At 42.8% G+C, this 121,896-nt stretch overlaps 1 protein-coding gene and 1 non-coding gene across 4 annotated transcripts; one reads left to right on the plus strand and one right to left on the minus strand.

The window, feature by feature from the left end:
- Window positions 1–28,144: 28,144 nt before the first annotated feature.
- Uxs1 (UDP-glucuronate decarboxylase 1) lies at window positions 28,145–121,610 on the plus strand. 3 transcript variants are annotated; one of them, XM_004651794.2, is made up of 15 exons: window positions 28,145–28,303; window positions 49,366–49,393; window positions 51,101–51,164; window positions 52,314–52,357; window positions 59,987–60,047; window positions 73,731–73,911; window positions 84,275–84,379; window positions 89,072–89,131; window positions 91,856–91,977; window positions 100,969–101,088; window positions 107,052–107,095; window positions 110,953–111,013; window positions 113,232–113,289; window positions 115,437–115,540; window positions 118,359–121,610. In XM_004651794.2, exons 1-15 carry the CDS (start codon window positions 28,210–28,212, stop codon window positions 118,488–118,490), a joined length of 1,278 nt encoding a protein of 425 aa, XP_004651851.1. In that variant the 5' UTR covers window positions 28,145–28,209; the 3' UTR covers window positions 118,491–121,610. The 3 variants fall into 3 exon arrangements, with proteins under 3 accessions (XP_004651851.1, XP_004651852.1, XP_045003222.1); XM_004651795.2 differs by having other exon boundaries at window positions 51,116–51,164; XM_045147287.1 differs by lacking the exons at window positions 28,145–28,303; window positions 49,366–49,393; window positions 51,101–51,164; window positions 52,314–52,357 and adding an exon at window positions 55,447–55,466.
- Window positions 59,753–59,950, minus strand: LOC123460490. The gene has a single exon (XR_006637041.1). It is a non-coding gene; the product is annotated as a small nucleolar RNA SNORA73 family (small nucleolar RNA).
- Window positions 121,611–121,896: the final 286 nt, after the last annotated feature.

Genomic DNA, 121,896 nt, shown 5'->3' on the forward strand with positions numbered 1-121,896 from the left:
TTTGCTCTGTCCTCACTAACACAGGCAAAGACATACAGACCTCCTCCAGGATGGGCAAGATCTGCCAGTGGCAGGCAGCCCCCACATAGAACGAGGTCTAAGGAAAAAGCAGTGCTTCTTGCTTGGCTACTTTGGCTGCTTGCTGGCAAATATGTCGATCCCATTGTTACTGCTGCTCTGCTGGCACCATCCTTTGCTGTAGTGCCATCCTTCTTGGACATCGGAACACAGCTTCTTTAACCTTCCCACATGGGCTGAAGACCAGAGGCTTTCCACAGGTCCTCCAGACTTTCAGTGACACATTGTGTCTGCTGAGGTATATAGCCTTGTGAGTGAGGAGCTACTTAATTTTCAGCCCTTTCAACACACAGGCAGACATCGTTGGTGTGCGCAGCCTCTATCATGTAAGTCAATCTAATGAATCCTCTTTTGGAATATATATTCATTCTGCTTGTCCTGTTCCTCTAGAGAACACTGACTAGCAAAACATCCCTAGTATTGTGTCCAGTATTATCTGTCTGAGCTTAATGTCTGCTGTCATTTTCTGGCTTGTCCAGGCCTCACCTATGCTGTAGGCTCTAGCCCTACTCAGTTCTTTTATCATTTAGTGCCTCTGGTCTTGAATGAAACACACTGCATTATAACCAATGTCTTGCCCATACCTGCTCCACACTCCCACAGTAATGGACTTATGAAAGCCAGTTGAAAGTAGAGGTATGGACTGAGATCTTTAGTATCTTTTGTTTTGTTTGTTTCATGGACAATTTTAGTATAGAAAGTTTCAGGGGTAGCCTCTTTGATCAATGCTCCTCTCACTCTTGGTTAAAGAACCTAGTTGCTTTTTGTTTGTGTGTTTGTTTGTTTGTTTGTTTGTTTGTTTGTTTGTTTGTTTGTTTTGAGGTATAGTCTTGCTCTATCCCAGGAAGACCTGAAATTCAGTATGTAATCTCAGTATGGCCTTCAGCTCACTGCAATCCTCCTACTTCTGCCTCCCAAAGTAAATAAAGTCATTGACAAATCCCAGTATGGTTCTAAAATCTAACAGCTGCTTAGATCATTCTAAATAAAATCTTAATAAACCATAGTCTCCATCGCCGTTACTATCCACAGTCCTCCTATGAAGTAAATCTTAAAAAATCAAGTAATAGAGAAGCCATCTGCAATGGTTAAGTTTTGTGTCAACTTGATATCTTTAGGAATCCACAAACATTCCTCATAAGTGGGTCTCTGAGGTTGCTTCCAGGGAGAATTAAATAAGGAGGAATCCTTCCCTCAGGGTGAGCCCTTCTTCCAAAGTGGGCGGCCCCGGCGGGTGGGGTATCTAAGGAAGCTCTGGGAAGGAAAGTATCCCCTCCTCCCACAAGACTGCTGCTGGCTGTTCCTTGCTTTCCAGTGTGGGCTGAAGACCAGCATGGACTGAAGAACAGGGGCTCTGCAGGAAGCCTCCAGGCCTTCAGTGCTGGATTAGGACTGCTGAGGAATCCAGCCTTGTAGACTGAGCAGTTACTGGGTTTCTTGACTCTCAGGCCTGCAAACTGCTATTGTTGGACTGCTTTAAACTAATCCAAAAAATCCCCTTTAATACAATTCATTCTATTGGTTCTGCTCCTCCAGAGAACCCTGACATGCAGATTGTGATACCAGTAGTGGTTCTAGAGAAGCAGAATTGTAAGGATGGACTTTACTAGTGGGCTTGGTGCTCTCTGGGGTTGGCTCTCTAACTTCAGTGCCACTAAAGATTCTACTGTTACTAAAGAGAACACTAATAATCCATGGTGTGAACTATTTAAAGAACTCCATGTGATAGATGTATTTGGTCATCCTGAGTCATATCTTTTGAAGAGCGAGGAATTTAGTGACTGATTATCTAAACCTTTTGAATATCTGTGGGAAAGTAAGATGAATGATGATGCTGGTTGGTCACGTCTAGCATCTCTGGATAAACTATTAAGGGAAAAGCAGAAGCTCAGAAAGGACATTTCCAAGCTTAAGACCCACACATATGATCTGAAGTTTTCTAAGGGAGCCCTGGAGGCAAGTCTCCTCTATAACCTGAACAAAGCTCAAATTGCAAAAAACCAAACCTAAGCTCTCATTGTTAAGATTGTATAACTTTCAACATAAGCTCAATTCCCAGCCTCACAGGCTATCAGAAGTTAAAGTGAGGACAGTGTTGGAAAACAGTGGGATCCTATGGTTTGGGATGGGGATGTGTGGGAAGACCGTGAAGAATCTGGGGACAATGAACTCTCAGATTCAGAAGAAATTCCTTTGCCTGAGAATGCGACCTCCCCTCCCTTAGCAGGAGTTGCATCCCCATCCCCGCACTCTGAAGTATTGCCCTCTCCACCCTTGCCTGAGAATACTCCTTCTTTGTCTGACGAACCAGCAATGACCCTCCCTGCAGGAGGTGCAGATGAACCAGCAATGACCCTCCCTGCAGGAGGTGCAGATACTCCGTAGTGCCTACCCATCTTGGCCTCTAGGCCTAGAACCAGATGCAAGACTAGGCAGGCTCCTAAAGGTGAGATAGAAGGCATGACACAAGAAGAGGTATACCCCTAAAGAACTTCAGGAACTTTCTAACTTGTACAGGCAGAAGCTTGGGGAATATGTGTGGATAATAACCTCCTGTCTGCTCTCTAGTTGATAAAGCTTTTCTGTAGGCTGTCTTTTCACTCTGGTGACTGTTTCATTTGCTGTGCAGAAGCCTTTTAATTTTATGGATCACTTTTTGTCAATTCTTGGTATAAATTTCTATGCTATTAGTGCCTGTTTCAGAAAGTCCTTTAATATGCCTATTGCGTGATGGGCTTCTCCTGTGTTTTCCTCTAATAGGTTCAAAGTTTCAGTTAGAACTTTTAAGTCTAAGATTCATTTTGAATTGATTTTGGTACAGTGAGATAGGAATATAGTTTCATACTTTCATGGATAATTACACAGTATTTGCACCATTTGTTGAAAAAGCTCTCTTTTCTCCAATATGCTTTTGACACCTTTGTCAAAAATTAGGTGACTATGGTTGCTTGTGGTTTGGGAAGGGCTGTGTCGGGGGGTTCTCTTCTCCATGGTCTACATGCCTATTTTTTGTGCCTGTGCCATGCTGTTTTTATTACCATGTTTCTGTAGTGTAGTTTAAAATTAGGTATTATTATAGTTCTAGCATTGATTTTTCTGCTTCAGATTGGCTCTTTTATGTTCCCATGTGAATTTCAGGCTTTTTTGTTCTGTTTTGGTAAAGAATGTAATTGTAATATTTTTCTTAGGATTCAAACTTGACTTTTAACCCACTTTGCACCTGCCTTACTGGCACAGTGCTAATTCCCGATAGCAGATACAGTTCATTAATTATATATGCTACCTTTACATATCTTCTGCTATTCCATTCTTTATAAAAGCTAACACATCATCCACACACATTCTCCCTCCCTCTCTCTCTCTCTCTCTCTCTCTCTCTCTCTCTCTCTCTCTCTCTCGTGCATGCAGCCTAGCAGGATTCTTTCCTAATTCCTGCCTGACTTCTCTCTAGATAGAATAAGTCTATACTCTATACATAAACTGCTTTGATAATTAGCCTTTATAAACAATCCCCATGTTTGCTCTTTTTAAGTTCCTTAGTTACCTACTACTTGAACTTGAATTAATAGATTTATGATACCTAATAAAAGATGAGTTCCCCTTCCAGCTATGTGCATCTCCAGTCACCATTCACCCTGTGAGGTCACTTAGTACAAACTTTGTCTAAAATCATGGTTTAGTGTCACCATCCCATAAATCACTCCTGGAGAAACTTTGTGAGCCCCTCTCTTCTACAGTTATTACATGTATGTGTGTGTGTGTTATACATATGTGCATATAAATATTCATTTGTGTGGGCACATGTGTGTGCATGTGAATATGTGAATATGTGCATGTGGAGGTCAGAGGTCAATGTGAGGTATCTTTCTCAATCATTCTTCATTTTAAATTTTTTGAGACTGGGTCTCAAAAATTTATTTGAAATTGAAATTTGAGAGAGAGAGAGAGAGAGAAAATGGATGTGCTAGGGCCTTCAGCCACTGCAAATAAGCTTCAGATGCATGCACCTCCTTGTGCATCTGGTTTATGTGGGTCCTGGGGAATCGAACCTGGATCCTTTGGCTTCACAGGGAAATGCTGAACAGTTAAGCCATCTCTACAGCCCCCTTCTAACCTCTAACACTGTATTTTTGCTTATTTTTATTTTTTATTTTTATTTATTTATTTGACAGTGACAGAGAGAGAAAGAGACAGAGAGAGAAAGAGAGAAAGAAAAAAAGAGAATGGGCACGCCAGGGCCTCCAGCCACTATAAACAAATTCCAGATGCAAGTTCCCCCTTGTGCATCTGGCTAACATGGGTGCTGGGGAATTGAGCCTAAAACCAGGGTCCTTAGGTTTCACAGGCAAGCGCTTAACTGCTAAGCCATCTCCCCAGCCCTTGCTTTTTATTTTTGATATCTTTAATATTTCATGCAAAGTTTCTTCTCCCATTATGTCTCTTTTGGGGTTCTAAATGCCTCCTGTGGTTGTCTAACAATCACCTTCTCTATATCTTGGATTTTTTGTTAATTTCACTGAATAGATTTTCTATGTCTTTAGCTTTTAATTATAGCTTTATCTTAATCATGAACTTGGTTTAGATTCTTAAGCATACCCCAGAGTTCTTGAACATTGTTCATGCTTGTTTATTTTCCTTACTGATGCTTAAGTATAGTACTTTTTCAACCTTGTCTTTCATTTCTGATATTCTTTCTTCTGCTTGGTCAAGTCTATGGGTGCTTTTAATTTGGTTCCTTGAATTTTTAATTTTCAACATTGACATTATCTTTTAGATGTCAGTTTATTCCCTGGAGTTTTCTCCCACATTGATGACTTTTTAATCCATATTACTGACTTTATGTACTGTGAAAGATTTCAAAAAAACATATTTGAAATATGAAAATTTTCACTGGCCTTGAGGACTAATAAACACTGTCAAAATTAGGAGTTGGGCTCAGAAAAAATATCTGGTGTCAACATTGGTGAGGATAATGTAATATTTTATCATTTTATCCATATTAGAATAAATAGTATATAGTTTACCATAAATTAATTGGTTGTAATTGAATGGCTTTACAACAGCTTGTTTTGCATGTAAGTTTTGTTGTGCCTTAAAATTTATGCATTAGTTCAGTATCAAGTCTGTGGTAGAATGTAATTTCTAAAGCTACTCAGTGTTGTTGCCTGAGTTAGTGCAGTTCTTTTTGCTTAGGAATTCAGTACCCTTGAGCTCAAAAAATTGCAATGAACATTTGCCATTAGTGAGCGATTGAGCTTACCACCGTACAGTCAGGCAAATCAGGCGATGGTAAGGTTGAGTGGGAATTCTTCTTCTGCCCTCTGAAGGGACTAAGCTGACAAAGATAAATTAAATGGGGGAAATGGTAAACAAATTAACATGGATAGCCTGTTTTCTATAGAGGGTGGAAAGTATAGGAAATGCCAGAGAATCAGTAAAGAAATTTTTAGGTAAATTCGTAAGGCTTGCATTTACACAGTTTGGGACAAGTGTATCTGGCTTGCAGACAATGATTTTTAAATACTTCTCTATGTGATCAAAATAGAGGACAAATGTGTGACTGTGTTTGTATGTGTGTGAAATGTTTGAGAGCATCATACTTGAGGACTTGATCATACTAATCTGATGGCAAACTGATAAATCTGAGGACTGTTAGTGTGATGCATCTTACACCTGTAAGTATCTTCTTGCATCTGCTGCAAAATTGCAGCCTATATTTTTGCAACATATGCTGTTTGTGACAGTCCTTATCAAGTGATGTGACACATTTTAAAATATGTATGTTCTTCTTCCCTAACAAAAACAGTTGTCAGTATTAAAAATGTTGGACTTTTTTAAAAAATGCTTTTTTAGTTTGTTTCTGAAAGCAGAAAAAGAAAAAAATAAAGCAGGGAGAAAATTATTAGCAAAGTCCAGAGATAACAAACTCATTACAGGAAGGATGTCACAGAGGGTTTTAGATACTTTCTCATTGCTGAGACAAAATACCTGACCAAAAATAATCAGTCTAATGGAGGAAGTGTGTATAACACTATACAGTTCAGATTATAGTTCTTCATGGTGGGGACAGGGTAAGGCAGTAGCTTACATTACCTAGTCAAATTCAGTCCATGGTGAGGAAGCTGAGAGTGATGAATACTGCTTCTCAGCCAGATATCTGTTTTCCAAGTCCAGGATCCAGTTTATGGAATGGTGCCAAGCACAATAAAAGTGGGCCTTCCCACCTCAATTAAACTAATCCAGATAATCCTCCACATACATGCCAGAGACCAACCAAATCTAAATCACCCCTCACAGGTGATTCTATGTCCTGTCAAATTGGCAATCAATATAAACCTCCACACCAAGGTCAACTAAAAATGCTAATTTCTAGAGATTATTCTTAATGAAGCATTAGCCCAAATATATGGAAAACACCCCTTTTATATAGTTATTGTTCCATTTATTTCTTGTGTATTATTGCTTTAAGTGACAGCTAAAGCAGTAAAAGCCCTAATAATCATTAATGAAAATGGTAGTTACTAATGTTTATTGAGTGTCCATTCAGTGACAGGGCCTATATTGTTCTATGTTTTCTTCCCAATCCCATGGCAATATTGAAAGTCATAGTATTCAATCTATTTTACAGAAAAAGTTTCCAGTAGGCTAAGTCACATGTCTAGAGCTATATCAACTTGGGGCTCAGAGTTGGAATTTGGTTCAATTAATGTCAAATATGAAAACAGTACCACTTATCACCTTATCTTGCTATGTGACTGTGGTCCATCCTTTGTTAGGGTAATATATCAATCTTCACTACATGAAAGATTGTTCTAAATTACTAAAGGAACCCAAAACATATTTTCTGATGCTAGCATGAATATAAACATCTCTCCATGACAGAAGAAGACAAAAGAATTTGGTGATCAGAAAAATCCTTGAAAGTTGTAGGCTGTCAACAATACAGTCAGGTTTCACACCTGTGCAGCAAGAACACTTAAGAAGAATAAAGGAAGAGGATGACTGGGCTGGAGAGATGGCTTAGTGATTAAGCACTTCCCTGTAAAGCCCAAGGACACTGGTTCGAGGCTCGATTTCCCAGGACCCATGTTATCCAGATGCACAAAGGGGTGCATGCATCTGGAGTATGTTTGCAGTGGCTGGAGGCCCTGGAGCATCCATTCTCTCTCTCTCTCTCTCTCTCTCTCTCTCTCTCTCTCTCTCTCTCTCTCTCTCTCTTTCTCTCTCTCTGTCTCTTGCTCTCAAATAAATAAATAAAAATAAATAAAAAAAATTAAAAGGAAAAGTATGACATTGGACTTTAAATAGTGCATATAGCTACTCAATTCTATAGCTATTCATTTAATATTTTATGATAAAAATATTGTATTTATAGGCCATTATGTCCCTTAAGATGAATCTATAAGTAACAGTTCACAAAATTGGAGTAGAAAGCTACATAATGTATCACATAGACCCTTACATCTCTAGTTCTGCCCTCACTCTTATCATCTCAAATCCCAAAGTCAAGGATTACCACTCTTACAAAAAAAACCCTTTCAGAGGAACTTTTTTGAGATTTCAACAGACTCCTTAGGAAAGACCTTGTTAAATATTTTGATGTTACTTTTTAAAAATATCTGTTTAGGGGACTTCCAGCCAAGATGGTGACTACCTAGATGTGCTGCAGATCCGGGGAAAGAAAGGCAAGACATTGAGGCGTCACAGGTTCTTTTAGGGGACAGCAATCTCCAATAGATTGAAAGTGGGAGGTCACAGAGGAGGGAAAAACAGGAAATTGCTGATTCCCTCATGGGGGGATAACCCACTCCTTTCCCCAAGTAGCTGCCATATCCAAGGCGGCAGCCCGTGTGCCCATCCATCCCTGTGTATGGAAGCTTAGACTGCTCCACCCACTTGCTCACTTACTGCTCCTGGCACCACACATTCTGTGAGCCTAGGCCCACAGCAACTGCCATGCAAGCTCAGACTGTGTCTGTTGCTTGTGCCAGCTCAGGTGCCATCCCCTACCAGTCTGATGAGCCAGCCTTCTGCCATTGTCCTGTGGCAGGGGAGCGAAGACTGTGTCAGGGTGATCCCATGCCAGAGTTTGGGCTGCTTTAGTGCTTGGTGCATCAGTGTCCCTCCTAAATTGAACACAGGCAGCTTTGGCACATTACAACTTGAGAGGTTGGGCAACTTTGGCACCCCGGCCAGGCAGTAGATCAGGCGGCTTTGGCAAGTGAGAGCCAAAGCCCAGGCTGCTTGGCAACTGCCTCAGGCTGCCTCAGATTCCCATTGTGCTTGAGCCGAGGCTGACCCACCCACCTAAGTGCCCATACACTGTGATGGGCAGACCACAGCACAAAAGAAATAACATGAAAAATCAAATGCAAGAAAATCCAGTTAGATCACCCAGTCATACAATGAACATCTCAAATCAAAACATAGAACAGTCATTAGGATCAGAACACTAAAATGAAGCTATGAGCAATGCAACCTTGACAAAGCCACTGGTAGAATTTGCAGAAAAGCAACAAAGGATAGGTAATCATGTGGATGCTGCCATCACTAAACTAGAACTAATAGATAAGAAAATGGAAGGTGTTCAAAGACAGTTAAGAGATATGAGTGAGAGTGAAGAAAAAGAGGACCTCAAAAATCAGCTGGCCAAGCTAAATGAAGAAATAAAGAAATGCGAAGATGAATTCCAGGAATCATCAAAAAAATCAGAAAATGATGTGACAAGGGAGCTTGACAGAGGGATGGAAATTATACATAGAAACGTAATAGAAAATGTAAACCTAATTGAACAAGTCCAAAACTCTCTAGAAGCTCTCAAGAATAGAGTCAGCCATGTGGAGGATAGAAACTCAGATCTGGAAGACAAGATGGAAGAAACAGTTCGAAGGTTCAAAAATTTCAGTAAGTTCAAAAATTTCTATGAATATAACATGAGGGAATTGTGGGATACACTTAAACATCCTAATATCAGGATCATTGTAATACCAGAAGGAGAAGAAATTCAGACCAAAGGCATAGAGAACTTATTTAACAAAATAATTGAAGAAAATTTCCCCAGTCTCTTAAAAGAAAGGCCCATCAAGATACAAGAAGCCAACAGAATGCCAAACAGACTGGCCCAAAGGAGAAACTCTCCAAAACATATTGTCATTAAGACTCTAAACATTGACACCAAAGAGAAAATACTAAAAGCAGCTAGGGAAAAATAATACACCACTTTCAAAGGTAACGTCATCAGAATTACTTCAGACTTCTCAATGGAAACCCTGAAAGCTAGAAGGGCCTGGAATGAAACACTGCAAAGTCTAAGAACCTATGGCTTCCAACCCAGACTTCTCTACCCAGCAAAAGTATCCCTCATAATAGATAGTGAAAGAAAAACTTTCCATGAAGAAACTCAGCTTTACTATTAAATGAACACAAAACCAAACCTACAGAGTATTTCAGGAAATTCTCCACAAGGAAGAAACAATCACTCTCAAATGCCTACAAGAAGCGTATCATAATAACCCAACTCAGAGTAGACACAGAAAACAGAAAAGTCCATGAAAACACCAACCCACATATATCATCACAATATGGCAGGGATCAAATCAAATCTCAGTCATTACCCTAAGTATTAATGGCCGTAATTCACCCATCAAGAAACACAAGCTGGGCTGGAGAGATGGCTTAGCGGTTAAGCACTTCCCTGTGAAGCCTAAGGACCCCGGTTCGAGGCTCGGTTCCCCAGGTCCCACGTTAGCCAGATGCACAGGGGGCGCACGCGTCTGGAGTTCGTTTGCAGAGGCTGGAAGCCCTGGCGTGCCCATTCTCTCTCTCCCCCTCTATTTGTCTTTCTCTCTGTGTCTGTCGATCTCAAATAAATAAATAAAAAATTTAAGAAAAAAAAAAAGAGACATAAGCTAACAGGATGGATCAAAAAATTAGACCTCTCAATCTGTTGCCTTCAAGAAACCCACCTCACCACTAAAGACAGACACCTCCTCAGGGTGAAAGGGTGGGAAACATTATTCCAAGAAAATGGGAATAAGAAACAAGCAGGCTATATTAATATTGGATAAAACAAACTTCAAAAATAATCAAAAAAGACAAAGAAGGCCACTTCCTACTTATCAAAGGAATGATCCATCAAGAGGATATTACAATCATAAATCTGCATGCACCAAACACGGGGCACTACAGTTCATAAAACAAAGCCTACTTGACAAAAAACAGAAATAACCACCAACACCATAATAGCTGGGGACTTCAATAAACCATTATCAGTAATAGACAGATCATCCAAACATAAACTCAACAGGGAAGTAAGATACCTCAACAAAACCATAGATCACTTAGACCTAATGGACATCTACAGAACTTTCCATCCCAAATCCACATACTACACATTTTTCTTGGCAGCCCATGTAACATCCTCTAAAAAAGACCATATACTGGGTCACAAAGACTGCCTCCACATATTTAGGAAGATTGACATAATTCCCTACATGATAGCAGATTATAATGCTATATTGCTAGAAATCAACAACTAAAGACCCACCAAGAATCCCAACAGCACATGGAAACTGAACAGCACACTTTTAAACAATAAATGGATACTGGATGAAATAAAAAATGAAATTGAAAAATTTCTAAAATTGAATGACGATGAGAACACATCATACCAAAACTTATGGGACACAATGAAGGTGGTCCTCAGGGGAAAATTCATAGCACTAAATGCCTTCATAAAAAAGACAGAGAGATCCCAAATCAATAACATAACCATCCACCTAAAGGCACTGGAAAAGCAAGAAATATCCAACCTATAGAGCTCCAGAAGGAAAGAAATGATTAAAATCAGAGCAGAAATTAGTGAATTGGAAACCCAGGAAACAATTAAGGCAATGGACAAAACATATAGCTGGTTCTTTGAAAAAAAAAAACAAGATTGACAAACCCCTGGCCAATTTGATCAAGCAAAAAAAAAGAGAAGTTTCAAATTAACAAAATTCAAAATGAAAAAGGAGAGATCTCAACAGCCATAAGTGAAATTGGGAGACTCATCAGGACTTATTTCATAAACCTCTACTCCACAAAACTGGATAATGTGGAGGAGATGGATAAATTCCTGGATGCATACCATCTATCAAAACTAAACTCAAAGCAGATTAATCTCCTCAATAAACCCATCACACTCATGGAGATTGAAAAATTAATAAAAACCTCCCCAAAAAGAAGAGTCCAGAACCAGATGGCTTGTCAGCTGCAGTCTGTCAAACCTTCATGGAAGGACTCAAACCAATCTTCCTCAAACTGTGCCACACAATTGGAGAACAGGGAAAGCTACCCAACTCCTTTTATGAAGCTAGTATCACCCTAATTCCAAAACCACGCAGAGATGCCACAAGAAAAGAAAACTACCTGTCTATTTCCCTGATGAACATAGATGCAAAGATCCTAAACAAAATCCTCACAAAATGAATCCAACAACACTTCAAAAGCATTATCCACCTTGAACAAGTGGGATTCATCCCAGGAACACAGAGGTCATTCAACATATGGAAATCTGTCAATGTAATATGCCATATAAACCAGGTTAAACATAAAAACCACATGATCATTTTGATAGATGCAGAAAAGGCTTTTGACAAGATACAAAATCACTTCATGATAAAAACATTGCATAGAATTGGCATGGTTGGTTCATATCTTAACATAATAAAGGCAGTATACAAAGCTCCTAAGGCCCGAATAGTACCTAATGGAGAGAGACTGGAAGAATTCCCATTAAGATCAGGAACAAGACAGGGTTGTCCACTCTCACCTCTGCTTTTCAATATAGTACTGAAAGTCCTAACTCAAGCAATAAGGCAGGAGAAAGAAATAAAAGGGATACAATTTGGAAAGGAAGAAGTTAAGTTAGCTCTATTCGCCGATGACATGATTGTATATATGAGGGACCTGAGAGACTCCATCCCAAAACTCCTGAAGGTGATTAAATCCTATAGCAAAGTAGCAGTATACAAAATCAATGCCCCCAAATCAGTAGCATTTCTATATGCAAATTACAAAGATATAGAGAAAGAAATAAGGGACATAGTCCCATTTTCAATAGCAACAAAAAAAATACCTTGGAATAACATTAACCAATGAAGTGAAAGATCTATACAACAAAATCATAAAAACACTCAAAAAAGAAATTGAGGAGGACTTGAGAAAATGGAAAGACCTCTCATGCTCCTGGATAGGCAGAATAAACATTGTGAAGATGGCAATCCTACCAAAGGCAATATATAGATTTAATGCATTTCCAATTAGAATCCCTACAGTGTTCTTCACAGAGATAGAAAAAATGATCTCAAATGTCATATGGAAAGGCAGAAGGCCTCACATAACCAAACATATCCTCAGCAAAAGAAATACCTCTGGAGGCATCACCATACCTGATCTAAAGCTATATTACAAAGCCATAGTAATAAAAACAGCATGGTACTGGCATAAAAACAGGAGTATAGACCAATGGACTTTGGGTCAAGCAACTATAGCTGCTTGATATTCGATAAAGGCCCAAACAATATAGGCTGGAAAAAAGCATCTTCAACAAATGGTGCTGGACAAACTGGATAACTATATGCAGGAAACTGAAACCTGATCCACAAATTTTCCATGCACTACACTCAAGTCCAAATGGATCAAAGACTTCAATATAATACCAGAAACTCGACTAGTACTGGAAGAAAATTTAGGAAGTACCTTCCATGATTTAGGAATGGAAAAAGACTTCCTGAACAAAACCCCAGTAGTGCCACTCTTAAATAGTCACTCAACCTATGGGATCACACAAAGCTGAAGAGTTTCTTTACAGACAAGCATACAATAAGCAAAGCCAATAGATTACCCACAGAATGGGAAAAAGTATTTGCGGGTTATCCAACTGATAGAGGCCTAATCTCTAGAATCTACAAAGAACTCAAAAATCTAAACAATAAGAAGTCAAACACCCCACTCACAAAATGGGCCAAAGAGCTGAACAGGCAGTTCACAGAGGAAGAAACACAAATGGGAAACATACACTTAAGAAAATGTTCATCATCCCTAATCATCAGGGAAATGAAAATTAAAACAACCATGAGATTTCACCTTACCCCAGTAATGATAGCAAACATCAAAAAAATCAAATGAAATTAAATGCTGGCAAGGATGTGGAGAAGTAGGAATACTCATCCACTCTTGGTGGGAATGTAAGATGATACAACCACTTTGGAAAGCAATATGGAGACTCCTGAAAAACTGACTATAGACATACCAATAGACCCAGTTATTCCCTTACTGGGCATCTACCCTAAAACCTTCAAACCACAGGCCAGAGAGATTTGCTCAACCATGTTTGTAGTGGCTCAATTCATAATAGCTAAAAGCTGGAATCAACCCAGATGTCCATCACTAGAAGAATGGATAACTAAGATGTGCTGTATCTACACAATGGAATTCTATACAGCAGTAAGAAAAATGACACAATGAAACTTGAGGAAAAATGGTTGAACCTGGAACAGATCATTCTCAGTTAACTTACCCAATCACAGAAAATAAAACTGCCACATAGTCTCACTCATCTACAGCGCCCAGCCTGAATCTACCCAAGATGCCTTACATACCCAGCAAGCATCTTGTGGAGTAGACAATAGGATGGGTGGGGAGGGAGGAGTGGGCAATGGAGGGGTGGGAAACACAAATCTAGACCCAATCGGCAATGGTACCATAAAATTCTACTCCCTAAAAGGCAGACCAAATGGCTGAACCTTCACCAGGCCCTTAGAGGGAACACCTGAGCACCTGAGCCACAAGACACTGGAAAGTGTATGATGTAGACCAACCTTAATCTTCTATAGCTTTTCTCCCTCCCTCTCCCCCCTCTCTTTCTCTCTCTCTCTCTTCTCTCTAATTCTTGTATATTAGTTATCTTTTTCTTCCTTTTCTTAGTGGGTACTGACCTGTAACTCCCAGTACCAGCATGTGGCTATTATCCACAATGAGCTTTTGATCAGAGAGACCTACAAGGTTTCCTAAAAGAAAGACAGATTTCTGTCCTGTCTGAGTATTTGATGATCCACCAAAGGTTAGTGGTAAGACCCTACAGCTGAAGGCACTGTATGTGGTCGACTCGTAAAATGGAATGGCATGGCTGGAAGCTGGAAGAGGATCAGTCCCCAGACAGTCAGCATGTCTAGTACCAGTGTGCTACATGGGCGACTGGGGGAAAATGACCAATATCTGTTCAAGCATCTAACCTACTTAGCAGCAAATAACCTGTTGTGATTCCCACACAAGTGCAATAGTGGCACACAACCATGGTGGGGAACCAACTGCTCTTGATTTGGCTAACTGATCCCCTCAGTGGTACGAGACCCATAGCTGGAGCTGGGAAACAAGTCAGACCATATCCAAACATAAGCCCACTGTCCATTATCAAGTTACCATCAATCATGGGCTACAAGAGGGCCTACACCTATTAAATTCTCTATTAAAAAAGTAAGGGTTATCTCCTTTGCCCTGGTGCTAACTTACTCTCCACTGGGAGAATCTGCTTCTCTTTTTCAGATAGATGCAGATTCTAAGGAGAGAGCCACTCCATCATACCTCAAAAGGGCCCAGGCTGAAACTAAGAAAAATTGGCAAAACAAGCAAGGGTGCTGTTTTCCTGGTGATCCAGATACCAGCACAAGGGGGAAGGAGATCAACACAGAGAAAAATTAACTCCTATCAAATCAGAGCCAGAGCCTCAGAGGCTCCCAATACCTCACAACTGAAGCAGACCAAAAATGAACCCAACATAGCTCAGGGAAATTTTGCGGAAGAGCGGGTGGAAAGAATGTCAGAGCCACATGTTGGGTCATGATATGCAGAGACATTTATCCTACCCATAACTGAGGGCTAACTCCACAATGCATGACCCATATACCTCAACAAGAAGGGGCCAAGGGGAGGGGGTAGGTCATGGATGAGCCTAATACTGGTACCAAACTGACTGTATTTGCTGAATAACAAACTAATTATTAAAAAAATATATGTTTAATACAGTAGGAAAGTACTAAGCAAAGCAAATTAACATTGCTGTTACCTAATTATAATAGTCAGATAGACAGAGGACCCTTTTTCCAAAACTTTGGTAATATATAAGTAACATGAAGTTAGCATTTTTAATCATTTCTTCTTTTTTCTTCTCTCTCTTTTTTTTTTTTTTTTTTTTTTTACAATTTTTAGCAGCAAATAACCTGTTGTGATTCCCACACAAGTGCAATAGTGGCACACAACCATGGTGGGGAACCAACTGCTCTTGATTCGGCTAACTGATCCCCTCAGTGGTACGAGACCCATAGCTGGAGCTGGGGAACAAGTCAACCATACCCAAACATAAGCCCACTGTCCATTATCAAAACCTTTACATACATATGATGCATTTTGGTCATAATCCCTTCTCATTACTTCCTATTGTCCCACCCCACTTCCTTCTAGTGAATCCCCTCTTCTTCCTAAGTAGTCCCTATTCTATTTTGATATGTGTATATGAGTGTGTCCTACTGAGTTTAATTAGAGTTTTCTACATGAGCATGGATGAAGGATCATTTACCAGAGTATGTGCAAGTTACCATTGGCAACACCACTGCAAAAAAAATAAAATAAATAAAAAATGCCTTCTACTCCCCCAGCAGCCATATACATCCTCAGGGAGGGATGAAGGGTTTATATATTCTTCCCTTTTTTGTCGAGGTAGGATCTCAGGCCAACCTGGAATTCACTATGTAGTCTCACGGTGGTCTCAAATTCATGCGATCCTCCTACCTCTGCTCCTGAGTGCTAGGATTAAAGGTGTGTGCTACCACACTGGGCTTCCTCCATTTTTTTTTTTTTTTTTTTTTTTGGTTGTTTGGTTTTTTGGTTTTTTGGTTTTCTCAAGGTAGGGTCTCACTCTAGACCAGCCTGACCTGGAATTCACTATGTAGTCTCCAAGTGGCCTCAAACTCATGGTGATCCTCCTACCTCTGCTAGGATTAAAGGCGTGTGCCACCACGCCCGGCTCTTCCATCATTTTTAAACCTCATTTTAAGTGGACAGTTCAGTGGCATTAAATACATTCACAGTACTGTGTGGCCAGATTTCTTTCACCATTCCATTGGCAAGTAATGCTGTACCCATTAAACATGACCTCTCCATGTATTCCTACACAAACCACTGACAATCACCATTCTGCTTTCTGTCTCTAGGCTCCTCATACAAATAGAACCACACAGTACTTGTTCCTCAGTAGCTGGTGTTATTGCAGTTTGGATCATGTCTTTGAGGCATCTTTGTTCTAGCATCTCCCAGAATTTTGAGGCTGGGCAATATTCCTTTGTATATTTTTTCCACATTTTGTTCATCTATCCAACTAACTCTTCTTGAGTATTTGGGTGATATTACTTTATTTTAGTGTTATGTATAAATTGAACTGGAGATATTTCTTTTGAAGCTCAAATTTGCTCCAAGCCAACTGAGCATTCATATGTAGCTTCTTCGAGTATGTGAAGGATCAAGGCCTATGCTTTCCTGAGCTCTTATTTCACGAGTGCATTCTGCTTCCCCCAAGCCTGCGTATTAAACTCAGCACATTGTGCTTTAGAATGAACAAACTAACGCTGACTCTCACTGTTTGAGCTTTGCTTCTCCTTCTCCACTCTGTCTTTCATTCTGTTAAAATGGTTAGTTCTGTTCCACTTCCTCCATGTCCACGTTGAGGTCTGCACACTACCTATGATGGAGATTTGCTACTGTCACAGGATCTCAGCTTTTGCATTATGTAGGTAATTAAAAACAAAAAGTCAGGGGCTGGAGGGATGGCTTAGCACTTCGGCATTTGCCTGCAAAGCCAAAGGACCTCGGTTTGATTATCTAGGACCCATATTAGCCAGATGCACAAGGTGGCACATGCATCTGGAGTTCTTTACAGTGGATGGAAGCTCTGGCATGCCCATTCTCCCTCCCTCCCTCCCTCTCTCTCTCTCTCTCTCTCTCTCTCTCTCTCTCTCTCTCTCTCTCTCCCCCCCCCCTCCTTCTCTCTTTCTCTGTCATATAAATAAAAATAAAACATTTATTTGTTTTTTTGGGCTGCATGTGATGTGTGATATTAAAGTAAGTGTGGGAGATAAACTGTACTGCATAGGACTAATCAGGGTTTTCAGCACTGGGGTGGGAGATGGGAGAGAAAATCTGGGAAAAGAGAGACAGGAGGAGGGGATGAACGAATGGTGAGCTGACAAGACTCTCAAGCCCCACTGATACAACAGTGTCCTGAAACCGAACAGCTTGGCAAACAGGTGATAAATGGTATGTGTTGGGTGGAGGGGCATTTCTCTGTTAGCTAATGGCTGAGAGGCTATAGCACACTCACAGTGCCAGCAACTTCACCCTATGGGACTCTTACAAGATCTCAATGTGATAACAGGTGAAGAGACCTGGCCTCCCAGCACTTGGCAGGTAGTTGAAGTTTAACAAATGTGTGTGCATGTGCACGTGTGTATGGAGACCAGAAGTTGACATTGAGTATCTTCTTCAGTCACGCTCTACCTTAGTTATCGTGGCAAGGTCTTTGTACTTAAATGTGGAGTTCACCGATTCAGCTAGTCTAGTCTACCTAGCCATCTTGCAAAGGAATTCCATTTGCACCCCCCATATACTGGGATTACAGGCTGACCACTTCACCCACCCACCAGTTATGTGGGTGCTGGGAATCCAAACTCTGATCCTCATTTTTTTGTTTTAATTATTTTATTTTATTTTTTTAAAGATTTTATTTTAATTTATTTGCTTATTTGAGATACAGAGAGAGGGAGACAGAGACAAAGAGAGAGAGAGGGAGAATGGGTATGCCAGGGTCTCTATCCACTGCAAAAGAACTCCAGATGCATGTGCCACCATGTGCATCTGGCTCTACGTGGGACCTGGAGAATTGAACCTGGATCCTTAGGCTTCACAGGCATGTGCCTTAACTGCTAAGCCATCTCTCCAGCCCATTTTATTTTATTTGTGTGTATGTGTATGGAGGGGGGGGTGGATAAAAAGAGAGAAAGAGAGAATGGATGTGCTAGGGTCTTTTAAGGCATGAGCCACCACTCTCAGCTTGATTTATTTTTTAATTAGCTGAAGTATCAAAAGTATTGCCTTATAACTAGCCATTTCCTAAAGATCTGTGGTAGTTTGAATCAGGTGTCCCCCATAAAGTCATGTGTTCTGGATGATAGGTCCCCAGCTGGTGGCAATTTGAGAATTGGAGCCTTGCTGGAGGCATTGTATTATTGGGGATGGGCTTATAGGTGTTATAGCTAGCTTTCTCTCCTCAGTGTTTGCACGCTGTTCTGTTGTCCACCCAGTGTTGGCCAGGAGCCTGTGCTCATGCTCTGTTTCTCCCTGCTATCATGAAGTTTCCCCTCAAGTCTGTATGCTAAAATATATCCTCTCCTCCCACAAGCTCTTTTGGTCAGATGCTTTGTGCCAGTAATGAGAAGGTGGCTGCAATAGATGTTAACAGATCCACTGAAGAATGAAGGACCATCTGGGTGTGGTGCATGATTCTAACCCCAGCACTTGGGAGACAGAAGTAGAAGGATCATGATGAGTTCAAGGATACCCTGAGACTGTATAGTGAATTCCAGGTCATCCTGGCCAAGAGTGAAACCCTACTCAAAAAAAAAAAAAAAAAAAAATCCAAAGGAGCTGATAACAAGACAAGACAAGGTGCCCAGAACTGCTGTGGAGGCAGGACGGAATGGGGAAGATAGAGAACCAAGGAACAAAGAGGAGCTGCCTGGGTCAAGGCTCTGTAAAAGACATGGAGAGCCTCTTTGTACCTCCCTTCTCTCAGACATTGTTTTTTTTTTAATCTAATTTTTTTTTAACATTTTCCATGATTATAAAAAAATCCCATGGTAATACTCTCCCTCCCCCCCAACACTTTCCCCTTTGACATTCCATTCTCCATCATATTACCTCCCCATCTCAATCATTGTACTTACATATATACAATACCAACATATTAAGTACCCTCCTCCCTTCCTTTCTCTTCCCTTTATATCTCCTTTTTAACTTACTGGCCTCTGCTACTAAGTATTTTCATTCTCACGTGGAAGCCCAGTCATCTGTAGCTAGGATCCACATATGAGAGAGAACATGTGGTGCTGGGCTTTCTGGGCCTGCATTACCTCACTTAGTATAATCCTTTCCAGGTCCATCCATTTAACTGCAAATTTCATAACTTCATTTTTCTTTACCGGTGAGTAGAACTCGATTGTATAAATGTGCCACATCTTCATTATCTACTCATCAGTTGAGAGACATCTAGGCTGGTTCCATTTCCCAGCTATTATAAATTGAGGAACAATAAACATGGTTGAGCATGTACTTCTAAGGAATGAGATGAGTCCTTAGGATACATGCCTAGGAGTGCTATAGCTGGGTCATATGGTAGATCAATCTTTAGCTGTTTTAGGAACCTCCACACTGATTTCCACAATGGTTGGACCAGATTGCATTCACACCAGCAGTGTAGAAGAGTTCCGCTTGTTCCACATCCCTGCCAACATTTATGATCATTTGTTTTCATGATGGTGGCCAATCTGACAGGAGTGAGATGGAATCTCAATGTAGTTTTAATCTGCATTTCCCTGATGACTAGTGACGTAGAACATTTTTTTAGATGCTTATATGCCATTCATATTTCTTCCTTTGAGAATGCTCTATTTAGCTCCAAAGCCCATTTTTTGATGGCTTGTTTTAGTCCTTATTATTTAACTTTTTGGGTTCTTTGTACATCCTAGATATTAATCCTCAATCAGATATATAGCTGGCAAAGATTTTTTCCCATTCTGTAGGTTGCCTCTTTGCTTTTTTCACTGTGTCCTTTGCAGTGCAAAATCTTTGTAATTTCATGAGGCCCCAATGATTAATCTGTGCTTTTAGTGCCTGAGCAATTGGGGTTGTATTCAGAAAGTCTTTGCCAAGACCAATATGTTGAAGGGTTTCCCCTACTTTTTCCTCTAGCAGTTTCAAAGTTTCCGGTCTGATGTTAAGGTCTTTAATCCATTTGGACTTAATTCTTGTGCATGGCGAGAGAGATGAATCTATTTTCATCCTTCTGCAGATATATATCCAGTTTTCCCAACACCATTTGCTGAAGAGGCTGTCTTTTCTCCAATGAGTATTTTTGGCCTTTTTATCGAATGTCAGGTGGCTATAGCTACTTGGGCTTACATCTGGGTCCTCTATTCTGTTCCACTAATCTTCATGTCTGTTTTTGTGCCAGTATCATGCTGTTTTTGTTACTATGGCTCTGAAGTATAGGTTAAAATCAGGTATGGTGATACCACCAGCTTTATTTTTGTTGCTCAGTACTATTTTAGATATTCGAGGGTTTTTGTGATTCCAAGTGAATTTGTGGGTTATTTTTTCTATTTCCATGAAGAATGCCTTTGGAATTTTGATAGGGATTGCATTAAATGTGTAGATTGCTTTTGGTAAGATTGCAATTTTCACAATAGTGATTCTTCCAATCCAGGAACAAGGGATGTTTCTCTAATTTCTAGTGTCTTCTGCAATTTCTCGCTTGAGAGTTTTAAGTTCTCATTGTAGAGATCCTTTATTTCCTTGGTTAGGCTTATTCCAAGGTACTTTCTTTCTTTTTTTTTTTTTTTTTTTTTGATGCAATTGTGAATGGGAGTGCTTCTCTGATTTCATCCCCTGTGTGTTTGTTGTTAGCATGTATGAAGGCTACTGATTTCTGTGTATTTATTTTGTATCCTGCTACATGGCTGTAGGTTTTTATCAGCTCTAACAGTTTGTTAGTAGTGTCTTGAGGGTCCTTTATGTATAGAATCATGTGATCTGCAAATAATGATAACTTGATCTCTTCCTTTCCAATTTGTATCCCTTTTATGTGTGTCTCTTGCCTTATTGCTATGGCTAAGACTTCCAAAACTATATTAAGTAGAAGTGGGGACAGTGGACACCCCTGTCTTGTTCCTGATTTTAGTGGAAAACCTTCCAGTTTTGCCCCATTTAGTAATATGTTGGCTGTTGGCTTGTCATAAACACCTTTTATTATATTGAGATATGTTCCTTCTATTCCCAATCTCTGTAGGACTTTTACCATGAAGGGACATTGGCTTTTGTCAAATTCTTTCTCTGCATCTAATGAGATGATCATGTGAATTTGTCCTTCAACCCATTTAAATAATGTATTACATTTATAGATGTTCATATATTGAACCATCCCTGCATCTCTGGGATAAAGCCTACTTTGTCAGGGTGAATGATCTTTCTGATATACTGTTGTATTCTGTTTGCCAATATTTTGTTGAGAATTTTTGCATCTATGTTCATGAGGCAGATAGGTCTGTAATTTTCTTTTTTTCTATCTTTGCCTGGTTTTGGTATGAGTGATGCTGGCTTCATAGAAGGAGTTTGGAAGAGTTCCTTCATTTTCTATTTCCTGGAAAAGCTTAAGAAACAATGGTGTTAGTTCTTCCTTAAAGGTCTGGTAAAATTCAGCAGTGAATCCATCTGGGCCTGGGCATTTTTTTTAGTTGGGAGATTATTGATAACTGTTCGGATCTCCATGTTTGTTATAGGTCTATTTAAGTGATTAATCTCATTTTGATTTAATTTAGGTAAGTCATATAAATCAAGAAATCATCCATTTCTTTCAGATTTTCATACTTTGTGGAGTATATGCTTTTATAGTATGTCCCTGTGATTTTTTGAATTTCTCTGGCATCTGTTGTGATGTTACTTTTTTCATATCTGATTTTATTAATTTGTGTCTCTTCTCTCTTTCTTTGGGTCAGATTTGCTAAGGATTTATCAATAAAGAACCAACTCTTTGTTTCATTAATTCTTTGGATTGTTTTCTTGTTTGTTTGTTTGTTTCTATTTCATTTATTTCTGCCCTAATCTTTGTTATTTCTACCCATCTACTGATTTTCGGTTTGCCTTGTTCTTCTTTTTCCAAGGTGAAGCATTAGGTTGTTTACTTGCGACCTTTCTAATTTCTTAACATAGGCACTTAAGGCTATAAATTTACCTCTTAGAACTGCCTTCCTTGTGTCCCAGAGATTTTGGTATGTTGTGTTCTAATTATAGTTTGACTCTATAAACTTTTTGATTTCCTTCTTGATTTCTTCATTGACCCATTCATCACTTAGTAGTGTATTGTTTAGTTTCCATGATTTTGTTTATGCTCTATAGCCTTCCTTGCTACTGATTTGTAATTTAATTCCGTTGTGGTGAGAGAGAATGGAAGGAATTATTTCAATTTTCCTGAATTTATTAAGATTTGCTTTGTGTCCTAATATATGGTCTATTTTAGAGAATGTTCCATGTGCTGCTGAAAAGAGTGTGTTTTCTGCAGTATTTGGATGAAATCTCCTGTATATATCTGTTAGGCCCATTCTTTCTATGACCTCATTTAGTCCAGATGCCTCTCTGTTTATTTTTTCCTGGGATGACCTGTCAATTGATGAGAGTGGGGTGTTAAAGTCACCCACCACCACTGTGTTTGGTGTTATCTGTGACCTTAGTTCTAATAGTGTTTGTTTGATGAATTTGGGAGCCCCCATGTTAGGTGCATATATGTTTAGAATTGTAATGTCCTCCTGTTGGAGTGTGCCCTTTATCAATATAAAGTGACCTTCCTTATCTTTCTTGACCAACATAGGACTGAAGTCTACCTTGTCAGATATTAGGATAGCAACCCCTGCTTGTTTTCTAGGCCCATTTGCTTGAAACACTGTTTTCCAATCTTTCACTCTAAGATAATGTCTATCCTTTGTAGAAAGGTGAGTTTTTGGAGACAACAAATTATAGGATCCTGCTTTTTAATCCAGTCTGCAATCCTATGTTGTTTGGTTGGGGCATTGAGGCCATTGATATTAACAGATTATTGAAAGGTGTTTATTTATGTTTGCCATTTTTTGTGTGTGTGGTTCTGGCTCTACCTTTGCTTTCTTGTGTTAACTAGTATTTGAGTATTGCTTGTTTTTTCCAGGTTCCTTATATGTGTGCTTTTCCTTTTCTTCAGCATGGAGAATACTATCAAGTATTTTCTGTAGAGCTGGTTTTGTCTTCAAATACTCCTTTAACCTGCTTTTGTCATGGAATGTTCATATTTCTCCATCTATTTGAATGGATAGCTTTGCAGGATAAAGTAACCTTGTTTGACAGTTGTTATCTTTCAGAACTTGGAATACATCACTCCAAGCCCTTCTGGCTTTTAAAGTTTGTGTTGAATAATCTGCTGTAATCCTGATGGGGTTGCCTTTGTAGGTAACTTGATTTTTCTCTCTAACTGCTTTCAACACTTTTTCCTTGATTTGTGTGTTTCGTAGTTTGATTATAATATGACGAGGAGAGGTTCTTTCCTGGTTTTGTCTGGCTGGGGTTCTAAAGGCTTCCTGTATCTGCATTGCCACCTCTTTCCCAATTTGGGGGAAGTTTTCTTCAATGATTTTGTTGAAGATGCCTACTATGCCTTTGGAGTGGAATTCTCCTTCTAGTATGCCCTGAATTCTCTTATTTGATCTTTTCATAGTGTCCTGAATATCTTGAAATTCCCACTCATACTTTTCTATAAGTTTGTCTTTCTCTTTGTTGAACTGTATTAGATCTGCTACCTGGTCTTCTAGCTTAAATATTCTGTCCTCACCTTTGTCCATTCTGAGATTTTCTACAGAGTTTTTCTTTCATTATCTGTGTTCTTCATTGCTAGTAATTCTGACTGGTTTTTCTTTATTATTTCTATTTCCTTATTTATGTCTTGTATTGCCTTCTTTATTTCATGAAATTGGTGTCCTGTGTCTTCTCTGATTCCTTTGATTTCCTCTTTGAGTTCCTCTTTCACTCCTTTGATTTGTTCTCTGACTTCTTTGCACATATTTACAATCATTCTTTTGAAATCTTTCTCAGGCATTTCCTCTAGCTCGTTCTCACTGGACGTCATTTCTGATGCATTAATACTGTTAGGTGGATTTATATTGTCTTACTTTTTATGTTTCTTGTGTTATAATGTATATATTTTTGCATCTTGGATTAAGTTAATGCTTGGATTTTCTAGCTAGCTATGTATTCTTAGCTGTATCAATTGATTTGATGTTATATATCTTCAGGATAGGAGCTTAATGTGTTAGGTGTGGCTCTTAAGGCTCTCAGAGTATCTACAAAGGTGTTCCTAGGGTTTCAGTTTCCCTGCTATGGGAGTATTCAAGTAGGCTGAGTGGAATAAAATACAGGTAGATTCTAAAATTGAACTAAACACTGTACACATTCAATCAAAAACTGCACCAAATATTTATGCAAGAGTATTATTAGAACTAGGTCCTCTAGCAACAGAGAGGTTAAGATTCCTGGTCTGTTGAGGGACCCAAGTCAGCTTGTCACCAAGTGAGACCCTTCCCTGGTGCAATCAATCCCAGTTACCTTTGTGGATGATTTTGGTCTCAATGAAGTTGCTGGCTGGGTCGTTGGGCTGCTGTTCTGATTTCTGGAGCTGGGCACTGGCTTTTCCTGTGGGGCAAACCGAGCCTGGCAACTGTGGCCCTGCAGATTGGCACCCCCGCTGCTGGAACCGCCACTGCTTGTAAAGCTGCCGCTGCTGGGTCTTTCACCTCTGCTGGGTCCACCGCAGCTGCTGCGGCTGCTTTAGCTGTCTCTGCTGGATCCTCCGCCACTGCAGTTGAATCTGCCACTGCTGGTGCCACTGCTGCTGGGGTGGGAGCCTCATGTTGCTGTGGGACCCTGCTCCTGCTTGGGTCCCGCTATTCGCTCAAGTTGGCGTGGCTGGCCCAGGGACCACTGCTCTGTTCCCTGGAGCTGGGCATAAGCGGTGGGGGACGGGAGGGAGCTGCAGCTGCTCTGGTTCTCTAGCTGTTCCACGTGGTGTTCTACCTCGTGGTCTGCTCCTCCGGTGTTCACTGCCGCTCTCCCTTCACGTTTCTTGCGTGTGGAGAGCTCTGGTGTAAGGGGAAGCTCCCCTCACCTGGCTTTTCCTGTGGCTGGTGCTGAGCCTGGCGGCTTTCTGGTGCACCGCCGCTGCCGCCACCGCAGTCTTTTGCCAGCCTGTGCAGGTTCTGGGTCTCTTCTACTTCTCCACTGCCATTTTGATTTCCTATACACCTCACTTTTTAGGAAAAGTATGTATTTTGCTGAGGTTTTTTGGACTTTTTCCCTGCTAGGCTGCTTTGGCATGGTACTAAGCCGCTATCTTAACCAGAAGTCCCAGACATTTTTTTTTTATGCTTCTTGTTTTTTGGCATGTATATGTGGTTTTGCATTTATGGGCACATGTGTGGGGTATGTATGTATGTACATGTGTGCATACATATGTGGAGGCCAGAGGTAGATGTCAATTGCTATCCATCTTACTAAGGCACGGTTTCTTCCTTGAACCCAGAGCTGGCTGAGTCAGCTAGTCTAGCAACCAACTTTCACTAGCCTCTGTCTCTGCCTCTTAAGCACTAGGATTTAGGATTACAGACAAACACACCTCCTGTTCATATGGGCACTGGGGATCTGATCTCTGGTTCAGCTAATGCTTTGCCCCAGATCCTAGCATGCCTTCTGCCCTCCACTGGACAGGTACGGTTGCTGAATCTTCAACTCTGGCTGCAGGTGAGGAGGAAACCAGGATTTTGGGATACTAACAGACTTCTGGGTGGCAATAATGACAGCAGCAGCCACTCTAGCAGCAACTGCTAATGGTATTTCCATACAAGAGTGTCTGGCAGCAGGAAAATCACTCAGTAAAGAAAATTGGGTTTAAGGAGGTTTGTACAGAAAATTTTGGCATATTCAAATTGATAAGTACTATTCAACTAAACCTTGCCTACAACACTTAATACACCTGAATTCTCATAGAGGGTAGTTGTTCCTGGTAAGGTATCTGTCAACAAAATCTTCTCTCCAATTTCTCCTTCTCACCTCTAGTCTAAAAGGCACAGAACCACAAAGTGGGAGGACTCTGAATCCCATCAGTAAAAGTTACTACTATTTTCAAAATCCTTAGGTTTGAGCTGGAGGGATGGCTCAGTGGGTAAGAGCACTTGCTTCACAAGCATGAAGGCCTTAGAGGTCTTCCCTGGTTCTGAGTTGGATTCCCCACCAGCTGGAACCCACATCAACAGTTGACAATAGCCATGAACACTTGTACCTCCAGTCCTGTAAGAAGCAGAGACTGGAGGATTGCTGTAGCTCGCTGGTCAGCCAGCCTGACTGAAAATTGGCAGCTCTGGATTCAGTAAGACTACCTCTCAATGAAACAAAGCAGAACAGTGATGGAGGAGGCCAAGAGGACCCTGGATATTGTCCTTTGGCTCCTGCACATACATGCATGGGCTGCATGCATCTGCACACACACATGCATATAACACACACACCACCTCACAATACTACACACATAGACACATACAAGATTTTTTTCTTAGATTTAACCCACACTCTAAATGACAATGGTGAGGAAATGAAGATAACTGATTTGTCCAGGTAGGTCTGTAGAAGTTCAGCTCCCATGTTAGGTGTTTTGTCACTGGAGTCTTGGCTACTTCAGAGGCAGGTTGCTGGCCTTGCAAGGACTATCTCATGACTGTCCTTAGGAGAACCACTCTGCTAGTCTCTTCAATGATTCTCTATGTGTAATGAAGTGCATCGGGGTAGATAATATCAGAATCTCAGCTTTTGTGTGTTGGCATATTCACTATTTTCTTGAAGTGTTTTTATGAAGCCAAAGGAGAGTGTTTAGCAGTTAAGTTTAGCAAGTAGCCTTGGGCTGCAAGGAGTCAGATATTACCACCTCCTCATTGAGACTTCTCCCAGAGGCTGAAGATCAATAGCTCACCCTCACTTTGGAAGGTTGGCTTAATATAGATCTGTGGGGACCAGCCTTGTCTTTTCTTCTGTACAGCCAAGCTCTCTGTGGACCCAATTGTGAGCCTGAAGCCTGTGAACTTTTTGACAAATAATGCTTATGACAGGCATTCGATAAATGCTCAAATTAATTGAGGCTGGGTGGTTGTGCAAATCTATAATCCTAGCCTGGGGAAACTGAGTCAGGAGGATTCCGAATTGGAGGTCAGCATGAAGCACATAATGAAACCCCTATCCCCACAACAACAAAACAAAGAAATGAATGCAGGAATCTCACATGCCATCAGTACAGTATCTCAATACATCCAACAAAAAGATCACAAACACGATGAAATGTTCAGGGTTTTTCTCTGAGCCAACAGGTCCATTTCATCTCCCCTTTTCCTTGTTTACCTTAAAATTTTATTAGCATGTAATTGTACAAAGGGTTTCATTATGATGTTTATCATGCACATATACTTTGATCACCCCCATTGCCTTCTCTTCTCTCTCCTCTTTCTACACCCCTCATACTCCCGCTTTTTATTTTCTTCCATCCATCCTCAATTCTATGAGAAAGCATGTAGCATTTGTCTTTGGGGCTTGTCTTAAATTTGTATGATTAGGACCACGTTCATAATAATAAAACCTTTATCTTTAAAAGAAAACCCTGGCCGTGTTCGGGAAGTTTGTCGTTTTCGCTGGCTTTTTCTATCTTAATAAGCCAAAAGAACAGCTCAGAAAGCCAGGCAGCTTTCTGAGGAGTCATTCACAGAGCGCCAAAGGAACGCCAAATTTGGCATAAATAAGTGCTTCGTTTCATGGCAACCGTGGAGTGCCGGACGCGTGCCACCCGCTGAGCTGAGTTCGAGCACTCGTGGCCAGGATTTACCCCTGCACGCTGCGAGCCCACCTTGGCCACACTATGCCAACCCGCTGTACGCAGCGTGGGCACATTGTCATGCGCATGCGCGCCCTCGTCCGGCCACCCTCTTAGCCACATTCTGGGAAAACCTCTGAGCAGAGCGGGCGACGTCACTGCGCCGGGAGGAGGGCAGGAGGAGGGGGCGGAGCCGCGCGTGCGCAGTAGCCCTACGGCAGGAAGCCCGGCGCGGGGGCGGGGCGCGCGGGCGGCCGGGGCGGGGCTCTCGGGCCACCGCCGCGGCTCATTGTGCAGCAGGCGGGCCGGCGCGGCAGTATCCTGGGCCAGGGTGCTTCCCGGGCATGGTGAGCAAGGCGCTCGTGCGCCTGGTGTCTGCTGTCCACCGCAGGAGGATGAAGCTATTGCTGGGCATTGCTCTGCTCGCCTACGCTGCCTGTGAGTGTGCGCCGAGGCGGGCGGCGGGAGCCCGTTCATTGCGCGCTGCGGCGGGGACTGGGGCTGCGGGCCGGCTGGGCGCCGGGCAGTGCGGGGCGTCGGAGGGGCCTGGAGCCCGAGTCCTCCCCCGACCCGGCCTGCCCGGCGGTCCCTGCACTTCCTGCTTCCACCCCGTTCACTTTCGCGGCGAAGCCACCGGCCAACTTGGTTGCAGACCCGCCGCCTCGTGGGCCTGGCTCCGGGACCCGGCGGCGGGCGGAGGGGCCTTCGCTCGTGGCGCGGTGGCCGAGGTCCGCGAGCAGAGCTGTGAGGACACCGCGGTCCCGCGCCGGGTCGAGCAGGACTCGGCCTCTTCCTTGTTATCCATGTCGCCCCGGGAGAGAGCCCGAGTGCGGCCGGGGCTTCCGTGCAGTGCGGCACGCGGACAGCCGCGGCCTCGCCGTCCGGTTGGTTAAGTGGGATAAATATACCGGGGCCATTGGCAGAGTCCCTGCTCCAACTACTGATCCGTAGGAAAATTCAACTCTGGGGAAGACAAATGTTGTCACCCCCCCCCCCCGGGCCCCGTAACTCCGTGCTGCTGTAAAGGCGCACGGGTACTCCCGTGCGCGGTGTCCCTGCAGTCTCCGCGGTCCGTGTCCGAGCCCCAGGAAAGACGACCCGGGACCCGGCGGGGCGTGCCCACGGCTTTGGTGTGTGCGCTTGTTTGGTCCTGACAGCCTGCTACCTGAAAAGGGGGGCAGAGAGCCACTGCAGAGGCAGGTGGGAGTCCCGTCTGCTTCTTAGGGAGGAAATAGATGCCCCTTTTGCTTTTGTTGATGTGCTGTGGGAATATACTTTCAGCTATTAATATTTTACCAAGTACCAGAATTTGACTATAAATAGCCCTCAGCTTGAGCTCCTTTTGAATCTTGGCCATCAAGACATACTCTTGTTGAGATGAAACCGGCCAAGTGTTTGAGTTTCCTAGGTCTAATTCCTAGGTGAGTAGGTACTCAGGAGAAGTGACCTCAGGTGATAGAGGACTAGACGAGACCCGGATGAGTAGGATTCAGCTTGTCTGCTGCTGTCCAGCTGTTCCAGGAGGCGGAGCTGGCAAGCTGTAGAAGAGCTTTGGTTGCTAGGAGAAGTTTCAGGTCAGGATTGCTTAGTAGAAGTGAGTAGTTTTGCAAGGAAGGACGGGCTGTCTTGAAGTACACGTGATCAGTTTTGAAGAGAGCCAAGATCCAAGTAAATGTTGTTGTGTGTGATAGTAATAAAAATGCCTGTTTGCTGAGCGCTTAACTGTGCATGTTCAGGTGTGATTCTTAAATGCCCTTGCTTTATTTCAGTAACCTTAGGAAGGGAGTACTATGTATGATCCTTCCGATTTTAAGTGTGAAAAATTCCGTTCAATAAAGATTAGAAACTACACGAATTTAATGCAGATGGCAGAATATGGGGAGCTAGTATTCAAGCCCTGAAAAGTGAAGGACTAGAGAGCAGGTCACTGGACGGAAGTTGCAGCGCTAGTTTGGGCCAAGGACTTCTAAGGTGAGAGGTAGGGGTTTAGAATTTATAAGGTACAGAATTTATGGGGCCATAGCATGTTTTCACCAGTCATTCATTTGACTAGGACATCTCCCCTAGTCGTCTTCCCCATTGTCTGTTGCAGAGAGTGCAAAAACACGACAGTGGCGCCAGCGCAGTGGTCCTCAAACTTGAGTGTGCATCAGATTCAAATAGGTGACATTTCTGATTCTGTAGGTCTGAGATGTGACCTGAAAAATTTGCATTTCTAATAGGTTCTCCTGTGATGCTATGGTGGTCTGAGGACTTTGTTTTCCCCTCCAGTTTTCACCAAGGCTGGCCTCAAACTCTCCTCAGTCCTTTTGAGGGAATACCTCCCTCCCCCCACACACACCTTTGAGAATCACTGGCCTAGAAAGAGATGAGCATGAATTGGATGACCATACAAATAAGGTTAAATTACAAACTGCTGTGAAGGAAGGGAATGCTCAAAACAGGACAGGGGTCTGAAGAGTGGCTTAGCAGTTAATGTGCTTGCCTGCAAAGCTTAAGGATCCAGGTTTGAGTCCCCAGTACCCACGAAAAGCCAGATGCACAAAGTGGCACATGCATCTGGAGTTTGTTTGCTATGGCTTGGAGACCCATTCTATCTCCCTCCCCACCCCCTGCTCGTTTTCTCTCTTAAAAAAAAAAGTCAGAGACTCTCAGATGAGAGCAATCAGGGATGTTAATTACTCCAGCAACCCAGATGTGAACTGAGAATGAAGAATGTGTAGGAGTTAAGATGTAGATGTTAAGATGTTAAGTTAAGATGTAGGTAGAAGGGTGCACAAAGGCCCTGTGATAGTGAAAATCAAGAACTGTTCTCTGAATGCAGAGAAGAGGTCTAAGTGGAGCATGAAATCACAGAAGAGTGGTGAGGCTGCCCAAGGAGGTCTTGGTCCAGCTTAGGAAATAGGTTATTATTGTAGCCATGCAGATTTTAAGGCTAGGTTAAGGCAGTATTGATAGAGAGTGATGATTGTCTGAGCTGTTTTGCAGGAAAAATGGTACGGGACTTCTGAATGGCTGTTAGTAGTGATGCCTGTGATACTTAGTTTCTGCGTCTCCCTATTAATATTCCTGGCCTCCTGTCAGTAATCAAATACCATCCCTGTTTAACAAAACTGTTCATATTCCCAATTATATTGCCTTCACCATTTAGTCTGCCTTGCAGAAATCCCCTCCTGTTCTGCCAGCTGAGCCCAAGTCCTGCTGAGCCCTTCTCTTTGTCTCTGCTGTCTACCTTGCTGTCATGTGACTTTTGGGTGTACATATAAACCACAAGCTCACTCAACGTTCTTTCTTTCCCATATACATGTTTTTCTCTCTCTGCAGTGTCCAACTCTTGAGTATTCAGTGTTTTGGCCCACATAGTCCTTAAGTCATTGCTATTAGCACATTGGAAGAGTTCAGTAACTACTGAAAGGAATGAATTGAAATTCATGCCAACCTACCATGTAGCTAGTAGGCAGAGGACCAGCATGCCTAACCCTAGTTTTTTTTTTTTTTTCTTTTGAAAGAGGAAGGGAGAGAGAGAATTGGCAAGCCAGGGCCTCAGCCATTGCAATCAAACCCCAGACACTTGCACCACCTAGTGGGCATGTACAGCCTTGTGCTTGCCTCACCTTTGTGTGTCTGGCTTATGTGGGATCTGGAGATTCAAGCGAGTCCTTAGGCTTCACAAGCAAGTGCCTTAACTGCTAAGCCATCTCTGTAGCCCCATAGCGTTTTTTTTTTTTTTTTAAAATATGTGTGTATGTGGTATGCAGTGTGAGTTTGTATGTATGTGTTCACATGTGTCTGGATACATGGGCATGTAGAGGTCGAAAGTTATCATCTGGGGTCTGCCTCTCTTGCCCTCCACCTTAATCATTGGAAACAGGGTCTGTCTCTGAACCCAGAGTTCACTAGTTCAGGTAGTTTAGCCAACCAGCCTGTTCAGGGATCACTGCACCTGTTCTGCCTCATAAATGCTGGGATTACAGGCATGATTACATGCCTGCCGTTTATGCGGGTGCTGGGGATCCAAACTCAGGTTCTCCTATTTGTGACTTGTGCTGCAAGCACTTTACACACGGAGCTATCTCGTCACCCCTCTTTTTTATCTTTTAACATGTATATAATTTAAAAAGTCCAATGAGTCTGTGCAAGGGTTGTAGTTGGATAGCCTCTGCAGGGTTTATTAGGCTCAACAGCCTCCCCTGTACCCCTATACCCAGCAGCAAGCACTTTAGTCTTGGTTCATAAGTTTGACTTTTTGATGTGAATAGGCTTTTTATTTTTCAGTTGCAGCAGCTTAATCATCCCAGGTGGACAGAGGCTCCCCAATCCAGAGATGACTGACATCTCTGCTCTTCTGTCACAGTGATCCTGGAATCTAAAGCACAACAACAAAAATAGCGTAAAGAATTAAAAAAAAAAAATCTGATATTTGGTGGGTTTATGGAGCCATTACTTTCTTACCTCCAGCTCTTAAAAACTCGAATTGTATAACCCAGTAATATACATGAACTTTTTCATGTGTCTTGTGTTCCCCTATAATGACATTTTAGCTAGAAACCTTCATTTCCGTCATTGTGCTGAAAGGAAAGACATTGAACCTGAGAACCCTTTAAAGAATGTTCTCTGTCTGTTAGCTTTGCACTTAGGATCACAGATTTTCAACTTATCCGAGGTTGGGACTTGTTAACATTTTTTATGTGTATTTATTTATTTGAGAGAGAGAGAATAGGTAGGCATGCCAGGCCCTCCAGCCACTGCAAATGAACTCCAGATGCATGTGCCACCTTGTGCACTTGGCTTACATGGGTCTTGAGAATTTGAACCTGGGTCCTTTGATTGTGCAGGCAAGTGCCTTAACCATTGAGCCATCTCTACAACCCCGGGATTTTAAGGGTATGGATTTATCTTTATCTGGTGCCCACATGATATGTCACTGTTCTGGCAGAATAACTCAGGAATCACTTCCTGGCCAGGTTGCATGGAAGATAACGCAGTGGGTTTAGACATAGTCTTGACACCAGTGGATGCTAGGGGGAAAAGATACCAAAAAACGAGTGCCATCAGCATGTGTCCAGGCTTCCCTGAGTGGCTCTGTCAGGCTGTGCTGATTCCTAGGACCCTCTCCATGCCTACTTCCTAGCAGCCTGGGGGTTGGAGGCAGGACCTGGGAATTGTTTTGAACTTTTGACATTTTGATTTCAAAAATTAGAAACCTATCTTTTGCTTTTTTTTTTCTATTAAAAGAAATCAGTAAACACAAAAAACTCTGCCTACATTTACCAATTACATTTTGCCATATTTGCACTTTCTCATTTTTATAGGTGTATTTGACATGTATTTTTTATGTTCAAGTATTTGAAAGTTGGGTCATAATACCTTTCCTAAAGTACTTTTAAAGATATTTCTTGAGTATTCCTAAGGTATTAACTACTTTTACACCCTGGAATTCAATATACCATCTAAAATATAGTCCATGTTTATTCTTCCAGTTACACTGTAAATATTTTTTTGTAGGCTTTCTGGTTGTTTTGTGTTTTTGTTTTTATTTTTTAATCAAGAACCCAGTCAGAGTTTACGTGTTTTTTACTTTGTTGCTATGTCACTTAGCTTCTTGAACTATAATAGCATCATCTACATATATAGCATATGTATTTGGATCCTTACAACATTTACCCTTTTTTTAAGCCTATACCAGTTCTGTACAGTACCTCTATTTTGGATTTATCCGATTGTTTCATTATGACTCGCATGCAAATCAGTGGTAGAGTGGTTTATCATGCATGTTCCTTAGGACCCCCCCCCCTGAATTATTTTTATAATTAATTCTTGTTAATTGGTATCAAGTGATGTGAAATGTTGAGTTGACTGTAATGTTGACTTTGTGAAGTTTGATGGGCTAGAATGGATGGCTTTCATGCTGCTTTTTTTTTTAATTTTAATTTTTATTTATTTATTTGAGAGCAGTAGACAGACAGAAAGAGGCAGATAGATAGAGAGAGAGAGAGAGAGAGAGAGAGAGAGAGAGAGAGAGAATGGGCACCCCAGGGCCTCCAGCCACTGCAAATGAACTCCAGATGCGTGCGCCCCCTTGTGCATCTGGCTAACGTGGGTCCTGGGGAATCGAACCTTGAACCGGGGTCCTTAGGCTTCACAGGCAAGCGCTTAACCGCTAAGCCATCTCTCCAGCCCTCATGCTGCTTTTTGAAAAAGTGTTTTTCCCATATACAGTGTTGTGGTGCCCTGAAATAAAGGCAGTGACTCTTGGAGCCATTTACCCAAGAGCGAGCCCACTGCTTTGTGTTGCTGCTACTATACTCATCTGGTGTATTTATTGAACAGGAAAAACAGCAATACACCCAGGTGTGGTGGTGCATGCCTTTAATGCCAGCACTTCAAGAGGCTGAGGTAGGATGATTGCTCTGAGTTCAAGGCCAGCCTGAGAGACTACATAGTGAATTCCAAGTCAGTCTGGGCTAGAGCAAGACCCTTCCTTGGGGGTAGCAATGCATGAGCAAGGAATGAGGAATATGTGAGTAAGGGACAAAAACCTTAGCCTTCAAAAATTACTCCAAAGTTTACTCAAAGACTTAAGGGCAGGACACATGAATGAACTCTGTTGACCTAGATAAAACACACACACACATACACCATTTTCCATTTACATCTATTACCATTCTAAGCCCATCTGTTGCTTTCAGTTTTTCTGTGGGCAGTCCATTGCTTTCAATTGTCTGCTGTTTTTAGTGAAGTGGTCACTATATCTCATGTGCATGCACATTGTTTTGAACCAGGAATGTAACCAGGTGTTGCAGTCCGGTTCGCATTGCTGGTAGAAATCACCCAACCAAGAACAGCTTCTGGGAAAAAGACATTTATTTTGGCTTACAGGCTCGAGGGGGAGCTCCACGATGGCAGGGGGAAACGATGGCATGAGCAGAGGGTGGACATCACCACCTGGCCAACAGAAGGTGGACCACAGCAACAGGAGCAACTGGCTTTAATACCCATAAGCCTGTCCCCAACAATACACTCCCTCCAGGAGGCATTAATTCCCAAATATCCATCAGCTGGGGAGCTAGCATTCACAACACCTAAGTTTATGGGGGACACCTGAATCAAACCACCACACCAGGTAAAACAAGGAACATGGCTGAAGCTCACATCTACATGTCCAACATTCCTTGGCAATATTGATTGTGTAGGTTGTTCAGGGGCATAGGCAATATAAAGCATAGGAAACCTGGTTACATTGTTTTAAGCCAGCTGAATACTTGGTTGTAAACAATTATAGAACATAAGTCAAACTTAGTTACAGGATCAAAACAAGCTTGACAGAAAACCATCCTATAGAAGTAGTCCCAGAAAAATGATTTGTAAGGTCCCAAAGAAGTATTCTCACAGTCCATCCTATAGTCCATCTGTGGGGTGATTCGTGAGACTGACTATATAGATGCATTTAGCTTACACTGTTGGTCCCTTCCTGGATGAGATTTCATACTGAGGATTGAAAATGGAGATTTTCTAATGTTACTTTTCTGCAAAAGAACTTTCCCTCCTTTCTTTTTCTTTCTTATTCTCTGTGTTAGTTTTCTAAGGTGGCTATGATGAGTTAGACCAAAGATAAATTTAGTCTTTATTTTCTAGGCCAGCATTGTGAGGTCCAGGTTGGTAGGGCTGAGCTCCACTGTGAGGCTCTTGTGGGTGCAGGTATGCCTGGTTTGTGCCTTGGTCACAGCAGCCTCTTTCTCTAAGATTCCAGGTCATTCTCATCTTCTCACTGCAGAATCTGTCTTGAGTATTTTTAGGGGTGTATTTGTTACTGGGTTTAGGGTCCACCTGATGATCCACAATGATCTTTGTCTCCAGATTTTAATAACTTATGTAAAAACCCTTTCCAGGTCAGTTCACGCAGGTCTAGGAATGAGAATGAGAACATATCTTGAGGTCTTTCAGTGGTCTTTATCACAATTTGTTTTCTCTTACCAAACTTTGTTTTCATGTACCCTAGTCTTTGATCATTGTGATTCTAGATGCTTGGGGCTCATCTGTTCTTCCCTCACCCCAAACCTGGAATGGAGCCATGTCTCCAAGGATCCCTGTCTCATTACACTAGAGAGTGTCATTTGGCTTTCAAACATTTGGAGTCCTGGCTGTTGTGCTCATTACTGGGCTTTTAGCCCTGCCCGTGGGTGTAGCCAGGAAATATACCTATCTTTTCCAAGCACGAGTTTTTACTAATACCCCCAATTTAAATCTTAATATGGCAGATTTCTTCCCTACCACTTCCCATTATGTGAAAATCTTGTGGCCACTCTAAGTGTATTTACTCATTTGCTCTATACTGCCTTACAGATAAAATAGTGGGGGGTGGCCCGGTAGATAAAGCACTTGCCTCACAAGTGGGAGGACCAGAGTTCAGATCCCAAGAAGCCACATACATCTCAGCTGGGCATGGCAACCATCCCTGTGCTCCAGAGGCAGGGATGGGATCACTGGGACAAGCTAGGTAGCTAGACTAGCCTAATCTGTTAGCTCTCGGTTTAAGTGAACTCTGTTTCAACAAGTAAGCAATGGAGGAAGACACTTAAATGTCAGTCTGTGGCCTCTACATGCACTCACACCAGTGCCTGAATGAATGCCAGTGTATGGCTCATGCATGCCCACACACAAGCATGCATGTCCTAAAAAAGAAAAAATAACACTAATGATATCTTAAATTACGATTTTTCAGCTTTACAGTATTACTAAAAGCTGTTCAAATTCAGTGAAACTGGACTTTAAAATTTGAATTTGGATCTTTTCCTGAGATAGCAGTGTGCAAGTCCTGTCCTCTCATGGTGCCAGGCAGCAGCAAAGCATCCCCGCTCCTGCAGCCCCTCCCATGGTCACGGGTGGGGGGAGCCTGGCACACTCAGTGTGCTGCTCTGTTGAGCCATGATTTGCAGAGGCCAGGTGCAGTCAGGGCAGTTTTGATTGAGGATTTTCAGTTTGTGCTGTGTTACTGCCCCAAATACAGTCACTACACTAAAACCACTCCAGACAGCAAACTCAGTAAATGTAGGGTTTCCTTGTAGTTACTTTTGTCGTAGACTTACTGCATTAAGGATATTCACTTGGAATATTGTATTAAAAATTAGTAGATGGGCTGGAGAGAATAAGCACTTGCTGTGAAGCCTCAGTACCCCAGTTCGAGGCTCAATTCCGCAGGATCCACATTAGCCAGATGCACAAGGGGACGCATGCGTCTGGAGTTCATTTACAGTGGCGGGAGGCCCTGGCATGCCCATTCTCTCCCTCCCTTCCTCCCCCCTTCCTCCCTTCCTCCCCCCCCATCATGCTCAAATAAATAAATAAAAATGAACAAAAAAATTTATAAAAATATTACTAGAAATAATAGTTTCCTACTCTTGATTTAAGTTGGGCTTATTTTTCTTTCTGTTTATGTTCAGTTCTAGAGTTTGCTGCTTTCTTTTTAACATATATCAGCCATTTATGCGGTTCAAAGGCAGACTGTCAATAGTCTCACATGTCTTCTCTGCTGCCTGTGGTTTCCTTGATTAGCCTAGTTATCCATTCTGTGTGTTTTTTGGTTTTTTTTTTTTTTTGCAAATAGACACATATCTGTGCTTGTTTGTGCATGCTTTCTTGTCAAGGTCCCGGTAGTGTGTGATACAGACTATTTTGCATGTCTTCATTTCCTAGCTATAACTGTGTGTCAGCTTTTAATGGCTGATTAGTAATCCTGTGAGCTGTGTTGCATTTTATTTGACTGGACTGCTAAGGAAGGGCATTGGAGTGATTCCAGAGTTTCACCATGACCAGTGCTGCTGCTGTAGTGGGTAGATTTCTGCACAGGCTGCCACCAGCCACGTGTGAGTTGCCCAGCCCCGCCACCCCATGCAAAGAAAATATTTGCAGGGCTGGAGAATTGAATGGTTTAGTGGTTAGAGGCACTTGATTGCAAATCTTGATGGCCCAATTTAGATTCCCTAGTACCTGTGTAAGCCCAATGCACAAAGTGGCACATATGTCTGGAGTTTGTTTCCAGTAGCAGGAGGCCATGGCCTACGCATACTCACTCTTTCTTTCTGCCTTTTTTAATGTCTTGCTCTCAAATATATAAGAATATTAGAAAACATATATATTTGGGGCTGGAGAGTTGGCTCAGCAGTTAAGGTGCTTGCCTGCAAAGCCCAAGAACTTAGGTTCAGATCTCCAGTCCCACATAGCCAGATGCACAGTGACACAAGTGCACAATGTCACATGTGCCACACACAAGGGGCACACATGTCTGGAGCTCATTCGTATCAGGCTCAGGTCCTGGAGCACCCATTGTTTCACTCTCTGCCTCTTTTTTTCTCTCTATTTCAAAATAAAAATTATATGTGTATATGCGTATATACATATATATACACAATTATATGTATGTGTGTGTGTATATATATATTTGCAAATGTTCTCCATGTCACTAGTATGAAAACTGGTATTATAATATTAAAAATACAAATATTTGTAAATATTCACCATATCTCTAGCGTGAAAACCAGCATTGTTATACTGAGGAACCAGGGTTCCCTTTTGTGGGTTCTTACCACGTTGATAAAATAATGATAATAATAATAGTAATAATAATAATATTATTATTATTATTAATGGACCCAGTGGGAAGCTCACAGACTATTGTATAAGCATCTGAGAGAAAAACAGCAGGGCAAGCAGGCTGTAAATCTCAGTACAAGGGGAAGCAAGTCAGTCGGGCCTGATGAATTAGGATCCCGGAAGGCAGGCACACTGAGCAGTGGAGTTCTGTATGCAGCTACACTGGGGGGAACTCATCAGAGTACGAATGCTCAGTAGCAGGACAAGTGCAAACTCGAAGTCTTTGGCTGGCATCTAAAGAAGAGATAGAAAGGAGGAAAAGGGAAAGTTTCTTTGAGTTAAAAACTCTAGAGGTCTAAAGACAGTGGTGAATGGCAATTGCATAGGGAAGGTTGAGAGAGAAAAGGGGAGGAGGGCACACGCTTGTGCACAAGAGAGAGCGAGTGCTCACTTAGTGTGTCAGGGCAGGTAGGCTTAGGGTCCTGGAGGGTATATGAAAAAAAGGGAAAAGAAGTGAGTTGAATTCAGAAAAGCAGGCCAGCCGAGCAGTGAAGCCCTGTGAGTACCTGCGTGGAGGGAAGGCCCCTGGGGCTTATGAGTATATTGCTCATTAAAGGAAGTTATTCTTGTTAAGGTAGTTAGGGTGAGAGTCTGTGCCCCTGTGGCCTGGCAGTCCTAACAAACCAAACTTATTTTAATTGGTTAGCCAATTAAAAGAGCTAAATTAATACAGAAAAGCTGAAAGAGGAGATTGATTCGGTGTGGCCACATTGAGGAGAGGGACAAAGAGATATAGTGACTCTCTATGCCCCCACCAAGCCTGTCTTAGTTTTAGAATTGGTCTGTAGAGATACTTTTACATGCTCTCTAGGCTGTCTCTGCATGAAATTATGTGTATTTTGTCAGTGTTGAGATAGATGGGCTTGTTTTGCTATGGTAAATGTTAGCATATAATTCATTTTGTTGTAAAGTTTATGAAATTGGTTATTTTAATATCATCATGTATTTCTTGAACACTGGAGTTCCCTGTTGAAGGATGTAGGACTTTGGAAACAGGTTCAGGAAGAAGTTCAAGGGCCATTATTTTCTTGGAGTTTGAGAGAGGAATAAGGCAGGCAGCTTGGCAGCTGCCAGGAGGAGGAAGATAGAGAAGAGAAAGGAAGTCAGGCCTGTTGAGTTGAGGTTCAAGCCACCAGGCAGGCTCAATGACAGAAGTCTGCATGTAGCTTCAGGGAGAAGAGAGGTCTTCAGATAGTGAGAGTGCCCAGAGTGGTGACAGATATACTTAGGACTTTGGCTGGTATCAGAATGGGTGGGATTGTCACTGGATTTTGCCTCTCATCCCAATGTGGCCATATTGAATAATTTCTGCTCTTCACTATTAGTTTGGCTCTTTTAGTTGGCTTATTGAAGATGGGTGACCAAGCCCGGTTTGTTAGGGCTGCCCATGCATAGGCTCTGACCCTAACTCCTGTATCTTTCCTCCGAGCTTTTTTTTCTCAATTTTGATTAACATCTTCCATGATTATAAAAAATATCCCATGGTAATACCCTTCCTCCCCCCACTTTCCCTTTGAAATTCCATTCTCCATCATATCCCCTCCCCATCTCAGTCAGCCTCCCAGCTTTTTAACACATCCTCAGGTGTATCAGCTTTTGTGAGGCAGGGTCACCTTCCCAGGCGATTGACAGGGCTCTTTGGATTGATTTTCAGGGAGGGGCCCACAGCATGTCTCTGTAATCTTACAGTCTTTTGGGAAGTATAGAATGCTCTGTTCCCACCCAGAGTCATCTAGAACAGATCTCATGACTCTGGCCTCCAAGCCTGCTAATAATGCCTATGTAGCTCCTTAACAACCCTGATAATTTTAATTTGCATTTCTCTTATTGAATGAGCCTTGGCAGTTTTTCAAATGTTTGATGGCAACTAACAAGTCTTTTTCTGTGAACTGTGTATCTTTTTTTTTTTTTTTGAGGCAAGCCCAATAGATGTGGCCTTTTATTTTTTTCTTATGGTAGAGAGAACCAGCATACCAGGGCCTCCGGCACTGTAATTGAACTCCACACACATGCACTACCTTGTGCACGTGTGCAGCCTTGCTTGCTTGTATCCCATTGTGCATCTGGCTTACATGGGACCTGGAGAGTTGAACATGGGTCCTGAGGCTTTGCAGGCAAGTGCTTTAAGTGCTAAGCCGTCTCTCCAGTCCTTAACTGTTTATTGTTGTGCTCATTTACTACTGAATTTTTTGATGCACTTTTCTCCTCCTATATGGGACCTCTACATTGGGATTTCAGTGGTGCTCTGTGATGGAAATTGCATTTTCCCAAGCCTGATATGATAGAATTCAATATATATTTTATTCTGGGTTTCTGGCACACTGTTAATATCCTTGGAATTTCCTGAGTAGCATGCCATTCCTAATGAGAGGAGCCCTTCTTATCACACCTGAGCTTGTGATAAAGGTAGGACGAAAATAGGGCTAGAGGGATGGTTTTGAAGCACTTGCCAGCAAAGCCAAAGGACTCAAGTTTGATTCCCCAGGACTCATGTAAGCCAGATGGACAAGGTGGCGCATGCACCTGGAGTTCATTCACAGTGGCTAGAGGCCCTCATAGGCCTGTTCTCTCTCTCTCTTTCAAAAAGAAAAAAAAAAAAAAGATATGTCTAAAGTGGGAGCATCCCTGAGGCTCCCAACCCTTGGCCTGTGGGATCTATACTTAGCCCAGGTATTGGTATCAGAATGGATAATTGTTGGGCATCCAAATTGGTGTGTGCAAAGTAAGATGAAGAGTGGATCATTGATATATTTGATATAAGAAGTGTCCTCGGGTAGAAGCAGGTCTGAGAATCTCCATTTTCAATAATTTTCCTATTTCCCATGTTCATCTTAAGGACCTGATCAAGGTACAGTGCCTAGTACCACAGAGAAATAGGCTGCAGACTCTGCAGGGGTGAGCAAGCTCAATGCCAGGCGTGTGGTAAGGGCAGGGAGCAGATGGATTGGGTTCTATCGCTGCCTGTGTCCTGTAGTTCCCTGTGTTGCAATCCTCATCTCCAAGGTGCTGGCATGAAGGAGCGGGTCCTTGTGAGGTGACTCAGTCGTGGTGTGGCAGCTCTCATGAATAGGGCTAATGCCCCAGAGGGCTGCCTTGCTGCTTCCACCATGTGGAAGCCGTCACCCATCCATGAAGCAGCACGTGGGTCCTCATCAGACACAAGTCAGCCTGTTCTTACCCTTACCAGCCTCAGAACTAGAGAAACTCAGTTCTGTTGTTTGGAAGTCATGCAGCCTGTGGCATTTTGTCACAGCAGCCTGAGCTGGTTCAGATAAGGAATCAGTGTCTGTGGAGTTGCAGGGCACTCAGGGATCAAATAGGTGAGGCCAGTTGCAGGATTCTGTGTGCACCCAGCCCACACTCATGCCTCGGTCATGGTTCTTTTCTTGCTTCATGTTCTTCAAGTGTGACAGGCTTAAGAATACCTGAGGGTAACCCTGAGGGATAAATCTGTGTATGGGGGCAGGAGGGTGACTTAAGCTGACTCTTTTCCTGAAAGGGTTGTTGCACTGGTCCTGCTTCAAGCTACTCTGGATCTTGATGTTACAAATGGAATTTCTGTGTTCTCCTATGCTTTCCAGGAATGAATATGTATTTAAAAGTGCTGTATGGAACTGGCAGAATATATGTAAAGAAACAATAGCTTTAACTGATGAGTCACAAGGGAAGCCAAGACACCTTTAGGCACTGGAGTTGTGACTTCCCAGGCAGGAAGAAGTCATGTCTGAGGAGTGAATTTGAAATTTATGGTCAGTTTCCTTTTGACTTCCTAAGTTCAGCTATTTTAAGTTGCTTTAAATAAACAATGAAGTAGAGCAACAACAGAAAACATTTGGACTTCTTCACATGGTTTTCTTCAGAGGGAGTCTGAATGTGTTAGAAAAGGAAACAGTTTTGTCAGGGTGGTGGGATCTTGGTGTGCTATTCATAGTGTCTTTGAACATTGTTGTAGTACTTTCAGAAGTTGAAAACAGAACATGCCAGTTCTCATTGACACAGACGCTGTAGGTGCCTGGTCTGACATTGTGTTTCTGTCAACAGCAGCAGACTGGAGGTGTGGGATGGCTCAGCTGTGATCCAGTGAAGGAAGCGGATTGGAGTGGTGGGTAGCTGTTGTACAGGGGGCGTCCTTGTAAATGGGACTCTCACCGAAACTCGCCTGTCAAGATCTTCTCTTCCTTCCTCTGAGTTTTCTTTGCGGTTGTATAGAACTTAATTTTAAGTCCCAGCTCCCTTTCCCTGTGCTTCTAATTAAAGACAGAATGCTGTGAAGTTGCTTCTCCCCCTACACCAAGGCTTCCTCAGGCCTCACTTGCCTGTGTTCCTCCCCAACCCTGCTCAGGTGCAGCAGGTGAAATGACTCACTGGGCCACCCTGCTATCCTGCAGTGAGGAGTTGGAGGAGAGGATGTCCTCCATTGTAAAGACAGGGAGACTGAGGCATGCTGTGGTTCAATACTCTGCCTGGTCTAGTCTGGCTGGAGAGATTCTGTGCTGCGTCATTCAGGGGCCTATGGAGTCCCAAGGCCGAATTGTCCCTTCTGGTTATATGAAGGCTTTGCTTGCCTGTCTCCCTCCCTCCCCATCTCTGTGTGGTGTGGATGGTGGTGTGTATATGTGTTTTCATGTTGTGTGGGCGCACACATGTGTGCATGTGGAGGCCAGAGGTCAATGTTGGGTGGACATCTTCCTCAGTGCTCTCTGCTCTTTGAGGCAGGGTCTCTTGCTAAACATAGAGCTCAACTACTTCAACTAGACTATCTGGCCAGTGAGCCACAGGAATTCCCTGTCTGCTTTCCCAGTGCTGAGGTTATGGGTGTGTACCACCATGCCCAGCATTTTACATGAAGGCTGGGGATCTGAACTCAGGGCTTCATGCTTGCTCAGCAAGCATTTCACCTACTGACCCATCTTCCCAGAGCACATCCTTCCTCTCCCCATTTTTAGGCATATGGTTTAGTAGGGCTAAGTATATTCACATAGTCTTGCAACCAATGTCCAAAGCATTTTCATCTTCCCTAACTATGCTGGGCACCTGTTAAATAGCCTCCCCTCCCCCAACGTCTCTCTCCTCAGCCCTCAGCAGTCACTATCCTACCTTCTCTATATGATGTTGATCATAGTGGGAGCCTATCGTAGATTTATACAGTGTGTGTGTTTGTGCATGCACATATCTGCATATGCCAGCGCCTGGATTATTAGGATAATATCTTTAAGGAAGGCTCATCCATGTTGTAGCACATATTGGAAGCTTCTTCCTCAGGCTAAGGAGTATTCTGTTTGTTTGTATTACACAGTTCAGATCATCCTTTCATCTGACCATGGGTGCTTAGGTGGTGTCTACCTTGAGACTTGGAGAATTATGCTACATTAGGTAAACAAATATCTTATGACCCTGCTTTCACTTTTATTTTGGCGGTGGGTGGGTGGGGCTATATACCAAATATATATGGCAGGTTCCTCTGACCAAGTGGTAGCAGTTTCTCTAGCAGATGTACACTGTGTTTGCAGGGTCACAGTCATCTAGACATAGTACAAGCATTGTATCTCCTGCACCTGCTCTCTTGCCAGAGAGAGGGGAGAGAAGGAGGACTTGGGTTCTGCTACGAATGTCAGCAGCTAAATATTAAGTGGTGAGAAGTAAACTCTCCTTTCTTCCTTTCTCCTGTCCAATTCCAACATGTATCTGACATGGTTCAGAGAATTCTGCCATATTTCTACTTTGGCATTTGCTAGTTACTCAAAGGGAAGGTATGGTGGTTTGATTCCGGTGTCCCTTGTAAACTTGTGTTTTGAATGTTTAGGTTCCCAACTGTGATGGCAGTCTGGGAATTGAATCCTCCTGAAGGAAGTGAATTGTTGGGGGAGGGCTTATTGGTATTATAGCCAGTTTTCCCTTTGCCAGCGTTTGGCACACTGTCTTGTTCCTGGTGTCCACCTGATGTTGGCCAGAAGGTGATGTCTACCCTCTACTCAAGCTGTCGTTATCCCTTGCCATCATGGAGCTTCTTCTTGGGTCTGTAAGCCAAAATAAACCTTTTGTTCCCTCACAAGCTGCTCTTGGTTGGATGTTTTCTTCCAGCAATGCAAACCTCACTGCAACAGAAGGTAAATCTAAGGATCTGTGGAAATATTTTCTCCCCCGGAATGGAAGATCACATATATTCTACTAAAGCTACCAATTGAGTAGCATTAAGTCTTGGTTTTCTGATAGAAATGGGATCATTTCATTGCACTCTTTGCAAGAAAAGGACAATGTCCTCCCTAGCCTGCCCAGCATCCGACAAGGAGGTCTGTAGGAAAAGCCATTAGAGCATCACCCTTCCTATGGCCCTGGTACCAACAGAGCTCCATGTGCATCAGGACCTCATCTTTTAAGCATGCAAACTCCCTGTTCCTCCCCTGTGCCTATCGCAGAAGGAAACAGAAGACAGCAGCACCCAGCATTGTACAGAGCAAACCATTCAAGCACAAGCTGTCTGGGTGCTTACTGCTGAAAACAGCCACAAGCACCACAGAGCTGCAAAAGCTGCTTTTCCACTTGCATGTCAACACCAGATGAGGCTTGAAGTAACACTGCTAAATCTGGTCTTAGAGTGCCTACAGCAAGCGGTATGAGTGTGGGGATGGGTAAGAGTTAGGAGGAAAGTCAAGTTACTCAGTTGGTAGCTTCATGGCTAGTGTATTTCATGCTCACAATTCTAAAGTGGAAATTATCAGCTAAGCAGACCCAGACACTGATGAAAATGGCACGTAAAGTTGCACGATGTCTTTTGTGTGGATGTTGTGATCAAAGAACAAGAGGGGGAGATGTGCACATGCTAAGGATGAGCACAGAAGGCAAAGGAGAAGGAACAGCGGTGTGGCCTCCGAGCTAATTGTGCTGCTTCATGTCTGAAGCTTTGTTGTGGTTGACATTGGATCTTGAAGAGGAAAGCTTCTAAGAAATTTGTTGAAAATAAGCCACAAAAAAGTAGAAATTTACATGAAAGAAATCACAAGTTTTCTGAGAGCCAAGTGATCTGCCTAAATGGAGAGATGTACTATTTCTGAATGGTAAGACGTGTATGCATAGATTATCAGTAATGCCATTTTTGTCTTTCGATTTCCTTTCCACTTTTTCTACACTGCACATCTTATTTTCCTATTTGCACCTTACCTTCACATTTTTAAATGGAGCCTTAAAAATTTGAATGGTTTATGTCAGCCTTTTAATTCTGCATTCAAAAAGGGCAAAAGAAACAGAATGGGGGATTGGAATCTAGGAGGACACCCTCTGAACCAAGTGCCCAGGGGTACAATTCACATGTGACCTCAGTCCATGACTGTGACCATCAATAAGCTGCATCCCAACTGAGTGGAATGGAAGACAGTGTCTGACAGGTCATTATAGCAGGGCTGCAACAGGCCCATTGGAGTGTTCACACTGGGCTCCCTGCAGCATTGGCATTCAGAGCCTTGGGATCCAGCCCAGTTCTGAAATCACTGCTTCTTAAAATCCCAAGCTTTTATGAGTTTTTGTTAGCCGGTTTTTTTTTTTTTGGGGGGGGGGGGTCTTGAACACATTTGAAGTTGTTTTTTTCTTTTTCTTTCTTTCTTTTTTTCTTTCAAAGTAGGGTCTCAATCTAGCTCAGGCTGACCTGGAATTCACTATTTCACTATGTAGTCTTAGGGCAGCCTTGAACCAACAGTGATCCTCCTACCTCTGCCTGTGATTAAAAGCATGTGCCACCATGCCCAGCTGCATTGAAGAAGTTTTGAGAGCAGAGGGCACTTGGGTTTGCACTCACAATTCCATGAAGACCCACGGATTTCATATTGAGAAACTGTTGTAAAAGGATTTATTTCGAGGTAGCTGATCAGTATTTAAGACATCAAATCAGACTATAGAGTCAGGGAGAATGTTAGCATTTTTCTTGGTTGGGGAGGTCCTCATTTCTAATTGCATCTTTGATGCTCAGTATTTTCCCTAATGAAAATGTATATGTGGTATATTTTCTTGAAATAGATTTTTCTGCACACCACAAGGTTGAAATGCACACATAATAAGAATTGTGAAATTGAAATACCATAGTTTGTATACAAAGTATTTTTGAAATTTATATTTAAAGTTAGAATCAATGAAAATAACTTGAAATCTGTGAAAGGAAATACTATTCTTTTTAAATTTTTTATTTATTTATTTGAGAGAGACAGACAGAGAAAGACAGATAGAGGGAGAGAGAGAGAATGGGCGCGCCAGGGCTTCCAGCCTCTGCAAATGAACTCCAGACGCGTGCGCCACCTTGTGCATCTGGCTAACGTGGGACCTGGGGAACCGAGCCTCGAACCGGGGTCCTTAGGCTTCACAGGCAAGCACTTAACCGCTAAGCCATCTCTCCAGCCCAGAAATTCTATTCTTAACTGTATTAGCATGTGAAAACTTTTTTTCTTGCTTCCAATCTTGTTTATCTCTGTGTGTGCATGTGCATGTGTGGATGCTAGAGGACAACCTTGGGACTTGGTCCTCGCCTTCCACCTTGTTTGGGGCCGGGTTTTGCTCACTGCAGTGTGTGCTAGCAGCTAAACTGCGAGGTTTTCTCCTCTGTTCCCACCTCTCAGCCGTGTGAGGGTTCAGCTGCGTGCAGACTTTAAATGGGGGCTGGGAATCCAAACTTAGGTCATCAGCCTTGAGCAGCAAACACTTTTACCCACTAAGCCATTTCCCCAGCCCTGTGCTATCTTTATGAAAGACAGGCCATAGGTTTGCTTACACAGGATCACTTCACCCATGTGAGGAATACAGCCCTAGTACATTGCAATGGTTGTGGTAGCATTGGCTCTTACTTTACTCGGTGATAGGAATTTTTTAGCTCAGTTATAATCTTTGTGGGACCAACATCCTTTATGTGGCCTGCCCTGATAAAAGAGTGTGGCCCATAGTAATACTTTGTTTTCTTGGTATTGACAGCCTGGTGTTATGTGTCATAGACTTAATTCAGCTTAATGTGGCTTCAGGTTTTATAGAGAACATGTTAGTAATGAATGCTTGTCCCTGGGAGGAACTATAAGGCAGGTCAAAATCACCTAAAGCAGGTTGTAAAGTTCTAAAAAGCAAGATTGATTTTTTTTTTTTTTTTTTTTGTACAGGTAGATACTTATTTGTTTATTTCTGAGGCAAACCCAAGAGACTGGCTTTTTTTATGCACGTGCACAAAAGAGAGAGATTAAAGGAGACAGAGGGAGAATTTGCAGACCATGACCTCCAGCCACTGCAATTGAACTCCAAATGTATGCACCCTCTTGTGTACATATGTAACATTGCACACTTGCATCACTGGGTGTCTGGCTTACATGGGACCTGGAGAGTCGTACACGAGGACCAATTCCCTGACATCCTCTCAGCTCATTGTAGTGCTGGGTGGTGTGTGCTGGGTGTTGTAAAGCTGAACAGGAAGCAGTTCACTTTCAGAGAGTCCTTCTTGCTGTAAGGCACCAACTAGAACAAAGCGCAAGGGTGCCCTGTGAAGACACAGGTCACCGGTGTCCTAGAGCAGGATGGGAGGTTGAGTGCACACATGTGCTGGGCAGTACTGGGGGAAGTGTGCTTCTGGTCCCAGAACGCCTGTCAAAAATCCAGAGGGACACGTGTGGAGAGTGGTTTAGGGGAGATTTGGGGGATTTTTGAGGGAACTACTATAGGGAGAAGGAAGAACAGCAGGGAAGGGAACCTTCAAATGCAGTGACAGTTGCATGTGTTCCACACATATGCATGTGTATCCCACACACATATATACCTCCTTTCGCCCCCTCCCACAGTGTGCATGAAACTGTTTTATGCTATATATAATTTCCCACCTGAGTTATTCTGTCAAGGGACAAAATGTCGACTTTGGGGACATTTCAGATACCAGTTTTGGATTAGAGATATGCTGCATGATTATGTGTTGAGCTTGACTATGGTAAGATGTCACCTTTGGTTCGGGGCTGATTCTGCCTGGGGACAGCTGTCCTCAAGCATAAGGTAGATAGCCTGCTCATCAGGTGCCTGTAACCATGCAGGGAGAGCAGCTGACAAGTACCTGTCATGGAGGGAGGTGGGTGAGTTAGAAAGGTGACCACTGGTGGGTAGAAGGACACAACTTCAGGTCATGATGGAGCTTCTCTAGGCTTGGTTGCATCAGTATTCACAAGCAGAGCTTGAACAGAATCACGAAGCACGCGCTTCTTTGATGATTTTTAATGACTGACCCTTTGTTACACAGTATGGTGAAGATGTAATGTTTTTCAGAACATGTGTGTCCTTGACCTCCCAGTACCAAAGCTACGGGGTCAGTAGAATAATATTTTCACTTTTTAGTAGTACTTGATATTTTGGAAAATTTTTGGAAAGAACGTATGCATCTTGTTGCCTTCATGAACTATACTTTAGGTTTCTCAGTGAACTTTAAAATAATGGTTAAATATTAAAAATTGAGGACTGAGGAGATGGCTCAGCAGCTAAAGGCACTTGCTTGCAAGCTTACTGGCCTAAGTTTGACTCCACAGCACCCACTGAAAGCCAGAGACAAAGTGGCACCGTATCTTTAATCTCAATGTACCTATGGCAATGGGAGGTGCATCTCCAGGGCCACCTGGACTTATGCACAGAAAGAGGCACAAGCAAAAACAAGAGAGACCCTTTCTCAAGCACAGCAGGAGGAGAGGATAAACACCTGGAGTTGTCCTCAGCTACACGTGTGTGCCACGACACACACATACACATTCATACATAAGTACGCACTCCAGAATTTTTTTAAAAAATAAATTTTATCATTTGGAATCTGCATGTTGTGGACTTAAATATTGACTTTTTCTTTCTTTCTTTTACAGCTGTTTGGGGCAACTTTGTTAACATGAGGTAACTATTTTTAATCACTTGGGTGTATTATGGTTGGGTTTTACACAGTTGTCACTTGCATGCTATTGGTATGATAGGCTAGTTGGAGAATGTTAATGAAGTTGTTTTGCTGTTCACATATGTGAGTTGTTCACATTTCTTCTCCACATAGTTTCAGGCAGCTGATTTTGGAGTACTCACGGAAAGATGAAGTGTGCCACGTCATTGTATTGTTTGCCTTCCCCATTGTGTACTTAATAAATCACTTAGGGACATTTCTGGGCAGCCTGAGCGAGAACATGGGGCTTCTGCCCAGCCATTTCTGAAGGACGCTGTTGTAGAGAAGTCAGGGCTAGCACCTAGGCTCCAGGGAGCCAAATGCTGTTCAAATTCCCCTTATTTGAAATATTGGAGATCTTCTGAAGTGTGTAGATTTTAGATTCTTCCTTTTCTTTTGCATATTTTAGAATATATGGGTGTGTATAATGAAATTGTTTGGGGATGGCACCCGAGTATAAACACAGAACTCACTTGTTTCTCTTCCTTGTAGCAGAAGGTAATTGTTCATGGCATTTCTGGTGGGCCTGTGTTTTGACCACGACCTATCAAGTGAGGTCGGGTATGGAATGTGTATGTGGGTGCTCAGTCTTTCAGGTTGCAGGGTAATTTGGATTTTAGGTTTGGGGGTGTGGCTTTCCAGTCCTGCTTGTCCTGGGCTAAGGCTTGATGAACCTCTGGCTTAAGTGTGGTGGTTGTGCTGCTGCTCCTTCCCCCCTTTTTAAAACAAAATTGTTGTTTGGAGACAGTGTTACTGTGTAGCCTCGTGCCACCCTTCAGCTGGCCGTGTAGCCCATGATGCCTGTACTTGGGGTCCTCTTGCCTCAGCCTCTCAAGGGCTCGAGCTGCAGGCATGCACCACCATGCTTGTCTTTTAAATTTGTGCCGCAGAATCCTAGTATGAATGATCTCTCCCAGATTTAAAAATAGCCATTTTGGAAGCCAACAAGAACGTAATAAGCATTCACTGTCAAAGCAGATTTGGCCGCATTCCTGCAGCCTTCCAGTTAGACATCATTTGCTCCACTTTGTTACTTCTTGGTATGAGGAAATGAGAGCTTAACACTCCCATTTGTGATGGGGAAGGTGGCACTGCAGTTTTCATGCAGCTGCCCAAGGCCACGAAGCTAGGTTCCTGAGCCCCTGGGCAGGCAGCTTTTTCATGTGGAGTTGGGTTGGCAAGGTGGGTGGGGCCATCTTGATCTGCTTCCCACTGCTAATGTGCGTATCCTGACAAAGGTGGCTGTGTGTGGCTAGGTGGGTGCTCAGATCTCATTTTAAAACACCCTGTGTTTTGACTTGGAAAAACTCCATTTTGTGTTAAATCCCTGGGAAAGTCCAACAGAGAAACTTAGACTTCTACAGACATGCTTTCTGTTGCTCATTTAGAAAGCCAGGGTGGGTATAGCATGAACTGAGATCACTTTAGTTTGATATGAAACAATTAGCTGGGTAGAATAGCATGCTCATAATATGGATTTAAGGGGATTTCTTCCCAGTTGTCTTATTTTTCTCTGCTGTGCCCCCTGCTGGAGAATGCTGGCAGTGGTGATTGTTAGCAGGACAGGACAGAAAGATAGTCTTCCTACAGCTTCTGGATTGCATTGTGGTAATTGGTTCAGAAACATGATTTGAAATCACAAAGCCTTTCACTTGAGCTAAGTTTTGTAGCTTTCTTCTCAACAGGTCCATTCAGGAAAACGGGGAACTGAAAATTGAAAGCAAGATTGAAGAGGTTAGTCTCTTTCCTATGGTTTGTTCCATATGACAATGGGTACATTGTCAGTTTCACTTACCTTGCTAGTGCTGGCATCTTCAGTGGGGCAGCTTGATGCTGCTGTGTCATTCTGAAACTATCTCTGAAAAGCTGACCCCTTCAAGTTAAGGGGGAACTTCGTGCTTGTTATCTTGCAGACAACTCTGCTGCCTTTTGTCCTTTTTATAAAGGTTGTCGTATTACTACAGATTGTACCTTAAGTTGATTTAAAGATGGAGCAAGTACCAGCATCTACCATTTGAGCAGATGGAAAGAAAAATGAGCCCAAGCGGGATGCAACAACCTGAGACATAAAGAGCTTCCAGACACAGAACTGGGAGGGAGAGTCACATACCCACCTGAGACTAGCAACCCCTTGCTGTAAAATAATGGCCCATAGTTGAGAGAGAAGCAGATAGAAGCACAGGTCAGCTATACAGTGAAGGCAGTGGGAGGATGTAGGTGCTTATTTTGGGTTTGAAGCCAAACATAAGACTTATAGAAAGAAATGTGCAATGCCTCTCTTTCTGCATGCACTCGTGGTATGTGATGACTTACTGACGTAGGCCCAGTCACAGCCTGTAATGTATGTTCTGGAGCTGATAATAGCAAAAATGGCTGTTAAGATTTTTTCAGCCACACTTGGATATTCTTTGAACTTTTGTGAAGAGACGGGTGATGCCTATTGTGAACCTGAAACACCTCTTAAATTCCTTTTAGTTAGGTGGGAGAAGGGTGGGATTTCATCGACAGGCATCTGTGGAGTCAGACTTCTAGTGTGGGTGGGTATCTGCTTGATTGCAACATTGTATCACTTGTTACTCTTCAAAGGAAACTAAGAATTTATAAACTGTTCCTGCAGTGAATAACCCAGAACTCCATAGGAAATACCTGCAACTTCACTGAGGAGAGGGTCCTCAGTGGAATGGAGTCAGGGACAGGGGAAAAGTGGGTACCAACACACGATGTATCTATAAGAAATATGTTGTTAATAATCCTAATAATAATAAGAATAAAAAGAAATTAGAATGTTTGGCTTCATACCATGTGAACCTTAATCATTAGAATAGGGTGAAAGTGGTCAAAGACTGCCTGGCTTTTTAAAACTGATTTCTGTTATTATTCCAGATTGTTGAACCATTAAGAGAGAAAATCAGAGATTTGGAGAAAAGGTATGTACAGTTTTTTGTTAGGGCTTTAAGCAAATGTGGTGGCTATATGACAGGAAAGGTCAGTATTCAAAAGAGGCTCGTTTCAACTCATCTTATACATGAAAGTTATATATTAATTTCTGTACTATGAAAGGTATGAAGCTGTCTCAAAGCAGAACATTTCCATAGATATGTGAGTGCAGTGGATTGTTGCTGTTGTTAGTTTTTGTTCTTTTTGAGACAAAGTCTGTGTGTGCATCCCAACCTAGCCTGGAACTTACTGTATGTCTCTGCTGGCCTTCAACTCTCAGTAATGCTGCTTCAGCCTCCTGAATGCTGGGATTATAGGTATGTGCCACCACACTGCGTCCTGGAAGCAGTGTTTTTAAACTTTTTTTTTTGGTAGTTTGTCATTAAGGACTGTTTCTGTTAAATTTATTAATTTTTTTCCCAAAGTCTTGCTGAAGCCTGGCCACAGATCCTCAGTAAAAGGTCTTTGTAAAATCACCTTGATTTCTACATACTTATACATACATGTGTATGTGTGTGTGTATACACACACACACACACACATTATTATAATCTAAATAAATGTCCACCATTTTTTTTGAGGTAGGGTTTCACTGTAGCTCAATCAAAGCTTGAATTCATTATATATTCTCAGGGTGGCTTTGAACTCACAGCAATCCTCCTACCTCAGCCTCCTGAGTGCTGTAATTAAAGACATGTGCCACCATGCCCAGCTCACACAGACTTTTTGTTTCTTTTTTCCAGTTGAGTACGGTATCCCAATAGAGAATTGGAGGAACAATAATCTGAGTGTGTTGAGACCTTCTTTGTCCAAACTTTATGAATTCCTGAAACTTCCATATAGGCTGGGTAAAGCTCAGCCTTTTGCAGTTCTGGGTTGGTCTCATGACATACATTGTGTAGCCTAGTGGAATTCCACAGAAGTGAGTCATCTGGAGGGCATAAAACAAAGTACCATGAGGAAGCCCTGTCAAAACTGATGGGGATTGTGGTTTACATGTGGTATCCATGTGAAATATGTTGTTAATAACAACAACAACAACAACAACAATAATTAGCAGTAGTCGTCATCTAGGTTTAAAAAAACTGATGGGCAATCTGTGATGTGACATGCTTTGTCATTTATCTGCCTTTGTTCCTCAAGTACATGAAATTTCCAGATTTTAGTCCAAGTCATGTGGCTGGGAGTGAGTAATGGTGTGATAGAAGCTTCATGTGGACCAGATTCTAGCAAAATGTCTTCCTTGTCCCTCTGACTTAGGGGTTTCTCTGCTGAGCATGTGAACCTGACATACAAATATACTCCTAAATCAATGGAGTGTTGGGCTCGGGTATTTTTCCCGAGTCTTAGCTGACAGCTTTGTGTCATGAGCAATGCTTGAATCCTCAGAAATTTGCAGAGGAAAAACATAAGCCTTCATTAACTATTTTTTGCTTTGCTTGGGGTGAGTTTGGTGTCTGCATTCTATATGCCTTTGTCAAGTTCAAAACAAAAAGAGAAAAATGAAACAAAGGGCGTAAGGTTGGAGAAGATTCATTAAATGTGTTACTTTCTTTTCTTCATGTCCTCAGCTGAGCAGTCAGCAAACCTTTGCTTTTTGCTCTTATTAAGTGAGTATTGTTGTTTTAGAACTCCCAAGTAGAATGAAGCCGAGGCAGGGTGAACTTTGGGATGAGTGATGGGGCTTTTCTCAGCTCCCCACCCATTAACCTATCAGTTATTGTTTGTTCTTTAAATTTCTCTTACTAGGATTTTGTATGGAAATTATACTGGTAATATTTTCATTGGATGGGGGCCAGAAATCCTGCTTCTAATAATATTACATAATTTTAAAGACTTTAATTGAAGTTTTAAAAGTTATACATGGGAAGAAATGACCCATCACAGGATTAATTTTCTTTAGACAAGCTATTCATTAATTTATTCAAAAACCAATTAGATAATTTTTCTAAGGTGATAAAAAACAGCTTACAAAGAATGTCTCTCAATATAGGAATGATATGATTCCTTTTGATACTTATGTGATACTCTTCTGAGTTTTAACCTGAAAGAGCTACACAGGTAAGAACTGAGTGTTAGGGAATTTCATTAATGCATTTTTCTCACATTGTTGAAGTGCCTTGAAAAAGGGGGAAGGGCACACATTGTCTCTTGGGTATATGCACTGAATTTTCCTTGGAAGTAGCTCTGCGCTTCTAGCTGGTGAATGAGTAGCAAAGGAGCCTCTGTGTCCTTTTGTGAAATCCACGTGCAGAGAGGGCTAGGAAGGCTTTGTGCTGGAAATGGATACAGCTCTGAATTTTGCTTTTGCCATCTATGATGATAAAGATTAAAACGCCATCTGGATACTGGAAATAATGTTCTTTTGATGGGTTGTCACTTGGAGCAAACTGGCCTACATGGCTAGGCTCCTCCCTGGCGGGTAGATAGTACTGAAATGGTAGATAGTACTGAAATGGGACCAGGCCCGCTGGTTCCTCCCATGGGGTTGAGGAAGAAGGGATAAACGTCAGACAACTCAGAACCTCTCCTAGTCACTGGAGAAAAAACCACACTGAGTCGGGAGTCTTGTCAAAGCAGGAACTCACTTTATTGTTACAAGCAGTTGCCTGTATAATGTTGAGAACAAAGGCGTGGATTTTAGGAGAGGAGGGAGAGAAGTAAGGGCCAATAGTAAACCACACCTTTGAGATGATTGGTCCCATGTACACGTGGGAATTCCAACTCCTACGCGGAAGTAGCAGGCCCAAAGCCATCAGGCATAGCTGGCCCGAGGTAGATCACCAAACTTTAGCTAAGTTCAGGAAGTTCCACTAGGCCTCATGCCCAGGCCTCTCAAGACCCAACACTACAATGAAACAAAGAGGTTAACATTTATAAGATTGGAGCTGGGAAGATGGCTCAGTGTGTAAAGTATTTGCCATACAGGTGTGAGGACCTGAGTTCTGCTCACACTCAAGTAGCGTGTGTGTCTCTAATCCTGTTCTCCTGCAGTGAGATGGGAGGTTGGGACACGAGCATTCCTGGAAGCGTGTGGGCTCGATAGCCTGGCATACTCAGTGGCAGAACAATGAGAGACTGCTTCAAACAAAGTAGAAGGTAAAGACTGACATCAGCAGTATCCAGACACACACACACACGCATACTCATGCTAAGAAGAGAACGTGTGTGCAGACAGATTCCTAATCACACTGTAGCTCAGGTTGGCTTGAACTTCCACATCATGCGCCAGTTTTTTAGTGTTTTGATTTTATAGGCACTCTTGGTATGCCCAAGCTTTTGGTTCTGGACCCGTCTATGAAAAATACAGTGTATAACTTCCTTGTGTGAAATGGCAGAGTAGTGCATAGAACCTATGCACATCCCTCTTGCAGTTTAATCATCTCAGATTCATTCAGTGTACATGTTGTATAGGTAATACAACTATTGTTTAGGAAATAACAATAAGAAAATTCTATTTATTCAATACTGGTGCATTTTTAAAACATGTTTGATCTGCAGTTGGTTGAATTAGTAGCTAAGTGATAACTACTGTGCAGCAGTTTTTTGATTTCACCTCCATTTATTTTGCTTCCTTGGATAAATAGCAAGCAATGATAATACTATTTTATTTTTTTGTGTTGCTTGGGAAGAAACCAAGGGCCTGTTTCATGCAAGGCAAGTGTTCTCCCATTGAGCTGCACCCCAGCCCATTGAAAATGTAAAATTGCTGGTAAGAGTGCTTCCTATTTATATGGATGTCCTTCCTTCTAAATAGGCTAAAATCTGGAGTGTCATAAAATAAAGGATTAATTCAGGGAATGAGAAAAGATCCACAGTTTGTTTCCTTCTGCCTCTGTGTGCTTGTCTCACACACTCAGGTACATGGGAGACCTGTGCGGCAGTGAGTATGGAACGTGTGCTTAGTGAGGGGTTGATGGGTAAGTGGATGAGCCAGAACACTGGGAAGTTTTTTCATTATCTTTGGCCTTAAAAGAAGCCTCATGTCTCTCTACTGCCTAATACTGAGCACAGTGGGTTTCCATCCAGGTTCACCAGCCACTGAGCTCTGTCACTTGGCTGTGTCCTATTTAGCTACAAGAAGGCCAGCAGGTTCATCTTAGGTCTGCTTCACTGATGGGGTCTTGGGAGCCTTTGTGTCTCTGGGTATCTGGTTTGGTAGGAGTTGAATGTTCTATGTGTCTACCTCCTTCACCCTTGTGCTGGTACCAGGTTCACCAAGAAAGCAGTGCTCTTACTCATTTCCCTAATTATTCTTAGTTTCAGCTGGGACCCTTTTAAGGTATGATGGGCTGGTTCTCGCCTTAGAATCTGCATCCATCTGAAAAAGAGAAGCAAATTCTCCAATGGAGGATAAAGTTAGTGCATGACCCATATTCCCCAATGAGGAGGGTCCCTGCAGATGGGGGAGGACAGGGAGGAGGTTAACGATGGTACCAACTTTTCTGTATACATTGAGAACAAAACTTAAGTTAAAAAAAAAAAAAAGGCCAGCAGGTTGACATGAGTACTGGGGAGGACCCAGTGACTCTCTGTATGACACCACTTGCAGCTTTGTGTGCATAACTTCTCCAAGAAAGAAATGAGGATAGAAGAGAGCTGGAAAAGGTTAGCTTAGAACTTGGGTTGGTACAAATTAAAGAAAAAGCAGGAAATCCAATCCATTTTTTGTTGTTAAATGAAAGTCATCAGGTGTAGTGCTGAAAGTACTTTTCATTCCATTTTCCACACAGGCAGCTGTGTCTCTGCCTCAGTAGCATAGAAACCATTCACTATCGGGAGTGCTGTGTGGTGTTTGGATGACTTATGTACATCATGCACCCCTCAGATCTGCTTTACTTTTCTTTAGGTACATCTCCCATAAGAAAATTAATTTGCCCTTTCCTTTCTGATGTAAATAAAATGCCAAATTTCTTTTGAAGCTTCAGTCAGGGTTGTAGTTGTTCATAGGTTTCAGCCAACTATAGATGGGAAACATTTGAGAAAAGATAGCCTCTGTTCAGAGCACCAGCAGACTTTGTGTTGATTCTTTAAATGCTGTAGTATAGTAAGTGTTGACAGAACCTTCATGTTGTAGTATCAAGCTGTCTAGAGAATTCAGTGCACCTGGAGGATGCGCGGAGGTTTTATGCAAGTACTACTCCATTTTATACAAGAGACTTAGGAAGCCTCTAACTTTAATGTCCTCCGGGGTCTAGGAACCAACCCCAAGTGTACTGAGGGCTGCCTGCTTTCCAGGCTAATACCAGATGACCTTGGGTCTCTGTGTGCCTGATCCGCACTCCCTCCTGGGAGTCACTCGGGCACCCTGTGGCTGTGAGCCTCTCTGCGTCAGTTCCTCTCCATGCACAGCTTCCAGTGTACCTGCCACCTCACCTCCGTTACAGGGGAGAGGACGAACTCCTGGGCTGGGGCTGTAGCTCAGCAATACAGCACTTAGCTAGCAATTTTGCAGCCCTGAGTTAGAGCCTTCACCCTGCAAAAAGGAGAAAAGGTCTTAGGAGAGGAAGCAGGAGGGAGAGGGGGAAGAAAGAAGAGACTTGCATGGAGACCATGTAGGGTACATGTAGACCAGCTGAACTCGACAGTGCTGATCCCCGGTGCACAGGTGAAGGGGATGGAATGACCAGGCAAACAGTGTGTCTGTTCAGCTCTCTCAAGTCGTACAGCATACCCATCCATGCGTGCAGGCAGAGGCCTCTGTTCTCCGGTGACATTGAGAACATCCTTCATGTGCTGGCTGTGAGCAGCCTGTACCAGAGTCTGGGACTGAGATAGCTCCAGTGGTGGGGCTGCTGTATACCTGGACCAATGAGCATAGATGGTGGGGAGGGGATCTTGCTTAAGGGACATAGAGCTAACAGGGGAGGCCAGGGTTGTTATCCACATCCTCACTTGCCTTTCTGCATGCTTCTGGTTTTTTACTCCCTTATTTTATTTTGATTTATTTGAGAGAGAGAGGGAGAGAGAGACAGATCGACAGAATGGGTGTGTGAGGGACTCCAGCCACTGCATCTGGCTTATGTGGGTCTCTGGAAACTGAATCTGGGTCCTTTGGCCTTGCAGGCAAGGTGCATTAACTGCTAAGCTACCTCTCTTTCCCTGTTTAAAAAAAAATAGTTTATTTGTTTGCAGGCAGAGAGGGAAGGAGTAAGGGTGGGAAAAAGGAAGGGGGGGGGAGAGAGGGAAGGAAGGAAGATGGGATGGTCAGGGCCTCTTGCCACTACAAATGAACTACAGATGCATGTGCCACTTGGTGCATCTGACATTACATGGATACTGGGATACCAAAGTGGGGTTGTCAACCTCTGCAAGAAAGCACCTTAAACAGAGCCATCTCTCTAGTCTCCTCCTGTTTTTATAGTAGTTGTTCATAGGGAAGTTCTTCTGCACTTTAGAAGGAAGCTCTCTGCTGCTGTTTTAGCTGCTTGTCTGCTTTCAGTGGCTGGGGTCCAGGTTCACGGGCTTTTATGTTTTGTTCAGTGCTCTCTCTAGGGACAGGGACTTTCAGGCAGACCCAGCACCTCCCATTAAAGTAATAGATACAACCCTATTCACACCCATTTCACTTTTCCTTCTGGCTGTATCCTTTAAGAGTGAGTGATTCAGACCTGAGTTTATCTTCTTTCTTTTTAAAAATTTATTTCTTTACAGTGAGGGGGAAGGCAGGCAAGCAGATATATAGAGAGAATGGGCACATCAGGGCCTTCAGCCACTGCAGACTAATTCCAGGTACATGTGCCACTGTGCATATGGCTTATGTGGGTATTGGGAAATCAAACTTGGATCCTTAGGCTTCTCAGGCAAGCGCCTTAACCACTAAACGATCTGTCAAGTGCAGTTTTTTTTCTTTCCATGGGTGTTTTCTATGATGGTTATATTGCTCTGCTCCTGGAATATCAGAGTGTTTTGTGGAATCATGGAGTCTGGTGAAGCAGGAAGAGGGCATTAAATGATAAGATGAGACATCAGGTAACATCAGAGCAGACCTGGAGAGCTAGAAAGGGCTGCTGCCGGGCACTGCTCAGGCTGCTCTGGTCAGAACAGGGCTGCAGGAACTGCAGAGCAGTAGACGCTTTTCCTCCTTGCAGGGCAGTTTCACACATGGGGCCTGTGACTGCACACAGCTACTCTGCTCCATCTGGACTATGATATAGCACCTCCACATGTTGCCTATTTTATTCCCCCTATGGAAGAGGAAGGAGAGGCAGCCATGCCCTGGTGGCAAATGGCAAAACTACCCCACTGGAGATGTTTGCTTTTGGGCTTTCTTTTTGTAGAAATTATCTTTTCAAACAGACCATCATCTTTTCAATATAGTAGAAGGGATTAAAGCTTTTTCTTCAACACTCATAGGACTAATTTCCATCCAGATAGTGATCTGGAACTTTTTGCTGTATGTTTTTCTCCTCAGTCATTGTCCACACCACTCTGAAGAGTCCAAGGAATATGCAGACATAGGCCAGGCTCATCTCCAACATGTGGAGGGGGACTGTCCACCATGGGACAGAGCCCTGTGCTCCTCTTTGTCACTTGAACAGATCCTAGGAAGAGTGGCTTCTGGCCTGGTGCACCCATGGTGGACTGACTTTTCTTTTTAATCTCTTCATGTTCTATAGCTTCACCCAGAAGTATCCACCAGTAAAGTTCTTATCAGAAAAGGATCGCAAAAGAATTTTGGTAAGTTTGCAATGTGATTGATGTTTGTAATATTAAAATGCTTGCTTTCTTAGTTGAGAGATAATTACATGCTATCAAAGCCAACCTCCTTAACTATTCATTTCAATAGGTTATAGTATTTCTGCATTATGTTAATGGTGCCACGTACTGAAATGTAACCCCACAACTCATTAATAGTGATTTTCCCTTCTCCCAGCTTCTAGCATCCACTTAAACAGTTTTCTTCCTATGTCTGTGGATTTTCCCCTTCTGAATATGTCATGTGGATGAATGATACAATATGCCATCCTTTGTGTATGGTTTTCTTACATTATGCATAGTATTTCTAATGTCCATCCACATTGTAGCTCAAATCCTTTTCATTGAATGGGCATATTCCATTTTGTTCATTTATTTCTCAGTTGATTGGCATTTGGGGTGTTTGTACTTTGCAGCTGTTGTGAGTGATGCTGTTGTGAGCAAAGGTATGTACATTTTTTGCATAGATGGTAGAGTCTTTGGTGTAAACCTGGGAATAAAAGGAATCCATATTGAAAAGACTGTAATAGCAGGTGACATGATCTTGTATGTAGAAAAACGAAGAGAATCCCCTCAATAGAAGTATTTGCTTCACAAATATTTACTCCTGTTTTGTGAATTGTCCTTTGACTTTCTTTGTTCCTCCATCCTCCTGCCGCTGGTGCTGCTGCAACATGGTCTCACTAGCCTAGGCTGCCCTTGGACTTTGTTGACTTAGGGGCCTTCTAGCTCAGCCTTCCCAGTGCAGTGCTGAGATTAAAGGTGTGCGCCACCACACCCACCTCCCTTTCACTTTCTTGATAGTGTTTGAAGCCTAAGCATTTTCAATGTTGATGAAGTTGGTTTTTATCTTTATTGTTCATGGTTTCGTGTTATATTTCAGAAATCATTGCCTAAAGTCAAGAAGATTTGCCATATCTTTTCCTAGGTGTTTCCTAGATTGAGTTCTTAGATTCAGGTCTGTGTTCTATTTTGATTAAGTTACTGAATACAGTGTTAGATGAACGCCCTTCCTTCCTACCCTTTTAATAGCTGTATTAGTCAGGGTTCTCTAGAGGAACAGAATTACTAGAATGAATTATTTTATAAAGGGAATTTATTGGATTAGCTTACAGTAGTCCAATAGCAGTTGCAGGCCTGAGAATCACCGGACCTGGTAGCTGCTCAGTCCACGTGGCCAGATGCCTCAGCAGTCCCGACCGGCACTGCAGATGGTGCCGGAAAGCCTGGAGGCTTCCTGAGGAGCCGCTGGATTTTGATCCACGTGGGTCTTCAGTTGATGTTGGTCTTTAGTCTGTACTGATCTTCAGTCCACACTAGAAAGTAGGGAGCAGCTCCGGCAGCCAAGTGGAAGGAAGGAAGGAAAAGGGAACTCTTCTACCCAGAGCTTCCTTATATCAAGTCCCTCTCTGAGCGGGGCCGCCCACTCTGGGGGAAGGGCTCACCCTGGGAGAAAGACCTCCTCCTTTAGTTGATCCTTCTTAGAAGCAGCCTGTGGATTACTAAACAGATCAAGTTGACAACACCTTAACTATCACAATAGCCTACTGAATTGTCCTAGTATTCTTGTTAGAAATCACTTAATTGTGAACAGAAGTTTGTATTTCTAGACGGTCAAGTCCACTGATTTACATAGTTGTCCTCTGTTAGTGCTCGCAGTCTTGATGACTGCAGCCTGTGGGAAGTTTTGAAGTTAGGCAGTGTTAGTCTTCAGTTTTGTTCTTTTTCTGAAAAGATACTTTTGTCTACTCTGTATCTCTTGCAATTCTTTAAAAGTTCTCCACAGAAGCTGCCTATGATTCTGATGGAGACTGCTGAATCTGTAAATCACTTTGGACCATTTTCCTGTCCTTACAGTGTCCACGTCTATGGTCCTTGAACATGCGATCATAGGATGTCTTTGTATTGTTCTAGGTCTTGTGTTTCTTTCAACCTTTTTTGTAGTTCTCAGAACTCTAGTAGAACAGTTCATTCTTCTAGTCTTTATGTTGTCATTTGTTAGGTTGAGCACAAAATCTGAAGATTTGCAGTTGCCCTTTTTGGCTTTGTGTTGCTATAGCAAAATACCACAGAATGGGGAATAAAGATCTGAAATGTACTTACTTTTTGTACTGGAGACTGGGACTTGGAGACAGTCTCCAGTACCATATGGCAAGGTTCTTACTGCATCATATAGTAGAAGGACAGGTAATAGAACACAGGGAACAAACTCTTCCTATTGTAAGGAGCCCACAGTAGTGACGTAACTCCATTCTTGTGGCCAATCATGGGCAGCCCAGTTACCTCCTCTTAGACTCAGCCTCCCATCATTGCTGCACTACATATTTCTAACACGTGAACTTGCAGGGGGTGGGAATGCAAACTGCAGGAACACTAATAGGTAACACTGTACCGTCATGCCGCAGTTTTGTTACTTTTCTGTGCGGTGACCTTCCTGTCATTGCCAAGTGCACAGCCCTTCCACCTTATAGGTTCAACATATTTAAGATACATTTGGTGCCCAAGTCTGGCAAATTGTTGCTAAACTTAAAGCCTTTTAAATACCTGTTGAAGCCTTAGGACAAAGAAGAGATTTGTTTGGAAATATATTCTGCTTATTCATTTGCTAGACAACATGAGTTAGAACTCTGACCTTGAACTAGATCATTGAGCTGCTTGAGCTTCCCGCAAGAGCAAAAGCACAAGCACGTTAAGCTGAACTTCTAAATTCAAAGCCATGCAGAGCTAGTCCATGCTAGTGGAAGAGGTCTTGTGTCTTTTCTTCTCCTGTCTCACTATCTAAACAATAGGCTCAGTAATGAATCTGCTCAAGGAAGCTTTACTAGTTTTGACTCTGTTTTAGACACTTGACTCATGGCCAAAATTGATGAATGAAAAACTTATAGCTGTCTAGCTATGTTACATAAATCCTTAAGTATTTCTACTAGAAAGGAATTAAAGAGGAAAAAAAGATTCCTCCGCATTGTAGTCAACGTTAAGTAAGATACTTCCAAGAATTTTATGTCATTACTTAAGCATCAAAATGTAAGAAGTGGTCATTTATAACTTAATGTACTGAATTTATCTTAACTTGGACTATCAAATATTTTAGGTGCAGAGATATTATTAGAGTGCCACAAAATCTTATTTAAAAACATTTGTATACTGATATATGGAAGTACATTAAAAAGGAGAATTTTTTTTTCAAAATTAGCAGGTTTTTTTTTCTGATTTAAAAACCATGGAAATCTTGGGAAAATATAAGAGTAATGTTAAAATAAAATGAAGTTTTGCCTGGCCTAGTCACACAAGTCTACACTCCTAGCTCCCAGGAGGCTGAGGCAGGATGGAAGAAGTTCAAGGCTATATAGAGTGAGCTAAAGCACAGGCTGGGCAACTTAGCAAGATCTAAAACCTACCAATGCAGAAATACAGAGGCTACGGAGGACTCAGTGTTAAACCAGACTGCTGGCAGACCAGCCAAGGTTCAGGGATTGTTTCAGAAGAGGAGGTGAGAGCCATAGGGTAGGCAGAAATACCACGAGGCACAGCTGCCCCCCTCGCCACAAACACAGAGTCTGACTGAGGTCCTCATTGCCCTGCAGTGAACTCCAATAACCCCACTGAGAAGGACCTTCAGGGAAATGGTGGGGGAAGAGGGGATACAAGACTATAACCTGTATAAAAAATAAAAGCTAAAATGAAAAATTAGGGAGTACACAAAAGGCTGGGGATATAATGCTCAGTGGAAGAGCACTTGCTTAGCATGAATGAGGCCCCGGTTCAGTATTCAGTACTTCCAAAAAAGTAAAGAGATGCTCATCCCATGAGTTAAGTACAAGTATTACATCACATTTACAATTCAAGTATTTTTCCAGAAAATTCTTTTTCATAGTAATTGGATTGTATACAGATATAATAAGGTGCTGTACCAAAAATGGCTGAAGATAAACATTTTATAAAGAAGAAAGTGTTTAGTCAGCTCATAGTTTGGGAGGCTGCTCATTTGATTGGCTTTATTGAGGTTCTGTTGGAGGACATTCAGTAGGAGCATGCGAGGGCAAGAGAGAACACTTGGCAAGGCAGGAGGTCAGAGAGTAGAAAGAGGCCTTACATATTGATGATGACCTTCCTGAGAACTAAGCAGCATCGTTGTACTGCACTGAACCCTTCCAAAGGCAGCACCCTCAGTGACCCCATGTTTAGCACTAAAAGGCTCCACTGTCTCCCAGCATCACCACACGAACCCAGTGTTCCAGCACTTTGCCACCTCAGGGATTGAGTTTCTAGTCCATGGATCCTTGGGGACAAACCACATCCAAGCAGCAGCAGGAGTGCTAATGGTATCTGGATGCAGTGGTAGCTAGTGAAGGCAGCATGTGACTAGGAAGATTATGGTCTGTCATAGCTTGTGAGTGACCTGAGGGTCTACATCAAAAGCTCAACTTGTTTGGTTTATCCCTAAAGCAAAAGGAGTTTAGAAAATGGTGTTCACAGCTGGTCAGCACTGACAAGCGTCAGGACTTGGACTCTCGGGTGCTGTATTTGGAACCATTATGTCAGGATTTTCATCAGAGAATGTGTAAATGTCTACTAGGTAGTTGGTGACTGATTCTCCTTAATGTCTGCCTAACGTCGCCATGGTCTTCCTCAGGGACTTTGCCCTCTCTGTCCTGTGGTAAGCACTACATGCTCTGTGAGATTTGCTTCATGGAGGATGAAACATTTTAAAACTATAGACCTTGGGGTTTGTGTACTTTGTGTTTTGGGTAAAGAAACCTGGTACTTTCTTCCTGCACATTCCTTCAAGTTGAAGCAAGTAGGTGAAAAGGTGAAAGATAGAATTTTACTAACTTGCTTGGGCTGGCCCTGAATTCGCCATCTTCTGTCTCTGTCTACCAAGGTTACAGGGGAGCAAGAACATTAGTGAAGGAAGTCAAGGTGGAGACAAAGAGCGACCTGTGACTCACTGCACTTGTCTGTCTGCAGAACCTGTTCTCAGCTCTCCTGCCACCCGTACTCTCCCGCTAAAGAAGTGATTTTGTGCTCAGCCCTTTCTAATGCTACCAATTACTTGGAATAAAATATTTTTATCCATTTTTAGAACATTTTAAGAACATAACTGACACTGCACATCTGTGATGGTTTAAGGTTGAGGAAGCATCCTGGCCCATGTGCTGCTCCGGTTGCTTTTGGCTGGACTGTGGGCGCCACATGGTGCTTGCCTTTGCATTCCCACTTGGACATGAACCAGTAGTGGTGCATAACTTTGTGTTGTGGTCCACAGGTAGCATCTGTTGCTTATTTGTTCTTATAATTTCTAAATTACTAGTTTTAATGGAATTGTTAGTCCAGTTTTAGTTTCACTATTTTTTGGTAGTTTATTAAATCCCTGCACTTTGATGATCACTTTGTTTTTTATAAAGCAATTTGAAACATTTGCAGTAGCAGTTTAGAACTGTGTTCACTTGTCCCTTGTCATCTCTGAGGACTGGTTCCAGGACTCCTGTGGATAACAAAATCTGAGGATGCAGCAGTCTCTTACATAAATGGGCATGATATGTGCAGAAGACCTGTGCACACCCTCCTCTGCACTTTATGTTGTCAGACCTATGTACAATGTAAAGTCTATGTAAATTCATTGTATTGCATAGGAAATTATGCCAAGAAACATCTGTGTATATTCAATTCAGGTGCAACCATTGCAAAGCTCACTATGTTTTAAACTTACTGTCACTTGAATCGGTGATGTGGGCTCCTGAGGTATGAGGAGCAGCCTACGGGACAGTCCGTGTGTCATCTATGAAACAACTTTTAACAAACATTTATTTATTTGCATGTCCCCTCCTCTATGGGTGCAGATACAACAAGGCCTCTTGCCACTGCAGATTAATGACAGGTGCGTGTGCCACTTTTTGATTCTTGCTTATGTGGGTGGCTTAGGAATTGAACATGGGCCAACGGGCTTTGCACTCAAGCACTTTAACAGCTGGCTGAGCCATCTCTTTTCTGTCTTCCTTCATGTGCTTCCAAGTATATTTCTCCATGTCATCTGTTATCACTGTTCTCATGGACTTTTCCCCCTTTATGTTGACAGCTTCCATACTTATAGACAATAAACCATGATAATTCCCTCCCCTCCCTCACTTTTCCTTTCACAAATCTACACTCCATAATATTCTCTCCCTCTCTCCATTAATCTCTCTTCTATGTTGTTGTCATCATCATATTATTATGAGGGTCTTATGAAGGTATTGCTAGGCACTGTGAAGTCATGGATATCAAAGAACAATTTCTGTTAGGTTGATTGCATTGTAAACAGTCCTACCCTTCCTTTGGCTCTACCATTCTTTCTGCCACCTCTTCTATAATGGACCCTGAACCTTGGGAGGTGTGATAGAGATGTTTCAGTGCTAAACATTGCTCCATCACGTCTTTCTCGGTGCTATGGTGTTTTGGGTCACCCCAGTGGTCAACACCATCTGAAAAGAGAAACTTCTCTAACCAAAAATGAGAGTAATATTAATATATGGGTATGAACATTAAATAAAGTGCTTACAGAGCAGTTTGGTGAGAATAATATATGCATTCAGCCAGACAAGAGCAGGCATTATATGCGTAATGCTCATGACCTCCCCCACCATAGGCTTTTGATTAGATTTTCAGTACCAGGCATGTATTCCATGCTATCTAGCGGGTCTCCAGTCCAACTAGAGAGCAGTTGTTTTCCCGCATAACAGACGTGCCACTATTGCATCCATTGGCTCATTTGGCCTGGTGGCCAAACTTGAGTCTTCCAATGTCCACTGTTTTCACCACTGATGGCTTCTGTGTCCCATAAGGCTGCATGCAATGCAGCTTTTTCCAGCTTTCAGTTGGGTGGTCTGCAGGGAGAAGGTTTTCAACTCAGCCCCAGTTTGATTTCTCAGTGACCTTGCAGCCCAGGTATGTGGAGTCTTTGACAGTAGGGTCTTATCATCTCCTCCTGGTGGGAAACCAAGAGCCTTGGCAATAGCCTGTAATGTTTTGGGGGCATCAGGTATGTCCCTGGCCAACAACTCACAATAAGGTATCCCATCCCTGGCACTGAAATTTTTCTAGTAACAGTCTATGACTTTTGGGTGTGCCATTATGCAAAAAAATAGGTTATCCTGTGGCTTATTCATAATATCTTGAATATTGATTAACCCTCCCTCCACACTCTTTTTACTCAATCTCTTCTCCTGACCTTGCTTAGGCAATTCCACCTGCAGTAATCTATCCATCTACTTAAATATATACAGTACCATCCTCTTAAGTCCACTCCTCCCCTCCCTCCCTTACAGCCCTTTCCTAGCTTACTGGCCTCTGCTACTGATTTTTACTCCCAACTCACACACAAGTCTGAACATTTGCATCTACGATCCACATCTGAGAGAAAATATGTGATGTTTGGCTTTCTAGGCCTGGGTTACTTCATTTAGTATAATCTTTTCCAGATCCATCCATTTCCCTGCAAATTTCATTTTTCTTAATTGCTGGGTAGAACTACACTGTGTAAATGTACCGCATCTTCAGTATCCATTCATAAGTTGAGGGACATCTAGGCTGGTTCCATTTCCTAGCTACAGTGAATAGAATGGAAATAAACATGGTTGTGCAAGTATCTCTAAGGTAGTGAGAAGAGTCATTAGGATATATTTCTAGTAGTGCTATTGCTGGATAATATGGTAAATATATTTTTAGCTGTCTCAGAAAAGTCCACACTGATTTCCACAATGGTTATACCAGATTACATTCCCCCCAGCAGTGTAGAAGGGTTCCTCTTTTTCTGCATCTCGCCAACATTTATTATCATTTGTTTCCTTGATGATAGTCATTCTGACAGGAGTGATGGAATCTCAAGGTAGATTTAGTTTGCATTTCCCTTATGGCTAAGGATGAAGAACCTGTTTTTAGATGTTTATAAGCCATCTGTATTTCTTCTTAATTCCATGGTCCATTTTTTAATTGGGTTATTTGAGTTCTTATTATTTAGTTTTCTGAGTTCTTTGTTTATTCTGGATATTAATCCTCTGTCAGATATGTAGCTGGCAAAGATTATCTCCCATTCTGTAGGTTGCCTCTTTGCTTTATTCACTGTCCTTTGCTGTACAAAAACTTTGCAGTTTCATGAGGTCTGTTGGTTGATGAGTGGGTTTTGTCCTGAACAACTGGAGGTATATTCAAAACATCATTGTCTATACCAATATTTTGAAGGGTTTTCCTTACTTTTTCCTCTAGCAGTTTTAGAGATTCAGGTCTGATATTAAGGTCCCTGATCCATTTGGCCTTTATTCTTATGCATGGAGAGAGATAAGGATCTAGTTTCATCCTTCTACATATATATATCCAGTTTTGCCAGCCATTTGTTAAAGAGGATGTCTTTTCTCCAATGCATGTTTTTGGATTTTTGTCAAAAATGAAATGGCTGTAACAGTTTGAATCTACATCCTGGTCCTCTATTATATTCCATTGATCTATGTGTCTGCCTTTGTGCCAGTACCATGCTGTTTTTGTTACTATGGCTCTGTAGTATAGCTTAAAATTGGCTATGCTGATATCACCAGCCTTATTTTTGCTGCTAAAAATTGTTTTGGATATTCCAGGATTTTTGTGCTTCCAAATGGATTTTAGGACTTTTTTTTTTCTATTTCCATGAAGAATGCCATTGTAATTTTAGTGGGAATTGCATTAAATGTGTGGATTGCTTTTAGTAAAATTGACATTTCCCCAATATTGGTTCTTCCAATCCAAGAACATGGGATATCTTTTCATTTCCTGATGTCTTTTGCAATACCTCACTTGAGTGTTTTAATGTTTTCTTTGTGTAGATCCTTCACTTACTTGGTTAGATTTGTTCCAAGGTACTTTTTTTTGAGGCAGTTGTGAATGGGAGAGATCCCCAGATTTCATCCTTCGCATATTTGTTGTCAGTATATAGAAAAGCTGCTGATTTCTGTGTATTTATTTTGTATCCTGCTACATTGCTAAAAATGTTTTTTAACAGCTCTGACAGTTTGCTGGTATTTAGGGTCCTTTATGTATAGAATCATATTATCTGCAAATAATAATAATTTGATCTCTTCCTTTATGATTTGTGTCCCTCTTATGAGTATCTCTTCCCTTATTGTTATAGCTAAGACTTCCAATACTGTATTAAATAAGAGTGAGGTTAGTAGACACCCTTATCTTGTTCCTGATTTTAGTGGAAAAGCTTCAAGTTTTTCCCCATGTAGTATTATGTTGGCTGTAGGTCATAAATAGGCTTTATTATGTTGAGATATGTTCCTCCTATTCCCAGTTTCTATAGGACTTTTACCATGAAGGGATATTGGATTTTGTCAAATGCCTTTTCTGCATCTATTGAGATGATCATGTGTTATTTTTTGTTCTTCAGCCCATATATATTGTGTATTATCATCATCAATTTGTGTATGTTGAATCATTCCTGCATATCTGGGATGAAGCCTACTTGGTCTAGGTGAATGACCTTTTTGATATATTCTTGTATTCTATTTGCCAATATTTTGTTGAGAATTTTTACATCCACTTTCATCAGAGATATCAGTCTGTATTTTTCCTTTTTTGTTTTGTCTTTGTCTCATTTTGGTATCCAGGGTGATGCTGGATTCATAGAATGACTTCAGTATTATTCATTCCTTTTCTATTTTATGGAAAAGTTTGAGAAGCAGCTATGTGTGTTCTTCCATGAAGGTCTGGTAAATTTAATTCACCAATGAATTCATGTGGGCCTGGACTTCTTTTAGTTGGGAGGCTTGTTATAACTGCTTGTATCTTTGTACTTGTTATAGATCTGTTTAAATGGTTTATCTCATCTTGATTTAATTTTTCTAGGTCATATAAATCAAAGAAATCATCCACTTCTTTCAGATTTTCAAACTTAGAGGCATATATATTCTTAAAATATGTCTATATGATTTTCTGCATTTCTTTGGTATTTGTTGTAATGATGCCTTTTCATCTCTAATTTTGTTAATTTTTGTCTCTTCTCTCTTCCTTCTGGTTAGGTTTGTTAAGAGTTTATCAATCTTGTTTATCCTTTCAAAGAACCAACTCTTTGTTTCATTGATTCTTTTGATTTTTTTTGTTTCTATTTCATTAATTTTTGCCCTAATCTTTATTATTTCTTCCTGTCTACTGATCTTTGGTTTGCCTTGTTCTTCTTTTTACAAGGCCTTAAGGTAAAGCATTAAATTATCCACTTGTAAACTCTCTAATTTCTTAATATCGGCACTTAGAGCTATAAGTTTCCCTCTTAAGACTGCCTTCATGTGTCCCAAAGGTTTTGGTAGGTTGTATTCTCATCATCACTTGATTCTATGAATTTACTGATTTCCCTTTTGATTTCTTTAATGACCTTTTCATTATTCAATAGTGTACTATTTTGTCTTCATGAATTTCTGTATGCTATGTACTTTTTCTTGTGCTGATTTCTAGTTTAATCCCATTGTGGTCAGATAGAGTATAAGGGATTGTTTCAGTTTTTCTGTATTAAGATTTTCTTTGTTTCTTAATATATGGTCTATTTCAGAGAATGTTCCATGTGCTGCTGAGAAAAATATATATTCTGCAACATTTGAATAGAACGTTTTGTAGATATCTGTTAGATCCATTTTTCCCATGACATCATATCCAGATGTCTGTCTGTTATTTTTTGCTAGGATGACCTGTTACTAGATGAGACTGAGGTATTGAAGGTTACCCACTATAATTGTGTTTGGTGTTATCTGTGACCTTATATCTAATAGTGTTTGTTTGAAGAAATTGGGAGGTCCCATGTTATGTCCATATAAGTTTAGGATTATAATGTCCTCCTGTTAGAGTGTTCCTTTAATCAGTATAAAGCGATCTTTATCTTTCTTCAGTAATGTTTGTTTGAAGTCTGTCCTGTGAGATATTGGGATAGCAACACATGCTTGTTTCCTAGGCCCATTTTCCTGAAGTACTGTTTCATCCTTTCACCCCTAAGACAGTGTCTTTTAATGAGAGATGGGTTTCCTTGAGGCTACAAACAACAGGATCCTGCCTTTTAATTCTGCCTTCTTATCCAGTCTTTTGGTTGGGGCTTTGAGGCCATTGATAATAAGAGTTATTATTGAAAGGCATGTATTTATTCTCACTATTTTTCTTGTTTTGTAATGCTTCCTATTTTTCCTTTATTCATTTGTTTTAACTGTTATTTGAGTGTGATTTATTTTTTCCTGTTTCCTCATGTGTGTGCTTTACTTTTCTCTTCAGCATGAAGGATTCCTTCAGGTATTTTCTGTAGAGCTGGCTTACTTGTCATAAATTCCTTTATTCTGTTCTTGTGGAAAGTCCTTATTTCTCCGCCAATTTAGATAGATAGCTTTGCAGAATAAAGTAATCTTTGTTTGTTTTTTTTTGTTTTGTTTTTTCAAGGTTGGGTCTCACTCTAGCCCAGGCTTACATGGAATTCACTATTTAGTCCTAAAGTGTCCTCGAATTTATGGCAGTACTCCTACATCTGCCTCCTAAGTGCTGGGATTAAATGCATGAGCTACCATGCCTGGTTGAGGTTAAAGTAATCTTGGTTGACATTTATTATCTTTCAGAACTTTGAATACATCATTCCAAGCCCTTCTGGCTTTTAAAGTGTTTGTTGAGTAATCTGCTATGATCCTGATGGGCTTGCTGTTGTAGGTGACTTGCTTTTTCTCTCTAACTGTTATTAATATATTTTCTTTGGTTTGTGTGTTGAGTAGTTTAATTATAACATGACAAGGAGAGGTTCTTTCCAGGTTTTGTCTTTTTTATTGTTCCAAAAGCTTCCTGTATCTGCGTTGGCATTTCTTTCCCAATTTGGGGAAATTTTTCTTCTATGTTTTTGTTGAAAATGCCTACCATTTCTTTTTGGTAAAGTCGTTCTCCTTCTACTATACCCTGAATTCTTATGTTTGATCTTTTTATGGTGTCCCAGATATCTTGAAATTCCCATTCATATCTTCCTATATTAGCTTTTTGCTCTTTGTTGGACTGTATTAGATCCGACACTTGGTCTTCTATTTTAGATATTCTGTTCTCTCCTTTATCCATTCTACTGGTGAGACTTCCCATAGAGTTTTTTGATTTTTTTTATTTGACTGACTTTTTTCAGTGCTAGTATTTCTGCATGGTTTTTCTCCAGTATTTCTATTTCCTTACTCATGTCTTGTAATGACCTCTTTATTTCATTAAGTTGGTTTCCTGTGTTCTCTTTCAGGAGTTTGTTCCCTTCTTTAATTCCTTTGATTTATTTGAGTATAGATAAAATCATTTACTTTTTTTTTTCTAATCTTTGTTAGGAATTTCATCTAAAGTAGTCTCATTGGGGGTAATTTCTGATGGATTTAGCATTTTTGATGGGATTGTATTGTCTTGATTCTTGGTATTTCTTGTATTATAATGTAGAGATCTTTTGCATCCTGAGTTGATTTGATGCTTGGGTTTTCTAATTATCTGCAATGTTCTTAGACTCGGGAATCCAAGTTTATATACATTCAGGGTAGGAGTTTAAGGTGCCAAGTGTAGTTCTTGTACTCCAGTACAATAGCAAAAATAGTCTTAGGTATTGAGTTTGCTTGTTATTCAAGTATTCTAGTGGGTGGAACAGTTTACTAGCAAATTCTAAAATTCAGTGAGCAATATATACATTCATTGAAAACCAGCACAGAGCATACAAGTGTGGGGATTAAAACAATTAGATAACTTTATAAAGCCAACATCCCTAAGGGTGTGTGTCAGCTGGGAGGTTGAGATTTCTATTCTGAAATGGGTTCCAGGTATAAATCAGACCCTGAGATTTCTATTCTGAAATGGGTTCCAGGTATAAATCAGACCCTGCCCCCAATGACAGAAGAAAAAGACAAAAGCCCTATAAATCTGAAAGCATCAAATGCATCAGTAGTCAACCCCCAACTATAACTGACTTGAGAACAGTAAAATTAACCACGAATATGTCACCTATAACCTGCCCTGACATAGAAAGAGAGATTAATACTTGAGTGCAGGCCTGTGTATCTGCTATTTTGTCAGTTGGCCTTGGTATCTTTTGGGGTGGCTTCAAATCTTACCAGTGCTCCGTGCCCACCTCAGTCCCTCTGTGTTGTGCTATGGTTCTCGTGTTCTGATCAGCTGTGCTGGATGACCTGCTGCCAGGGGCTGAATGAGTTCTCCAGAGATTCTCAGTTCTGAAGGTTGGGGGGTGGGAAGAGTGCAGGAAACCTGGAGTTGTCGTGGAACTGCTCAGCTGGTCCTGTCTGTCTCCCCTTCCAGTTTCTTGACTTTGCAAGGAGGCTGATGAGATTGGAAAATCCCTTGTTTGGTCTCTGCTCCTGCAGCTTGGCACTGGGTCAGGCGAGCACGGGCCGTCCTGGCCACAAGTGCCTTGGCAGGCTTCTAGCAAGTTTCCTCCTTTCTGGTAGATCTTGGTCTCTCCCATTTCTCTGCTGTGGCTGGTAATAACCTATACACCTTATTTTTTTGGAAGAAGAGTGTATTATGCTGTGGTTTTGCTTAAATCCTTCCCTAGGCTGGTTTGGAGTGACTTCTATGCCACCATATGACCCAGAAGTCTTTGGTATTGGTTGTAATGGTGCCTTTTTCATCTCTAATTTTGTGTATGTTTACGTCACTGTCTCATTTCAGATCACTGGAGGTGCAGGGTTCGTGGGCTCCCATCTGACTGACAAACTCATGATGGATGGCCACGAGGTGACTGTGGTGGACAACTTCTTTACGGGAAGGAAGAGAAATGTTGAGCACTGGATTGGCCATGAAAACTTCGAGCTGATTAACCACGATGTGGTGGAGCCCTTGTATATTGAAGGTGAGGGGGCAGCACACATCATCATTACCATGGATGTGGGCTTAGCGGGGCAGCAGGGTCCTGAGGATTCATTAACAGAGTTGGTTGTACTAACTGTTGTGCCACATTATATTTTTGCTTTTCCTTGATGTGTGTGTGATACACATGCATGTGTGTATGGGTGTGCATGTGTACCATGTGTGGCTGAGAGTAGGTGTTCTCAACTACTTTCTACCGTATTTAGTAAGGCAGGGTCTCATGTGAACCCAGAGCTGATTGATTTGGTTAATGTAGCTAGCCAACTTGCCTCAGGGATCCTGTTTCTACCTCCCAAAGGTTAGGATTACAGACTGGCCACCACACCCTCCCAGCATTACCTGGGAACTGGGAGTCCAGACCCAGGTCCTCATGCTTGCATGTCTAGTGCTTTACTGACTCAGCCCCCTTTTTTGTTCCTGGGTAGAAGGCACTACCCTAGTTGCTGTGAGAATGGTTATTATTGTGTGAAGATATCTCTGTCCTCTGTCACATGACTCCCAAGTTTGAGCTTGGATCTGTTAAAGTAGCATTTCTATAGTGCATATCTGTTATGGGCTGAATGTTTGTGTACACTAAAAATTGCATGTTGAAGTCCTAAACCTTAAGGCAGTGCTGTTAGGAAGAGAGGCATTTGTAGGTGATAAGGGCATGAAGGTGGCTCTCTCTTGAATTGGATTAATGCCTTATAAAGGAAGTGCAGAGGCTGGGGAGATAGCTGGTTGATAGCATGCTCTACACACATGATTTGTGATAAATTAGATAAAGCAATTACAGGAAGTGAATTCTATGGCCTTAGACTTCAGAATGCCTCCTTCCTCTGAAGTTCTCTACTGTGTGCTGGTGACAGCTGCCATCGGGGATTTGTGGCATCATACTCATTTCTTGCCTGACTATAGCACTGGAAGCTAAATATACCAAAGTGCACCTTAAAGATACAGAAACCTCGATGGGGCTGGGTTGGAACCTGCCACAGTCACAGTGCCATGGGTTGCCTGAGTCCTGCTTTCCTACAGCCACCTGCCCACTGCTGCATAAACAGTGTAGCCTTCTGTTTCCCCATTGTTACCAATCAGGAACATCTCCCTGTGTCAGAAAAGTACTTTATTAATGTTTTATTTTTTAATTGTGTGTGTGTGTGTGTGTGCGCGCGTGCACGCCTACCTGCCTGCCTGCAAGTACATGCATACCAGAGGAAGCATGTAAGAGTCAGAAGACAGCCTCAGGTGATGATCTTTGCCTTTCAGTCTTTTTGAGGCAAGGTTTCTTTTGTTTGGCACTGTGTTCCCTAGACTGGCTGACCCACTGTGTACAGTAGGCTATTGGTACAGGAATGTCTGGGATTGTCCTATCTCCACATCCCAACTTGCTGAATGGGTTCTGGTGTCATAGAAATGCGAAGTGTTGTCTGTCTTTACCTGGGTTCTCAGGATCTGAACTCTGCCCACTAGCCACTTCTTTAGCTCAGTAAAAAGGTGTTTTGAGGATCCAGTGCAATCACTGAGTAATCTCATTATATAGCTAGACCAACTTGTATTTAACCTTGTGTCATGTCTTCAAGATTTTTAGATAAGTATCTTTGACAGAATTTCATTTCCTCAGTACAACAGTCTAGAAACTGTACAAGTTCCATTATGTGTACTTCATTGTGTGGTGATGTCTCTCACACATTAGTAGCATTGAGTCTTTTCTTAATAAAATTTAAAAGGTGCTAGCACAAATATTTTGCTGCTTTGAGACAAAACCAGTGGTTTAGGTTGCTGAAAAGGCAATGCTTTTTCACATTAATTAATTCACAGAAAAAAATCCAAATTAGGGCTGGGGAGATGCCTTGGTGGGAAAAGTGCTTGCCATGGTAGCATGAAGACCTGAGTTCAGATTTCCAGTACTTATGCAGAAATGCCCACTGTAATGGCACAGGCCTGTAATCCCAGCCCTGGAGGGATGGACAGGAGGGAGCTCTGGGGCTTAGTGGCTCATTTGTTTAGCCAAATCAGTGAGTTCTAGGCTCAGAGGACTTAGCTCAAAAAACAAAACAAAACAAAAAAACCTGGAGGACCCCTGTGGGGATGTCTGGTCGTCATGTGTACATGCCTGCACGTGTACCTGTACACGCACATGCTCCTGCACACATGCCCATGTGCAAGCCACACTCCGGTAGCTGGAGCACAGGGTGTGAGGCCAGCCCAGGCTGACATAGTGAAATGCTTGTTCCAAAAACAACCACAATAAAAAGAAAGAAAAAGACTTCTAGCCAGGCGTGGTGGCACATGCCTTTAAGCCCCACACTCGCAGGGAAAGGTAGAAGGATCACCATGAGTTTGAGGCCACCCAGAAAATACAGAGTAAATTCCAGGTCTGCCTGGGCTAGGGTGAGAGAGAACCTACCTCAAAAAACCAAAAAGAAAAAAAAAATTCTAAATTGTTTATTTTCTTCACTTAAAATTTTTACTTCCATTTTGAGCTCTCCATTGTAAGAATTTTAACTATTGGGCACACATTTGGCATTTTTCCCCAACCTAGCTTTGGTCTGTTCAATTCAGTGAAATTTCACATTTTAATATAGTCTGTTGGGTTTGTTTACCCTTTGCTATTTATGCTTTTTTTATTTTAATGCTACAACATCCCAAGATGAGGTGAATATTTAATCTAATAATTGTTGAAATAACCACATGTTGTTCTTTGTTGACTGTTTTTTTTTGTAAACCTTTATTTAAAAAAAAAAAGCGTATTTACTTATTTAACTGACCTGAGGTTCATTTCGGAATTGATCTATAGTTTGTGTAAACTGAAATAGTTTGTCTAGGTAATAGGGCCAGTGACCTACTTTTCACCTGGACTTCCTGGTGGATGGCTGTGGGTCCACTAAGACAATGCATACAGTGGGGTTCTGTCAGGTGTAGTTCTGGAGGGTACCCCATCCAAGGCTCATCCTGAGGTGCAGCTGGGTCCTGCTGTAAAGCTTTCATTAATCTGTACTTGTGAAAGCAGCAAGACCCAGTATTATGCTGCATAATATGGGTGAGGTCCTTGTGGTGGTTACTCAGAAAGTGGACAAGTCAGGCCAAGAGTCTGTTTGAAGAGTTCCCATAGGAGTCCAGCAGAAGGAAGCAAAGCCAGCAAGAGGGGCTTAATCCTTTGCTGCCAGCCTTGAGCTAGGGTGTGTGGCAACCCCTAGGAGCTGAGAAGAACTCTGAGCCAGCAAACAGCAGGAGATGGGCCTCAGTCTGCAGCCTTGTAGAGCAAAATTGTTCCCTGAAGAAAGGAACAGAGACCTACTGATAACCCTGTTTGTTTTCATCCAAGGAGAGGCAGAGCTACCTGCCAGGCTTCCCACCATACCAGATAGATTATAGGTGCATAGTTTTTAACCCTAAATTTGTTGGGGCAGCACTAGAAAATGATCTCAGGGACTTATCATAGTACCTGATCCACATAAAGTACTTGCCAAGGGCTCATGGAATGAGCTGAATATAAGCATTGATGAACACTTCCCACCCTTTCAAAGACCATATAATTCCTCTTGTTTATGTTGGGAGACCATAAGCTTTTTCTCCCACTCATTGTCTTACTAGCTTAGCATTGAGTATGTCCATGGACTTGGTCATTCTGTTCCCTTCCTGTCTCCATCTCTTTGCTCTTTCTGGCCTTTGTCCTTTGTCCTGTAGCAGCAGAAAACACATTCTTCTCAAGCTTGTTTAGAACATTCTGTAAAACCAACCATCTTCTGAGCTATAAACACCCCACAACAAGCCCAAAGTCAAGAAACCACACAAAGCCTGCTGTCAGACCATGGAATCGGTGGCTGAAAGATAGCTAGAAAAATCACAAAGTACAGAGTAAACATTATACATCTGCATAAGGCACAGGTCAAAGAGGAAATTTGGAGAGATTAAAAATACTTTGAAGAATGGGGAAATGGGTTAATGGGTAAAATACTTACTTTGCAAGCATGAGGATCTGAGTTCAGGTCTCCAGCACCTATGTACAAAGCAGATGTGGTAACACATGCTTATAATCCATATGCTGGGGAGGAGGAGGACCCCTAGAGCTTGTTGACTAGCTGGTCTGGCCAAGTCATGAGTTCTATGTTCAGCAAGAGATCTGTCACAAAAAACAAGGTTGAGTGGTAACACCTAGTGTTGACCTCTGGCCTCCACCTACATGCATACAAATGTGTACCCACACTCATAAACATGTAAAACATACCTTAAACTAAATGAGAGGATTTAGTTTTGTATGTATTTGCAAAATAATGAAGTAGAAAATATAATATATACAAGTTGAAGGAAATTTGGAAAAGTATAAAAAGGCAAACAAAATTATCCTAAATCTTCATATTCAAAATGCATCCATTTTTGTAAACATGATTTTTTAACATAAAAACAGTCAGTGTAGTAATGTGGTTCTAATTTGTATGAAATTTAGAAGACACACTGTAAAGAGCATCCTCTTGCCACACTTACATTTCCAGTCCCAGTGCTCCTCAGTGCTGTAAATAACTTTGTTCATTTGCAATGTCTATTTGTGACCAGCTAATAGAAATGTTTGTTTGTAATTCTCCTTCCTGGAGAAAATAGCCTATGATATATTCCCCACATCTTACTTTCTCCTACATGCTTGCCTGTATCCTGGCAATCTTTTCATATCCCACATAAGCAACTAATTAGCTTTTTTTTTGGGGGGGGGGAGGGTTTCCAGCTGCTTGGTATTCTATGGTGTGCTGATACTGATCTCTTTACAGCGTCATTCCTTCTCAATAGTATGTATGAGAAGGTGTCCATTGTGTGAATGTAGTAGAGTGTCACTATTTCTCAATATAGATATTCAGATTGTTTGCAGTTTGTGGCCTGTTTAGAAAGCTGCCCTGTATGCATTCCTGTACATCTGTCCTGATCATGTGCACTCGTTCAGGCTCCTAGCCTGTGCCCACCGAATGCTCTTTCACTTTGCTTTCTGCCTTCTGCACCAAGCAGAATGTGGAGACCAGCATTTGTGTAGAGATGAGGGTGGGGAAGCAGCACCACAGACACTTGGAACTTCAGTGCCTTACAAACAAGTCTGGGAGATAAAAAAGTGAAAGTGATGGCTAGCACTTAGTACAGTACTCCAGGTGCTGTTATCACCACTGTTTATTGTTAGTAAACCCATTTGCTCAGTACTCATGTGATATGAGTAATCACCTTCATTTTATAGATACACTCAGAGCCCTTTCTTAAATCTAGTGAGAGGATACTAAAAGGAAAGTGGAACTCAGGCCACCACCTCAGGGCGCCCAGTGAGAAAAGTTGTGAGGATGGGAAATGGTTGTTTGCCAAGAGGATTGGTTCCATGTTGATGTAGGCATTTAGGGTGTGTTGCACTTACAAGAATGTTTTTTGTTTAATTATAGTTTATATATCTGTTTGTTTCACTTTATGTTATAAACTGAAGAGATGCTGGGCTGTGGGGACCCCATCTATTTAATATGGAGTAGGGGCTGCCTGTGGAGAAGCACAGGCACCACTAGAAATCCCCTGTGTGGTGACTCACAGGGAAGAAAGCCCAGCCCCCAACTGAGCCAGGCCTTGGGCATGAAGTAAATTCTGTCTGATAAGAATCAAGTCACAATCCCACTCTTCCCTTGTGTTGCGGAATTTGAAAAGATCTCCATATTCTGGAATGTTCTTTCACATCAAGCAAGGACAAGGATTATGGCCATTCTATGAGTCCCTGAATTAGAGTGACCTCTCCATGTCATAGTGCATAGGTACGGGATAATTGTCCCTTGGTGCCTAAGGGGGTGAGTTCCAGGACCCCCATGGATACCAGAATTTGTAGATGCTCAAGTCCCTTTTACACAGTGAAGGTATTTGGATAGAACCTATCTACATCTGCTTGGATACCTGCTGTCATCTCTAGGTGGTGCATAATGCATGCATGCCCACCATAAGTGCTGTGTCTCATTGGTATGCTACAGTGGGGAGAAAAAGTTCGTCCACACGTGTTCAGTGCAGGTACAGCCTTGAGAATATTTTTGATACATGGTTGGTCTCATCTCGTGGTACAGAACACATGGATTTGAAAGGCTAGGTATAATTCTGTTGGGCTCTGACTTGGAGTGTAGAACAGAAAGTCTTCTAGAAGGTTCTTCCTGATGGGAATAGTTGAACATATTTACAGAAAGAATCACTGCTGTGTTTTGCTGTTAGTGGCTCCAGTCCTCAGTTTTGTGGTTCTGATCCATAGCTGTTGCCTACCCATGCTATTGGACAAGGGCATGACAGACAGTGACCTGATGCCACCAGGGTCAGCAGGAATACAAGCATGATCAGAGAATGGAGTATGTGAACCTACCATTGGTTGTGTTAGTCCCCTGGTGGAAGATGATGCCCGATTCCTCCACCCAGCTTCTGAACAGTGGTTCTGGGTTATCCTAAGGGCTTTTTCATGTGGATGGTATCATTCTTTCCCACGTAGGTGTCTTGGGTGTATATTTCAGGCACAGTAGAATGCATCTGAAGAATGTACACAGAAGCCTTTGTGAGGTTTGAATTCCCCCTCCAGAATCACGGGAGGGCCCAGCAAGCCCCATTGCCTTCCTGCCTTCCTCTTCTGAGCATAAAAACGATGCCTACCTTCTGGGAGGCTTGCTGTCGATGATGATGATACAATCTTTTAGGATCCTTTCCCAAAGCTTATATTGGTAGCCCGTGAAGACAAGTGTGGTAGGTCACTGGGTCATCATCCAGAGATACTGGAGCCCAACAAGTGAGTGAGTATGCCCTTCTTCCCCACTTGGCTGTCCTCTCCTTTCTTGTTTCTGCTGAACTTTGAACTTTGAAGCTGGCCCAGGAGAGTCCCGAACTGATTTATTTACATTCCAGAGCCAGTTGTTAATATCCCCATAGCCTCTCACATTCCTGGTTGGTTGTCTCTGCTCTGAAGTCTCCCCTTCATAATTCCTTATCAGATTAAGGCAACAGTGTGTGTGCTGTCCTTTTTAGGATTATATCTGGAGTTACTGTCGTCATTGTTATAGACAGAATAGTTCTAACAGGGAAGAGGGCTGTGCAGACCTGGATTTAATAGTCTTCAAGTTCTCCTTAAATGGGCAGCTACACCAGACAGAGTTCTGCTTGCCCAGGTCACGACGTCATCATGCAGGGCATCCCTTAGCTGTTTGCGGGCAGCAGTCAGGCTAAACTCTCAGTAGGTAAACAGAAAAAGCAGATGGAGTAGCTTTGGAGATGGAAAGGCCCCAGTTACTGGCAACCAGGAGATGGTAGAGCTGAGCCCCAGCCCCACAGGGAACTTAGGACTCTGCATTTGTGATTCTTCTGCCTGCAGTCACTGCTGTGTGGAAGTGGGCAGGAAGGAAAAGAGAACACGGTGCCCAGGTAGTTTATTGACTAGTGGAGGAGATGTGGTTGGAGCAATGGCCAGTTGCCAAGGCAGCATGAAGTCACCAAGCTAACATCACAGGTGACCAGCTCATTATTCTGGCCAGGGGTGGCAGAAAGGTGTCCAAACAAACTGTCATCTGTGGTGAGCCTCGAAGAAAGCCCATGCTGGAGCAATGGGAAAGAAAGAGATCAGTATAAGATTTAGTCGTTTCCATTTGATGTCTGAGAATATCATTTACTCACAAGGCACCACACTATCTCTTAGTCATTTTTATTTTTTTTTCAGACAAGGTCTCGTGTAGCCTAGACTGGCCTCCAACTCGCCATGTAGCTAAGGTACTCGGGAGTAGAGGCAAGATCAGAACCTTAGGATCATCCTTGTCTACATAGTGAATTTGAGTCTAGTCTGGAATCCGTGAGACTGTCTTATTAAAAAAAAAAAAAAAATGGGCTGGAGAAATGGCTTAGTGGTTAAGCATTTGCCTGTGAAGCCTATGGACCCTGGTTCGAGGCCTGATTCCCCAGGACCCACATTAACCAGATGCACAAGGGCGCGCACGCATCTGGAGTTCATTTGCAGTAGCTGGAGGCCCTGGCACACCCATTCTCTCCCCCCCCCCTCTCTCTCCTTCTCTCTCTCTCTCTCTCTCTGCCTTGCTCGCTCTGTCACTCTCAAATAAGTAAATAAAAAATGAACAAAAAATTTTTAAATAAAATTAAATTTAAAAAAGCTAAAAAAAAATCACATGTGTAACAAATCGCAGGTCTTTCTGGTGGTGCTCCCATGATGCAATGCTCAACTTCACTGCTGCCTTGGTTCTGAACATGCAGCATGGGCACGCCGGCCTGCACAGGCATCAGACCACATGACACCAACCAGTGCTGCCCGAAAGACTGTTAACAGTGGCAATGCTTTTGCTGTCTGGTTCTTCCAGAAACATAATGGTTTACTTACAAAAGATTAAGAGGTTTTAACATTTTCCTACTGTCCATCCTCAGTATGGAAATACCAAATTAGTATACCTTTGGATTGGATTGGATTAGAATGTTTGATTTGAAAAACTGCTGGTTTGAATTTCATTAAAAAAAAATGTTAATGAATTTTAACTTAGGATCAGGACAGAATTTCCAGCAATTTACAAAATGGCCTTAAATGAGCAGCTTAAGAATCATCAGACCTCCTGAGAACTGATTTAAAAAAAAAATCTTGTTCAGTTTCAATTCATATAATAGAAGTTTTCTTAGCTTTTATTGCTGCATATTAATTTGAATATCTGGCATGGACAGGGACAGTAGTCACAGGATTCTCCTCTTATTCGGACAGTGATTTTGTATATTGACAGGCTTAACCATTTTCAGAGACTTTGCATTTGCTTGGTTTTCCTAAAAAAAAAATGACTGTCTCTTCCATAAATATTGTTTCTTTTTTATTTATTTGAGAGAGGGAGAGAGAAAGAGAGAGGGAAGGAATGGGTACACCAGGGCTAGCTACTGCAAACAAACTCCATGTGCATGCACCATCTTAGGCATCTGGCTTACTTGGTTCCTGGGGAATCGAACCTGGGTCCTTTGATTTTGCAGGTGAGTGCCTTTACTGCTAAACCATCTCTCCAGCCCTATTTTTAAATTAGTTTACTTATTTATTTATAATTTTTTTGGACTTCACTTTCTGTGACACTGTATTAAGCTTCTAGTCCAGAGCTCTTGCATCAGATTATCACCTTGCCTGTTGACTATAACTTAGTCCATTTTATGTTACTATAACAGAATGTCTGGCTCAGGGAAATACACTGAGAAAAAGAGGTTTAGCTAGCCCATACTTCCAAAAGTCCAAAAGTATGATCCCAGCAATCTGTGAGGGCCACGTGACACATGCTGTTAACATGCTATCATTCTCAACATCCTCCCCCTCCCCCTTTGTGTGTGTGTGAGAGAGAGAAAGAAAAAAGAACATGAAAATGAACCAGAAGTGAGATTTGGAAGGCCCAGACTCACTCACTATGATAATCCCCTCTTTGAGGTGTTAATCTAGTCTCACAAGAGCTGCAACTCTGGAGGGACAACATTAATTCCTTAGGGAGAAAACAGTGGCCCAGATCTGTAGGAGGTCAGCAAGCCCTGGGGTAGTGGTCTGATCGAGCAGAGGGTTCCCTGTCAACCTCTTGTGGGGGTATCACAGAAACAGAACACTTGTTTTGACAGCAATTCCTTTTGATCCATGGTTCTTTGGCCCTGCTTTGAAAACTGGTTGTAGTCTTTAACCTGTGGTCAGAGTGGAATGACTTTCTGGAAGGACAGCTTTCCCTGTCCCGCATCTATCTTTTGCTGCCATTTCACAGGAAGCGTTATACCCCCACAGGCCTCTGCTCTGTGCAGACAACAACGAGTTGGATGCCAAGGGCTGGGGTCAGGATGTGAAATTGCGTGCTGTGCACAAGGCGAGTTGTGTGCGACCCAGCTGCTTCTATTTAAAAGCATCTCCCCAGCTGTCATCTGGGGTCTGTTTGTGGGTTTTTTTGTTATGGTATATGTAAAAGAGAGAAAACTATTTTCTTCCATAGTTTGTATCTTTGCTTTTAGCTTAGGTGGTGTTTACAAGTTGACTTGTAAAATGACATTTAATTCTGTGACTTAAAAAAAAAAAAATCAGTCATCCTTCTGAAGGGAATGCTTTTTTTCCTGGGCGGTGAGGGGGGACAGTCTCTCAGAAAACAGTCAGTTCCATCATCAGATTAGTTTAAAGGGAACAAACTGGAGCTACGAGACCAGCACAGTTTCTTTTCTCACATGGTGAGGCTGTCTTTGCATTTAAATGTTCTTGTTACAAATAAAAAGAACAATTGTTAACATGTAGCATTTTAACAATTATGTTATATGTTATGTTATATTTGGTCTGTAACAGGTCAGAATTTTTTTTAATCTTGTTTTTGTTGGAATAATATGCTTCTCTTTGCCTCTTTTAGTTGACCAGATATACCATCTGGCATCTCCAGCCTCCCCCCCAAACTACATGTACAATCCCATCAAGACAATAAAGACCAATACAATTGGGACCCTGAACATGCTGGGTAAGTTGCCACTTTCTTACTTGCTGCCCTTGCTGTAACATTTTGGGCATTTTGATTACTGGTACAGTAGTCCCCTCTTATCCACAGTGTATATTCCATGACCCCCATGGAGTCCTCAAACTTGGATTTATACCAAATCCTTTAATTTAATGCCTTTCCGTCTTAGCACTACATCCTGTGTTGTTAACGTTTTCAGTAGCATAACTAATAATATACTTTGCTTTCTTTTGTAATCCTCCCTATTGGTTCACTCTTTCTACAGATCTGAGTGCCCTCAGTTTGATTTTGTTGTTGTTGTTTTTTCTTTTCCTTAAATCAAGAACTCCCTCCTTTCACCTAGTGAAGCACTTCATCGCTTCTCTGCCTAACTGACTCAGGAGCATCATTATCCCTTGACATTGGGGGCATTAAGCAAGTAAGGCTGTCTTGAACAGTCACTTGGGCTGTGACTGTTGGTCACCCATGTGTGTATTGCAATGAGACACTGGGCAAACGGATAGTTCACATCTCCTGGGCAGGATGGAGTAAACAGCACAGGAGTTAACTACTGTATGAAGAACACCACACACTTAAAAACTTATGAAATATTTATGGAAGTTTTCATTTAATATTTTAGTTTGAGATTGATAATGGACATGGGTAATAGTGACTACAGCTCTGGGTGAGGGGTCTTCTGTGGTCAGAGGTTCTGGATCTTCTGTTAGTTTGCTCTTGGTGTTTCATCTCCATACATGATATCCAGCGGTTTCAGTGTGGTTTCAGTATGGCTGGCTATCGTGGGGAAGGCACCTGCCTTTACAGGGACTTACAGTGACTTCAGCGACCACTTTGTGTTCCTCTCCTTGCCACTGTGAAGCCAGCTGTCAGTGCCCAGGACTGATGTTAAGCAGGTCTCCTGTGGGAAGGAGACCTGTGCTCCTGAGATGGGTGGTATGGCCTCACACCCATGGAGGTCCACTCTTTCAAGGAGTGTGTGGAGAAGAAGCTGCCTACATGGGGGTAGTGGACACTGAGTTCTTGCTTCAAACTGACCTGAGGATTCACACTGGAAATGGAAGATGAAAGTGTTGGGAAAGGAGGCTACGTGTGTTTCACAAATAGTCGTCTTCAATTATGGCTGTGGGTGATGGATGCTTGTTGATGTTCAAAATTATCAGCATCCTTAAGTTTAATTTTAGCACAGTTTTTTTTTATTTTAAATAGGTGCTTTGATTACTTGCAAAGTGGAAGAAAGGAGCCACATTTTTAAATGTTAATTATAGGAACATTTAAACTAAGCCCTCTAAGTGGATTTGGAGAATACAACCCTACATTTTAACTTAGGTAAGGCATGGAGGCAAGGGTGGCTGGAGACTGGTTTGTGAATGTTTTGTTGGTGGAGAGTTTATTAGGGTTCTTGTGAGGAGCAGAACAAGTAGGCTATCATTAGATATGTAGGAGATATTTATGTTAGAATAGGCTCCCACGATTATGGTATGGAGGCTGAGAATTCCCACCATTTGTTGTCTGCCCACCAGAAACCCAGGCAATCCAGTGATGTGGTTCAGAGATCTGAGCACTAGAGAGCCTGGGGAGTGCATTATTCTAGGAAGACCGTCAGAGGATTGCTTGGCATTGGTGAGAGTGGAGTGGGACACCAGTGGTCATCTGCTTTGACCAGTCGACAGCTCTAGGCACTGTTTTTCTCCAAAAACTTCTTCATTGGCATACCCAGTGTGCCCATCGCAGTGTCTGGACATCCCTCAGCCTACTCAGATCGACATGGAAAGAGTACGATGACCCATTAGTCTGATCTAGAAAGTATGTTTGAACTATTACATCCTCAACCTGATCCCTATGATGGTTCTGTTAGGGGTGGACAGAGGAGATTGTTTTTGTTTCTGCTACTACAAGCTCCCAGACTCTCCTCACACACTCATACTCTCTAGCCCTTCTACGCTGTCTAGTCCCCTTCCAAGCATCTCCCTATGCTGTCTTGGCTCTCCAGCCCCTCCACATTTCCATGCCTTTGATTGTCCCATGTTATCTTGTACTCCAAGCTCCTACCCATGCTCTCTAGTTCCCCCAGGCCCCTACACAGTCCCTCCCTAGCATCTTCTGCACGGTTTCATCTCCATGCCCCTCCTTTGCTGTTTCTTGCCTGCTGTACCTTATACTTGGCTCTTCCCATGTTCTCTCAGCATTCTCCTTCCCCTTTCCATGTTCTCTGAGTGCGGCCTCCAGGCCCTCACCATTGTGCCAGAAATAGTCATGACAGGTAAGGCTCTCCATGCTAGGCTGTTAATTCTTCCTGTAGGGGTTCAGGTCACCATATCCTGGGGGTGCTGTGTAGGGGCCAGCAATGCTGTTACATAGTGGGCAGGGGAAGGTTCCTGGAGGCCCCAGAGAATGCTGTTGAAAGTTGAAGGAAAAGAGACTCTTTGAGCTTGGGAGAGAGACTGAATGTCTTACAGGAAGGGTAATAATAGATCTTCCAGAATGACATGAGAACTAAAGGAAGACAGTCACTATGCTGGACAAAGCAAGCCCACATGGGAATGTGTATTCTTTAGTGAGAGGAACTGTCACTAGTTGTTTGGTGTGTGGCAAGTTGCTCTGTATTTTGCCTCACTTCTTCCTGTGTCATCCCTTCCCTTCATGCTACTTCACTCTCTCCTGGGCTTGTACACCTGCTGAATCCTTCATGTCCAGGATGGCCATAACCATGCTTATGGGTTCTGCAGCAGTTAACTGGTTACCCTGGCTCCACCCAGGACAGTTGCCTCTGTTTCAGAATCTCTAGGATCAGTTCTTAAAGCAAAGTTCACAGAAAAGTACAAGCTAGAAAGACCTCCATTGGGAATGTTAAAATGGTATAGTTACTATGGAGAACAGTTTGATAGTTTCTTTAAAACACTGAGTAATTGCCTAGAGCACTCATCCCAGAGAAATGAGAACTTCTATCCCCATAAAAATCTTTGATGAATGTTCACGGTGGCCTTAGTCATAATAGCTAAAAGCTAGAAACAGTGAAGTTGTTCTATAATTGGTGAGTGGTGAAACTGATCATTGTACACTATTCACTAGAGTACTGTGCAGCAATGAAGTGGGAACTATTGATGCATACAGTGCCAGGATAAATTTCCAGGGAAATGTGGTCAGAGATGGGAAGGGATGGGTTACAGGTCTGGCCTGGAAGAAAAAGGATAAAGATAGGTGGTGAAAGAGCTGTGTGACCATTCTTGTGGAGACCAAAGTTGTGTCAGTGGAATGGCCACCAGTGTCACCATGGTATTGTGACATCTTAGTCTAGTTTGCAGGCTTTTGCTGTTGGCAAAAATTGTACAAAGGGCACAGTACTCTGTGTTCCTTTATGCAATGAATTTGAATATGTAAATATCTCAAAATTTTATTTTTATTTATTTATTTGAGAAGGGAGCAAGATAGTATGGAAGGGACAGATAGAGAGAGAGAATGGGCACTCCAGGGCCTCCAGCCACTGCAAACAAACTCCAGATACATAAACACCTTGGGCATCTGGCTTTTGTGGTCTCTGGGGAATCAAACCTGGGTCCTTAGACTTAGTAAGCACCTTAATTGCTAAGCTGTCTCCCCATTCCTTCTCCAAAAAAATTTTGTTTTATTTAAAAGACAACAGGATCCTTTATTAAAGCTGCTGCTGTAGGACCCTGTCACAGTGTGCTGTGGAAGTCTTCTGTGTGGTGACAGTGGTGTGCAGGAGGTGGCCTGTGAGTTCCATCTAGTACAGCCTTCCTCTAGCACACTGTGGAGTTGGCAGTGCCATTCTCAGGCCTCACCTTTATAATATCCCCTCCTTTCTTCCTCCCCTTCCAGCTTTTCTTTTGGTGTTGGTGATAGAACCCAGGGCCTTGCAGTTACTAGGCAGGCTCCCTGACACTGAGCTACATCCACAGTCCCCTTGTCTGGTTTGTGGCATGCATCTTTGAGGCTCCTTCCTGCCCTCCCAGGTGCTTAGACACTCATAGCCCTGGATCCCTCCCGCTGTGGCCCTTTAGCTCCCATCCCCAGCACTGCCCTTAGGTCATGTGTCACACCTGGTCTGCCCTACTTGGCTGTACTGCATGGGCAGCAGGTTGGACTTCTACCCCACACCAGGGCTGTATTCCACAGCCAGCCTCCCAAAGGACTCTCCAGCTTACCTGACCCTGCTGCTCTTGATGCTCTAGTCACTCTGGGTATGGTATTGAGTGTAGGAAAAGGATTCAGGGCAGGACTGAGGAGTGTGGTGGCTGCTCTGGGGGCAGAGCCGTGTACATAGTACCTGGAAGACAGCAGGAAGAGACAGGGTTGCCGACAGGGTGGCTGGGCTGAAGACCCAGGGCTTGATGAGAAAATGGTAGTGTAGGTGTGAGGGGTCTTTTCCCTACTTAGTAGCAGTAAGAGCATGAATATGCCTGATAAAATACGGGGTAGTAAGAAGTCTTTATAGAGTTCTGGACATCACATTGCTATCAGCACATTCTGGGTATGGCCCTCCTAGAGCTCTAAGTGTCCACCTAGATGCTGTTCTTTTGAAGGAGTCCTTTGTATTTTTCTTACTGCTACTGTTTTGAGTTTGGTTCCAAATGGATACTCAGATACCTTTAAACAGTACTTAAACTGCCCCCCCCCCCCAAAGTGCTTGTCTGTGTAAGCTGAAAGTTTCTCTGATCATATCTCCACTTTCTGCAGGGCTGGCAAAGCGCGTTGGTGCCCGTCTGCTCCTGGCTTCCACATCGGAAGTGTATGGAGGTGAGTGGTGGCATTCTGTCCTAGATGAAGAGGAATCAGAGCCCAGAGTTCCATTTCTGAGAAGACTCAGGCCACTGGTACAGCCTCACCTACTGCCTCTTCTTAGAGGACTGGATCATGCCACCTGGCCACTCAGGACGTACTGTTAATGATTCCACAGAAGTGTTGTTTATGGCTCCATTCTGTTATGAAAATACCTCAGACATTGCAGCCATGAGTCGTATTTGCACATTTTTGTTGGGACATTATCCTGCAGGAAGAGTAATGCCTGTTGCATGCCTGAGCGACTAAAAAAAATCTCATGAGGATAATGCATTATACTGCAGATCTTCTACCAATCTAAAGCCTTTGTCATCCCTCCTAGGGAACTGTCCAGAGTGAGGAAGAAAGCTATGTTTCTGATCTATGTCGGTTCCTATTCAGCCACAAACCAGCTGGGTAGCCAGACCCTGACATATTTTTTTCTCCTTCATGTTTTTATTCTAGACAAGAAATGAAGATATATGAAAGAGTAAAATTAGCCGAGTCACATTTTTTAAAAATATTTTTTGTTTATTTATTTATTTGAGTGTGACTGGCATAGAGAGAAAGAGGCAGATAGAAAAGGAGAATGGGCACACCAGGGCCTTCAGCCACTACAAGCGAACACATGCGCCCCTTGTGCATCTGGCTAACATGGGTCCTGGGGAATTGAGCATTGAACCGGGTCCTTAGGTTTCACAGACAAACACTTAACTGCTAAGCCATCTCTCCAGCCCTAGAGTCACATTTTTTAAAGTAAGGACACCAAATTTTTTTTTAAAAAAAAAAAGTAGCACAATAACATAACAATAAGGAAATGCTACACAGTGCACTAGCTACTCTGAAAGGGCAGCACACAATCCTCTTCTTTGAGGACCTGTGTGGCTTAAAGAACAAAGTAGGTAGCTTTCCATCTCCCTACCTATGTTCTGTGTCCAAAAGGCAGTGGCCATATTTCATTCTTAATGCACTCTTTACTACCTGCATATTTGATAAGAGCTAGTATCCTTCAGGGTTCTCATAATTTTAGGGTAATTCTTGCAGCTCGTAGTTGCTCTGCTGTGGTGTCTGTAAACAGATATGTGCCTCTGTGGAACATCTGCTTGGTCTGGTGGCCTCACAAAATGAGGAAGGACATGCTTAGAAATCTCATCTTCGTTTTGCTTTGTTTTTTCTATTGCTTTGTTTTTTGAAACAGGATGCAGCCCAGGCTGGCCTCCAACTTATAGTCCTTCTGCCTTAGCCTCCCAAGTACTGAGAATATACCTGTGCACTGTCACACCTGGCTTGGGATTCATCTTTGGATCTTTAATTTTGAAATATGAAGTAATACCTTCTGTGTCTTCCCAAAGTGATTTTTTGACAGAGTTTTTTCAAAAAGCTTTGCTCCCTGGGCATTTCAGCCAAGAATGGTGCCAATGACTAAATGCAGTATGCTCCCCTGCCAGAAATTTATGACCATCTCCTTTGAAATCTGGTTTGTGAAACAGTTGTCAAAAATCTGTAGGAAGCCGGACGTGGTGGCGCACGCCTTTAATCCCAGCACTTGGGAGGCAGAGGTAGGAGGATCGCCGTGAGTTCGAGGCCACCCTGAGACTCCATAGTGAATTCCAGGTCAGCCTGGGCTAGAGTGAAACCTTACCTCGAAAAAAAACCAAAAAAAAAAAAATCTGTAGGAAAAGGCCTGGTATCTGTTATATCTTTGTGACTATAAGTTGTTAGTTTTCTTCTGTGGTGAGTCTTTGCCTTAGACTACTTCCCCTACTTATCAGTTGCTGAGGGAATGTTAATGCACAGAAGCAGAAAGAATTCAGTTCGTCCTGGGCCTGTCTGCAGAGGCAGGCTGTCTCTGCTGTCTTGGTTGCATGTGCCAGAGCACTGTGTGTCCTTCTCCTGGTACCAGCTCAGGACCCTGGTCTTGATGGGCCTGGAGTCCAGCCATGTGCAAGATAAGTAGGATGTGAGTTTATAACAGAGTCACCCTGTGTTTTTGTCCAGATTTCTTTCTCTGTTCATTTTATAATATGGTAGTATGTATAAAGTTTTTGGTGTACTAGATAAATTAGCTAGAATTCATAATTCCAAAAACACACGTGTTAAATAAAGAACTTATTTGGTGATTTTAAGTAGTCTGTTCTCTGGTATATCCATCTTGAAGTATGATTTATTTGCACACTAGTTAATCAAGAACAGGGAATTCCATTTGCCTGTGGACACAGTGCCCACTGCCTGTCACTATATTGGGCTCCCCTGTCTGAGCACGGGCCTTACATTTGCTCAGGTGATGGCCCGTGTGAAAGCCATTGTGTTCCACAGAGGTGATGTGTTTTTAATTTTTTCCATGAGTACGTTTCACTTCAAAGAGACACATTTTATAAATATGAAACCAAGCCATCAATCTTTTTACACTGTTTATTTAACAGTCTGAAAATAACAATTTAGGGAAGAGTCTTTGATCTTCTAATCTTTCCCTGTGAACTGCTGTGATTACTTAATATGGTAGTAAGAGCCCTGTGTCCTTGGTACCTTGAGAGCATGCAGCACAGAACGCTGCTCTTCCCTCTCTGATTTTTCTAATTTTAAAAGTTTGCCTGGGTCCAGAGTTCTGTTTGTATCATAAGTACACATTGTCTCTAGGGCATACTAGTGGACTGGGGTGGGAGGAAGGAAAGATGAAAAGTCTCATTTTTCTCTTGCTCATAGATCCTGAAGTTCACCCTCAAAGTGAAGAATACTGGGGCCACGTGAATCCAATAGGACCCCGGGCCTGCTACGATGAAGGCAAACGTGTCGCAGAGACCATGTGCTATGCCTACATGAAGCAGGTATTCAAGCAGGTTGGGGGCTGGTGGTAGAGATACAGAGATCGCCTCAAATCAGGGCTGGAGCATGGAATAATGTCCCTGCCTGATTGTTCCTGGTGGTGGGTGCTGGGAAAGTCTAGCTGTCCTTGTTTTGAGAATGCTTCCCTGGAGTGCTGCCAGATGGCTGTGTACAGACATGAGATGACTTCCGGTCCTGGTGAATGGCTGTGAACGGCATGCTTCCTCATTGCCACATTGCCTTTGAGCAGCTAATACGTGCCTCTTTTCCTCAAACCTCCACATTGATGGACGTTTACAATCCTTTTAGTTGTCAGATATAAAAATAAACTCAAGTTTGCTTTACTTTGGACCTGTATAGGAACTGTTTATTCACTGCTGCTTCCTGCTAACTTTAATACTCATTGTTGCACTGGGCACCTCTGCTATGGGTATTTATATCCCCCACATGTCATAGCAGAAGTTGCCATAGACCAAGAGGCTAAAGTTCCCACACTGACTTTGGTGCTGCATGACTTGGAGACTTCTGAGCACTTGGTTCTTATCTTTGAAGTGGGCTTACAACCGCCCACCCGCTTTGGGCTGGGTGCAGAGAGCAAGCTGTGCAGCTAGGTGAGGCCCAGGCTCTTCCCTGCATTTCTCACTGAATGTGCCCTGTGCTTGAGCCACCACTGTCAGATATGAGAAAGATTCCTTTATTGAAGCACAGGAAGTAAGGTGGGCACAGAATGCTCTTTGTTCCTGGTTAGGTTTTGTGTGGAGGTGGTATCTGTCATGAGAGGCGCCTTCTGGGTCCCAGGCTGTAGCCTGTGGGCATGTGGGTGTATGGTGCCTGACCTGAATATTAAAAGGAGGCCCTGTGGGCACAAGCAGTCCCTGGCCTCTGACTACTCTATGTGGACTTTCAGGCCTTAAGATGTGTGGCACTAAAGGTGATGATGCAGTGTAAAGCCCAGCTGCCTCTTTGTGGCAGGGCGCAGGGAGTTCTCTACTTCCTCTTCTGTAAGCAAAATGCTGAAATAAAGAGCCCTGAAGCAACCTGGGTGTGTGTGTGGTGGGGGGATGGGGGGAAGAATTGATCCCTGCTTACATCTCTGACAGACAGACCTTGTTTCCAAAGTTGTTTTGGTGTTGCCTTGTACTGTCTGTCTTTTTTGAGGAAGGTACATTTTTTTTGAGGAAGGTCTCATTTTTCTCTTGCTCCATTTCTGAGGCCAGAGTTGTAGACTCAAGAACAAAAACTTCTGTGCAATTAGCTACAGTGTGAGTGGCACTTAATATGTCGCCAACTCTTCGGCTTTCTCTTTACTGTTTTCATGGAGGGTAGGGTTGCATTTTTAAGACAGTGTTCACTCTGTAGCCCAGGCTAGTGTGGAACTCATTTTGTAGCCAAGGCTAATCTTACGCTTTCAATTCTCTTGCCTCAGTTTTCCAACTGCTAGAGTAACAGACCTGAACTACTAATGCCTGGCTATGGTATTTCTTACTTTGTAAATTTTTATATACGTAAAGCTAGTAGATCATGTTTACTGAACTTCTTTTCATTAAATGATCATGCAATTTAGTTGATAATTTTACCCTAAATACACACTCAAGATAATTATAGAATTTAGTTGCAATGAAGCTAGTATTTATTGGGCATTGATGGTACTCCAGGCCCTGTTCCCTATGCAGCATCCCCATGTCATATTCTGGCCTGTGCGAGTCACGTGCCCAGGGCCATGGAATGAAGCATCCAGACAGATTTGGAACTCTCAGCATTTCAGAGTCTATTCACACAGTCAGGAGTTTAATAGCATAGTGTCGTGGCTTGATTCAGATGTTTCCCATAAACTTAGGTGTTCTGAATGCTAGGTTCCCAGCTGATGGAGACTTGGGAATTAACGCCTCCTGGAAGGAGTATATTGTTGGGGACAGGCTAATGGGTGTTATAGCCAGTATCCTCTTGCCAGTGTTTGGCACAATTTTCTGTTGCTATTGTCCAACTTATGTTGACCAGGGGTGATGTCCACCCTCTGCTCATGTCATCGTTTTCCCCTGCCATCATGGAGCTTCCCCTCAAGTTTGTAAAGTAAAATAAAACCTTTTTTTCCCAAAAAGCTGCTCTTGGTTGGGTGATTTCTGCCAGCAGTGCAAACCTGACTGCAACACATACGCATCATTGCCCAGGGAAATGAAGGGAATGTACCTTCCAGAAGTATTCATGTGGCCAGTGAGCATGCATGCTTGGGCATGAGCGTTCCTGACAAGAACCCCACCAGAAGAAAAGTTCCTCCAGCAGCCAGTACTGTCCTTGTATAGGGACCAGCTGTGACTCTGTGGGCACAGCACCTTCTATGCAATCTCTGGACACTTGCCTTACACCCAAGAGGCCCTGGCAGCCAGCTGTGGAGTAGTAGTTAGCATCACAACCATGCCTGATTGCACAGCACACTTTCCCTGTGGCATTGTGGCTTCTGTTTGTAGGAACATCACAAGAAGTATTTGTGATTTCTGATCACAAAATGGGCTTGAGAATTGTCACATGGGAGACAGCCTAGCACCTTTGCCAAGAGGTAGAGGTTCATTACTCTGTTATCAGACCTGGCCAAGTGTGCTCATCTGCCCAGGTGAGCAATGTCATGCATGTCTTCCTGTAGGTATCATTGGGGACTTTCTGTCCTTGGTGGCATGTCAAGACTCATGAAAATGATATAGCCACCTGTCTCCATAGCCTCTCGCTCATTTCTGCTGCATGACCATTCACAGTGGTTACATGCTGTGTGGTTGAGGGTGCCAGAGTTCTATCTAGCTGTGCTGGCTAAAGACAGACAGCTAGAGGTGTGGCTTCCTACAGAGGAAGAGATGACATAGTCAAGAACTATGCCTGTGGGTGGGTGGAGGGTACCATGGCCTTACATGGATTCTCAGATCTAGTGAAAGGCCAGGTGTGAATTTCAAGCTTTCCAACCCCATTCTCCATATTCTATATTGGGCTCTCTCACAGGAAGAACCACAGGTCTGTGTCATGGCTCCAGCTGGTTCAGAGTGGTACCAAGCTTCCGTCCCCCATGTCTGAATCATTGTGGAGGATTTCTGCTCTGCCTGTCAGAGTGACACCATGTATTTGAGTCACATCTGGGGTCCTCCAATGGCAGCGTGCTCTGGAAAGGACACTGAGAACAGCCTTTATCTCACACAGCAGCCAGCAAAGGGGGGTCAGAGCCCCTGTCGGCCTTGCTGCTCTGTAGCTAATACTAGTCTTCTGGCAGGCCCGAACACCACAGTGGTGGTTCTTGTCTGGACTGGGACTTTGTTAAGTCTCACTTCTTGTTTTGGACTGTGTAACTCTGCAACTGGTGGTCACCCTATAGGCCTGCAGCAAGTATTGCAAAGTCAGGAACTGGGGCTTTGCTAGGTTGGGTCTGTGTAAAGGTTGGGCTCCAAAGCTTGTGCCCAGCACTGTGACCCAGAAGTGTGATTTAAGCTCAGGGATAGCTACCTTCAGGATATGCACCCTCCATGTCCTGCTGTCCCAGTAGGCTGTTGCAGATAAGGAAGTATCATTGAGAGAGAGAATTGCACACAGTCCAAGGACATCAAGTCCCAGGACAATCAGCACAGTTGTTGGCAATGCCCAGAACTCAGGCCACACAGACTCACCCTGGAGTTCTCAGTAGGGAGATTAATTCACAGAGCTGCATTATGACTGTCAGTTTCAAGTTCTAAATGTGCAGCCTGTTGACACAGTTTGAGGAGAAAACATGTTAATTATCATGATTTAGGCTATCTTGAGACTTTCAACAAAGTCAACAAGGGTAAATCATATGATTTTGGCATATTGTTAATTCATTATTTTAAAAACTATATTTTTGTTATTTTACACATACGGATGCATCCTTTTGGTCATAATTATAATTTTTAAACCTCCGTATGTTGCACAAATAAAGCTAATATATAGGAACTGAAACAAAACTATGAACAATCTTTTTATTAAAAAGAACTTTGCATTTTCTGAAGGATTCTCTTTTGAGATTTGTTTAATAAATGAAGTATCCTGATGTTGGAAAAATAAAATTTGATTTCCCAGGAAAATCTCTCGCATATCCCTTACAGAAGATGTCATTGGGATCAAAGGGAAAAACACCCTTCATGAATAACATGAGCTCGTTAGAGACATTAGGCTGCCACTCTGCGTGCCTGTGGGCACCGTGGTTTCATACACGGGGCTCACCCTGAAGCTGTGGTCCAGGCTCAGGGAACAGTTGAGCTCATCACTTGTGAGCTGGCCGCTGAGCTTGTGGCTCATCCACTCCTTGGGCTGGGTCTCCAAAACAGGTCACCATTCATAAAACCGTAGACCAGAAGAGTAGAAAGAGAACGTAGAAACCAAATATCTAGAACTGTAACCTTGAAGGTATGGTTTTGTTTTTTTAATCATCAGAAATATTTTTTAAACAAATTCTAGTAGCTTATGTATACTATACTTAAGGGGCCTGGGGGAAACTAAGGAAATGTCTCATTATAGAGGCCTTCATGCCTGGAATCACCTCCTGTGACCTCCGTCCAGCTCCTTGTAACCAAGGCACCTCCAGGGCCATGATTGAGCCTCCTCCACCCCAAAGCCCTCCATGCTCTGAGGTTCCAGTTTGCAGTCCTGTCAGCCTAGCAGAGATGCTTGTGAAGCATGCCACATGATTACCATTAGCTCAATGGAATTTAGTGTGATTGGCACAAGGACAAAGGTCATATGTGTGCTGAATAGGTAGTGCTTTTCCCCTTTCATACAGCTATTTATGTATCATGCACATGGCATTTGGAGATGATTTAAAGTAGATGGGAAAAAGTGCCTAGGTTCTCTGCTAATACTACTCCCCTTTTATTTAAGGGACTTGGGCATCCGTAGACTTTGTGTCAGAGGGTACCCTGAGCCAGTAAGTATCCTGGATATTCCAAGAGACATCTCCCCTCCAAGTACTAACCAGCCCCAACCCTGCTTAGCTTCTGAAATCAGGAGATTGGGCATTTGCAGGGTGGAATGGCCATAGACCCAAAAGACATCTGTAGTGAGCTGTTAATGTCAGGATCTTCAATATTAGAAGATTAAATGGATTCTCCAGAAATGTGTAGCTAGTGATTGCTGGATGAACCTGGGTGTTTCTACTACGCCTGTGGGCCTGTGCTGTGTGGCCATGTGTTGAGATGCCTGCTGTCCATATGGGGCTTCACAGTTTTGTCTCCTTTGAAGTTTTTGTACACTTTATGTTGATGTAACACACTTGCAGGATTGTCCTTGTTCTTCTGAATGTTGAGCCATGGAAACGACTTGAGGTTTCCCACAAGTGATAGAGTATACAGCAACCAGAAGCTATGGCTAAGAGTGGGTCACTGTTAGTTCTGTGAATGTTGCTCTTGTATATGATGAGGCCCTCCCCACCCTGGGATGGAAACTCACTGATGTGCTGGTTGGCAGGACTCGGCCACACAGATCGGTCACATGACCAGAAGTGCGTGGATGTGTTTCCCTATTGGTCTTTTAGAGGTCAGCCCTCCAGTGATACACTATAGCCTGACAGGCACTTCCTCAATTTCAGTAGGTCCTTTCCCTCTGGGAAGGTGGTTTTGGGAACACATTGACCCTCTGTCGAAGTCTGAGATGTAGCATAATTGTCCCCTTCTCCAAGCCGTGCATGGGCAGAAACCCAGCACCTTAAGCAGCCTGCCGGCACCTGCTGGCTGTACTGTCATGTCAGCATCCCACTGTAAGGGTAGAGGATGAGTGTCAGCTGAACTGCACATGTTGAGCCTTTGTGTTGAGGCAAGAGTTTGCTGACACTACATATAGGAAGAGCGAAATGGGCACACAAATTCCAGAAGACACCAGTATCTAAAAGCAGAACAAGTTGTAACCAAAGCAAGCCCTGGATTTATTTTATTTCTGTGTAGTTAATCTGTGGATTTAGCTCAAGAGTTTCAGTTCACGGCAGCTGCTGGTGTTTGTCTCACACTAAGGAAAGACATGAGGCTGCTATGGGAAGAGGTGGATGCAGGGAGCTACATCCACAGCAAAGGTCCACATAGGCTCTGGGAACCTTCAGCTTGTCCCAGTTAGCTCACTGTGCTGTGTTGCCTAACAGTTCTGCTGGTCCAAATGGAGAAGTCAACAAGCTAGCCTGTTTATGTGCTGGGCTGTTAATGTGTGCACAGCTCAGTTCATGATAAACTGTACTCTAGAACAGTGCTCCTGAGGAAGGGGGAGGTAAGAGAATAAATGTATTTGATTTTCTGCAAACTTGCAAAAGCCTGTACTGGGCATGCTGGTTAAAGTATTATAAAGTTGCTGATGTTTTCCATTCTCTGGGAAATTAGAGCCACATTCACCTGATTTTTTTTTTCTCCTTGTCCCATCAATTAAATGCAAGTAAAACACTTATGAGTTCTTCTGTACTAAGCAACATCTCCACTCCCCTTCCCCAACCCTCTGTAATTCCTTGTCCCCATCATTCATGGGGATAAGTTCCATGACCCCTGCTGAGGACCTGGGACCCCGGGTGAGTCTGTACCCTATATTTTAATGCCGTCTTAAGCAGGTGCCCCGCATGGCCTGTAGCTGTCACCTCGGCAGTTTGTGGTCTGACAGCACAACTAGCACGCGTTCTGTCTTCCTCGCCAGCCTCACAGATACAAAATCGAGAAGTTGCCGTCTGCACTTAAAAGGAAGTCCCGATGGCTGCTCCAGCACACCCAGGCTGCCAGCAGCACTGTTCTGGACTTTGGGGATGTTATTAAGTAGAGTAAGGCTTGAACTTCAGCACCAGTACTTTGACAGTGGACCTGCTCATGGGGACAACCAGCAAGTGACTAGCACGTGGGCGGCGCATACATGGTGGGTGTTCAAGGGGACTGTTCCCATGCTGCGTGGGATGACATGGGATGGTGAGCAACTGCATCATGCTACCCAGAAAGGCACACAGTCTAAGCTTCGTGAGTTGCTTATTTCTGGAATTTTTATTTAATATTCTCAGAGTGCAGATAACTGAAACCACAGAATGTGAAGACCTCAAGTTGGACAGGGAGAGGGATTATTGTTTGCTCCAGATAATTCAGTAGAGGAAGCATGTGCCTTGGTTGAAAGGCTCTCAGTAGCTCATCTGAAAATATCGTATTTCTGGAAGGAGCATAGATAAAGCACTCGTTTCTAGAAGTTACCTATGGGCTAGCTCAGTGCTTCCCAGTCCTTATTTAAAAATATTTTCGTTCATTGTTTATTTATTTATTTGAGAGTGACAGACAAAGGAAGAGAGAGAGAGAGAGAGAGAGAGAAAATGGACGTGCGAGGGCCTCCAGCCACTGCAAACGAACTCCAGACGCATGCGCCCCCTTGTGCATCTGGCTAACGTGGGTCCTGGGGAATTAGGCCTCTAACCGGTTCCTTAGGCTTCACAGGCAAGCACTTAACCACTAAGCCATCTCTCTAGCCCCCCAGTCCTTTTTCTAAATTTATTTATTGATTTATTTGAGGAAGAATGGGCACACCAAGGCCTCCAGCCAATGCAAATGAACTGCAGATGCATGTGCCACCTTGTGCATCCAGCCTATGCGGATACTGGTGAATCAAACCTGGGTCCTTAGGCTTCGTAGGCAAACAACTGCTAAGCCATCTCTTCCCAGTCCTTTTTATAGCAAAAAGCATATGTGGAAATTGCTTGTTAAGCAACTTAGGTAGATGAATGTTGTTGCTGTGACACAGGTAACAGCTGGATGGCTCTAGACACTGTGAGGGCTCACACGGGCCCTCAGAGCTGTGCTCATCCCCTTAGCTCACTCTCTTAGATAAGAATTCAGTGCTTATGAGGCTTATTGATGAAAGGTCGGTTCGGTTCCTAGCCTGTGCTGCAGCTAAGGAAGTTGAATTAGAAATGAAAACGAAGGCTTTGACTGAGGTTGACAACAGCAGCAGTTAATTATTTGTCATTATCATCACTGTACCTTGATTAAGAACATACAGGAACTGGTTGCAGCCATAATAATAATAATAATCCAAGGGTTGTTTCTTCTGTGCTGCTGTGGTTGAGAGAGGGTGGGGCTGTGTAGCCAGAAGAAGCTTGGAGCAGTGAGAGTGAAGAGCCCCAGGTTTTCACACCTTGTCCTTCTGCCTTCATACTGACACGTGCGCACATGTCCCTTATGTCATGCACCAAATGTTAGTAGCAACACTTGGAAATCCCATGAACTCAGTATGGAATGAGAACATGGAATTTTAACATGATCATTTGAGAAAACCTTCTGTAGTTTTAAAAAAAAAAAAAACCTCTTTCCTGAATACATATTTGAAAATACATTTTTCTAGATTACAGAAGTAATACATGTGCATTGTAGTAAAACACAGATATTAAAAATCACCTACAAGTGAAACAGAAAAGAAGGTGAACATTAGCCATCCATGCTAAATGTTACTAGGACGTCTCTTTCCAGACTGTCAGCCTATATTGGACATTAAATTGTATTTAGATTTTCACTGAAACAGAGCTTGGGAGTAGAGGTACAAGATTTCCGCTTACAAATGTTTGTCTCTCTTTCCCAAAACTTTGCAGTTGCGGTTTTGTTTTTTGTTTTTTTTTTTTTTCCCTTTGTCAGATTTCAAATACTCATTGGCATATAAAACTCTTTTGGGTGATGTCTTTACAGAATGTTATTTGAATAAGAGGTTATAAAAGCCTCTTAAAGGTATGAGCCCACTGTGAGAAAACCGACACTTGATGGGGAACAATTTATATGGACAGTTTTACCCATGCATGGACCAATGACCCATAGCTTCCCTACCAGAGTGTCAGCCTGTGGTAACTTTGTCCTTTATGGTGAGCACATAGGATCAGAGTGAAGGAGCCATCTTCTTCTGGGAATGAAAAGCAGGCTGTTTCAGCCAAGCTGTCCCATGCAGGGCACTAGAAATGTGGATGCAGAGGGTGGGCTGTGAAGGGAAGCCTGCCTCACATCCTCTTCTCTCTGTTCCAGGAAGGCGTAGAAGTGCGTGTGGCAAGAATCTTCAACACCTTCGGGCCACGCATGCACATGAACGATGGAAGGGTGGTCAGCAACTTTATCCTGCAGGCACTACAGGGGGAGCCGCTCACTGTGAGTGTTGCCTGCCAGCCCCAGGTGCTGCCCGTAACGCAGTCAGGAATCAGCCCACCGCAGCAAAGGACAACTGACTTGATTCTGGAAATAACATTTCCATATTGGCATTTCATGCTCATATATATCTCTGCTTCCTTCGTGAAGGTGCATGGGCAGAATGCCATCCAGGAATGGCTTCACATTGAAACTCGGGTGCCTGCCTCTCCACGTTGCATTCCAGGGTTCTGTTGTGCTAGCTGGCCAGTTTAGACCTGGCCTACTCTTTTCTGGGCCTCCTAGTGACAGCCAGGAGTGCACCTGAACTTTGTGGCCCTTTGGTAGCTAGGAAGGTGCAGGTCACTGTGGGGAGGAAGTTGAGCCGTGTGTGTATCAGAGCCTGGCACTTTCCTTGTCAAGGCTGACAAGCAGTCAGGTTTCTTCTAAAGGGATCCTGCATAGCTTCCATGGTCTGGGTTCATTGGCTTGCAAGTACAGCAAAGATGTGACATCTGTGCTTTTGCCAGCCATTCAATGCAGGTGTACCATCTGGGAGGGGGCATTAGGGGGTAGATACTCATTCCCCTTCCATCTCAACCCTCTCACCTCCCTGGAGAGGCTGGAAGGTATATCCGTGGCCTGATTATAAGTTCAGAAGGTTTCTTTGTCTGCTGAATCCTCCTGACTCCTCCCTACTCCCCACTGCTTTTCTCTTCCCTGGCCATTTCATTCCTGTCTTCAGTGGTCTGCCTCCATGTCTTTGTCCTGACCTCTGGCCTTTGCAGTCCTGTTCAGTTAGGAGTGTGATGAGATGAACACACTGTTCCTCTAATAAGACTGCCCAGAGGTTTGGTTGTTGATTAGTTTTTAGGGGAGAATAATTATGACTATTCAGATTCTTTCCAACTTTTCACTTGGCTACCTTTTGATAATCTACTGTAAAGTTGGAAAATTGTAAGTCAAATCATCCTGGGTCCAGATGCAGCTCTGACAGGTTCCATGAAGGTAAACCCAGTTTACAATTGAAACTTCCTAAGTCGAGAACTTTGTATGGATGCAAACCTATCCATCCCCCAATGGATTGATGAGCTCACTCCTTTCTGTTCTGTGATCTTCATGAATACTAATGCATTCAATGTTCACAGTAGGTCTTTGAACCCCAACTTGGTTGCCTTCATTTTCCAAGTGAGTAGACTGAAGCACACAGATATGGGCCTAGCTTTCTGTGGCAAATGATGACAGGCAACTTTTTTTTTTTAATTTTTAATTTATTTATTTAAGAGCGACAGACAGAGAAAGACAGATAGAGGGAGAGAGAGAGAATGGGCGCGCCAGGGCTTCCAGCCTCTGCAAACAAATTCCAGACACGTGCACCCCCTTGTGCATCTGGCTAACATGGGACCTGGGCAACCAAGCCTCGAACCGGGCTCCTTAGGCTTCACAGGCAAGCGCTTAACCGCTAAGCCATCTCTCCAGCCCGACAGGCAACTATTGAACTAGGGCTCTCCAGAATCCTCACAGTGTGCACTTCTCATATGTGTTTGCTGCTCAACTACCAATTTAAAACAAAGGCTTTTCTTGTTACGCAGTGGGGTGCCCCTCCAAGGTGAGCAAGGCTTGCTAAAACACATTCCAGAAAAGAAGGGAGTCCAGACAGCAATTCTAGGTTCCTAATGGTTCAAACTAGCTCATCCCCCTCCTCCTTAAAAGGCATCCGGCATCATTGTTTGGTGACCCTTGATGGAGGCATTGTGACTACACATAGCGCTTTCCACACTGCATGTGGGATCCACTGGCACATCCTGACAACCTTACTCTGATTCAACATGCCACCATACCTATTGGCCTGGTCATTGTGAAATCATTCATTCATTCTCCCTCTTCATGTTCTCTCACCTGAGCCCCAGAACCAGCCTTCTGAAGAGGACAGAAGTGTGAATGCCTCTCGTCTCAGAGACAACACAATCCACAGACCTCTCCCTGACACTCACTCCCCCTCTCCCTGCTGCTTACTCCTCAGACTGACCCACGAGCCCCCTGGGTCTTCCCTGTCCTGGAGTTCTTCTCCTGGGCATTCTTACCATTCAGTCTCTAAGGGGAGCCTTTTGGACCATTAGTTACATGAAGGTACTGTTTGGCTCTCTGATTTTATTTTGATTTCATTGCACCTACCTCAGACCAAAATATTAATTTTTCAGGCTCTCATCCCTACCATGTTAGCTCTTGAAACTCGGTCCTTTATTCTGTTGGCAGTTGTGTTGATAGTCCCTGGCCCTAGCTCTCAGGTAGCACGGGCAAATGTTGGTTGAACGGATGCCTGGGTATATGGTGGTTCCCTTCTGTTGGAATAAATGGAAGTGGCTCTGTGATTTGCATGGAAGCTAGCAGATGTAACTGTAGTTGCAAAGTGAAGCCATCATTCCATGCTCCCTCTTGCTTCAGTTTCCCCATCTGCAGATTCAGCCAAGTTCAGGTCAAAAATATTTGTAAATTACTATGCCTGCACTAAACCTGTGTAGACCTTTATCTTGTCATTTCCTAAACAATATAACTGTCCACATGACAGTGATATTGTATTAGGCACTATAATCTAGAGATCAAAACATGTAGGATGGAACTGGGGAGATGGCTCATCAGTTAAATATCTTTGCAAGCTTGCTGGCTCAAATTTAATTCTTCAGCACCCATGTCAAATTGGGGTGCAAAGTGGTGCATGCTTCAGGAATCCCAGTGCACACCTATGCAATGGGAAACAGCCAGGAGAATGTGCAGCCAGGCGATTGCACACAAAGCCAAGCGGTAAAAACAAAATATTAATAAGGGAGGCCCTGTCTCAAGCAGTGCCAGAGGGAGGGGCAAGCACTCCGAGGCTGTGCACAAACCTCCACATGCACCCCATGGCATGCACGCACATCCACACATACATACAGATGCACACATAATAAAAAAAAATGTAGGATGATGTGCATGGTTTATATGTAAATTCTGTACCACTTCACAAAAGGTGCTTGGCCATCCATGGATTTTGGTATCTGGAGTATTCTGAAATGAATACCCAAGGGTACCAGAGGACAGTTGTATTTGGGATTCACAGGAGCTCATAACCTGGGATCTCCTCTGTCCTGCTGTTCTGTGAACAGTCCCACCAGACATCCCTGGTGCCTTTTCAGCCACCAGCTCAGTGACTTCCTCACGCCAGCAGATCAGAGCTGCCTTGTCTGCAGAGAATGTTGTCAGTAGACTTTCAAGAAACAGCTTTTCAATTTTCTGCCTCTTTGGCAGCTTCAGGGCCCTGAGCTAGGGAGGAGAGCAAGTCCTCTGGCAACCTCACCAGTGCACTCCTTGTTGATAGAGGTAATAACTCACATGTTGTCTTGAGGCCTACCATGCCTCTGCCAGAACTGGGAGGGACAAGATCACTGGTGCCATCCGAGTGCCATTAATCTGGAACCTGCCAGGCTTCCGTCTTTCCTAGACTCCTGGGAAAGGCCTGGGGAGGCCATTTAGTGTGTTTTGTTTCTTTTGTTAGAATTCTTTTCCCATCAAGAATTTGATGAACTCCTAATGCCTTTCTGTCCCATTGAGGTAACATTTTTTACCCTTGTCAGATGTCCTGTGGAGAAGTCTGGGGATAGATGTGCTAAACTCTCCACCCAGCATAATCTTTGAAATGAAAATATATATATAGGTTAAGGAAGGGGGAAAGGGAGGAGTGTCTGCTTTTGCTTTTGCTTTTGCTGCTGTGTCCCCACCCAACATGTTCTGAGATGAAGGACCTCTCCTCGTATAGATGGCAACTGCTTTTGACTTTCCCTTCCACTTTTCAAACTCCAATAACATAACCACTCACTTGGCAACTGCCCTTCTGAGAAGCCCCTCTTATTTGTCCACTCAGCAAAGCTTGGGTCTGGGTATGCTATAGAATCTTAGCTGTGCTATGTCAGATTCTGCATGAGAATTTGGCTAATGTGTCACTTGGTTAAGTATGTTATTGTACATCAAAGTTGTGTTTTAAGTTAAATCACAAAGAACTTTAGAAAAGACTCTGTTTCATTTTGGGTTTGGAAAGTGAGTGAGTATGGTCCAGGCGGGCTAGTTCACTAAGTCTGTTTTTGAAGAGGCCTTGGCTCACAGTTCAGTTAATGCATTCATGCTTACATGGGTCCTAGACAATTGAACCGAGATCCTTTGGCTTTACTGGCAAATGCCTTAACCGCTAAGCCATCTCTCAGCCTCACCAGGCATCTCTTAGTGGGTGACGAAGATGGGGGTTTTGCTAAAATGACTCAGCAGGGTTTTTGTTAACATTGGATTTTATAACAGGTACATGTGGCCCTAAGTAATAGCTATGCCATATTTTATCATGCACTACAGTGGTAGATAACAAAGAGTCCACAGTGCAGTCAACAGAGGGGGCCAACTCCTCCCCCCAAGCTTATCTCAGCGACTTTTAGGTACCATGCTGCTTTGACCTACACATAGCACCTAGTCTTAGTGGTTTTTAGTCTCACCAATCTCCTTACATCTCGCCCATCCCATGAAATGAAGTCAGAGGGAATAACTGGACAGCATGGAGTGAGTGTGTGTGTGTGCGTGTGTGCGTGTGTGTGTGTGTGTGTGTGTGTGTGTGTGTGTAGATACACACTGTAGGTTCAGACCCTGAAGGACTCACACCTGACATTCCTGTGAACTCACTTTGTCTAGCTTGTGGATGCAGTGCAACCTCTGTCCCATAGACAAGTGTGTCAGTGAGGCCTGAGAGGTGGGTTTACTCACGACCATTGAGGCTTCTTGGAAGCTGCTTATCCTCATTGTGCCATTGCTGAGATCCACTGTTACAGTGTCTATGTCCTTTGAGTGGACCTCTCCATAAATAGTATAAACTAGCCTTTTCTCATGGCCACTGATAGACCCTGAGCTTGGCATGTGTGGTTTCATGTTGAGATAAGCAGTCTTTATACCTGCTTTGTTAAAACGTGGCCAAAGCCATGCCCTTCCTCTTACCTGCTGCTTTCTCTTTTCCTACTCACATCTGCTGGAATGAGCTCTTAGAAGCAGTATTGTGAGATGGCATGGGGGCTGAGACAGTCCTTTTAGTTGGTGGGGAGGGTCATGGTGGGAAGCGATACTGTTTTATTATAAGTGAGTTTGTTCCAAAAGACAGTTACTATCCCAGCTGCACTCTTGTCACCACAAGCAAGACAAGTAAACAGAAGCTGGTGGCTCATTGCTTCCTGCAATTTAGGGTTAAGGAATCTGTGAAAGAGATTCCATTTCAGTCTTTATGCTGATCCAAGAAATGCTCCAAAATTCAAAACTTTTTGAGTGCTGTCATGACATCACAAGTAGGAAAGCTCCCTGCTCCGTGACATGTCATGGGTCAAGAGTCAGAATGCAGACATTCTAAAAATATGATAGAAAATTATCTTCAGAGGTTTGGGAAGATGGCTCATTAGCTACGAGTACTTACTATACAAGCATTAGAGCCTGAAACTGCCCAAATTCTATTCCCTAGCAGCCATGTAAACATCTTGGTTTGGCCATGCATGTCTAACCCCAGTCCTGTAGGGAAGCAGATACCAGGGAATTGCTGAGGCTTACTAAGCAAAATAAATAAAGTGACAACTCTGGGTTGAGTGAGAGACATTGTCTCAAAGAAACTAACTGGTGCATGAGTGAAGAGGACACCTGATGCTCTCTCCTCTGGGATTGCAGTCCCCAGACCCTATGTTACATCCTAAGAAGTAGATGGAAGCCAATTGAATACTGTCTTGGAGAAAAACTTCATATGTGTGTACACACACACACGGTATTTCTGCTACATCTCATTGTTGGGCTGTTGAAATACAGAGCATGAGATGTGATTCAAACATGCTGAGTCCATAGGCAGTGGTTTTGAAGTCAGAACCCTAGAGCTCCCAGGAGCCACACCTCCAGTGTCAGTGTGGTGGTCTCAGAGGATCTAACTGTTGGTTTTCTTCTAGGTATATGGATCGGGGTCTCAGACAAGGGCATTCCAATATGTCAGGTAAGGCTCTCAGCCTTGCTGAAGTTTGGAGTACAGAAAGGAGAGTGGACAGACCAGTATTTAATGTATATGTTAGTTAATTACACAATTTGAGTGCATATTAAGTTAATGTGAATATTACGATGGGAAACTTCTTGCTTCCCACCCCACCACCACCTTTCTAAAGTTAAGGTGACTCATCCTCTCACTTCTGACTCCTGGCTGATCTCATACTGCCACCTAGTGTTGCATAGGTGAAGTTGCCCAGCACTCAAGGTGGCTTGCATAACATACAAGCCAAGTTTAGAGGTGATCTTAATCACCCATTCACCCTAAAAAATTAGAAATGTAGCGCCATTTTTTAAATATATAAAACATGGCTTTCAGGAGTAAAGAGAGTCTTCTTAAAAGCATGAGATCAGAGAGTGTCCTATTGGTGAATGAGATAGAAGCATAATCTTTAGAATTGTTCCCTGTGGTTTTTATTGTCATCTTTGAAATCCTCATACGTGGAGTTCTTTGAGGGCTGGTGCATTTGGTGACTAACTGCAGATTGTGGTAGACGTTCTGAGAGAAAAGTTATGATGATAAGCAACTGCCGAACCAAAATACATTTGAAATTCTGAAAAAGTTCCCAGCACACTTAATCATTGTTAAACCTACTTTAATGCCAGTACCCTAGAATGCCTGTCAATTATGAAATGCTGTTGCAGGTGTTGGGGCCATCTGGAGCACTATAGGGATAAGGTGAAAACTATAGAGTACAGGTCCTGGCAGCCCCCAGCCCGCTTCAGCCAGAGCAACCAAGATGGCCTTTGTCTGTTTAGATGAGGGGCCTTGTAAGGAGTCCCTTAGGAAAATGGAAATACTACTAAACAAAAATTTCAAAGTTGAAATATCCAGTTTATTTTTTTTTCTTAAATTAAGTGAATTCTTACATTTGATCCAGAAGATGCTGTGGATAGATACATGCCAGTGTCCTTTGTATTTTACCAAGCTGAGCCAAAGCCTGAAACTAAAATGCAGCTGCCCAAATGGGCAGTCTTATTTCAAGAGGCAGTTTCACAGAGGAGTATTAGCCATACTTCCTTGCAGAAGGTTTCTATTTCAAAGCACTGAGCTTGGACCTGTTGCTTGGAGACATCTATGGGGATACATTGCCAGAGCAGAGTGATAGCAGCCAGACTTCCATGTGTTGAGTACCATCTTTTCATAACGATAATGTGTTTTCATCCCATCTTCCCTCACCCCTAGTCATGCACTTGGTGAGGACATCTCAGTCTTCAGGAACACACATTCATCTTGGTACTGTGGCCTTAAATATTCGCAGCTCCCACACCATGTCTACAAGACGTGATGCAATAGAAGAGAAACCACTTAGAACCCTTTCTTATGGTCTCATGCCTCAGAGCATCCTACTCAAAATTCATTGAAGTAGCTTCAGATACTTTTGGTAGGGAGAGGGAGAGTGATTACAATAGTTTCAGAGCCAGGCGTGGTGGTGCATACCTTCAATCCTAGCACTTGGGAGGCAGAAGTAGGAGGACTGCTGTGAGTTCAAGGCCACTCTGAGACTACACAGTGAATTCCAGGTCAGCCTGGGCTAGAGTGAGACCCTACCTCAAAAAGAAAAAAAGTGGGGGGGGGGGACTGGAGAGATGGCTTTAGTGGTTAAGGTGCTTGCCTACAAAGTCAAAGGATCCAAGTTCCACTCCCCAGGACCCATGTAAGCCAGATGCACAAAGGGGCACATGCATCTGGAGTTTGTTTGCAGTGGCTGGAGGCCCTGTAGCATGCCCATTCTCTCTCACTACCTGCCTGTTCCCCCCCCCCAATAAGTAAATAAGAATTTAAAAAAAGAAAAAAAATATTTTTCCCCCAGAATCAGCAACGTGTATGCTGTGTACTGAGCACTGGACAGAACATGCCCTTAGGAGCAGGCCTGTTCTGGTGGCCACAACTCATACGCGGTTGATGTTACCTGTCCAGTTTCCTCCCAGACTAACAGACAACTTGGGAAGGAGGACATAATTTTCCCAGATACAAAGGTGTGAACTCTTTCAGCAACCCTGTCTCCATAATACTGTCATGTTTCCTCATTGTAGGAGCATTGGAGATGACAGGCTTCAGGGAGTTTGCTACACTTAGGAGTCAGTTTTCTGATAGTTTAGTAACTCAAGAGTCAGCTGAAAACAGACCAGTGGTTCACTATTTGTAACAGACTATCCTTTTAGGAACTAGAAATCTTTTCTTTTACAGTAAAAAAGGCACAAAACCTGAATCCATAGTTACTGTCCCCAGTTAACTGTTCCCCAGAGCTATGGTTGCCTCTGCCTTGATAGCTGGTGGGGACCCTGAGGGCTAGGTGGTCATCCGCATTGACATTTGGCATGACATGTCTGATACTTTCATGGTCAGGTTATGTCCTCATTCACATAACAAAGGCATGCTATATATTTTTAAAAAGTCACTTTGTCAAAATGACACTTTTAAAGAGCTTCAGGTTAAATGAGTGTAACCTATGCAATTTTGACCTTAAAAGTTGCCAATTTATTATATAAAGGTACATGGCCCTCCCTCTCTCTTTTTCTGATGAGAATGACTGCTTATGAGTGAGCCGTCTTCCAAGTTAATATGACACCCCCCCCCCCCACTGAGTTCTAATATTACAACCCATCCTGGGCACAACTAGATGGCAGCTTTTAATGTCTCCTTACAGATTTACACAGGCAGATGCTGGAAGAGGATGCATTGTGGTGTGGTGACTGCCATGGTGATGAAGTGACTTTTTGCCAGTTTCTTTTAGAAAAGAAATCATCCAAGGTCAATTGTGATTTACATTTGCCCTTGATCTGCAAGAACAGAAATATAAAGTACCCATTTGCCAAAAAATGGAAAAGCAGTAATAACCTGCCTACTAAATATCCCAAAAACCTTCCCAATATTTTCAATTAAAAGAAAAGCAAAATGATCTTGGATTTTCTTTGGGAAATTGATAATGACCCACAGTGACCTCCTTGCTGATAGTGATGGAGGAGGAAGGAGAGGTGTCGAAGTGGACTCATTCGGATCACTAGGCTGGAACTTTAAGTCTTCTAAGAAACATGATCATAGGCTTAGAGCAAGCACTTGTATTTAGCAGTGAGGTGTCATTTTTACGAAGTAACTTTTTTTTAACAGAGCCACACTTTAAAGCTTCTGAAAATAAGAACCAAACCTTGGTAAGCGGAAATTTGCTTACTTCTCTTCACCTTCATGGCCCAGTTGATCACAATCCATCTGCAACATCCAGATGCCCCTGACAGCTTCATAGGATATGTTGTAGGGTGGAGGGTTGAAGGTTGGGGGAATAGGGAGCAACGTTTTAGTTGACTTCAACACTCAGTTATGTTTGGCTTTATCTGTGATTTGCCAGTATGGAGATTGCATACTGGAGTCCATTCATTACTGTGGCTCTCAGTTTACAAAGTAACTGTATTTTTGTTCAGCAAACCGTGTGGGTTCATAATAAACATGGGAGTTTATAAGAAACCCTACAAATTCCATCTTTTGAGGATATATGTCTACTTTAACTTATTTTGGGTTGTTAATTGTTTTCAGAGATATTCAGAATTGCACAGAAAGGGCAAACTTCACTCAGCATCCATTCTGTTTTTCTGCCCTTATCACATCCACCAAAAGCAAATCCCAGACGTCATAGATGTCATTTCATCCATGAACATATTAGCATTATAAGCACCATGTTAATATGCAGGATTTTATTTTGACATTTAGTCTGCCATTTGGGTTTTTGTTTGTTTGGGGAAGGCTGGTGTGTAACCTCATGTCTAATATGTCTTGGCAGCTGGTACCTTACCCTCCTCTACTTCTTTTTCCAGTGATCTGGTGAATGGTCTGGTGGCACTCATGAACAGCAATGTCAGCAGTCCTGTCAACCTGGTGAGTACTGCGTGCCTTCCCTCTCCTGGAGACAGCTTGAGGCTCATGCTCTTGAGAGAGGCTCTGCTTTGCTTGCCATGAGCTCATGAAAGGCTTCATGGCTGTGGCTTGCTAAATACTGAGGTGAAAACAAAGCAACAGACGCTTGCAGGGATAGGTGACAGATGTTGTGAATACCAGATGGACTCCCTCCACCTGATGGGCCTTTGTCTAAAGCTCATGGGTGGGTCATTCCTCCTTCACGCTGTCTTCCTCCTGCCTGGAGCTTCAGCATCTGCTGTAGAAGGAAGGCGCCTGAGTGGTCTGGCTCAGTCTTTCCAGCCCAGCCCACTTTCCCAGCTGGTGATTGGCTTTTACTCAAATCATTTCACTATCATTGGCTAGTTCTGGTCAGCAGAAAGCTTGTTCATCCTTATAGTGATCTAAAAACTCTCTCTAGGGCTGGGGGACTAGCTTAGCGATTAAGGCATTTCTCTGCAAAGCCAAAGAACCCAGGTTTGATTCCCCAGGCCCCATGTTAGCCAGATGCACAAGGGTGTACATGCGTCTGGAGTTTGTTTGCAATGTAAAAACAAACCACCTCTCTTTACTTGAACATGTACGCAGTGGCCTTGCTGTCTGCTAGAAGCCATTCAGAACTCCTCTGTACCTCTGAGGAGTAACCACTCTACTGGGAACTGCATGGTGCATGTCACCCTAGGATCTCCTTCTGGCCTTTCTGTCCCTCACTTCTCACTTCTGAGAGCTTTAGCTTCATCCTGTAAAAAAAAAAAAACTGAAGGTCCCTGTGGAGTAGCAGCATTAAGACCACTCTGCTACATAACAACAGTTAGCTGAGTCCTTGCTCGGCCTGGTCATGACATACCTGGATCTTCTCCCTTCTGCTTCCTGTGGGACACTGGGATACTCAGAGCTGGCTGGCTTCCCTACGTGCAAACCATTCCTCTTAAAGGGCATCTTAAGCGACCTGATGAAAAGGGAGCTTTTACCACATAGGTGAGCTGTAGAAGATCACCTCATCATGAGTACAGGCTGGCTGCAAGCACCTGGCCAGAGCTTCTCTAGTGCACTTTTGAAAAATGAAAAAGGCTTAAAAACTTAAAAAAAAAAAAAAACACAAAAGGAAAGAACAGAATGTGTTGTAAGCCATCATTTATTTCTGGCATCTGGCAGTGTAGTAGTTGAGCCTGCACTGTTGTTGATCCCATGTGCCCTTTAAAATGGCATCTCTGAGGAGACACAGTTGACTCTGTAGGAGCCAAGTTCCTTCTTTCTTCTCTTTGGGGACCCTTTGCACAGGAACGTTAGGAACTCCCATGTATGTATCTTTTCTAAAATCAAAATTGTCTACCTGCCAAAAAAAAACCCCAAAAGACAACCCCCCCTTCCCAAGTTCCTATCACTCTACTCTGCCGGTCTGGCCCTTTTCCCTATAGTTGGGCCCAGAATCCTCCTGCCACTTTGACCATCTGGGTACAGACTAGCCTAGGAAATTAGGAGCTAGGAGAATTTAGGATTCATAGTTGCTGGCCTTTGCTGTGGTTTCCTATGATTGGAGTGCTGTGCTCAAGTGAGTAACAGGGTTAGCTTGTTGTACTTGTCAAGCTTGAGAAAGGTCCTGGGTTCCGTCCTCACTACTGGGAAAAAAAAAAAAAAAAAGATTAGGAAGGCCATAGGTACTATAAAGTGTGATGGTTAGAAGAACAAGGAGACATTTTCCTGAAAGCCTCCTCAGAATGAGCTGGCTTTTAAAAGTTCATGGAAGATGTCCCTGTGGTTTGCCTAGAATACTAGTCTGTGAAAGCATCCGTGGCAGGCATAGCTTGCTCTGAAAGATCACAAAGTCCTGCTCTGTGTCAACAGTGCGCACAGAGGAAGTGTACTGTCCTAGAGAACTACCCCAACATCATTCAGTGTGACACTGAAGTTACTGGAATAGTAGATAAAAAGTTACCTGCTTTGGAAACTCACTCAGTGGTTGAACCTCCTTGTTAGGTGCCCTTGACCTGCCTGAAAGTCATTCTTGGGGACAGACAGGCTGAACTCAAAGGCAAAGGTGGTTGAGTGGCCATCGTCCCAGAGCACTCCAGTGAGTCAGGAAACTGAGGTGAAATTACAGTGAGGCAGACAAGACTAGGGGTCGATGGTGACTCTTGACCTGGGTAGGGACTGATACTATTGTCACTGCACTTATAACCAGAATCCACTTCTTCCTTAGGGAAACCCAGAAGAGCATACAATCCTGGAATTTGCTCAGTTTATTAAAAATCTCGTTGGTAAGTAGGCAGAACCTCTTTTTGAACGATTCATGGATCCTCTGCATTTAGCCATCTGCTGGGAACACCTTTACTGGAAAGTAGACAAGTGGTGCAAGCTGATTGAATTGTGTCAAAGCAACACTTTTAATCAGAAGCACTTTCTTCTTTGAGAATTAGAAAGAGGGAGGAGCAGTACTGGTTTGCTTCACAGGTTTAGCTGTAAGTCTGTACCAATTGGGAGGCATATTCACTCTGTGTCTGGCACGGATGCGTTAGGTCATCCTGCACCGGCAATTACTGATTTCCAAATACTCCTTTTGAGACCAGGACTAGGAAAAAGTGACATCAGCTTGTGATGAGCTCAAAATTATTTGTATCCCTGGCCTGGCTGGCTGACATTGAAGGCCACAGGATAGTGCCATAGTTAGTCTGTCAAGGCACCAGGCATTCCTGAGGTCTGGGTCAGCCCTTGGGTGGACCCTTGGCCACACCCTCAGGCTTGCTAGAGCTCTGGAAAGTCTATCCTTGGAGGGTCTCGTTTTTGATCCAAAAATTTTGAGGTCAGGGTCCATCATCCTGGTGTGATGGCGAGACCAGGATGTACCTTGCAGGTTGCTTTGAATTTACCATCATAGCTTCCCTGGCTGGAGGGGCTCCTTCCAGTAGACCACCCCAGCCACAAGGCTGTTGTGGTGCATTTTAGAAAGTCAGAATCCTGCTCCACGGTGGTGGAAATCATCCTGATGCAGAGGCTTCAGGCAGACTGTCTTCCCTAGGATGTACTGTAGTCACCACATGTCACCAGTCACCATGCCTTCCCAAAACTTGCCCAGGTTTAGACTATGCGCCAGAAGTTACTTGGTCAGTTATTGGAAAAGTGAACTTAAGCCCAGCCTCTCACATCAGAATCTAGTGTGGCAAGCTGCTGCAGAGAGCCATTTGCACTCTAGAGTTGAAGAGCTCTAGGCTGGAGTGATGGCTTAGCAATTAAGGTGCTTCCTTCCCTCATCCTCCCCTCTCTCAAATAAGTAAAAATATATATTTAAAAAAAGAACTGACTGTGAGAGGGATACAAGCCTCAGTGTTGCTGTCTATGACTGTCTATCATACCACCTGAGCCATTTCATGTTTCTATCATAGGGGTTGATCTTCCCTGAGGATCTCTTCTGCAGGTCTACCCAGGGGTTGCTATAGTGGTTTTTGCTTCTGTCACTGGGGTCTAGACACACCTTGGATGGTTAGCCAGCTAGGCTTTTCTGTCTTGCACATGGCTGTCCCAGCAGAGGGCTGGCTGAGCATCTTATGATTGCAGGCTTGTTCTGGCTAGTGTCACTGGTCAGGTCTTCATGAGCTAGAAGTTATCCCCTGCAGGGAAAGGGTTTTCTAGAGCCTGGGTACCCAGGTGTGGCCTGATGGAACCATCCACTTCAGAGATGGCTCCATCGTTCACTTTTCGTTTCCTATATCTGGATCATGTGCAGTGGGCACCTGTGTCTGCTACCTGATGTGATGGTCCATCTTGGCACAGGCCCTGTTGTTCTCTAGGAGGCTCCAGTGGGGCCAGAAACAAGCCTGGGTTGGTCATAGCCATAGCAAATAGCCTCCTGAGTTGTTCCCCTGTGTGGCTTTTGTTAGAGTTGCCTACACATTCTGTGCACCTGTTCCCCCCCCCACCCCCAGGTGGATTTCACCCTGATGTAAAATGTAAAGAGATGCCTTAATGGTTAAGACACTTGCCTTATAGCCAAAAGGACCCAGATTCAGAAAGCCAGGAGTAGAAGGTGGCACATGCATCTGGAGTTTGCAGCAGCTAGAGGCCCTGGCATGCACATTCTCTATCTGCCTCTCTCTCTCTCTCTAATAAATTAATAATAATAATGCTGCTTTAAAAAATTTACCCTGAAGCCAGGCATGGTGGTGTACACCTTTAATCCCAGCACTTGGGAGGCAGAGGTAGGAGGATCACTGTGAGTTCGAGGCCACCCTGAGACTACATAGTAAATTCCAGGTCAGCCTGAGCTACAGCAAAACCCAAAAACAGAAAAACCAAAAAAAAAGGTAAAAATAAAAAATTTACCCTGATGTAGGTGGAAGCAGCACAGTTTGTGATTTGCTCTTTCCTTTACCTTTATTTGTGTGTGTGTGTTTTTATTCAAATAACTCAGGTAGTGGCAGTGAAATCCAGTTTCTTTCTGAAGCCCAGGATGACCCACAGAAAAGAAAACCAGACATCAAGAAAGCGAAGCTGATGCTGGGTTGGGAGCCTGTGGTAAGTGCAAAAAAGCCTTGGGAGGAAGACCTCAGCTCCCATGGCCATATCCTCACAGGCACTGGCCATTGTTGGGAGGCTCCCAGTACAGTGAGATGGGCTTGGGTTTTCTGTAGGTTATTAAATGGTATCTAATCCTCCAATAATGGAAAATGGCTTGGGCCTGTTGTGAGTTTTGTTTTCATGAGATTACAGAAATGGCTCAATCCTTGACAGCAATGTTGAGGATGATGTATTACTTACTTTATCAGTACTGCAACAAAATTCCTTTCAGAAGCAACTTAAAAAGAGAAAGGTTTATTTTGGTTCAGTTTGGGCAGAGGTGTCTCTTTCTAGCATAGCAGGAGGTAGTCCATGGTAGAATCTATTCACGTTGCAGGGGCCAGAAAGTAAAGAACACAGCCAGAGCCAGTGGCAGGTATAGTTTTCCAAGGGCTACATATAACAACCTACTTTTGCCAGCCAGGCCATACATACCTCCTAAAGGCTCCACAGCCTTCAAAGTAATACCACAAGTTGGGGACCAAGCCTTCAGACTATGAGCCTACAGGTGACATTACAGATCAGGGCATTAGAGGGTGAGGGCAGCATATGTTCAGGGATGTGCGGGGGCCCAGGGGCCCCTGTGCTGCGCTGGATGGGGCTACTGTAAGCAGGGGTGAGCTAGTCCCCGTCGGGTGACGAAAGCCCAGCTTGGAAGCAAGTGAGACTAAAAGACCTAGAGGAAAGTGAGCCTCCTCTCTTCCTGCAGCCCTCAGACTGTTGGACCCTTTGATGGTTTGCCAGCCACTGCAACGTGCAGTCATCTTCCTCTCACTCAACTGCAGGCCTCACCCCACTGCCTTCTCTTTCTGCAAGTAGTTGTCCTTGAATGCCCATCTCTTGGGCCATGAGTGGCTCCTTGGGTCTGTCCTTTATAGGCTCCCTCCTTAGAACTGCTCAGGCCAGCTGTACTGCATGGGCAAACTTCCTCATTTTTCCACCCCCTATGTCTGGCTGTTCATTTTTTCTTATCCCTAGGTGCCCCACTAAGGAATGGCTCCCTTGAACAGAGGCATGTGGCCTCATCCACAGCAGTTTTCAGAGATGGGCACATATGAAGTAGGGGATAAATATAGAGCAGATGGGGCTGCCTTGCTGTCAGGTGGGATGCTGCCCAGAGCCCAGCTTACCATTTTAAAATGTATGGCATAGCAAAAGCTCAGGAGGTAGAATTCTAGAATTTTGGACACTGAACTGACATTGGGATTTTGGCCTAGCTCTTGTTTTGCCCTGTGATTTCTGAATCTGAGAGATGTGTAGGACAGAAAATTAGTAAATGAGGGCTGGAGACGTGGCTTAGCGGTTAAGGTGCATGCCTGCGAAGCCTAAAGACCCAGGTTTGATTCTACAGGTCCCACATAAGCCAGATGCTCATAGTGGCACATGCGTCTGGATTTTATTTTGTAGTGGCTAGAATCCCTGATGTGCCTATTCTGTATCCCTCTCTGACTGTAATAACTAAATAATTTTTTTTAATATTTAAGAAAAGAAAATTAGCAAATGAAATAGGAATGGATATGCCTAGACTTAAAATCTAATAATCCTGCTTGTGTAGAATAAATCGCAGAAGCAGAGGTCCAGAGTCTCTGTTTTTTAGATGAATTTGCCTTTGGTTGTTTTTGTCAGTAGAACTTACGTTTTAAACAACAAATTTTGGAAAACGTTGAGTGTATATTTACTACATACAAACTGTTGCTTTTACTACATTACACAAGGTGTGTATACAACTAGTATATTTTGTCTAAAATTTTGTTCCACAATACTTTCACATTCCTGGAATATGAAACATCTACCATTAGCTTCTCTTCTTACAAGGAGTTTCAATTCATAAGGAAAATGTGAGAAACTTAGACATATCCAACTTAATGCTGTGTGTGCACATGTGTATGAAAAGTTAATTGATATATAATAATTGATATATAATCTCCCCCACTCCTTTTTTTTTTTTTTTTTGTGGTTTCCTGAGGTAGGGTCTCATTCTGGTCCAGGCTGACCTGGAATTCACTGTGTAGTCTCAGGATGACCTTGAATTTACAGCACTCTTCCTACCTCTGCCTCCTGAGTGCTGGGATTAAAGACGTGCGCCACCACACCCGGCATAATCACCATTTTAACTGGGCAAAGGATGTCTCCTTGTGGTTTTTATTTGCATTTTCCTGATAATTAGGGATGATGAGCACTTTTTATGTCCCTGTTGCCTGTTTCTTTCTTTTTTGAAAATTGTCTACTTAGAGCTCTTTTGCTGTTTTTGAGTTGAGCTTCGTATCTAGTCCTGATAGTAACAACTTCTCAGATGCATAGCTGGCAAATCTCCAGTCTGCTAGTTGTCTCTGCACGTTGTTACTGTGCTGAGCATAAGCTGTAGCCTGCTGAAATCCTGTTGGTGTAGTTTTGTAGTTTTCTGTGGTCTTGAGGTCTTTGCCAAGGATATTGAGGGTATGAGTATATAGCATATTTAAGTTTATAATTAGATAAGTATTCATGTATTTTGATTCCTATGAAACCATCTCTGTATTTAAAAGTTAAAATAAAAATTCACTGTACATTAGGAAGAGTAGCACTTGTAAATTATCCAGTGTGTTCTGAAAGCAGCTTTAGAGGACCTCTGGCTTCTCCAGGGTGGCCTGAATACACTCCTGACCAGAGCTAAGCTTTGTGAATGTCCTCAGAAAGAGGCTGACTGACTACAGGTACACATTTGTAGGTATAGTGCGATTTGCTGTAAGTCAGCCTTTCTGTTGATGTGACTTTGTCTCTCACTTTCTCTCCAAAAAAGGTCCCACTGGAGGAAGGGCTGAACAAAGCCATTCACTACTTCCGGAAAGAACTGGAGTACCAAGCAAACAATCAGTACATCCCCAAACCAAAGCCTGCAAGGATAAAGAAGGGCCGGACACGCCATAACTGAGTCACTCTTAGGACATGAGACTCCCTGTTTTACACTTGATGAGATGAATTTCTTTTATTTTGTTTTGTTTATATGTGCTTTTTTAAAAAAGACTTAAATAGATGTTATGAAGAACAAACTGGAATTTCATGCTGAAGCTTGCTTTAAAGACATGGATGTGCCTAGAAGCTCCCTCAAAAACCTGCAGACTTTGCCTTGCACTTTTTGAATCTGTCTTTTTATGTAAAATAGCCTAGATGCATCTCTGCTATTTTCAAGTTTTTTTTATCTTGCTATTAGAGCATATGTTGTGACTGTCATTGACAGTTTTATTTACTGGTTTCTTTGTGAAGCTGAAAAGGAACATTAAATGGGATGAAAATGCCGATTTTATTTATAAAAGTAGGTACTTTTAAATAAGACGTTATACTATGCATAAAGAATAAAAAACGAGCAGTATTGCCAGGTGGATGGTACACCAGCATTTTTTTCTCAGACAGATAAAAGAATTCTGTTTGAGAGCTTTGTTTCTTTTTTAATTCAGAGTTTTTCGAAGGTCTAGTTTTTAGTTGCAAACATGATTTCAAAACACTTCTGTTGGACATTATCAAGGATATTGGAAATCACTACTGTGTTGTGCTGCAGATTTGGGGGCGGGGTGGGGGTATAAACAATGTATTCTGGGTTTAACAGTGGTAAAATATGCTATTTTAATAAAATAATGAAACTTACCAGTCATGGACTTTCAGTTTCAGAGGTTGGAATTGTTACTGTGCATAAGACATTGTCAGATTGTTAAGAAAATACTGGAGAATTTAATTTGGGAAAATTCAAAGAATATTTATTTAACTAGATGTGTGACATTGGAAGTATTTACATGCAACTTGAGTCACATCTGTGTCTATAACAGATTGTTTGTCTCTTGCCCAAAATATGTGAGACCAAGTAAAGTGGCTCAAATTTCAGAATTTTGTTTTAATTTAGGAATATTTGTATACACTGTATAGGTTAAGCATTCCTAAAGCCAAAATACGAAATGCTCTGAAGTCTGTAAATTCAAGTGTTCTGCCAGCACCTAATATTTTTAAGTTAGGTAGACTCACCTTCTGTTAACTGTTGCAAGAAATTCTCAGGCTTTACCCAAGGGTAGAATACTTCATGTCACGGGCAACACAAACCAGAACAGTATGACGATGTGTCTCATGTAGATTTTAGACAAGGCTTATCAAGTGAAAAGTTATTTTCATTAAGGATTTCCAAAGCTTGGTGTTGGGATTTATTTTTCCTCTTACAGTGAGTGGGAGAACAGTGTGCTGTAAGCTACAGTATACGGGCTCTGCATGAGCAGCAGCAGCCTGGACAGGTGCCGGGTGGCTGAAGTGTGGACCACGTGCCAGATAACGAAACAGGGAATCAGAAGCATCTAAAAGTGGGAGAACCTGTGAAACCTGCGTTGTGTCTGTCTTCAAGATTACTGTGGCATTGCATGGTTAAGTCAGTGTCTCTGCAATCCAGGAGTGGCTTTGTCATGCTTAGTTCACCAGAAGATTCTGAGCTGGGGCTAGATTGAGTGCAGTGTGAGAAGGAAGAATCAAGAGTGTTTTTTGCATATCTTCCTCCTCCCTTTCTTTCTTTCCTTTGTACATGCTAAGCACCCACTTGTACACTGAGCTACAGCTCTAACATCTTGGTCTGAACTAAGTGATTCATTATTGTGGAGGTGAAGTGTACAAAATTGGGAAGCTAACTAGGGAACTACTAATAGTGACATTGAACTAAAAACTGTGAACAGAAATGGGTCAAAGTTGTGCTAAGTTGGGAAGCATTGGGAGTACTCAAACACTCTAGAATCCAGAAATAGTTTAGTACTTGTAATATCTGCACTTCTTTCATGGAATTTATTCTTCTCGTTTGCATAGAATATTTTCAGGATAACAGAGAAGAGGCAGATGAGTTTACCCCCAAGAAAAGGGTGATGTGTCCAGCGAGGTAACATGAGCTTTATTCTGGGCAGAGAGGAAAGTGAATTTGAGGGGGCTGGAGATAAATAGACAAACAGGTACTGGCTGCTGTGATCCAAACTCTTGTGCTTCCCTGATCTCCATTGTAATAATATTCAGAGGTGAAGTGTTTGTGTAAAGTGATTTGGTCAGGAAAGGGGTGCTCTTATGACTGACATTGGTACCCTTATAAAAGAGCCGAAGGGATCTTGTGTGCCCTTATTCCATGTGTGTGACTGAGAAGGCACCATCTGTGAACTGGAAAGTGCTCCTTCACTAGACAACAAATCCAACAAGACCTTTATGTTAAACTTTCCAACCCTCAGAACTATGAGCAGTACATTCCTATTGTTCATTAGCAACCTAACCTATGGTGTTTTGTTATAGCAACCTGAATGTACCCTTTGGTGGTGGTTCCCTGTAAGAGTTACCATGCTGTTGCTTGTGGGGATGAGAGGGATGAGATTGTGCAGTTCTGTTGTTACTTCATTGAGTTATGGCAGGCTCAACAATGTACCTATCAACTTGAATGCACTGGACTCCAGCTGTGTTCTCTTGAATTCTGACAGGAATTATGAATTTTAATATTTCAATGTATGTTAAAATGATTTCTTTTCATGAGCATACCCTTTCTTGATGGTCAGTACCTTTGGTGGGCAGCTGGAAAGTGTCATTAAATCCAAGAATTGATGTATGATGTTCTTTGCCTCAAAGCCAATGGGGTTGGCTGTTAGAATCACCAAAATTAAGTCACGTGTTTTCTTGGCTGTGTTCTGTTTGTATCTTAGTCATGATGGGGAACAAGGGCTATTTTGTTATGGGAAGGAAAAATACTTTTTCAAGAAACCTGATGTGATTTGCAAGTGGCTGAAATGTGTCTCAAGAATTTATATAATAAAATGTAAGCCCCCATTTTGTGTGTTACAAAGAAGCTGTGACCTGAGTCCAGTGATAGTGTTTCAAGCTGGAATCTTTGGGAAGTGATTAGGGTTAGATAACATCACGAAGGGTGCAATCTCCTTGAGTGTATCCTGGTGGCTTCATAGGAAAAGGAAGATACCAGAAAACACAAGTGTCCTACCTCTTGCCATCACTAGATATGACCTCTAGAATTGGACAAAATAAAAATTTTTAAAACTTACCTAAGTTTATACTAGCCTTTTGTTTGTTTGTTTTTCAAGCTAGGGGCTTACTCTGCCCAAACCTGACCTGGAACTCACTCTAGTCCCAGGCTGGCCTCAAACTCACGGTGATGATTTTCCTACCTCTACCTCCTAAGTGCTTGGATTGAAGGCTGAAACATACTTAAGGCTTAGAAGACAAGGGAAATTTTTGTCTTTGATACAAACAAGAATTCTGTTGGAAACTGGGAAGAAGGCCATCCATGTTTTCCTATTACAAAGAATTTGATATATCTCGGTCCTAAG

Source organism: Jaculus jaculus, chromosome 4, assembly GCF_020740685.1.
Source record: "Jaculus jaculus isolate mJacJac1 chromosome 4, mJacJac1.mat.Y.cur, whole genome shotgun sequence".
In the NCBI taxonomy this organism is placed as follows: domain Eukaryota; kingdom Metazoa; phylum Chordata; class Mammalia; order Rodentia; family Dipodidae; genus Jaculus; species Jaculus jaculus.

Coding starts and splice junctions, on each gene's coding strand:
- Uxs1 (XM_004651794.2), top strand. CDS start 28,210: ATGGTGAGCAAGGCGCTCGTGCGCCTGGTGTCTGCTGTCCACCGCAGG. Junction 49,394..51,100: donor GGCAACTTTGTTAACATGAG/GTAACTATTTTT, acceptor TAAGTTTTGTAG/CTTTCTTCTCAACAGGTCCA. Junction 113,290..115,436: donor GTTTATTAAAAATCTCGTTG/GTAAGTAGGCAG, acceptor CAAATAACTCAG/GTAGTGGCAGTGAAATCCAG.